Source organism: Mercenaria mercenaria, chromosome 11, assembly GCF_021730395.1.
Source record: "Mercenaria mercenaria strain notata chromosome 11, MADL_Memer_1, whole genome shotgun sequence".
NCBI lineage: Eukaryota > Metazoa > Mollusca > Bivalvia > Venerida > Veneridae > Mercenaria > Mercenaria mercenaria.
This window is the reverse complement of record NC_069371.1, coordinates 65,098,388-65,242,566: the sequence shown is the minus strand read 5'-3', so window position 1 is coordinate 65,242,566 and position 144,179 is coordinate 65,098,388. Positions and strand designations below refer to the sequence as shown.

The window sequence follows — 144,179 nt, the reverse complement described above, 5'->3', positions numbered from 1 at the left end:
CCTCTACGGTAACATGCGATATATTGAATGAGATAGTTACTATCGAATTAAAAATACTGTCATTAGACAGTTCTTTTCAAATGTTATGGGATGAGTTGAAGTCGGATCGATTCCCGATTGAGGCAGTGCCTTATTTCATATTAGCAGTAATTACAGCATTACTGCTGCTACTGTTGGAAGAAATAGCAGTATCATCGATAGTTGGAACTTGTGCGAGATACAATACGAAATAATCTATTTAAGCAAATGATATTATTGTCTTTTTTATATCTCAGGGGAGCTTGAGAATGCATTGCATGATGTCGATATATTGTTCGTATCTTTGTCCAAAAGTCTGTACATATTATTACATTGCCGACGGATTTTCAGGATAACGGCACAATACGTTCGTTCACCTTAAATCATCATTGGGTCCTTTACAATATACAAAATAAAATTAGTTTTATCAGTGAAATGTGTTGATAGAAACAAAAAGAGGGAGGTAGGGGAAGTAACTTTGGATGGAAACGAAAAAAAGGTCGGTTTGAGTGACCTACCTTTATTTTGCAATGGCTTCGAGGAAGGTAAGAGGTTATAGCACACTAAATAGTTTTTGTTCTTTATTCTATATAAAATGGACCTATTTCCAATGGCCGCAGCACACATCAGGAGCCACTTTAAATGTCTGTAACTTACATTTTCTTGAAGAATATTGTCTGTGCTAAATGAAAATCAAAAGAAAGTTGGGGTCATGTCTGATGCAAGAAAAATAATTTCAGTCAAACTCACAAACTGAAAAATCAGCTAAAAAGTAGACCCCACATTATAGTGGTGGTGTATTATCTAAGTTTCCATGAAAAATTCTGTCATGTTGTTATTTCATTATGACAATGCTACCTACATGTCAAGCATAGATCTCTTATGTGATTTTAGCAACAACAAAAATACAAAGAAAATAAGGAAAATAGCTCTACATAGCAAGAATAAAAAAACAACAACAAAAAAAAAAAACAACAAAAAAAACTGAGGACTATTTGTATGCGCCATTATGCGACACTACCTTTTTTTCGCGCCATTTTTGGTTGCGGGTTTATCCCCGCTACCAAAGTTAAAGTGTATTTCTGACAATCATAGCATCTTTATTTTATTCCGAATCACATCCAAAGGATGTTCATGTGCTACACAAAATAGTCCCATTCATGAACAATGCGGATGAATTATCAATGAACAAGCAGTTCTTATTCAACCTGTATCCACTCACACTGACCATTTAGATTATATAAGATCTATCCATGGTAAGGTATTCTAGCCCATGGTTACACCACAAGCTGGGTCAGGCAGAGTTCAGGCACATTAAATTTGTATTTGTTTTTCATTCATGTATATTCATAGACTGGCATTAAAACAGAAAATAAATCTACCAAAAACCCACAACCATCAATCATTTCAAGGCTTTGATTCTATTTAGTGATTTAGTGTCTGTATGCCAAGAGCGAGGTAGGGTAAGTAGCTTTCAATGGAAATAAAACGTGTCTGTTAGAATGACCTACCCTTCATTTTGCAAATGGCGTCGAGGGAGGTAGGGGAAGTAGCTTTGGGGGTAAAAAGGGGAGGTTAGAGTGATCTGCCCTTTTGTTTTGAAAATGACGTCGAGGGAGGTAGAGGAAGTAACTTTGGATGGAAACGAAACGGGATAGTCAGAGTATCCTCCCCTTTATTTTGCAAATGGCTTCGAAGGAGGTAGAAGAAATTAATTTAGATGGAAACAAAAAGGGGTGGTTAGAGTGGCCTCCCTTTTATATTGCAAATACCGTTGAGGAAGGAAGAGGGAGGTAACTTTGGATGGAAAGAAAAACGGGGACGTTAGAGTGACCTCCCCTTTATATTGCAAATGGCGCCCAGGGAGATATGGGAAGTAACTTTGGATGGAAAGGAAAACGGGAAGGTTAGAGTGACTTCCCCTTTATATTGCAAATGGCGTTTAGGGAGATAGGGTAAGTAACCTTGGATGGAAAGGAAAACCGGGCGGTTAGAGTAACCTCCCCTTTATATTGCAAATGGCGTCTAGGGAGATGAGTGGTCAGAGTGACATCCTCTTTATATTGCAAATGGCGTCTAGGGAGATAGGGGAAGTAACTTTGGATGGAAAGGAAAAAAGGAGCAGTTAGAGTGACCTCCCATTTATATTGCAAACGGCGTCGAGGAAGGAAGGGAAAATAACTTAAATGGCGTCTAGGGAGATAGGAGAAGTACCTTTGGATGGAAAAGAAAATGGGGCGGATAGAGTGACCTCCCCTTTATATTGCAAACGGCGTCGTAGAAATAAGGGAAAATAACTTAAATGGCGTCTAGGGAGATAGGGAAAGTACCATTGGATGGAAAAGAAAATGGGGTGTTAGAGTTACCTTCCCTTAATATTGCAAACGGAGTCGAGGGAGGTAGGGGAAGTAACCTTGGATGGAAAGGAAAACTGGACGGTATGAGTGACCTCCCTTAATATTGCAAATGGTGTCGAGGAAGGGGAAGTTTCTATGGATAGAAAGAAAACGAGGCGGATAGAGTAACCTCCCCTTTATATTGCAAATGGCGTCGAGGGAGATAGGGGAAGTAACTTTTGATGGAAAGGAAATCTGGGCGTTTAGAGTGACCTCCCCTTAATATTGCAAATGGCGTCGAGGGAAGTAGGGGAAGTAACCTTGGATGGAAAGGAAAACGGGGCTGGTAGAGTGACCTCATCTTAATATTGCAAATGGCGTCGAGGGAGATAGGGGAAGTTTGGAAGGAAAGGAAAACAGGGTTGTTAGAGTGAATCCCCCATTTTATTGCAAATGGCGGCGAGGATGGAAGACGAAGTAATTTTGGATGAAAAGGAAAACGGGGCGGTTAGAGTGACCTCTCCTTTATTTTGCAAATGGCTTGGAGCAAGGAAGGGGAAATAATTTTGGATGGAAAGACAAACGGAGCGGTTAGAGTGACCTCCCCTTAATATTGCAAATGGCGTTGAGGGAGAAAGGGGAATAACCTTGGAAGGAAAGGAAAATGGGGGTTAGAGTGACCTCCCCTTAAAATTGCAAATGACGTCCAGGGAGGTAGGGGAAGTAACCTTGGATGGAAAGGAAAACGGGGTGGACATAGTGACCTCATCTTAATATTGCAAATGGCGTTGAGGGTGGTAGGGGAAGTAACCTTGGATGAAAAGAAATCGGAGTGGTTAGAGTGACCTCCCTTTATATTGCAAATGGCGTCGAGGGAGGAAGGGGAAGTAACCTTGGATGGCAAGGAAAACGGGGCAGTTAGAGTGACCTCCCCTTCACACTGCAAATGGCGTCGAGGGAGATAGGGGAAGTAACTTTGGATGGAAAGGGAAATGGTGCGTTTAAAGTGACCTCCCCTTTATATTGCAAATGGCGTCCAGGGAGGAATTGGAAGTAACTTTGGGTGGAAAGGAAATGGGGCGGATAGAGTGACCTCCCCTTTATATTGCAAATAGCGTCGGGGGAGGAAGGGGAAGTAACTTTGGATGGAAATGAAAACGGGGCGGTTAGAATGACCTCCCCTTTATATTGTAAATGGCGTCTAGGGAGAAAGGGAGGTAACCTTGGATGTCAAGGAAAACGGGGTGGTTATAGTGACCTCCCCTTAATACTGCAAATGGCGTCAAGATAGGGGAAGTAAGTAACTTTGGATGGAAAGGAACACGGGCGGTTAGAGTGACCTCCTCTTTATATTGCAAATGGCGTCCAAGGAGGAATGGGAAGTAATTTTGAATAGAAAGGAAACGGGGTGGATAGAGTGACCTCCCTTTATATTGCAAATGGCAGCGAGGGAGGAAGGGGAAGTAGCTTTGGATGGAAAGACAAACGGAGCGGTAAGAGTGACCTCCCCTTCATGTTGCAAATGACATACAGGGATAGGGGAAGTAACCTTGGATGGAAAGGAAAACGGGTAGAGTGATCTCCCCTTAATATTGCAAATGACGTCCAGGGAGGTAGGGGAAGTAACCTTGGATGGAAAGGAAAAAGGGGTGAATGGAGTGACCTCATCTTAATATTGCAAATGGCGTTGAGGGTAGTAGGGGAAGTAACCTTGGATGAAAAGAAATCGGAGTGGTTAGAGTGACCTCCCCTTTATATTGCAAATGGCGTCGAGGGAGGAAGAGGAAGTAACCTTGGATGGCAAGGAAAACGGGGTGGTTAGAGTGACCTCCCCTTAATACTGCAAATGGCGTCGAGGGAGATAGGGGAAGTAAGTAACTTTGGATGGAAAGGAACACGGGCGGTTAGAGTGACTTACCCCTTTATATTGCAAATGGCGTCCAGGGAGAATAAGAAGTAATTTTGAATGAAAAGGAAATGGGGCGGATAGAGTGACCCCGCTTTATATTGCAAATGGCATTGAGGGAGGAAGGGGAAGTAACTTTGGATGGAAAAGAAAACGAAGCAGTTAGAGTGACCTCCCCTTCATATTGCAAATGACATCCAGGGATAGGGGATGTAACTTTGAGTGGAAAGGAAAACGGGGCGGTTAGAGTGACCTCCCCTTTATATTGCAAATGGCGTCGAGGAAGGAAGGGGAAGTAAATTTGGATGGAAAGGAAAACGGGACAGTTAGAGTTACCTCCCCTTAATATCGCAAATGGCGTCGAGGGAGGCAGGGGAAGTAACCTTGGATGGAAATAAATCGGAGCGGTTAGAGTGACCTCCCCTTAATATTGCAAATGGCGTTGAGGAAGGGGAAGTAATTTTGAATGGAAAGGAAAACGGGGTTGTTAGAGTGACCTCCCCTTAATACTGCAAATGGCATCGAGGGAGGTTGGGGAACTAACCTTGGATGGAAAGAAATCGGGGCGGTTACAGTGACCTACCTTTATATTGCAAATGGCGTCAAGGGAGGAAGGGGGAATAACTTTGGATGGAAAGGAAAACTGGGTGGTTAAAGTGACCTCCCCTTAATATTGCAAATGACGTTAAGGAAGGGGAAGTAAATTTGAATGGAAAAAACGGGTTGGTTAGAGTGACCTCCCCTTAATAGCGAGCTCGAGAATCGAGCTTTACGGTAACGCAAGTATACTTTCACACTAGGTGATGGATTTGAAGTTTCGTCGGAAGTTGTTAAAAAGCGCACCCAAGCGGACAGGTGCTCACAGGAAATACTTCTCTCTGCAGTGAATACAGAACTTCATTCGATTGCTGAAAATTATTCATTTAATATTTGTCTCGTCTAAAAGTTCGACTGTATCAGTGATCCGAAAATAAATAATTTTCTCAGTTTTACTGAGAATATTTATCCTAAACTGAGTACACTTGTCAAATAATTGATACAATAAAGTCGACGTTACACATGAAGCCGCTTAAACATTGCCAACTAGAGCTCTCAGTCGCTACCGCCTCGGTAGCCTAGTGGTAGAGCGTCCGCTTCGAGTGCGGGAGGTCGTTGGTTCGATCCCAGGCCGCGTCATACCAAAGACGTAAAAAATGGTACTAGCAGCTTCTTCGCTTGGCGCTCAGCATTAAGGGGATAGTGCTAGGACTGGTCAGCCCGGTGTCAGTATAATGTGACTGGGTGGGGTATCATGCCACGTGTCTACGGCGTGATATTCCAGTGAGACAGCACTATAAAGTTGGGCATTGTGCTCACTGCTACAAGTAGACACCGTCGTTTATATGACTGAAAAGTTGTTGAAAAAGACGTTAAACCCGAACACACACACACACACACACGCACGCACACACACACACACACACACACGCACACACACACACAGAGCTCTCAGTCATTGAAGATGATTAGTACCACCAGACGCCGCATTGATAAGGGAAAGTCACAGTAAAATGATGTCATCATGACTTTGACTTTTAAAAGTGACCTTGAACTTGAATACTAGTGCAAAGAAACATTATGAGTTATTAGTCTGGTCGAGAAGTGTGTCATAAACCTATAACCAGCATTATTACAAAATCTGACCCCAGTAACCTTGACATTTGAGATACCGGGCCCTAAACCAAAAGATGTGTGTCCCTTTCTAAGATCGAAAAAGATGTGTGTCCCTTTCTAAGATCGATTTAATACATTAAAGGTCATTAGCCGAGAAGATACTTTAAAATGGAACAGCTTGTCAGAAAAAAAGAGTAAAACTGAGAAGCTTGTCATAAAATTTTAACTTGAATGCAACGGTGACAGTGTTATCCCCCTTATTCTTTGATTAATCGAGCTAAATATCGTCCAAGCCGTTAAGACAGTATGTAGCGGACATGAGGTCAAGCTATTTGACCTTTGACCTCCAAGAGTATTTTGACCTTTGGGCCTAGTGGCCTGGGTTGTGCGTTTTGCACATCGTCATGATGAGGTTAATTATTGATGCCAGTTTTATGAAAATCTACCCAGCTGACACGATGGACGAACGGACGGGCGTACATGTGTAACTCCAGTATATCCCCATACTAGTATACTTTGTAGGTGGGGAATAACTATGTGTCTAATTTGTTGAGCTATGCTTGTGTCAGGGCGGCTGTGGTGGTGTCATGCTTTTCATGCTTGTGCCAGGTCTGTCGTGTATTCATCATTCTTGGTTCTTTTTTCTGCAGATATTTCTCACTTTTGTTTGAAATTATTCTGAAAACGATGATAAATAATTGAGACACGAAATTCCCAAATCAGATTAAACTACATCTTCCCTACTTTTTTCCAGAAAAATCAATAAAATATAGTAGTAAATCTAGATTTATTCAACTGACTTTATTTTGTACGAATATTTTAGCTTGTTTTAATAAGACTCATTCTCCACTAATAAAATTGTAAATTTTAATAGATATTTTCTGGTATTTCTTTTTCAATCTGGACATTTTGTACGGCTACTTTTGTGGATACATTCCTTGAAAAAAACATGTGCTATTCCAATTTGTTTTATTTTGTTACACATGTCTTGCTACTGTTTTTCAAATTGTACATTTCTTATTCTTGTAATCAGCCTTGATATGTAATAAACTTTGAAACTTTGAACCTCTGAAACTATATAACCTTAGCAGGCGGAAAAATAAAAGCTGGGAATGGAACTATTTGACAAAATGCAGCATATAAACAACAAGAAACTATAGATTTGAACTTGCCGTGACCTTGACATTTAACCTACCGGTCTGTTCCATGCGCTCTAAACATCGTCTCATCTCCACCTGCCTATATGCCAAGACTTAAATTAAAATTTTGAAAGGTTAATTATGTTATGCTTCGGACATGAAATATGAAGGACACTTTTGACCTTTGAGCTCCATTTGTCACCGTGACTTTTGACCTAAAGACCTGCCTTTTGGACAAAATGCAAGAAAACATATTCTTGACCAACTGTTTAATCGAATAATTACTAGAATTGTGTCCGTTGGACACGGATGCCCCCATATACGGTGGCTTTCCTCTAAATAGCCAAGTTTTCAGACACAAGATTGTTCTCTATATTCTATATAGCAAAACTATCAAAGGGCAATAACTGCGGTAAAAATAATCACAAATAAGATTTGTCACTATTGGTGACAAATACCCCCCGAAGTCTGCCCTAGAATGCTACAGTCGTATGAGCAAACCAAGACCACCGCCTTGCGCCTTGCTGACGCTCATCTGATTTTTTGTCTCTGTATAATAGAAATACTGACCTACCCATGATTTTCTATGTCCAAAAGGGGTCATAATTCTTGCAAAAAGCAATGCAGAGTTACGGTATTTGCTGTGAAGTGTCAGCTTTTAATGACAAATAAATGATCCAAGTTCTAAATCAAAAGCTTTGATCGTAAAGGAGAAAAGTTGTCCTTTAGAAACGCAAAACTTAACCAAGAAATCTGATATTTTTTAAGTCGAAAAAGGGCCATAATTCTTGCAAAAAGCTGGATGGAGTTGTGTTCTTTGCTGTACAGCTTCTGATGGTAAACAAGTGTTGCAAGTTTCACAGAAATAGCTTTGATAGTTAAGGAGAAAAGTTAACCTAAACATAAAACATAACCAAGAAATCTGATTTTCCAAGTCCAAAAGGGGCCATAGTACTTTCAAAAAGCTAGTTTCTTGCTGTACAGAGTCAGTTTTTGATGCTTAACAAATGTTGCAAGTTTCAAAGCATTAGCTTTTAATAGTTTAGGAGAAAAGTTGACCTAAACATAAAACTTAACGAAGAAATCTGATTTTCCAAGTACAAAAGTGGCCATAATTTTTGCAAAAATGCTAGATGAAGTCATGTTTCTTGCTGTACAGAGTCAGCTTTTGATGGTGAACAAGTGTTGCAAGAATCATAGCTTTAATAGTTTAGGAGAAAAATTGACCTAAACATAAAACTTAAACAAGAAATCTGATTTTCTAAGTCCAAAAGGGCCCATAATTCTTGCAAAAAGCAGGATGGAATTATGTTTCTTGCTGTACAGAGTCAGCTAATGATGGTGAACAAGTGTTTTTAGATGAGCTAAATAACAAGAGCTGTCCGTAAGACAGCCAAGCTCGACTATTCGAAATATTGTCCCAGAGGCAGGAAAATATTACCTAAAAAGGTTAAATATCAAAAGAGTTTTAAGTTCAAAAGGAGGAATAATTTGACCAAAATGCATATCAGTTATGGGACTTGCTGCTATCAACTAGTTTTATAACCCCTAAGGCACATGTGAAGTTTCAATTCAATATCTGCATTAGTTTTGGAGATAGAAACTCGCATGTTAAACTTTAACCAGAATTTTCAAAGTCCAAAAGGGGGCATAATTTGCCAAAAATACATGCCAGAGTTATGGAACTTGATCCAGTGAGGTTAGTAATTGATCTAGAAAAAGAAAAAATAAGTTTCAAATCTATATGCCTTTTAGTAATAGCTGTATGTACTTGCACGCAAAACTTTAACCAGAATTTGCTAAGTCCAAAAGGGGGCATAATTTGGCCAAAATGAAGGTCAGAGTTATTGGTTTTGCTGCTATCAACTAGTTTTATAACCCCGAAGACACATGTGAAGTTTCAAATCAATATCTGCATTAGTTTTGGAGATAATAACTTGCATGTAAAACTTTAACCAAAATTTTCTAAGTCTAAAAGGGGGCATAATCTGCTCAAAAAACATGTCAGAGTTATGGAACTTGACCCAGTGAGGTTGGTAATTGATCTAGAAAAAGAAAAAATAAGTTTCAAATCTATATGCCTTTTAGAAATAGCTGTATGTACTTGCACGCAAAACTTTAACCAGAATTTTCTAAGTCCAAAAGGGGGCATAATTTGGCCAAAACGAAGGTCAGAGTTATGGGACTTGCTGTTATCAACTAGTTTTATAACCCCGAAGACACATGTGAAGTTTCAAATCAATATCTGCATTAGTTTTGGAGATAATAACTTGCATGTAAAACTTTAACCAGAATTTTCTAAGTCTAAAAGGGGGCATAATTTGCTCAAAATACATGTCAGAGTTATGGGTCTTGACCCAGTGAGGTTGGTAATTGATCTAGAAAAAGAAAAAATAAGTTTCAAATCTATATGCCTTTTAGAAATAGCTGTATGTACTTGCAGGCAAAACTTTAACCAGAATTTTCTAAGTCCAAAAGGGGGCATAATTTGGCCAAAATGAAAGTCAGAGTTATGGGACTTGCTGCTATCAACTAGTTTTATAACCCTGAAGACACATGCGAAGTTTCAAATCAATATCTGCATTAGTTTTGGAGATAGTAACTTGCATGTAAAACTTTAACCAAAATTTTCTAAGTCCAAAAGGGGGCATAATTTGCTCAAAATACATGTCAGAGTTATGGGACTTGACCCATAGAGGTTGGTAATTGACCTAGAAAAAGAAAAAATAAGTTTCAAAGCTATATGCCTTTAATTGATGGCTGCTGTATATACTTGCATGCAAAAACTTAACCAAGGTGTGACGCCGACGCCGACGCCAGGGTGAGTAGAATAGCTAGACTATTCTTCGAATAGTCGAGCTAAAAATCACACATCATTTCATAACGTTGACCTCGGCCTAACAGGCAAAGCCCCCACGACAGAGAGATCAGAAATCAGATACAGGCTTGTCCGGCTAACTTAGCCTAGCTCGTTGCGAATAGACAGCCTGGTTCTTTAACGTGCCCCGTGTAAAGCACTGATACACGCAAGGATTGCCTGGGTTCCTGACCAGTACACCTCTAGTTGGGTGGGAAACACTGAAAAGCGTTTCTGAAAATTCCAGGATTGGAAGGCCAGTGTGCAAACCACTGAGCTATCCGTCCACCACAAATTCTTTCCAAACAAGATTTTCACTAGGATGATATACCACACTCTGTGCCTGACAAGGACAAAGGGCCCTCGGTCTGCTATTGAAGAGTATAAAAGTAATGAATAAATGCGATAGGAACACAATGCTATATACACATACTGGACTGCGTCAGAGTAAAAGAAAACAAAGATGCCATTGAGAAAGGGCAATAGGATAGGAAGAAAGATTATGATTATTTATACTTTGACCACTTGTGACCTGACCACTGTAGGCTTACATTTGATTTGGTAGTAGTTAGCTTTCAATGAAGATATTGTTTTTTTAACTCGGTCTGGAATAGGCTAACCTACGGTGCCCCTAAAGTGACATGTTACACACATTTTTTCCAATTAGGTAATGTGAGACTTTTTTTTATTTCGTTTAAACGAAATGATTTCGTATTAACGAAAAACTTTTTTCTTTTTAAAACGAAAAAAAAAAGTCTCCTTTCCAAATTTGGAAAAAATGGGGAAACTTCACTTTAGGGGACCGACAAACCTTGACCATCGTACGTGTGAAAACTAAAAACTCCCCATTGCTTTCATGTCTTTCATTTACCGAAAAGGCGCCGTTTTTCAATGTGTTTTTGTATGCAAAACATAGTTTCGTTACGACGTTCTTTCAAGAAAGGAACCAGTGTGTTCGCTGACTAATTGTGATATGTGAGCAAATAGGTACAACCACCGACCTTCCGCAATCAAGTTTGATTGCAAATTCACATGAAGGGATTCGAACCTTGTCGGGGGTTTTGCACGAGCGCATCAACATCGTTCACGAAGTCCAAATCTGTTCCCAAATTTCCCCCGTTTAAAACCATCAAAATTAATAGTATAACAGTCAACCCTATTTTAAAAGACCCCCCCCGAAGGTCCACAAAAAAACCGCGTGCAAATATAGACCCCCCTACGAAGCGAACTACTTTCTTTTCCCCTTCAACCTACAATAAATGACCCTTTCAAAACCACCTGTCAACAGAGTCTCTTTTCTTTACCCAAAGGGGAGTCTTTAAAAACAGTTGGACTGAATATACTGAAAAATGGGTTAACCAGGGACGTCGAAAACAACTAGTACCTCGGTTAAAACTAAAACAAATGGGCTTCACTTCTTTGGGGTCAAAAGAACCCAATAAAAAATATTCAACCTTTTTTCAGAAATAGTAACCGATTAATCAAAAAAAAAATAAAAACCAGACAACAGTTTAAAACCCCTAAAAATTAATTCCAACAAAAAGAAGTTAGACCATGGTAAAATTTTTCATACCTGTGATAAAAACAGACAGTAAGATAAAAAGCACCAGAATATACTAAAATAACTTATTCAACTTGCTTAAACCGTAAATTCGAGACAGGAAGTCCGTCTAACATGCTACTGCTCTTAAAAATCCAACTTCCTTGTATTTTTTTACACCTACAACGAAGGGCCCCGAAAACCATTTCATGGTACATTATGATATAACTTGACTTCAGTACATCAAAATATCGTCTTAAATGTAAAAAAAGGGTTTTACCCCACCTGCTTGTACACTTTTTCGTTTTTGTTTCCGCGTGCCCAAATGCAAAACATTTTTGAAGTTTTGGCGTGTCGTTTTGTGCACGCCAACGCGCAAAAAAAATTTTTTTGGAAACTAGGTGCGTCAATAAGACATTTTGTTGCCCATGCCCCACATGATTTTTTCAGTTTAATGGCGCCACCACGCGCGAAACTGAAACTAAAAAAACTTGAACACTAAGTAGTAATTTAATTTCGTATAATGAATGTTTCGTTGCGACGCGTTGGCCTGCTAGCTTTAATCAAAAGATTTTTGCCGGCGCAAAAGACGACATTTTATTTTGTGTTTTGTTGACAGAGCGCTACCAGCACAAAATAAATTGCTCCGTTAGAAAAGTTGATAGTTCGTTTTGTTGTGTTGGCGCGTCCAACACACATTTTGAAATTTAAAAATTTCGCAGGGTGCTTTGTAAACGCACGGTGCGTGAACCGGGTGACCAAAAAAACGTGCTACAAAAGCCGTGTTAATGAAGGAATGTTCTAAAATCAGCCACCATAGTAACAACACACTAAAACAAAGGCGTTAGATGCTTATTAAAAAACCTGGGTTTTCGAGAAATCCAAAAGTTTCGGGGAAATATTTTGGTTCTGTAGTAAACCCCACACTGAAAAGAAAAAAATTTTCAAAAAACAATTTAAAAATGCCCTACAGAAACCAATTTTTCGTTAAAAATTTTAATGTTTTTTCATAACTTAAAGCCTACACTTAACCTGAGCGAGTCCTTTTCATGAGGGGAATAAATCGACCTCCCTACGCCGGTTAAAAAAAAAGTATTATACATTTCTTATGAAAATCCCACATATCCCAAATTATCGCATTTCCTTTACCTTCAAACCATTTGTAAAAAATGTTCTAATAAAACATGTAAACAAAAAAAAGAATAAGTCAAAATAATACTGTCATTTTTCAAAAAGTAAAATTATAAAACATCTAAAAACAAACCCAAAAAATTTCATATAAAAATTTCTGGCTCAAACCGAAAAACTCTTTAATTAGAAAATTATTTATTTAGAACCACGCTAAACACGAAACGCTTTGTCATAAAGAACAAAAAAAAAATAAAGAACAACAACTGTTCACGCACAACAAACATTTCACGCGACTTTTAAAAGAGAAAGAAAAAATTAAATATTACATCCTTTTTGTTATTCATTTAATTAAATACTACACCTCACAACTTTAAATTTTAAAAATGTATTAAAATACAGTCAAACCCCCCCACACCGCGCTATTAGAAAAAACTTTTTCACTTCACTTTTATTGGACCGACTGATTCTCCTTGCGACCAGGAACCATGATCACCTGCACTTTTCCGTACAGTCTATTATGATCTGCATGTTTTCACCATTCATCATTCTTTTTGTAACACCCCTTTTAAAAAGTTAATATTTTTCGTCCCCCGGCAGGCGTATGTTCTCCGGACAAATTGATAAAAGATTTTGTGTCGAAATCATTCGCCTCCACCCTGTTCTTTGGGGGGGCATTTGGGCAAAATTTGCGGAGAACTTTTTGTCGGACAAAATCCAGGAACCTGGGGGGTTACTCCCTATTACAAAACTGAATGCTTTTTTAAAAAAAAAAAACGGCTTTAAACACAAAAAAAACAAACAAATTTCACAGTTTCTACAACACAACAAAAATAAAAAATCACAAAAAACCCACAAACGATTCATGTTAAAACCAATCTTTTTATAAAACCCCCAAAAATGCCCCCGGGACATAAAGTAAACTAGAAAATAGATTTACATAAAAGGAAAAACATTAAATCACCATTTGATTTTAATAAACTCAAGAAACAAAAAAAAAAGATTATTTGCCCTTCAAATTCAATAGGTATCACAGCGTGTAAGTCAAAAACCTCTTTTTTCCTCACCGTAAAAAGATTTTTTTAAAACTACCTCGAAAAATCATTTGAATTGAAATGACGTTTTTTCTTTTTAAAAACCAAAGTTAGGTTTAAAAAAAAGAAACAAATTTTTTATCATATATCTAAATTCAAAATTCACGCGATATGAATACAAAGTGTCGTTCGAAGCCTACCAAAGCGTGTAATTAATCAATTAAGATATGGGTCGAAGGGGGAAAACAACAATCCCTAAAAACCCTTTCCTTAATAAAAAGTCACATATTATGGTATATAGGGTTTTACCCAATTTTGGGTTTTGCAAATTTCGGACCCCAAAAATGCTGCCAACCCAAAACTGCGCAACAGTAACCTGACCATTTCATAATTACAATATACCTTACTCATTTGTATAAACAAAAAATATTTTTCGGGTTTAAAAATCTAAATTCGAAAAAAGGGGCCACGTTAAATAAAAGACATAGCAATTGAAAAAGTTTTTTTAAAAAAATTGTCTACTCTTACAAACATTTTTTTTCGACCCAAACTATTTCAATAACTCCCTACAATATGTATAAAAAAAAAGATTTCTGAAAAACTAATACTTTTATTTAATCTCTTTTTAATGTATAAATGACAAAATTTACAACACCTGAGAAAAAAAAAACATAATTCAAATTTGGGCATAAAAAATACCTATTTTCCGATAAGATTTCTGAAAGTTTTTTATATGACTGACTTCTTCGTGTTACATCAAGGAAATGGGGGTTTAGATTCGTTATTTTTTTCAGCGAGATCATCCGTTTCAATATCTCCATCACGCGCAGTACCAACCCTTTTTTGGGAACGGAATCCCACACTGAACACCACGGGAAAACCCTTCGACCATCTGTATGTAAATAAAAAAAATAAAATCTTTTAAAAACGTAAAATAAATTAAAATAATAAAAAAAATAAAAGACCCCACCTACATGTCATCGCTCTCTCAAGACTGGACAAACAAAGTTTTTAATATAAAAAGGGACAAAATTTCTAAAAAATTTCAAATCAATTTGGGTTTTCTTTTGCACATTAAACTAAGGAATAAAAAAATTTTTTCCCAATTTTTCAAACTGTCCTTTTATATTGCTTAAAAAGGGGGGACCTAAAAAAACAATTTGACCAAAAAACCGTTTCTAAGTACATGGTTATGGCCCTGTTCTAATTAGATAATAACGAGAAAAACAAGTGTCAAATTTTAAAAGGTTGGCTCTAAAGAATTTTAAAAAATGTTTCCCTAAAACAAAAAATTTAATTACCCCCTACGCCGCGACCAAGTGACGAAAATTTCCACAGATTTAAACAAGAGGGCCTGAAGGCCCTGTATCGCTCACCTGCCTATTGCCAAAATATCAAATTAACTTTCCTGACCAATTTCATTAAGATTGGTCAAAATTTTTCCCAAAGTTTAAATAGCTTTCCTTTGTTTTGACCCTGTGACCTAGTTTTTTTTGCCCCCAAATGACCAAACTCGAACTTCCCAAAAAAGATCACCAAGATTAACTCTGACAAATTTTTCAGAAGATACGTCAAAAAGTGACCTTTAATTTGTTAACAAGCTTTTCCTTTGAATGCCCTATGCCTATTTTTTACCCCACCTGACCCAACTGAACTTGACCTATAAAAAATAAATTTAACGTCTGCCCAAATTTTTCTTAAGATAGGGTCAAAAAATGTGCCTCTACTGTGAAAAAACCTACTTTTTTTTTGATTTGACCGGTGGCCTATTTTTGACCCCCAGCCAAAGATTCGAACTTGACCTAAAGATCATCAAATTTAACTTTTCTGACAAAATTTCTGAAATACAGTACAAATGTGACCTCTAAAGTGTTAACAACTTTTCCTTGAAATGACCTATACCTTTTTTTTGACCCCATCTGACCTAGTTTTGAACTTGCCCAAAATAAAAAATTTTAACTTCCGACTAATTTCATGAAGACACGTCATAAATTGGGGCCTCTACATGTTAAAATTTTTTCCCTTTATTTACCTAGTGACCTTTTTTTTTTGACCCCAAAAACCCAATATCGAATTTGCCAAGACTTTTTTGACATAACATTCTGACCAAGTTGTATCAAGATTGGGCCAAAATTGTACCTCAGAGCGTTAACAACCTTTCCATTATTTGACCGGTGCCCTATTTTGACCCCAATGACCAATATCGAACTCCCCCAAATATTTTATTAAAGGGGTAACATTCTGACCAATTTTTATTAAGATTGGCCCAAAAATTTGACCTCTAATGTTAACAAGCTTTCCTTTGATTTGCCGGTGACCTATTTTTTTCCCAACACCCAATATCAAACCCACCCAAAAGATTTTTTGGGGGTAAATTCTCCAAAGTTTCATTAAGACTGACCAAAATTTGACTTCTAAGTGTAAAAAACTTTTCCTTTATCTGACCTGGGACCTAGTTTTTGCCCCCAGATAACCAATATCGAACCGTCCAAACTTTTTTTAAAGAACTTTCGACCAAGTTTTTTTAAAGTTTGGGCCAAAATTTCCCTCTGAGTGTTAACATCAAATTTTTACGACACGATCCCGAGACCCGCCGACGGACGACGACGACACGGACACGGGGCGATCAAAAAAAGCTCACCTTGAGCACTTTGTGCTCAGGTGAGCTAAAAAAAAATCAGACGAGCTAGAGCTAATAATAATAATAACAATAAATTGATTTGACCTCCAAGGTAGTTGTAACATTGACCGTTACCGTGCAGATCCTAAATACAAATGGATTTATCTATATCGACAAAAGGAAACCATAATTTTTTATGCCGGGAATTTTTTCCTTTTATCTTTTTATAAAGCTATTTTACACCTCCCTTTACATTCGATCATGAAATTTTCCTTAAACTTCAAAGGAAAAAACACGTGAAAATAATCAGATACTGATTTTCCAAAGTAAGTAAATAAAAAGAACTTCTTTTATAACGTTAATCTTATGAAATTTTTTTTAAATCATTACAGAAGTTTTGAGATATTTTAAATCTGCGTTCGCAAAGAACAAAATTTTTCTTGAAAGGGTAGGTATGTATCTTATTCAGTCTAGATGAAAAGGGTCGCCGATTTTCAAACCACTTCCCCCTCTAAATGTGGGCTCGAAACCTAGTTTAGGGTAATTTTTTTCGTGTCAGGAGACCTAATGACAGCGCACTCGACTGTTTGAAGCCCTTCCACTAAAAAACAAAAGCTTTAGCATTTTTAAGGGGTAAAAAAAAAGGAAAATTCCCCCAAATTGAAAACCATGTTATAAAACTGACAGTGAGGTCACTCATGATGAAAAAAGAGTAAAAGAACCGAAAACTTTTGGTCAAGTAGTTTAGAGAAACATGTTTTAACAAAAAAATTTCACAATTTTCTATGTGAACAGAGCGACGGGCACTGTATCACCACTTCTTTCATAGAACAGGGTTTTTCATAGTCACTCCGGGTAAAATATTTTTAGAATACCAAAGTTTTTTTAAGCGCATGTTGATTTTCCCAATAATGCCAACAAATTTTTAGGCCCTTTTAAAACATTTTAGATTTAATTAAAGGGGCCAAAATCTACCCCCATTACTTTTTAGCCTGCTGGGGGCAAGTAAATCTGTTTTTTGCGCCCAGGCGACCAATATCGGGCTGACTGGTCTGCACTTTTCGCTATGTATCACAAATATTCAGGAACACCCCTTTGAAAAATAAGTAACCCAATGAATGATGCCATCCATTTAAAATTTCATGAAAAGGGTTAAAACACCATTGCACAATTTAAATCAATGAAACCCAAAGATGTTTGAGACCCATCAAAAAATTTTTTAAATTTTGCCGATAAAAATTCGGACGGAAGGACAGCCCCGACGAAACAGTTTTAAATAAAAGTCCCACCCACCCCCCTCCAAAAAAACCGGGGGACTTGGGGCGGTGGACAAAGTTTGGTACAAAAAAAGCAGAGTGGTGAATTTAAACAAAAAGCTTTTACTTTCCAAAAACCCTTTTTCCGCAAAAACAAAAAAGAGATTTTTTTAATTAAAAGGGGAAAAAATTTTCCCGAAAAAAAAGCTGAAGTTAGGTAACTTACTATATGTAAAGTCATCTCGAGATGCCAAAGACGTGCTAGTATTTTTTTGAGAAACCTACTTACAAGTAAATTTTAAACCCCATATTTCTAATTTAAAAACGGCATAAAAAAAGTTAAGATTTAACGGAACTCACCGATGAAGTCATTTTTAATTCCAAAATAGTGAGAATTTGGAAGAATTTGGCTAACCAGTCAAAAATTTTAGAGAAAACTTACATGCAAAACATCTGCGAGCCCACCCGAGGGCCCACCCCGAAAAAGGGTACAAAATCTCTATTTTTTTAAACCATAAACCGTAAACTTTAGAAAAAAACAATGGTTTGCGCCGCAGGACCCGAATCCGCCAGTCCGGGTGGATCCACGTTCGAACATTTTCTCTACTTGCAATAGTTTTTAAAAGCGAACAGCACGGAACCTACAAGACTGCGGGGGATGCGCAGGCTGTCGGATCCAGTGATCGCAAAGCCACTTTTTTTGATTTTCTCATTGGCAGGGCTCAAATTAATGTCTGGGTTTTAGTCCGGGTTTTCAAAAAAGAAAAAATTATATTTTCATATGTGTAAAATTACCTTTAAAATAAATACCACAAATAACTCCCGGGGGGTTAACTCTTGCACATTAGAACGGGCTTTGTGGTACATCAAGTAGTAAATAAAAGGTAAAATTCTTTTAAAATTGAAGCACACTCCTCCCTTGTAAGATCGGTGCGTCACATATACAAAGAATGAAAAAATTTAAAATTTAAGCTCGAAATACAAGGTTGTGAAGTGTATAATAATTTAAAACTCTAAAATAAAGCCCGTCTAGAAAACGAACATAGGCGTTCGCGCCAGCATGAATCCAGACCACAGCCTCCGTCAGTCTGGTCAATCCTGCTTTTTCGCTTTCAAGCCAAAAGTAATAAGAGAAACCATTAGCAACACATGGATCCTGACCAAACGCGCGATGCCCGGGGGTCTGGATTTTATCCGGCGCAAAAGACTAGGGGGGTTTTCCCCATGGGCGGCCCTCAAATTATTATCATTCGATGCCTTTAACCTTCGCCGAAAAAATCAATCAAATTTTGAGATAAATTACTGATAAAAGTTTGAAAAATCACTCGTTACGTGCTCAGCTAAAATGACAAAACCGAAATCCTTTTTATTCAAAAAATACAAATCTCTTTCTTTATCACACAACATTAAACCAGGGAAAATTTTTTTTAAAATTACAATGAGCACCTCTACCCCCAAAAACGGAAAAAATTCTAATTAAAATTAAACAAGAGTTTTCAGTAGACAGCGCCTCCCTTATCGGGATTTTGAAGAAAATGATTAATAAATTTTAATTCTATAAGAGACCCAAACTTTAAAAAGGAAAATCACCCGGGGCATAAACTGTAAGAAAAAAACGTTTTTATTTTCAAACACACAATTGATGGAAAAATTTTTGTTTCACATTCTTAAAGTAAACCCCAAAGTTATGTAGAAAACAATTTGTAAAAAGAAATTAATTAAAATAAATTTTTACCCAAAAAGGGTTTTGGGGGGTTTTCCAAAGCAAAGAATTTTTTTTCAAACAAGAATAAAATATATCCCGGGGGAAATTGCAAAAAAAATTTTAATCGGGGGTCGGGCCGTGGTTTTTTTTAACCCCACTCAGTGATGATTTTAAAAAAAAAAAAATTTTAATCTTTATCTTTTATTTCTTTTTAAAAACGGAAATTTCAAAAAATTTTTAAAAACCTTTAAAAAATTTTAATAAAATTTGTTAAAATTTGGGACCTTTGGGTAAATGGGGGTATATTTTTCTTTGAAAGTTTTAATGATCTTATAAAAAAAAGAATAAGCAATAGTAACAAAGATATGACAGAAAAACAAAGGGTTGCCGAAAACCTTTTAACCTTTAAAAAATAACCAAAATATAAAACAGGGGGGACCTTAACCTTTGGGGATAATGGATCAGCCCCTACACATAATTGTTGTATACAACAAGTTTATGTGAAATTCAGTAAGATATAACAATATAACATGAATTTTCAGAAAAAAAAGGTTGCCGAAAAACTTTAACCAAAAATGGGCCCGCCGACCCGGGGGGAGTATAAAAAGCCCCCCTATTCCCAATAGTGGAAAAAATCGTATATGAAAAATTATCTAAATAACATTAACAGGTTGTCTTTCCCATATAACCGGGGGTGAATTTTTTAAATTTTTTATAATAAAAGCAGCTTTTAAGAAAATGTAATTTTTCTTTGTTAAACCCCCCCCCCCCCCCCCCCCCCCCTCCACACCCCTTTTTTATCTTATTCGGCTGCTAAAGAATCCCTTAAAAACAATACGTCCCAAAACTTCGCTATAAAATTACGAAAATGAAAAAAAAACCAGTCTGCAACCGACCTAAAAAAGGACCGAGTATTGCAGCGGGAATACAGAATCCCCCCACCGGGGAAAAAAACCCAGCAATTTACTTGACCCTTTCCCTAGGACCTGACCTCTGACTGACCCGGGTCGGTGGCATTTCTGCTATCATCGGGAACATTTTTTGTACACTAAAAACCCCAATGTAAATTCACCTTGCCTTAATCGACAAGCATAGACATGCACTGATACATTGTCTCATCAGGGGAACGTTTTGGGTTTGCACAAAAAAAATCCTCAATGGCTTTTAAATTCGGAGCAAAACAATTTTTACTTCCTTCAACAGTAACCTGACCTTGGACCACTATATTGTCATGACCGCATAATACACCATTTACTCTCCGCACGTAATTTGAACGAAACATTTGATTGTTATGGTTTTCATGCATAGTTGAACTCTAAAAGGTTGCAATGATAGAATTTTAATGCTATTTTAAAAAAAATGTTATCAAAAAAATTTTCTGTATTGAAAGTTTTTAAAAGAAAAAAAATCAAATTTTAAAACATTTTATCGTTTCAGTTACGTGCGGGTTTTAAAATTGCCATTCCGTGGCCAACTGTAAACAATAACCGCCCCCCTAGGGGGTATTCAAACAACGCTGAAATTCCCCGCATTTTACGGAGAATCAACGACGTTGATGGGCAAAATATTATTTTTTTTAAATTTGTAACGTTTAAACTAGAATACGTTTCGCATGCTCATTTTGTGTCATAAATCTGCAAATCTCGAGAAATTGGTTGGTTTTCGAGCCCCGGATAATTTTTCCCCCCCAGATATCGGTAAGTGATCTGCAAGTGTTTAAAATTTAATCAATTTTCATCCAGAAACGGGTTTTAAATTATCCATTGCCGTTACATTTTATACAGCGAAATTTTTAACCATCATTATTCAAAACCCAAAAAGCTTTATTTTTGAAAAGAAACTACCTGGGAAAATCTTATTTAAAAACAAGACAAAATTTTTCTATTTTTTTATTTTTATACCACATTTATATACACTCTTTTTATATTACGGGTTTAAAAAATGCTTTACAAAAAAAATTTTTATAATGTTCAAAAAAAAAGGGGGAAAGAACTATTAAAAGAAATTTAAAAATATTACGGTAATAAATACCAACATTTTAAAATTTGGGAAGGGAGGATCAAAAAATAAACAAAAATAAAACAAAAAACATTAACGACCTATCAAAGACCAGGGCAGGCAAATAGAACAAAAATCTTCATTTTTAAAAGAAAAAGAATTAAACGGTATATGTCGCGAAAACATCACAGCATGCAAACCGTCCCGGATGATTGGGGCAATCCCCCCTAAACGGTCCGGAGAACATCCTATCATCCCCCCAAAAAAAAACAGCCAACATTATTCTGTCACCTGGAGTTCTAAAATTAAAAATAATTAATTGGCCGGGAAAGTACCACTTAAAATCAGGTAATCTGAATTGTGCCAAAAAAATTGCATGAAAAAATGCGTCTTTAGCGCTTTTTTTAAAATTTGCACGGTCTTGCCCTCTTTGCCAATGGGGGGGGCTTTCCCTAACCTCCAGCAGCTTCCCGAAAACTCCTGCACCAAAACGTTGTTCGACATTTGGGGGACCACTAGTTTTAATGCATTTTCGCGATCCAATTTTTGGTGGTGTATATATTTCACATGTCGCTACATACTGTGATTGATCTTTTAGGCCCATAGTATGTGTTTTAATTTTGTATTCACCCACAGCACAGGAACCAATGGAGTTCCGCAGAACAGGGGTTATAGGTCGATCTGGGTTTTTGGTTACGATTCAGCTGCCCCTTTTTGGACTTTGCATTTGTTCATTCCTTTTTTAAATTTCCCAAAAAAGAGAGTTTTTCAATAACCAACGTGATTTCAAAGGGGTTGATTTAAAATTTGGGTTCGTTTGCGTTTTTTTTTGTCTATGTGACTAATTTTCCGCAGCTTGCATAGGAATTCTACCACACTTTCACATGTTTCTCCATCCCCATATAAATACAGATCTCTTGATTTTTTGTTTTGGAGGGGAAAATATCGCCATTCTGGCCCCCAAAAAAAAATTGCCAAAACAGAAAAATCATGGGCTTATATATAAAAAATATTTGTTTTCTCCACACTTCTTAGAAATAGGTGGCCCCCCCTTTGTTTTTCTCCAGACTAAAATAAAAAAGAATGTCCTTAATGGGGGCCCGAGCCCCCTTTGAATAAAATTGGACAGAACTTTTAAGAGGACGGCAAATAGATGAAGAGCACCAAGGGTTCTTGGAAGAAATCTTCAAAAGGTTTTTTATTTTTAGCTCCAAGACGGGCCCCCTTTTTGGGGTAACTGCCCCAATGAATACATCGAGAAGGACCTTTTTAAAGATGCTCCCAAACCCGGTTGATGCAGATCCATCATGAAATCATCCCCACAACGGGGGCTCCAACAAAAAAATGTTTGGAGGACCTTTTAAAATGCCAAATTAAGTTGTGAAGACCCTCATAGTTTGTAAACGTCATTTAAATCATTTTTATTTAAAACCCGTCATGTGGAGCCCCCCAAAAAGGTCAATCAAAAGCCCCCCTTTGAAAAAAATTTGGGGGAGGATCTTATTGATCCAACCAAGTTCGATGAAGATCCATCGAGCGTTTTTAAAAAAAGTCAAGTCGTTGAAAAAATTTTTTTCATTTTAGACCTATTTAAACTTTCTTATTGCCATTATCATCACTTCAACGAGAAGCTTAAAAATTTTCAAAATCAATACGTAAATAAAAGCAACTTTAATTTTCGTTTTCGCGCCCTAGGAAAGGTTTGATTGTTTTCAAAACCACAAAATATCTCTTAATTTGAAAACTTCCGGCTAGACTAATGAACGATCAAATGTGACAAAAAATATAGAAAATCTTCCATTCACGTTTTATCAATACCAAATTAAAGGAGGACAGGAAATGCCGAGATAAACACAGATATCATTTTACAAATTTATAAAAACAGCATTTTTCTTAAGGTGGTTTACAGCGAAAGCATGTTTTTTTATTTTCCGGATAATTTTACAGTCTAGGCACGCATAAAATTAAGTACTTGATAGCTTTCCTAAATTCAATTTTTTCTTCAATAACTTAATTTCCGAAAAAGCCTTTTATGTTTTCGAAAAAGAACAACTTTAAAGTTCTTTAAAAAAAAAAGAAAATAGTCACTACCTATTTAACCCAAAAATTATAAGTAAAAACCCAAAACCCCCGGGCTGGTGGGAAGACGAACTTTTAAAACTCTTGCCCAATTTGAACCTCGACTGGAAAAATTATTTCATGAGAGGGGGGCAGGAACTGGGTTACAAAAGACCTTGGGGTTTTCCAGGTTCCAGTGCCAAGGATCTAACCTTTGATCAAATTACCCAAACAAATGGACTCGCTAACAAATCAATCACCCTTTTGAGTTTTACGGGGGTGGCCAAGCTTCTTTATTTTGGCGAACCTTTTCTGTCTCAATGTTTCGTAACTTTGACTTTTTCCTACTGGGGCCCAAAAAAAAAAATAGGGGCTTCTGCGACCACAAGTAATCTTCCTACAAGATTCATAAATTGTGACACCACATTCTAAATAAATAATTGGAAACGAAAAAAAAATCTATCGGAACAAAATCTGAAAAGACGAACTGACCAACACCCCAAAAAAATTTCTAGTAATCCCTCTTATTCGAAGGGGGGGGAGGGTAGCAAGGGGGACAACCTAAAACAAATACCATAACTAAGACCGAGCCAACCCTTAAATAGTGCCTTGGATATCTGAAATTTTTTGTAATCCAAGTACAGGAATCCTTTGAAAGTGCAAGATTCGCTCAAAAACTCTTTAATTCAAAAAAGCAACACACATTTTTTTTCCCAAATTTAAAGCCCTTAATCCCCACGTTTGGGCATACCGAAAATGAAACCACATGTACAAAATACAAAAAACATGATTTTCATTGACATCCCTTTTAAAAATTGGGGGAAGTTCTGCACGGACCACCGGTCTCTGATCAAAGACAATTTTACAAAATATTATCAAAACCCTTTTGAAAAACCAAAAGGAAATTTAAAATTTTCGCCCAAAACCCCATTTCTGAAGGTATACCTTAAAACGCCACCCCGACATTTTTCTCTTCAATGACAAAGTGACTTTTTTGGTGTATCTTGCATAGGTATCTGAACTGCATTTTTTAAAAACATCGCAAGGGCTTTTAGGGTGATTTTAAAGTCTGCCCTTTAGGTTTTCTTTAATGCTGCTTTATATTTAACGCCCCCTATATAAACTTTTTATCAGGGCTGGAGCTAACCGATGCAATTTAAAAAGCTTTTTAAAAAATGTAAATTAAAAAATAATTGGGACAAGTGCAAAAAAGGACCAAAACGTACACAGTAATTACTGAAACCCGAATGAAAGTGCGAACATGCAAAAAAGGACCATAAACATTGCTAAAACTTCTGCGCAGTGTCAAGACTTCATGTTCTTACAATGTTTCCGATCATCTTTTCTTCAAAAATACAAACACCAGAATTCTACGAGGAAAAGAAATGCCCTACGGAAAGCGATACGTCAATTGCCGAACTTTGTTCGGCAAAACGGTGCGGCCCTTTTCTTCTACTGCCAGACACCAGCACGCTAATTTTTTACACGTTCAGGGGCCTTCACACAAAATTTTGACAAAGTAAGTTCTGTTCGAACTGTCACATTGTAAAAAAAACAGAAATACCAGGGGAAAACAAGTGGAACTAAATATGTTTCAAATTTTTTTCGGGCCCTGAAACGCAACTCCCTTTACAACTTTCAGTGCACAAGGCTCCAAACGAAAAAACTGCCCCCGAACAGCAAACATTAAATCTAAACGAAGAAGTCGAGAAAACCCATAACACCAATAGAATGTGCAGAGAAATTTCAGATGAAATAAAAAAAAACGACCATTCTTACACATGTACCTTTAAATCAATTAGCTGAAAAGCCGATACGGGCTTCAATGTTCTGAACAAACACAGCGCAAATTCACTGTTTGTTGCCTGAAAATGGCTGAGGGTGAAACGAATACATGAAATCAGTTTTTAGAAAAAGATAAAAAGACAAAAAGGGCACTACTGTTTATGCATTTAAAAGCCCCAGATCGTTGAGCAGTCCCTATAAAGCGGTTACCGACATGCCCCCGATATGTTTTTACTCTGCAACCGTCCGAATGGGTACATCTGTTACATTTTGTTTTGGTTCTTATACTTTTGTTAGGGGGTTTGGGGGTCAATGGAATCCGAGACTGAAAAGACCACTTTGTGCCCTTTTTGCGAAAGTATCCTAAGGACACGCCCAAATCTACAGAGCCTATATTTTTATTTAAAACTTTCCCCCCCAGTTGGGGGGGATTTTTTCCAAAATTTCGTTTCCACACATTTTTTGTAAAAAGATATATGACAATAAAAAACTTACCGTGTAAAACACGCATATGACAAATCTTCAAATCCCTTTAAAAGTGTGGAGGAAGTTCGTGCAACGGACCGACCGGGCTCATAGTCTAAGATATTTTTAAAAACAATTTTACAAAAATAATCAAAAAATGTTGACACTATCAATAAATGTTTTTAGTGACATTTTCAGTTTTTAAATGACAAAGCAAGCTGGCGGAAAACTAGCCCCAAAATAACTTTATATTTACAAAAATGACTATAACAATAAAATGGTCATAGGGAATTCAACATTTTTCTAACAGTTACAACTAAACTTTTTAGTTTTTTGTAACTTTAAATTTGCTCAGGTAAAACAAAAGTCCTTTCAAAAATCTTTTGCCTTTGGTTTGAAAATCAGCTCGACTTAAATTGTATTTCACTTTCGCATAAACATTTAGATCTTCCCGAAATCGTGACAAAACAACAAAAATACTTAAGCCGGGATGGCAGACAAGAATTTAGCAATTATAAAAGATGATATTGATTAAATGCATCATTTAAGCCATGCAAATAATAAAAATACAGTTTTTTTATTAAAGACCCCAAAAAACACAAAACCCTCAAAGAAAAAAACAAAAACGGGAACAAAAAAAAAACGAATAGACAAAAGAAATGAAAAAACCCTCATGAGGATTCGAACCCACAAAATGATTTGCTTATATCCAATTGTTAGCTATGTTGCCATATAATCATAGTGGCGCGACGTCATAAGTTGGAGGTAAAAGACGTAACGCCAGAAAACCCGTTTTTTCTTACTGTTGACGCTTGGAAATAGCTCGAGCATTTACCTATTCTAAAAGTCATACTACGTTTCTCATATTACGTTTCTATCATTCTGTTTTCCATGAATGTTTTAAATAAACGACAAGAAAACAAATCTTTCTTATTTCATTTCTGATTTTTCATATTTTTACACTAAAATATTTTCCGAGCTTAAAAGCTTATAAAATTGTTCCCAAGTATCATAACGCACATCATGTAGGTATGTCAACGAGTACGAATATTTTTTAAACAACTAAGTTTTTTACATGTACAGTGTTTTTGTAGATCAAGTGACAGGATAATTATAATTCTGAACATATCTTTCAACAATTCAAGTTGTTCAAGTATTTTCAAAATTTTATGATGGTCATCTTCGGAAATATCTAACAATACGTGCGTTCTGGAGAGGTTTCAATTATAAAGACTACGGACGACGAAGTCAGTATGGCAAAATGTTCTTTGACTAATTTGTATTTTAGCGGTCTTATAGTATTTGCCTGTTCCGGACTTCCAGCTAGCTCCCCAAGCGTCTGTTTCGTCATTTTCTAACACGTAGGATCCGGTCTTCTTGGAATCTGGCAGTTCATGAACTTAATATATTTATTAACATGTATCTGGAATATATTGTATTAGTTGTATTTATGTGATTTCTCATTATACCCCAGTCACACATACGGTGCGGACAGCTACGTCTAGCTACGGATAGAAACGTAGTAATCCGTATCGATCCGTACCTGAGCTGTACGGATTGGTACGAACTGATACGGGTTACTACTTTAAGGTACGGCTCAGGTACGGATCGATATGGACTGCTACGTTTCTATCCGTGGCTAGACGTAGTTATCTGCGCCGTATGTGTGACTTGGGTATTAAAGGGATTTCGACAGAATTCTGCCCTTTCACAAAATAAAACAAGAGGACCATGATGGTCCTGAATCGCTCACCTGTTCCCACATGACCAAGTTTTGAGTATGACATCGTTTTTTCTATTATTTGACATAGTGACCACGTTTTTGAGCTCATGTGACCCAGTTTTGAACTTGACCTAGATATCATCAAGATAAAAATTCTGACCAATTTTCATGAAGATCCATTGTAAAATATGGCCTCTAGAGAGGTCACAAGGTTTTTCTATTATTTGACCTATTGACCTAGTTTTTGAAGGTACGTGACCCTGTTTTGAATTTGACCTAGATATCATCAAGGTGAACATTCTCACTAATTTTCATGAAGATCTCATGAAAAATATGGCCTCTAGAGAGGTCACAAGGTTTTTCTATTTTTATACCTACTGGCCTAGTTTTTGACCGCACGTGACCCAGTTTTGAAAATGATCTAGATATCATCAAGGTGAACATTCAGACCAATTTTCATGAAGATTCATTGAAAAATATGACCTCTAGAGAGGTCAAAAGATTTTTCTAATTTTAGACCTATGACCTAGTTTTTGAAGGTACGTGACCCACTTTCGAACTTGACCTAGATATCATCAAGGTGAATATTCTGACCAATGGAAAGTATGGCCTCTAAGAGAGGTCACAAGGTTTTTTTATTATTTGACCTACTGACCTAGTTTTAGATGGCACGTGACCCAGTTTCAAACTTGACCTAGATATCATCAAGGTAAACATTCTGACCAATTTTCATTAAGATCCATTCAAGGGTAAGGCCTCTAGAGAGGTCACAAGGTTTTTCTATTTTAAGACCTACTGACCTAGTTTTTGATCGCAGTTGACCCAGTTTAAAACTTGACCTATATATCATCAAGATAAACATTCAGACCAACTTTCATACAGATCCCATGAAAAATATGGCCTCTAGAGAGGTCAAAACGTTTTTTCATTATTTGACCTACTGACCTACTTTTTGAGGGCACGTGACCCACTTTCGAACTCGACCTAGATATCATCAAGATGAACATTCTGACCAATTTTTATGAAGATCCATTCAAAAGTATGGCCTCTAGAGAGGTCACAAGGTTTTTCTATTTTTAGACCTACTGACCTAGTTTTTGACCGCACATGACCCAGTTTCAAACTTGACCTAGATATCATCAAGATAAACATTCAGACCAACTTTCATACAGATCCCATGAAAAATATGGCCTTTAGAGAGGTCACAAGGTTTTTCTATTATTTGACCTACTGACCTAGTTTTTGAAGGCACTTGACCCACTTTCGAACTTGACCTAGATATCATCAAGGTGAATATTCTGACCAATTTTCATGAAGATCTTTGAAATATATGGCCTCTAAAGAGGTCACAAGGTTTTTCTATTTTTAGACCTACTGACCTAGTTTTTGACCGCACGTGACCCAGTTTCGAACTTGACCTAGATATCATCAAGATGAATATTCTGACCAATTTTCATGAAGATCTTGTGAAATATATGGCCTCTAGAGAGGTCACAAGGTTTTTCTATTTTTAGACCTACTGACCTAGTTTTTGACGCACATGACCCAGTTTCGAACTTGATCTAGATATCATCAAGGTGGACATTCCGACCAATTTTCATAAAGACCCCATGAAAAATGTGACCTCTAGAGTGGTCACAAGCAAAAGTTTACGCACGGACGCACGCACGCACGCACGGACGACGGACGCCGCGCGATCACAAAAGCTCACCTTGTCACTTTGTGACAGGTGAGCTAAAAATCGGTGTGTCAACAGCGTAAACAGACGTACGCTATGGCACATTTTACTCAGACACGGAAAGAACGTCATAACCTTGTGATACATTATATGATTTTTTCTAAACATATAGTTTTCAATAATATTTTAACTCTGTTTATAAAAACGACGCAACTTTGTTACCTGTAAATTAAAGCAAGTTGGAACTTTAAGTTTGTTTCAATTATACTGTTTACAAGTAGCGTGGGACATTTTTACTAGACATGAAAAATTTATATGTACATTTCTGACATTGAAATAAAATGTCTGATCTATACATATTCCGAATAAGTACAAAAATAATATTTTCTATGTTAACTATTAAAGACTTTTTGTTTAAAACAACGAGTTAAGTAATAATCAAAAACTTTTCTTAAATCCACAAGTCCTATTTCTACTGAATCTCTACACATTCATATCTGAACTTGTAATTGTATCTGACGCGTTTCTGATTACGTTGTTTTGCTTTACGTATATGGTGTCAGTAGCTTACGGCAGACGATCATTTCGCGGATTTAATGAGCGTCAGACATGTTTTTGTTTTTCATCTGTATGTTTTATCGTAGATGCATGAAATTTCCCGTTACATCTCTACAGTAGAAGTTCTTTGTGTTAGGTCTTTTTAGGCTCACAAAAATCGCTAATAGCTTATATATATTAAACAAAAACTTTAAAATGAAATAGAGCTTGGTTTCTAGTTTCAGAAGATATATCACACAATATATATATTGTATTATAAATAGTGATAGTGAAACTTCTTTAATAGAAAATAAAGCATAAACTGACTTAGCTCCAACTTATGAACTCGCGTCAGTATATTTAAGATGAAAGAAATAGAGGATATGTGTTTGTTTTGAGTGAATATGGAATATATCTCACTGAGAAGTGAGAAAATTTCAAATATTTTCACGAGCACGCAGCGCGAGTGAAAATGTGAAAATTTTCTCACTTCGAGGTGAGATATATTCCATATTCAATTTTCTTTTTATTTTGTGCTCAATTACGCTGAGGTGTGCATTTTGCAACTATTCTAATCTCAGCGCGGGAAACAGACACGCGTAAACAGACATGACGTCAGACGTGCTTTGACGTTATAAAGACGCACATAACATAAAGTTCGATTTTATTTTATTTTTTGCTACATAACGTTATGAAATTCTCTTAAAATAAAATAATTTGAATCGAGAACTAGAAAATGCTTTTGTAAAAAAGCGCATGTCTCCCCCAATGCAAAGTCCTATAGGCAAGAAGTCAATAGGGGTCAGGAGCGAAAGTCAAAGAGACACTGATGGTTGGCTGCAATAAGGATCATCTACTTGGCATGTCCAGTCATCCCGCTAAATTTCAACACTCTTGGCCTAGTGGTTCTCAAGTCACTGTTCAGGCTCCTGTGACTTTGACCATTGATCAAGTGACCTCAAAATAAGTAGGGGTCATCTACTCTGCATGTCCAATCATCCTATTAAGTTTCAACATTGTAGGTCAAGTGCTTCTCAAGTTATTTCCAAAAAATGATTTTACATGAACAGGCCACTGTGACCTTGACCTTTAATAGACTGACCCCAAAATCAATAGGGGTCATCTACTCTGCATGTTCAATCATCCTATGAAGTTTCAACATTCTGGGTCAAGTGGTTCTCAAGTTATTCATCGGAACTGGTTATCAATGTTCAGGCCCCTGTGACCTTGACCTTTAACGGAGTGACCCCAAAAACAATAGGGGTCATTTACTCTGCATGAACAATCATCCTATGAAGTTTCAACATTCTGGGTCGAGAGGTTCTCAAGTTACTGATTGGAAATGGTTTTCCATGTTCAGGCCCCTGTGGCCTTGACCTTTAACAGAGTGACCCTAAAATCGTTAGGGGTCATCTACTCTGCATGACCAATCATCCTATGAAGTTTCATCATTCTGGGTCGAGTGGTTCTCAAGTTACTGACCGGAAATGGTTTTCAATGTTCGGGCCCCTGTGACCTTGACCTTTCACAGAGTGAACCCAAAATCGTTAGGGGTCATCTACTCTGCATGACCAATCATCCTATTAAGTTTCAACATTCTGGGTCAAGTGGTTCTCAAGTTACTGACCGGAAATGGTTTTCAATGTTCAGGACCCTGTGACCTTGACCTTTGACGGAGTGACCCCAAAATCAATAGGGGTCATCTATTCTTCATGACCAATCATCCTATTCAGTTTCAACATTCTAGGTCAAGTGGTTCTCTAGTTATTGATCGGAAATGGTTTTCAATGTTCAGGCCCCTGTGACCTTGACCTTTGACGGAGTGACCCCAAAATCAATAGGGGTCATCTACTCTTCATGATCAATCACCCTATGAAGTTTCAACATTCTGGGTCAAGTGGTTCTCTAGTTATTGATCGGAAATGCTTTTCAATGTTCAGGCCCCTGTGACCTTGACCTTTGACGGAGTGACCCCAAAAACAATAGGGGTCGTCTACTCCAGCAGCCCTACAACCCTATGAAGTTTGAAGGTTCTAGGTCAAATGGTTCTCCAGTTATTGCTCGGAAATGAAGTGTTACGTACGGACGGACGGACGGACAGACGGACGGACAGGGCAAAAACAATATGTCTCCTGGGGGAGAAATAAATATATTGTAAAGAACAAAGCGCGACTACAATTTTCATCCTGCTTTAAGCAAATAATTTAAAATTCATACACAATGTAATGAGAGGGCGGAGCTATATCTCTCACAGTGTGAAAATATAGATTTCATATTTTCACAGTGTGAGTGATGAGATATGAAAACATTTAACTGATAGAATACAGTATTTCATTAGTTAGCATAAAATAAATACTAATATTTACTTGTCAGGTAATGTGCAAGCATTATGAATTCTTATTTCATCGATTATAATGAAATAGAATCGTCCTTGCGTTTCGGCGGGAATCTCGTTATCATTGGGGATTAGTATTTTTGTAAACCGCATTTTACATAAATGTTGTCAAGGACTTATAGGATGATTTAAACTGTCTGCCCTTGTAGTTTAAATTGTGAGTAAAGGCTATAGTAAACAATAGAATGTTTTCTTTAACGCTCACTTTATAAATATTTCAGTGACTCTATTTCTGTATCAAACCGGGAGCTAACCGATGCATAGAGAACGCTTTCAAAAACAATGTGAATTAAACGGTAATTGGAATTACAGTGCAAAATGGAACAGAAACGCGACACAGACATTACTGAACCTAGTAATGCAACGTGCGAAACATGCAAACTAAAGGACACAAAAAACATTGCTAAAGCATTCTGCGTTCAGTGTCAAGACTTCATGTGCTTACAATGTTCCGATCATCATTTTCTGTCAAAACTTACAAAACATCACAGAATTCTACGAGAAAATGAAATGCCGCTACGGAAAGCGAGTACGTCAATCGCCGAACTTTGTTCTGTGCATGACGGTGCGGCCTGTTACTTCTATTGCCAGACACACAGCACGCTAATTTGTTACACGTGCAAGGATACCTCTCACACAAATTGTGACAATGTAAGTTCTGTTACTGAACTGTCACATTGTATAGAAAAGACTGAAAAATACCAGGAAATCAGAGTGGAACTCAGACATATGTTACAGTTATTTCGGACCCTGAAGACGCAACTCCTTCACAAGTTCCAGTGCACAAGGGCTCAGATCGAAAGAACATGCCACGAACAGCAAACATTAGAATCTGAAAACGAAGAAGTCGAAGAAAACCTTATAAACAGCCAAGTAGAATGTGCAGAAAAAGTTACTGCCGAAATAAAAAAGACGACTCATGTCTTACAATCATGTGACCTTGAAATTCTCTTGGCTGAAAAGCTCGATACGGACTTCAATGTTCTAGAACAAACACAGCAGCAAATTCAGCTGTTTGTTGCCATGAAAATGGCAGAGCAGATGATCGGACACATGAAATCAGTTAATAGAGAGATAGATAAACAGACGAGAAAGGACACTACTGTGGTGCGCATTCAAGAGCCACAGGACATTAGAACACCTCATGTCAAGCGTGTTACCGATAGGCGCCCTCTGTATGATACTACTAATGAAATACATAATCGGTTGTGTACGTGCTGTTATTACTGGTTAGGAATATGTTCTTTATTTTTTCTCCTTCAACTGCTGTTCGCATTTTATAGATGGAATTTAAGCGAAATCTGAGACTAGATAGACCACTTTGTGCCATTTGTTACTGAAAGGTATGCCTTATGGACAGCGCCAACTACTACAGAGCCATATATCTTTATTTAAAACTAGCCGCCCACAGTTGGGATGAATTTTTTCAACACGTTCATTTCCATCAAGTTTGATATAGAAAGTATATATGACACTCAAAAATGTACCAGATGAAAATAAGCGTTATATACGACAAAAAACAAACGAGAAGAATGCTGACTTTTTCAATATTTGAAAAGCGTTGCAACGGTTGACTCCCTTCTGCATTTTATTTTTGATCATATTTTTGGATACTTTGCAAAAATGTGATGCTAATACGTTTTTACTGCTGGTCACTTTCACAGTACCCACATCTTACAGATTTTTGAGAGAATTTTTTTTTTGCTAAAAATGTGTGTACAAGTCGCTTAAATGTGTTGGGTTTTTCTCATGTGGGTATTTCAATTCAAACTTTAAAGGATGTATTCAACTCAAAATCGCATTGATCCGTACAAGAACCTCACTGATTAACGTGTAGAAAAAGTACTGCGAGAAGCAATATATGACCGAAGTTGTCCTGAAGCTGACTATGTTGAATAAAACCATATTTCTTTTGTAAGATTTAGCAAAAAAATGAATAAAAATGGTTGTCATTTTTGTTGGTTTTTACGTTACTCCCGCATAATTATAGGTCATATGGAGAGTTTCCACTTTTTGATGCCATAATGCCCATCCGGAGTCCGGATATTATCTGATCACAAGGGCAGAAGGGTAGAAACACCGATCTTCCGTAAGCCAGTTGGATGGCTTCCTCAGATGAAAGAATTCTTCACTGACAGCGAGGCTCCGAACCCAACGTCGATTTGATGTCGGCGGCTTTCACCGCTCGACCACGGAGGTCCCGGTTATCAGTCTGCGCACTTAGCATGACAGTTACTATGATGTAAGGAAATCAAATGTGGTCCATGGAGAATGTGTGTTTGTACTAATAGTCACTGTGACCTTGACCTTTGACCCTCAAAAGAAACTATGGCTCATTCATGTCCATGAAATGTATCTCAGAAAAGTTTGTTTGTGGATAACAGGTGAAGTTGTTATCGAGATACAGAAGGGAAACTGTTTCCGTACTTACAGACCTAAAATTAACATGCCTATCAAGTTGAAGATCAAAGGTCAAAGCATTATAAAAACTTATGATTAGAACTGACGGACAGACAGACAGATGTCTATTTTTTGTTGAGCTTTAGGTCACGCCGATCGACAGATTTTATGTTATATGGTTAACTTTCCAGCTTTAATGGTAGAAAAAGAGCTGAGGTGACACAATATAATATTTTAAGCACGGACGGGCAAGTTTGTTTGTCCGTGTTTAGATTTATTTATGCCGCCACCCCATATAGGCGACAGAAACCCATACAGCAACCCCTCAAGAAGACTTTGGTGGATAGCAAAATATAGAAGGCGCTCCGATTCCAGAAGCTTTTAGTTTAGTTTAAACTAATTTATTTTAGGTCGATTGTGAAACAAGTTCTACAACTTATATTAATCACTCTCGACACGAATCCATCGCCATGAGTGTATGAGAGAAGAGGCCAGTTTCCCTTTTAATGCTGAGCGCCAAGCATGGGAGCTACTGGTACCATTATTCACGTCTTTGGTATGACGCAGCCGGGGATCGCACCCACGACCCCCGGAACTCGAAGCGGACGCTCTACCACTAGGCTATCGAGGCGAAGAAGCTTCGTTAAGTGTAAAACCATCCATTGGACTACAGATTCCGCTTTTATAGCCAAGTGATTCGAAGACAGCTATGTAACCACTCTACCTTTGGTTTACCAAACCACAAAATGAAGACGGTCGAAGACGGTCCGTGGCGTATGTGCTATTTGTACTAATGGCACGTGTATCCCGGACTTTTAATCCAATATTCTCATAATCTATCGAGGCCATTCGTTCACTGCTCATGGGCAAATCGTAAGTCAATGCCTTCACATTATACTGAGCGGAAACTGTGATCTTGACTTCAAAACCGAAAGGGGTTATCCATTTCCAAACAAATATGCCTATCACGTTTGAGTATCATAGGTAAAAGCATACTTAAGCTAATGAACGAAAACTTGATTGCCTGCAAACGAACAGACAGACGGACTGATAATCAGAACCATCTTTCAGGTGTATAAGAATGATTAGACTTTCGTCAAAAAAATGTTAACAATATATATCAAACTTATTTCTGCCCGTTTTCTACAATAAAAGACAGGCAAAAAATGGCAGGTAATTCAGATGCTGCTACCAGACACTATGGTATATCGCATAATATCGAAAAGTTTTAGGTAGCAGGGTACACTTCGAATTTTGGCCCCGTTAATATTTGTAATAATTAGAACTTCGACATTTTGGATGTCTGTAAATTAAGGTGAGAGATAATGATTGCTAATTCTTTAGAAAATTTATATAGCCGACACATATAAAATTCTGATGTCAGATGTAAAACTAACTGCTGGTAGCTTTATATGAATCAATGAGACACCTTTTCGCGGAAAATTCAAATCACGGAAGGGTTCTGTGCTTGTTGATTGATACTCAGGCATATTTTCGCTATTTTGTGAAAAAACGAGCTGGATGGGCCCCCATTCCGTTTATATCCCGAAGTTCAGTAAGGACTATTAAATTGAGAAATACAATAAAATTGGGCATTGTTCTTGCAGCGGGATCATTGCAGGCTGTTCAAAAAGTGCAAAATTGATGATTTTGGCATGCTATTTTTCATGCATGGTGTAATATTTTCGTTTTGATAACTTCCTTTATTCTTGCATGAGAATCCTGATCTTGCCATTAATTAAAAGCACAAAACATGCACGCAATTTATAAAATGGCCACGCTGATTCTGCTCATAAGGGAAGTGCAATATTGCGACTCGCTACATGTAAGACGCTCCGTGCCCAAAATTTTCGAATCTAAGTGCACCCTACCGGAAATCTGCCAAAATTAAATTTCGAAAGAACTCTTTAATTTGTGCGGTTTCACATAGTTTAGAACCTCTTCTTCGATATTCTAAAGTTTCTGGGGACTTAAAACGCTACCTGACGGCACAGCAGCTAAAAAATGTAAGGGTGAGGACACATTAAAGCATAAAAGTCAATATACACGCATACGATTTTTTTAGATTCTAGCTCTAGTAACAGGTTTCTGGTACAGTAAAAACAGTATTTTTTTTATCATTATTAACCCACACAGCGCATATCTGGCCCATAGGCTATGCATTTCGTCAATCAGGGGGGTGTTCAGACGGCGGGGACCCCATGAAATAGGAAAATAGGGGTGGGGACATTTTATTTTCGCAAAATAATGCATAATTGCCCTTATATCATTCCTAATGACAAAATACGTTAAACCTTGCCAGAAAATGATAAAAACGGATGTATTTTACGTTCTTTGTCTCGTGGCGACAATTTGTAAATTTTGGCTAAATTTGCGCATTAGGGGTGGGCAAGTTTTGACTCTCTCATACCGACTTCTTTTCATGCTACTGAAAACATTTTTATGTGGTTTAATTTGCGAAAGACATATAAAAGTTCAGAACTAGTAAAACCCCCTTTTGTTCAATAACTGAAAAATCTTAGGGTAGCAGGGTACACTTCGAATTTTGGCCCCGTCAATATTTGTAATAATTAGAACTTCGTCATATTGGATGTCTGTAAATTAAGGTGAGAAATAATGATTGTTAATTCTATTCCTTAGAAAATCTATACAGCTGACACATGTAAAATTCTGATGTCAGTTGTAAAACTAACTGCTGGTAGCTTTGTATGAATCAGTGAGGCACCTTTTCGCGGAAAATTCAAATCACGGAAGGGTTCTGTGCTTGTTGATTGATACTCAGGCATATTTTCGCTATTTTGTGAAAAAACGAGCTGGATTGGTCCCCATTCCGTTTATATCCCGAAGTTCAGTACGGACTATTAAATTGAGAAATACAATTGTTCTTGCAGCGGGATCACTGCAGGCTGTTCAAAACGTGCAAAATTGATGATTTTGGCATGCTATTTTTCATGCATGGTGTAAAATTTTCGTTTTGATAATTTTCTTTTTTCTGTTATGAGAATCCTGATCTTGCCATTAATTAAAAGCACAAAACATGCACGCAATTTATAAAATGGCCACGCTGATTCTGCTCATAAGGGAAGTGCAATATTGCAACTCACTATATGTAAGACTGTCCGTGCCCAAATTTTTTGAATCTAAGTGTACCCTGCTACCTTACACTCCTAGCTGCTAGAATGCTAAGAAAACAAATAAAATCTGATATTTCAGAACAGCTCATTTCGCTTAACCTTTATCATGCTGGACAAGATTGATTCTGCTCTTCCGACCAGTGCAGATTATGACCATTATGGCAATTCAGTGTGTGTGTGTGTGTGTGTGCGCGCACGTGCGTGCGTGCGTGCGTGTGTGTGTGCGCGCGCGTGTGTGTGTGTTTTGTTTTTGTATTTTTGGTAAACACCCCTTTTAACAGTTTATGATCGAATTTGAAAGATGGACAAGTTCACTAAAGAAATTTAGCAGGGTCAGGGTTAATTGTTTGAATACGAAACAGAATGAAAATGAAATTCACGGAAATGCGAGTAAAATACTTTCTTACAGGAAAATGGCTGCATCTACTTAGCATGTCCAGTCATCCCACTAAGTTTTAACATTCAAGGCCTAGTGGTTCTCAAGTTATTGTTCAGGCTCCTGTGACCTTGACCTTTGACCAAGTGACCCCAAAATCAATAGAGGTCATCTACTCTGCTTGTTCAAAATTCTATTTAGTTTCAACATTCTGGGTCAAGTGGTTCTCAAGTTATTGATCGGAAAGAGTTTTCTATGTTGAGCCCCTGTGACACTGACCTTTAATGGAGTGACCCGAAAAAAACAATAGGGGTCATGTATTTACTCTGTAAGTCCTATCACCCTATGAAGTTTAAAGGTTCTAGGTCAAATGGTTCTCAAGTTATTGACCAGAAATGGATTTCCATTTTCTGTCTGCTGAAACCTTGACCTTTAATAAACTGACCCTAAAATCAACAGAGGTCATCTACTCTTTATGTCCAATCATCCTAAGAAGTTTCAACATTCTGGGTCAAGTGGTTCTCAAGTTACTGTCCGGAAATGATTTTATATGACCAGGCCCCTGTGACCTTGACCTTTAATTGTGTGACCCAAAAATCAATACGGGCCATCTACTCTGCATGTTCAATCATCCTATGAAGTTTCAACATTCTGGCGCATGTGGTTCTCAAGTTATTGATCGGAAATGGTTTTCCATGTTCACACCCCTGTGACCTTGACCTTTAATGGAGTGACACTAAACTCGACAGGGGTCATCTACTCTGCATGGCCAATCATCTTATGAAGTTTTAACATTCTGGGTCAAGTCGTTCTCAAGTTACTGACCAGAAACGGTTTTACATGTTCAGGCCCCTGTGACCTTGACCTTTAACAGAGTGACCCCAAAGTCGATAGTGGTCATCTACTCTGCATGACCAATCATCCTATGAAGTTTCAACATTCTGGGTCAAGTGGTTCCCAAGTTACTGACCGGAAACGGTCTTCCATGTTCACGCCCCTGTGACCTTGACCTTTGACAGAGTGACCCTAAAATCGACAGGGCCATCTACTCTGCATGGCCAATCATCTTATGAAGTTTCAACATTCTGGGTCAAGTGTTTCTCAAGTTATTGATCGGAAATGTTTTCAATGTTCAGACCCCTGTGACCTTGAAATTTGAAAGAGTGATCCAAAAATCGATAGGAGTCATCAACCCTGCATGACTAATCATCCTATGAAGTTTCAACATTCTGGGTCAAGTGGTTCTCAAGTTATTGATCGGAAATGGTTTGCAATGTTCAGGCCCCTGTGACCTTGACCTTTGAGGGAGTGACCCCAAAAACACTAGGGTCGTCTTCTCTAGCAGTCCTACCACCCTATGAAGTTTGAAGGTTCTAGGTCAAATGGTTTTCCAGTTATTGATCGGACATGAAGTGTCACATACGTACGTACGACGGACAGGAAAAAATAATATGTCTCCCCAGTGGGAAGAGACATAATAATTTTCCTATGTTTCATGACTCTTGGTCAAACACGTTTCAAGATATGTGCGACAAAAACTTATATGCACTTTTACACACATTTTAACTAAGATAAGGGCCATAACACTAGTTAGATTACAAAAATAAACCCTTGGTGCACAATTTACATGCTGAATAATATCCCTATAATATTTCATCACCGTAGTTCAAATACTTTTTGAGATACATGCCACATAAACTTTTAGGCCCTTTTGTGCATATTTAAGACTAAATCAGGGACCATAAGTCTGATCCCCATTAATCTTTAGCCTGCTGGCGGCAAGTAATTCCGCTTTTGCGGCCAGTGCAGACCAAGATCATCCGTGCAGGGTGAACTTGGCAGCACTGTTCGCTATTCAGTCAGTAAATTTTCAGTGAACACTCCTTTGAAAAATAAGAAGTACTGCCCAGATTGAATGATGAACCAGTCCATTTTAGAAATTTAGCATTTTTTTTTTTTGGATTTAACGTCGCACCGACACATGATAGGTGATATGGCGACTTTCCAGCTTTTTAATGGTGCCCCTCCGTGCATTATTTCATCACGAGCGGGCACCTGGATGGCTTCCTCACATAAGAATTCAACGCCCCGAGTGAGGCTCGAACCCACATCGATGAGGGGCAAGTGATTTAAAGTCAGCGACCTTAACCACTCGGCCATGGAGGCCCCCAAATTTAGCAGTGTAAAGGCTAAAACAACAGTTGCACAACTTCACATGCTGAATAATAATCCAAAGAAGTTTGATGACCCCGAGTCAAATACTTTTTGAGATATCCACGATACAAATTCGAACGGAAGGACAGACCGACGAACTGATGAATCCAAGTGCCCCCATCCCACCTGCACAAACAAGAGTGGCAGACTGTAACAAAATACGCCCGTAATCGAATTTGGCCTAATTCAAGAGCCATAATCCAAGAGTGCCTGGGGCGATTTCGATTATCAAACCTGGCTGAGATATTTTGATCATAAACATTGTCAGCAACTTTGGTGAAGATCGGATAAAAACTGTTCGACTTAGAGAGCGGACAGAGTAAATTCGCAAATTTTCGTTACTCCATAATCCAAGAGTGCCTAAGGCGATTTTGCTGGCTATCGAAATTGGCCAAAATATTATGCCCACAAACATTGTCACTAAGTTTGGTGAAGATCGGATCAAAACTGTTTGACTCAGAGGGCGGACAAGGCTAAATTTGCAGATTTCTGAGTAATTCAAGGGCCATAACTCAAGAGTGCCTGGGGGGATTTTGCTGGTTATTGAAACTGGCCAAGATATTATGCCCACAAACATTGTCACTAAGTTTAGTGAAGTTCGGATGAAAACTGTTCGACTTAGAGGGCGGACAAGGCTAAATTTGCTGATTTTGAGTAATTCAGGGCCCATAACTCAAGAGAGCTTGGAGCGATTTTGCTGGTTATCAAACTTGGCCGAGACATTATGCCCACAAACATTGTCACCAAGTTTGGTAAAGATCGGATAAAAACTGTTTGACTTAGAGAGCAGACATGCTTTTGGACGCCGACCGCCCGCCCGCCGCCTTCCACGGGTGTTCACATAATACGCCCCGCTCTTCCAGAGACGGGCGTATACAAATGGGACATTGGGAGCAGGGGTAGCAAACTTTGGTACAATAAAACATTAAAGCTAGAGTTGTGTGGAGTTTGAAAGTACTAAGCCTATTACTTTTTCAGAAACCTGCTTCCATGCAAAACTTTAAGGACAATTTCTTAAAATAACAAGAAGCTGCGTTCAATAAACGCTTCATGCCCCCGGTGGCATCCTTGTCGATACAAAGCAACTAAGTCCAAAACGAGGTCAAGTTCAAGGTCAAACTGAGGTCAGGTGATGTCTGAAAATGAGGAATGGTCACAGGTTACATCTGCATTAGTATCAAGTCATTCTAGTAAGGGGTATTGATGCTAGACGAAACGGTCCCATTTGGTTAACCTCGTACGGACTGACGAACGGACGAACGAAAATGCCGGGGGCATAAAAAGGGGAATAACTTTTGCCGAAATAAAAGCTGAAGTTGCTTACTTACTATATCTGAAGTCATCTCGAGATGCCAAAGATGTGTGAAGTGCAAGTAGTTTTTGAGTTTTGAGAAACCTACTTATAAGTAAACCTTTAACCAATATTTCTAATTTAAAAAAACGGGCATAATAAAAGTTAAGAGTTACGGAACTCAACCGATGAAGTCACTTAATGATTCCAAATATATGTGTGAAATTTGGAAGAATTTGGCTCACCAGTCACAAAGTTTAGAGAAAACTTACATGCAAAACTTCTGCGACGCTCAAGCCGACGGCCCGACGCCGACAAAAGGGTGACAACAAAAGCTCTTCTTTTTGAAAAAAAGGTATAATTCTACTGATGAGCAGCACACGTGCCTACCTTGTAAGATACAGGTGCATCACATATGACAGTATAGAACAAGGAGCTGCGTTCAATAAACGCTTGATGCCCCCGGTGGTATCCTTGTCGATACAAAAGCAACCTAAGTTCAAAACGAGGTCAAGGTCAAGCTGAGGTCAGGTGATGTTTGAAAATGAGGAATGGTCACAGGTTACATCTGTATTAGTATCAATTCATTCTTAAAAGCGGTATTAATGCTAGACGAAACGGTCCCATTTGGTTAACCAAGAGATGGCCCATATAAAGCAACCTAAGTCCAAAATGAGGTCAAGGTCAAACTGAGGTCAGGTGATGTCTGAAGATGAGGAATGGTCACAGGTTACATCTGCATTAGTATCAAGTCATTCTAGTAAGGGGTATTGATGCTAGACGAAACGGTCCCATTTGGTTAACCTCGTACGGACGGACGGACGGACAGGACGATCACTATATGCCTCCCGCATCAGTAGATGCCGAGGGCATAAAATTAAATTATAATGTTAACGCTCTGAAATTACAAGGTGTGTGAAGTGTATGAATGAATATGTGAAACTCTCAAATAAGCCGCGTCATGAGAATACGAACATAGTGCGTTTGCAACCAGCATGAATCCAGACCTGCCTGCGCATCCGCGCAGTCTGGTCAGATCCATGCTGTTCGCTTTCAAAGCCTATTGTAATTAGAGAAACCATTAGTGAATAGCATGGATCCTGACCAGACTGCGCGGATGCGCAGGCTGGTCTGGATCCATGCTGGTCGCAATCGCACTATGTTCGTTTTCTCATGGTGCGGCTCAAATTATTATCATTCGAGTGTCTTTACCCTTTACCTGAAAAATATCAATCAACTTTGAGATTAAATTACATGATAAACGTTAGATAAAATGCACTCAGTTACAGTGCATGCAGCTAATAGTGACAAAACACCGGAAATCCTTTGTATTCATAAAATACAAATCTCTTTACTTTACTTTATCACACAAATATCAAACCAGGTATGTTTATTTAATATTACAACGATGCACCTCTACCCTCAAAAACGGAAACCGTATCTAATTAATTTAAAAATCGTATATGAAATGATTTATGCTAAATAAGAGTTAACAGGTTGTCTTTATCCCACCTAACCGGGTTGAATTTGTATTTTTATCATTAAATTGCAGCAGTTTTAAGAAAAATGTAATTTGTCTTTTGTTACCCCCAGCCCCCGCCCACCCACCCCCACTTTCTTAAACTTAATCGGCTCCTAAATGTATAGTCCTGTATAAACATCAAATACGTCCAAAAACTTCGCTATAATATTACGAAATTGAAAAATAAAACCCAAGCCTGCAACCGACCTTAAATAAGTGACCGACTATTGCAGTGGCAATACAGAAGTCCCCTACCGGTGAAAAAACAACAACAATTTACTTGACCTTCAATAGTGACCTTGACCTCTTACTGACCACGGGTCGTGTGTGCGATACGTAGTCTAATCATCGGGAACATTTATGTGTAGCACTAAAACTTCTAACTTCACCTTGAACAGTGATCTTGACCTTTAATTGACAAGCATAGATCATGCACTGATACATTGTCTCATCATGGGGAACGTTTTGTAGCACAAAGATAATCCATCAATGCACATAAAAGTTATGGAGCAGAAACAATTTTTATTTGACCTTCAACAGTAACCTTGACCTTTGATCTACATATATATGTCATGTACGCGCATAATCTACATATTGCCCTCTATTCACATGCCAAGTTTTATGAACCTAACTTTAATACTTTTTGAGTTATTACAGGATCCAGATTTACAGACGGACGGAGGGAATTCCTATACAGTCTCCTCCGGTGGAACGTTCCACCGGTAGGGGATTAATAAAATTTGTATCTGTATTACTCCTGTATTGCTTGTAAACTTTCTACTCTTTCACAGTAGATTTACTTGTATATTCTAGCATAATACTGTTTTTGCTGTTTTCAGTGGCATGTTTTAACAGAGGAGTAAAAGTGTGTTAACAGAGAGATTCTCGTGCTCACGCGCTGTAAACACACCTATTTACTACTTCTGCACGATAATTTGAACGACAGCATTTGATTGTTATGGTTCTCAAGCATCGTTGAACTCAAAAAGGTTGTCAATGATAGAAGTTAAGTGCATACTCTAAAAAAATGTTATACAAAAATATTTTCGATATTGAAACGTTCCAATGAAGAATAAGGAGCTGCGTTCAATAAACGCTTGATGTCCCCGGTGGCATCCTTGTCGATACAAAGCAACCTAAGTCCAAAACCAGGTCCAGGTCAAACTGAGGTCAGGTGATGTTTGAAGATGAGGAATGGTCACAGGTTACATATGTATTAGTATCAATTCATTCTTGTAAGCGGTATTAATGCTAGACGAAACGGTCCCATTTAGTTAACTAAGAGATGGCCCATATAAAGCAACCTAAGTCCAAAATGAGGTCAAGGTCAAGATCAAACTGAGGTCAGACGATGTCTGAAGATGAGGAATGTTCACAGGTTACATATGCATTAGTATCAAGTCATTCTGGCAAGGGGTATTGATGCTAGACGAAACGGTCCAATTTGGTTAACCTCGTACGGACGGACGAACGGACGTACGGACTGACGGACAGGACAATCACTATATGCCTCCCGCATCAGCAGATGCCGGGGGCATAAAAATCATAATTATCAAACATTTTATCGTTTGAGCTATCGTGCGGGATTTATACATATGCACATTCCGTGGCCAACTGTAAACAATAACCGCCCCATAACGGATAGTTCAAACAACGCTGAAATTCCCGCGCATTTCACGGAGAATCAACAACGTTGATGGACAATATATCATTTTTTAGCTTTGTATACTTTTTAAGCTAGAATAGCGTTAGCGCATGTTCATTGTTTTATTGTAATGAAACGTAAGAACGATAATAATCAAAAGTAAACTCATTTAGCCGTAAAATTGTTTCATTCCGCAGATGGCATTATTTGCCGCATAGCGATGATCGTAATTATGCATTTAAGTTCTTGAATTAAAGCTACAGTAACTGTGTACTTCATTCATCTCGTCCAATTTTCGTCTGAAATGTTTTAATATGGATGACTAAGTTTACATTAACTAACACATATGTACCCTACAGTAGTATCTGCTAATGTTGTCTGCAAGTGTTTAACTTTAATCAGTTTACATCCAGAAACGTGTTTAACATATATCCATTGCCGTTACATTTTATACTATGCGAAATATGTTAGACCTATCATTATTCAACACAAAATGACTTTTATTTCTGAAAAAGAAGAGCTACCATGGAAGATTGTCATTAAAAGCTCGAATACCACTTTTTCAGCAGAAGAAACAAGACAATTTTCACTAAGTACAGATGCTTTTTGTTTGTTTTGGGTTTAACGCCGTTTTTCAACAGTATTTCAGTCATGTAACGGCGGGCAGTTAGCCTAACCAGTGTTCCTGGATTCTGTACCAGTACAAACCTGTTCTCCGCAAGTAATTGCCAACTTCCCCACATGAATTATCAGAGGTGGAGGACGAATGATGTCAGACACAATGTCTTTTATCAAATCGTCACGGAGAACATACGCCCCGCCCGGGGATCGAACCAGCGACCCTGCGATCCGTAGACCAACGCTCTCCCTACTGAGCTAAGCGGGCGGGCTAAGTACAGATGCATCTTGGATTTTTTGTTTTGGAGGTGAAAGGTATCGCCCATATCTGGCCCATCCAATAAAAATGTGCCGTACACATGAACAATGTACGGGGATCATATATCTAAAGAGCAGTTTGTTTGCTCCACATCTTACTTGAGGAGATATGGGTGGCCCCACCTTTGTCCTCTCCAGAACTAAAAGAGGGCGGACAAGATCTGACATGACCTTTGACCTCCAACTGTGACCTTGACCTTTGAGATAGGAACTTGAGGTTTGCGCATGACACTCCGTCTGACTGAGGTTAACATTCATGCCAAGTATAAACAAGATTGCTCCATGCATGTCAAAGTTATGGTCCAGAAAACAAATCCGGACGGACGCACAACGCACGACGCACGCACATCCATCGAACAGCCATTTGGACAACTATGTCTTCGGTCTCGGTCACAAACAATCCCTCGGGCTTCTGCAGACGTTAATACACAAAAAACGTGTATCATCCCTACAAAAATGCTGACTTTTTCATTATTTGAAAAGCGTTGCTATGGTTTACTTCTTTTTGCACACTATTTTTGGTTATATGTTAAGATACCTTTCAAAACAGTTATGCTAGTAAGTTTTTACCACTGGTGGTTTTCACAGTACCCACATTTTACAGATTTCTGAGTGAATTTTCTTTCTCTAAAATGTGTGAGCGAGTCGCTTTAATGTTTTGTTCTTTTCATGTCTTGTTGATATTTCAATTCAAACTTTAAAGGATGTATTCAACTCAGTGAGGAACTATATATATGACTGAAGCTGTTCTGAAGCTAACAGTGTTGAATAAAACTACATTTCGTTTGTGAGATTAGCAGAAATGAATAAAAATGGTTGTCATTTTTTGTTGGTTTTAACGTCACTACTACACAATTATAGGTGATATGGAGACTTTCCACTTTTTGATGCAGTAATGCCTCTCCGGAGTCCAGACATTATTCGATCACAAGAGCAGAAGGGTAGAACCACCGATCTTCCGTAAGCCAGTTGGATGGCTTCCTCACATGAAAGAATTCTTCATTGACAGCGAGACTTTGAACCCAAAGCTGATTTGATGTCGGCGGGATTCACCCCTCGACCACGGAGGTCCCAGTTATCAGTTTGAGCACTTAGCATGACAGTAACTATGATGTAAGGAGCCTCAAAATCAAATGTGGTCCATGGAGAATGTGTGTTTGTACTAGCAGTCACTGTGACCTTGAATGTCCTTGATCTTTGACCATCAAAAGAAATTATAGCTCATTCATGCCCCTGAACTCTATGTCAGAAAAGTTTGTTTGTGTGAATAACAGGGAAAGTTGTTCTCCAGATACTGAAGGGAAACTGTTTTGGTAAATGCAGTCACTGTTACCATGACCTCTGACCACCTGACATCAAAATTAACATGCCTATCAAGTTTGAGATCAAAGGTCAAAGCGTTCCAAAATTTATGGTTAGAAAATAAATTGCCGACTGACGGACAGACAGGTGGCTATTTTATGTTTTTGCTGAGCTTTACGTCACACCGACACATTTTATGTTATATGGTTACCTTTCAAGCTTTAATGGTAGAAGAAGAGCCTAGGTGACACAAAATAATATTTTAAGCACGGACAGGCAAGTTTGTATGTCTTTGTTTAGATTTATTTATGTCGCCACCCCATATAGGCGACAGAAACCCATATAGCGACTCCGGCGGGTTAGTGCAAGATACAGAAGGCACTCCGATTCCAGAAATTTCTCTGGTTCTTTAGCGTGCCATGTGTAAACCATCCACTGGACTACAGCTTCCGCTTTTATGGGCAAGTGATTCGAAGACAGCTATCTTACCACTCTGCCACATACTAGTAGGGCCCCTCGACCTTTGGTTTACCAAACCGCAAAATGAAGAGGGATCCATGGCGCATGTGCTGTTTGTACTAATGGCACGTGTATCCCGGACCTTTAATCAAATAATCTCATAATCAATCGAGGCCATTTGTTCACTGCTCATGGGCAAATCGTAAGTCAATGCCTTCCCAAGATACTAAACGGAAACTGTTTTTGTACTGTCATAATGACCTTGAACTTTGACCTCAAAATCGAAAGAGGTCATCCACTGCCATAACAATGTGCATAACATGTTTGAGGATCATTAGGTAAAAGCATTCTTAAGTTAATGAACGGAAACTTGACTATTACAGATAAACAGACAGACGGACCGACAAGCAGAATCATCATTTAACATGTCTCTTCAGGTGTATAAGAATGATCAGACTTTCGTCAAAAAATGTTAACAAAATATATCAAACTTATTTCTGCCTGTTTTCTGCAAGAAAAGACAGGCAAAAAATGACAGGAAACGGATCACACAGATGCTGCTACTAGACACTGTGGTATATCATGAGAATATCGAAAAATTTTACAGTCCTAGTTGCTAGAATGCTAAGAAAACAAATAAAATCTGGATTTTTAAAACAGCTAATTTTGCTTAACTGTTATCGTGCTGGACACGACTGACTCTGCCTTTGCGACCAGTGCAGGTCATGATCAGCCTGCACATCCATGCAGTCTTTTCATGACCTGCAATGTTCGCCATTCAGTCAGTATTTGCTTGGTAAACACCACTTTTAACAGTTAATGGTACTGTCGGATTTGAAAGATGGACAAGTTCATTATAGAAAATTAGCAGGGTAAGCGTTAAATATTTGTAAACGAAACAAAATGAAAATGTAATTCACGGTAATGCGAGTGGAATTTTTTCTTGCAGGAAAATTTCTCCTTGCTTTAATTTTACATACCACTGGTGTTTGATATAATTATCAATTAGCTACAGCTTTTATTTACATAGGGTAACACACCCTCAATACTACATGACCGAGGTCGTATTTTAATGCAATATTAACCCTTAACCTGTTGAATTTCTATACCTCTGAACTTGTCCATCTTTCAAACTGGACAGAACCATTATCTCCTAACATCCGTGCAGTCTGATCATGATCTACACTGGTCGCAATGGCAGAATCAATCGTGTCCAGCATGATAAGAATTAATATCAATAAAAAGAGCAATTTATAACACATGTATACTCCACATGATGGGCTGTCCCATTTCCAGTCCCAAGATAACTATGACCCTGCCTTTTGACCTACTGATCCCTCAACACAATGAAAGTCATCTGCTGACCGCAGGCAATCATTTTATGAAGTCTGTAGACAGTAGGTGAAAGTGTTCTTTATTTATTAAGCTGACACTTTTTCAAGTGTCAAGTCACTGTGACCTTGACTTTTGTACTACTGAACCCTGAAATGCTCAATAAGTGACCCTAGGTAATCATCCTATGAAGTTTGAAGGCATTAGACCCAAGGGTTCTTAAGGAACTGAGCGGAAACTATTTTCAGTCTCGAGGTCACAGTGTCACCTTTACCTTTGACCTAGTGACACCAAAAACAATAGGGGTCATCTTCTGATCACTGGCAATCATTGTTTGAAGTTTTGCAACTGTGCCGAAGCATTCTTTAGTTACTGAGAAGAAACTGCTTTCAGTCTCTATTTCAATGTGAACTTGACCTTTGACCTACTGACCCCATAAGCAACAGGGGTCATTCAATGACCACAGAAAATCATCCTATGGAGTTTGATGACTTTAGGCAAAAGCGTTCTTCTGTTTTTGATCTAAAACCGTTTTTCAGTCTCAATGTCCTTGTGACTTTGACCTTTGACCCCCAAAACAATAGAGGCCACCTAACATGCTCGGGCAATCGTCTTTTGAAGTTTTATGACTTAGGCTTAAGCATCCTTTTAGTTATTATGTAGAAACCGCTTTCAGTCTAAAGATCAATGTGACCCTGACCTTTGACCAATGACCACAAAAACAATAGGGGTCATCTTCTAACCTCAGATAATCATCTACTATGAGATCAAGCATTCTCTAGGTATTGACTGGAAACCAAATGGTCTACTGACTGACCGACAGACAGACGGACAAAGTATATGTATATGTTTACACAATGTGTGTGCATGTGTGGAGTGCTGAATGGGTACCTTTGATCTTTGAATGTGGTGTTTCCAAATGCAGCATTTCTGTTCTTGTTTTCTTCTATATTTCATCAAGAAAATCAGGTAGAAAAGGTATGTGGCCTCTAGAGTGTTAACAATGTTTTACTATGATATGACCTAGTGACCTAGTTTTTGATCCATATTTATGTAATGTAATCCAGTATCAAACTAGTTCAAGATTTTGTTCAGGCAAACATTCTCTCAATGCTTCAATAAGTTGTGGCAGAAAGTTATGACCTCACAGATTTTTCATGTTTAAAGGGGGATAGTGCCATTTTTCAACACTATTTCAGTTATGTAATGGCGGGCAGTTAACCAAACAAAGTGTTCCTGGATTATGTACCAGTACTAACCTTTTCTCCATAAGTAATTGCCAACTTCATCACAAGAATCAAAGGAGAAGGACAAACGTTTTCAGACAAAATGTCTTTTATCAAAATCTTCACACAGAACATACACCTTGCTGGGGATCAGACATGGTGTAATCGTAATCAATTGTAATCAAATACATTTTGTCAAATAATCGACTGTAATCAGTAGTCAAAGTCCATTTCGATTACTTGTAATCGTAATTTAATCGATTACAGACCTAAAATTTGGTGTAAACAGCGATTACATTTTCGATTACTTTCGATTACATCTGTGTATTTTATTTAACTAACCCCTAAAATTTACACAAAAAATACAATGTCTTTGTTCTTATTATTGTCTTGAAACAAAAACATACCCAAAGCTAGTTTTTGATATTAAGATCATCATTAGCTATCTATGGTACATTGTTTTATGTAGAATGAATAAAATGAGATGGATTTTGTTTTCTGAAAACCACTTTACATATTGTTTCACTTGTTCACAAAGAATAAAATATGTTCACACCTGAATGTGGAGAAAGCTCTGAAATGTTACCATGTTGTGGAAAAATCATTACAATATTCCAGAGCAGTTTCCTTCTGGAGGAACAGTGAAACTAAAACTTGCTAAGAGATTTTTGATAGTACAGGCTACATCTGCCCCTGCTGAGAGGTTGTTTTCCATTGCTAGAAAAAATTTCAGCCAGAGAGGTGTAGATTGGATGACTCAACCTTTCAAAAACTAATGATGATAAAGTGTAACTCGAACAAATAAAATAATGGACTGCAACAGTCTTGATTAAGTGCACAGCGTGATCCAGAAACTTTGCTACTTTATATAAGTAAAAGCACAATGTACATAATAACATTTATGCTCTATTTTGCATATATAATTGTACTGCATTGCAATTTACATGTATACTGTCATGTTTATAAGTTTCACAGTTGAATAAATTCGAGTAATCAAATGTAATCATTTTGTAATCAGGATTACTTTACTCAAAGTAATCAAAAGTAATCGATTACAGACCAAAATGAACGTAATTAATTAATAATTGATTACACCAAATATGTCCATGTAATCAATTAATAATCGATTACACATGTCAGTAATCGACCACCATGTCTGCTGGGGATCAAACACATGACTCTACAATCAGTAGATCTGAAATCTCCCATTGTGGATGGCCTGTGACCTCATAGAATGTTACAGAAAAAAATTGACAACTGTTCATATAGCTTTCTGAAGCAATCTAAATGTTTAGATTTTTTAAAATATACGAAACCTCATATAACAAGAGCACCGCCAATGGGTACCATCGCTTGTCTGCAAGTGCTGGACAGTATGTAAGAAAAAGAGTTAGTTCAGAATTTCTAAGTACAAAAAGGACCATAATTTTGACTAAATAAATATCAAGAATTATGGTTCTCTGCCTACTAAGTCATCTACTGATGACAAACAAGTGTGCAAAGTTTCAAAGCCGTAGCTCTTATGGATTTTGAGAAAAGGTGGACCTAAACAAAAGTTTGAGCTTTTACCAACGCCGACACCAACACTGACAATCAAGTGAAGACAATACCTCATAGACTTTTTTTCAAAAATCAGACAAGGTAAAAATGAACTAGACCTGATTTGGAAAATATAAGAGTTCCAAATTCGTGAGCCATTCAAAGTTTCAATTATTCGGGTGCCAGTCATGTTACTTGAAACCATTTAAAAAACTACCTCACCTTCTTTACATTCTTCTCTTGTCTTGTGTTACTTGGATACTCCTCTAAATTTGTGATGTCATCACTGGTTACCTTGGTGACAGGAAGAACACCAGCAGGATAGTTTACAACATTATACAACCAACAATATCCTCCACAACCTGAAACAACATAATATTTTAATCAGTTTTTACAAAAGTATCTTAACTGAACAAGAGCTGTCCTGACAGCAAGACTCGACTATTCGACAGCCTTGTCAACTGATAAAATATAAGCCAAACAAGAGCTGACACTAATGGTGACAAATGCCCCCGCAGCACCTTGACCTTTGACCTGGTGACCCCAAACTCAGTAGGGGTGGTGTACTCAATAAGTACTATCAGCATGTGAAGTTTGAAGGTCCTGGGTGAAGTGGTTCGCATGTAAAGTGCCTCCATGCAAAAAGTTAACGTTGACCCCTGTGACCTTGACCTTTGACCTGGTAACCCCAAAGTCAGTAGGGTTGGTGTACTCAAAGTACTATCAGCATGTAAAGTTTGAAGGTCCTGGGTGAAGTGGTTCGCGAGTAAAGTGCCTTCATGCAAAAAGTTAACTTTGGCCCCTGTGACCTTGACCTTTGACCTACTGACCCCACAGTCAGTAGGGTTGGTGTACTTAATAAGTACTATCAGCATGTGAAGTTTGAAGGTCCTGGGTGCAGTGGTTCGCGAGTAAAGTTTCTTCATGCAGAAAGTTAACGTTGGTCCCTGTGACCTTGACCTTTGACCTGGTGACCCCAAAGTCAGTAGGGGTGGTGTACTCAATAAGTACTATCAGCACGTGAAGTTTGAAGGTCCTGGGTGCAGTGGTTTGCGATTAAAGTGCCTACATGCAAAAAGTTAACGTTGGCCCCTGTGACCTTGACCTTTGAACTGGTGACCCCAAAGTCAGTAGGGGTGGTGCATTCAATAAGTACTATCAGCATGTGAAGTTTGAAGGTCCTGGGTGCAGTGGTTCGCGAGTAAAGTGCCTTCATGCAAAAAGTTAACGTTGTGATGAACGAACTAACTAACGAACGAACGGATGGACAGTTGAAAACTAATATGCCTCCCTTCGGGGGCATAAAAAGTAGCATAATTTTGTAAAAAAGCAAACCTGTGTAATGTAAGTCAGTTCTTCACTATAAATAAGTGTGTGAAGATTCCAAACATTCCATGGGTGATTACTGAGCTACCAGCTTACATTATTAATAACCGAACAATTAACCAAGGAAGGTTAATTACAAAAATTTAATTGAATGTGGGCAGGTCTTTTTGGTAGTTCTATTCAGATGTTAAAAAGACTGAAATTCTGACCTTTATTTTGATTTTCTGGTACTCATGGAAAGCTAACCACTTATTTTTGTAGCAAGCTACTGTAAATATAGGAACTGAATGCTATTTTTTGTGTGTTTATGCAGGTTTAACCACCTACATTGGGACCTCTTGCAAATCATCCAAGAATTGCTAGCATCATTCATGGATTTGCAATTAGTCCCAATGTGGTTTATACCCGTATAAACGCACAACAAGAGGGCCATGATGGCCCTATATTGCTCACCTGTTATCATTGCACTTCAGGACAAGAAGGTCCTCAGAAAAAATATCTAAGTCCAAAGGACAGGAAGAACAAAGGGAAGAAATTTAACCAAAAAGAAAAAAATATTCTTACAAGGTACAGATATGTCAAAAAACACCTAAAAATTGGAGGTACCATCCATGTTGTACCACAGAAAAGTGGTCTCGGTTTTTCCCTACGGCCAATAATAAAAAAAGTTACTAAAAATAAGCTATTTATAGTAATGTAAAAGGGAAGTTATTAAAAAAAACAAAAGAAGGATCTGCCAAATAAATCTGTTGACATAAATGAAATTTCAGATCAGTATCTTCATTAGTTACGGAGATATACCCATTTTAATTTGAAATAAAGGGAGGTAATTTGACATAAAATCAGTCCATAGTTAACTACCCTGATTGGCTCAGTCCAACTAATGACAATAATGAAATTTCAAATAAGTCCTATAAGTACTTACTGATATAAATCCATTTTGATTACAATCAGGGGAGGTAATCAGATATAAAATAACTCTGGAACCTCCGACTGGATCTGATTTGTTGGAATCCAAGATTTATTGTTGTTGAAGATATTTTGGAAGTTTGTATCAAATAAAACCATAAATGAAGTATCTATATGGCTGCAAAAGCCAAAATAGCCAATTTTGGACCTTTAAGGGTCCATAACTCTGGAACCCATGATGGAACTGGCCAGTTCAAGAAAGGAACCAAGATCTTGTGGTAATACAAGTTGTGTGCAAGTTTGGTTAAAATCAAATCATAAATGAAGCTGCTATTGTGCAGACAAGGTCAAAATAGCTAATTTTGGCCCTTTCAGGGGCCATAACTCTGGAACCCATTTAGGGATCTGGCCGGTTCAGAAAAGGAACCGAGATCTTATGGTGACACAAGTTTTGTGCAAGTTTGATTAAATTCAAATCATAAATGAAGCTGCTATTGTGCAGACAAGGTCAAAAATAGCTAATTCTGGCCCTTTCAGGGGCCATAACTCGGGAAACCATAATGAAATTTCGCCAGTTGAAGAAAGGAACCAAGATCTTACGGTGATACAAGTTGTGTGCAAGTTTGGTTAAAATAAAATCATAAATGAAGCTGCTATTGCGCAGACAAGGTCAAAATAGCTAATTCTGGTCCTTTCAGGGGCCTTAACTCTGGAACCCACATTGGAATCTGGCCAGTTCAAGAAAGGAACCAAGATCTTATGGTGATACAAGTTATTTGCCAGTTTGGTAAAAATCAAGTTATAAATAAAACTGCTATTGTGCAGACAAGGTCAAAATAGCTAATTTTGGCCCTTTCAGGGGCCATAACTCTGGAACCCATAATGGTATCTGGCCAGTTTAAGAAAGGAACCGAGATCTTACGGTGATACAAGTTGTGTGCAAGTCTGGTTAAAATAAAATCATAAATGAAACCACTATCGTGCAGACAAGAAATTGTTGATGCACGCACGGACGCACGGACTGACGACGGACGAAGGGTGATCACAAAAGCTCACCTTGTCACTATGTGACAGGTGAGCTAAAAATGTGTTTAATTCTTAAATAAACAAGAGTTGCTGTAGTGAGTAACTAAATAACTGTTGATGCAAAAAGGGTGAGTAAAAATATGTCTTTGGTATACCCAGAACAAATAAACGATGTATCATGAAGGTAAAGAGCATTTTAAGTATTAAATGAATGATGTTATAACAAAATGAATGAATAACTTACCTAATACATCTATCACTTTCCCACTAGGGACTGCTGCCATAGCAAATGGTGGACATATCACAGCATCAAGGTTCTTTGCTTTCCAAGCCTGTAAAAACTCTTCTTTGTATTCCTGTAATAATAATAGTAATAATAATAATAATAACAAGCAAGCAAATTCGATGAATTGGTATCTCCCGCCGAAAGGGTTTATGGTGAGGAATGGCAAAAAAATATATCCGGCAAAAAGTTAAGGATGTTACTAAGAAGCAAATAATTTCATTGGGGGAGGGGGGAATGAAATTCTACCAATTGGTTGGTTTGTTATGTACAAATCTATGGATTTTTAAACAATTAAAGGGCAATAACTCTAAAGTTAGTAAAGAGATCCGGATGAAATCGTGTGTGCTCAACCACATCATGGTGATCTAAATTCAATTTAAGTTTCATAGTTCTAGGTCAAATATATCACAAGTTGTGAAGCAGAAATTGCCAAATTTATAGTACCCTATATAGTTAACACAAGAAACTTCTAAGGGCCATAACTCTTGTGTTACTTGAGCAATCTGACTGAAACGTGATGGGCCGCATATCTTCATAGTGGTAAATATGTTTAATATGAAGTTTTATTTAAATATTCCCAACCACTTCCTAGATATGGCTCCGGCGTGGAATTTTCATTAAATCAAGGGTAATAACCCTAAGGGAAATTGACCAATCAAAAAAAACCTTGACGGGCATCATCACAGTATGTTGGTTCATGTTTATTTCAAGTTTTATGAAATTCTACCTGCTACTTACTGAGAAATGGCAGCAGATGGACGCACGCACAGACGGACAATGCCATTTCAAAACCCCCCTCCCGATTTCATCGGCGGGGGATAATAATAATAATGATAAAAATTTAGTAACTGAGTAGAAATGAGTATATTGTCATGGCCTCATAAAGAACATCAGACATACTAAATGCTTTCAAGAATGAAACAAGTGAGTCAATATAAGTGATAAAATATCTATGCAGATACATGTGTGCAGGGTATGTTGCCTTACCCTCTCCCACCCTATCCCCAATTCCCTCATCTATAACACCTTTACATATTGAACTAAAGTCTGTCACTAATTTGGACCCCAATAATTTATTCATACTGTACGTAAAATTGTCAAAATTGACATCGTAATACCAGAAGGTTATATCTCTAGCAACCTTTTCTTTTTTTAAATGTAAAATGAAGTTAAAATCAATTTTAAGTTTTCCCATAACTTGCATTGTAAAGTGATCATGACATCCATTCAAAATGCGCGTCCATACAACATCATTGGGGGTTTCCACGTTAGCAATTCTGACATTAAGTGAATACAGTCTGGAATAAAAAACTTGTCAAACTTGTAGATTTTCTGCACGGAAGGCCCAGAATTAATTTCATTTTCAAATTAAGCAGTTATATCGTTTCACTTTTTCTGAAAAGTTTTGTACTTATCGTAGCACTGATGTAAATAACAAGTAAGGTTTTATCCATTGTTTCAGCATGATAATAGTGAGCGTAGACGTGCAACATTTATCAATTCATAAGGTAGTGTCATACAAACGTATTAAGGTCGGATGATAACCTCTATTTACAGTAATACATTTGTGTACTGACAAGGCTTTGTTATATGTATAATTATAGTGACGTCGATTGGTAAACAAAGGGCCATAAGGCTGTTCGCTCACACTGTACATTTACTAAAGCATCAAAATTAACATTCTGACCAGTTTCAATTAAGTATGTCTAATTGGTCTGTAGTTTACAGCTTTTCCTTTATTTGACTCGTCCAAATTTTTTGAGTACTTCTGACATTTCTAGATTGGCAAATGATTGATGTAACAATTCTTGAATTTACCTGTGACTAGTCAATGTGCCAGTAGTCCAATGTCAACTCGTCCAAGATTTTATTGAGAGGTAATTGACCAAGTTCATAAGACGGACAAATGTGACCCTATGTTAACAACTTTTCTTATTGACGGTGACTAGTTTTGACTCAGATAACCAATATCAATATCAAGATTTAATGAGGGTAACATTCGACAAGTTCATAGATTGGCATATTTGACTCTAGATGAACAGTCAATGTTGAGACGGAGACAGCGGAACTGAGCGGATCGCGACGACAGGCGTATAAAACTCACCTTTGATGCACTGTGTCTGTGAGCTAAAAAATTCTACCTCAACGCATTTAATAATTTAAAATTTACAGTCTCGATATATTTTAATTTGAGACAACACTATGTTAAACAAATTAATAATTGCCTTTATTCTTTATAATAACATAATATCTATTTTATCAATTCCATCCCCGCGTCTTTATTTCTCATGCTCGGTTGTTCAGTGAAATCTAAAGCAGAGTGGCGGTACGTTGAAACATTTTTGCGCTATTGATGGGCATGGTAGATCTATAGATATGACCAATATCTCAAAAACCTTCCCTGAACGATGAAGGGCAATATCCCAAAACCCTTACCTGAATGATGATGGGCAATATCTCAAAACCCTTAACTGCATGATGGAAAGGCAATATCCCAAAAACCTTACCTGAATGATGAAGGGCAATATCTAAGAAATCTTACCTAAATGATGAGGGGCAATATCTCAAATACCTCACCTGAAAGATGAAGGGCAATATCTAAGAAACCTTACCTGAATGATGAAGGGCAATATCTTAAAAACCTTACCTGAATTCTTATTGCATGCTGAAACCATTCATATACAGACCTGTAATATCAAATATGCTAATTAAGTTATATTTTTAGCAGCTGAAATTACAGATATCTGACCATGTTCTTGGCACAATTTGATACTTTTGAAATGCAAGATATTGTTAAATCATTAATATTCTTTGTGGGACTTATTTTAGTTGATTTTGTGGTTGCATAAATCCATGGAAGGAAATCCCATGAAACATAAAAAAAATTTCCATTGTTTTTATCTTTAAGCTGTATTCCACAAATTCAAATCACAAAGAAATAGCCTAGTCAGTTTCGCAGTAGTTAGCAGGCTGGATAACAATGCCAGCGGTCAGGGTTCGATTCCCGGTCGCGGCTGATATCCCGACTAGTGTTCAGTGCTGGGTGATTTACTTAAATTTGTACTCTTTCCAGCAGTATCAGCCTAGACTGGATGCTGGGGAGGTAAGTTGTTCCATCCATTCCAGGTGGAGACTTTCTTCGACTACCAACGTTAAACAAGAAACTTGACTTTTAATTTTTACTTTATAGCCATTTTGGCCAAACTCACAAATTTCAGGCCAACGAAAAATTAACACTAGAAGATGCTAAATCTATATCATGCCAATGTGGTACTTTATGATAATAACTGCACTTACTTGACTTCTACTCTTGCCCTCAGAGACTCGCCAAGGACTTTATCCTGAAAATATTTAATTTGCAAGAAGTCCCAATGTGGTTTATACCTGTTTACATGCAAAATAAAGAACATTCAATCCTTATATTTTTACAATAGCTTGCTACAAAAAGGTGTTTTTCTTTTCAAGCGTATTAGATTAATTACCTGTCTTTTCAACAGCTAAATAAAACAGCCAAAAGAAGTTCCACTCACAAATTGTAATTGGCCTTCCATTAAAAAATACAGATCCTGATTTTTATTTAGAGTATCCTCACATCCAGAAAACTATCATGGTAACTTTTAGCTCTAATTTACAGTTATTTTCTAAAAGTCTCAATCTGAAAAATTTCTTGGAAAAAAGAGCTGTCAGACGACAGCAAAGCATGACTAGTCAAACAAGAGCTGTCCGTAAGACAGCTAATGCTCGACTATTTTAAGTGTTGTCCCAAAACAAGAATATTACCCTAAATGTTAAAATATCTATGGAGTTTCCATCCAGTATCTGCATTAGTTTTGGAGATAGTAACTTGCGTGCAAATCTATGACTAGAAGTGGGTCAAGGTTCTGCAAAATACATGTCAGAGTTATGGGACTTGATGCTATGAAACGTTTAAAGTTTCAATTCAATATTTGCATTAGTTTTTGAGATAATAACTTGCATGCAAAACTTAAACCAGGATTTTTTAAGTCCAAAAGGGGGCATAATTTGGCCAAAATACATGTCTAAGTTATAGGACTTGATGCTATTACCTAGTTTTATAACCCCGAAGACACATGTGAAGTTTAAAATCAATATCTGTATTAGTTTTGGATATAGTAACTTGCATGCAAAGTTTTAACTAGGGTTTTCTAAGTCCAAAAGGGGGTATAATTTACCCAAAATACATGTCAGAGTTATGGGACTTGTTCCCGTGAGGTTGGTAATTGACCTTGTTACAAAGCTATATGCCTTTAAATAACAGCTATACTTACTTCCATGCAAAACTTCAACCAAGGTGTGATGCTGACGCCGACACCAGGTTAAGTAGAATAGCTCAGACTATTGTCGAGCAAAAAAGGGGCATAATTTTGTAACAAAAGGGTCATGATGACCCTGAATCGCTCACCTGAGTAACATGAGCCATATGTTAAAAATGGCAAACTGATGCTAAAATATTAGAAAGTAGGTCAATAGGTCACACTCATGGTCACTGAAAGTCAGTTTTAAGATCGGTGTGCAAAACTGTACATGTCATCCAAATTTCAAGATTTATCTTAAACGAGAGGGTCATTGACCCTAAAGCGCTCACCTGTGTACAAGGCTTCAAGTGTGTTTGTATAAGTATAGAGATAGGTTTCTTCTATGTTTGCCTATATTATATACATGTCACACAAACTTTTGAACCTAGGGCAATAATTTGAACAATTATGGTAGACATTACAAATCTGATATCACATGCCAAATATCAAGGCTCTAGCTATTACTGATTCAGAGAAGAAGCGTGGCCACGCCCCCTGGCAGCCATGTTTTTTGACGAATCGGAATAATTTGAAAAATCTTGGTAGAGGGTCACACAAGGACCATTTGTGCAAAATTATTTTAAAATCGGGCCAGCAGTTTCACATAAAAAAGATTTTTGAAGTTTCCACTATATACATATAGGGAAAAGTGACCATGCCCTCTGGCAGCCTTGTGTTTTGAACGTTTTTTGACAAATCAAAATAATTTGAACAATCTTGGTAGAGGGTCACACAAGGGCCATTTGTGTAAAATTATTCTAAAATCAGGCAAGCAGTTTCACATAAAAAAGATTTTTAAATTTTCCACTATATACATATAGGGAAAAGTGACCACGCCCTCTGATGGCCATATCTTTTTGATGAACCAAAATAATTTGAAATATCTTGGTAGAGGGTCACACAAGGACCATTTGTGTAAAATTATTCTAAAATCGGGCAAGCAGTATCACACAAATGGAAGATCGGGAAACCGAATGCGTTAGCCTCGTTAAATAAAGATGTAACTTACTTACTTACTTACTTACACAAGACGATTTTTAAATTTTTCACTATATACATATAGGAAAAAGTGACCACGCCCTCTGGCGGCCATGTTTTTTGACGAATCAAAATAATTTAAACAATCTTGGTAGAGGGTCACACAAGGACCATTTGTGTAAAACTATTCTAAAATCATTCAAGCAATTTCATACAAGAAGATTTTTAAAGTTTCCACTATATACAAGTACATATTGAGAAAAGTGACCATGCCCTCTACTGCCATGTTTTTGACAAATCAGCATTATTTGAACAATCTTGGTAGAGGGTGACATAAGGACCATTTGTGTGAAATTATTTCAAAATTGGACCATCTGTTTAGGAGATGTTGTTTGAAGTTTTTTCTATTTTTTGCTCTGGCAGCCCCTATGTGCAACCAAGCAAAACCATTTGAACAACTTTGGCAGAGGACCACCCAAGGAACATCATGGCCAAGTTTCATTTAAATCCATTCAGTGGTTTTGGAAGAGATGTCGTTTAAACACAAATGTTGTTGATGGACGACTTGACGCACAGACACACACATGGACGACGGACACAGCGTGACCACAATACCTCACCATGAGAACTTTGTGCTCAGGTGAGCTAAAAACAAGAAAGTAGGTCAATAGGTCAAGGTCACAGTCAAGTAACCCCTAATCGCTTGGAGTCATCAGGTAACTATGATGTAACAGTCTAGGAAATATGATCTGATAATTTTCAAAGTATTTATTCCTATATAACTCATATAACAAGTGACCCCAGGGCGGGGCCTCTTTTCACCCCTGGGGCATAATTTGAACAATCTTGTTAGAGATCCACTAGGCAATGTTACATACCAAATATCAAAGACCTAGGCCTTGAACTTTCAGACAAGAAGTTTTTTTCCCTATATAAGTCTATGTTAAATTCGGGACCCCCAGGGCAGGGCTTCTTTTCACCCCAGGGGCATAATTTGAACAATTTTGGTAGAGGACCAAAAGGCAATGCAACATAACAAATATCAAAAGCCGAAGCCATGCAGTTTAGTTTCAGGCAAGAAGAATTTTAAAGTTTTTTCCTATATAAGTCTATGTAAAACTTGAGACCCCTTGGGCAGGGCCTCTTTTCACCCCAGGGTTATAATCTGAACAATTTTTGTAGAGGACTACAAGGCAATGCTACATACCAAATATCAAAGGCCTAGGTCCTGTGGTTTTAGATAAGAAGATTTTTAAAGTTTTTTCCTATATAAGTCTATGTAAAACTTGTGACCCCCGGGGCGGGGCCTCTTTTCATCCCAGGGGCAAAATTTGAATAATCTTCATAGAGGACCATTAGATGATGTTACATGCCAAATATCAAGGTTCTACGCCTTGCGGTTTTGGACAAGAAGATTTTTAAAGTTTTTCCCTTTGGTTGCAATGGCAACCAGAGTTCTGCATGGAATTCAATTCTTTGAATAATTTTGAAAGGGGGCCACCCAAGGATCATTCCTGTGAAATTTGGTGTAATTCTGCCTAGTGGTTTTCAAGAAGATTTTTTTAAGAAAATGTTGACGGACGGATGACAGACATTGAGCGGTCACAAAACTCACCATGAGCCTTTGGCTCAGGTTATCTAAAAATGGAATACAGAGTTATGAACAACAACGCATGGGTGAATCCAATAGCTCTACCTATTCTTCTAATAGTCAAGCTAAAAAATGCCATCTTGTTCATGTTCAGAAAAATGGCCACCTTTGATATTTTTGCACCAATTTTGTTAATACAAATATACATTTTTTTTTTCTATACAACACATACGTACTGTAAATGTAGATATAAAGAGGATGTTTGTTTCCATGTAAGATCAAAATCATTTCACCCAGTGAACACCATAAGCAATATTTTCACAAGTGGCATAGCCATAAGTGAAAATGTAAAATATGGTGTTCACAAGTGAAATATATTTCGATCTTACCTGGTATATATGTAAAAGAAACAAATTTTCTTTTTATTTTCTGATTTTCAATGGTTTTAAACGCATTATATCCATTTCACCCACGCAACATCACAAGCATTGTGCCTTGACGTCACAATATCTATGTTAAAAAATGTGAAATAGTTCTATTAAATTTCCAGATTTCTTTCACATTGTGTAACGAAAGTGTCTATTTTTATGTTCGTATAGGTATTTATAAACATCAGTATCTTACTGAAATACATTTTGCGAAGGATTTCCTGTTATTTATAATTCATATTCTTTTGCATCTGAGTGTAGTTCTGTACCAGTGAAAAATATTAAATAAATGATATCTTCACTACTTTTAGACAGTGAAAATATTAATTTTATTTCACTGATATATCCAAGTAGTTCACTGAAAAGCATAATATGAATACACACTTACACTTAAAATAATACATATTTTTTATTTGGGCTAATTAGAGAAAATTATCACCATTTATGTACGTATAACTTCAAGATGCCTGCTGGAATTATGTCAACAATGACTTCAATAATGACTTCACATGATATTTCAATGTCAGTATGGAAAAACATCAACGTTTCAGATTTCACTACATCTTAACATAATGTTTAAAGACTGCTATGTAACAGAATCAATAGTTATAATGACCCAGATTTCCCTTACTTAACATCTAATGTCACAAATGGATTTGTGTCCTTACCTTAGAAGCCGCTTGGATTGCCCACGCCAAAACCCACCGCATCCATTTAGGTAACTTTGATGGTAACAAGAGCTTTTTAAGTGTAGGTTCTTCAATATCATTGTTACTAAAATACAAAATACTTCTAGTCAGATCTGTGTTTCATTTCATTTTGAAGGTCAAACAAGGGGAGAATTTTTTTCAAGTCAAAATAAAACATAGAGTACATGTACATATGGAACTTGTTTTAGTTTATACTAATTTGTTTTACTCGATGTGATGAAGCTAACTTTGACACTCTCTCTCGAGTCCGCTTCTGGAAACATACTGTCATAGAGTAGTGTACCATTGGGCGAACCAAACCTGATTGAGTGACGAACATTCACTAGACAGCTCCTTAACTTGATTTGAAGTGTGTATTATGCATATGATTAAATTGTGTGAAGATCATAGTTTTAGTACAAAAGCACTAAGACATTCTCAAAGTGCAAAGAATAATATTGCAATAAGTCAGAACTATGGACTTGACAGATTCCTGACGTTACAATGTTTTGCTTGTGATCTTTACAATCTGTTTTGAAGTTCACTGCAATACCTTCCTTAGCTTCAAAGAACTTTTTAAGAAATCAACAAATTTTGCAATATTTTCTAAGTAAAAAGGGAAAATAATTTTGTCAAAATAACAGACAGTGTTATTGAAGCTGATATGTAAACTAACAACATGTCCTTAAAGGTTTGTGTGAAGTTTCCATCAAATGCATGGACAGGTTTTAGAAATATTAAATGTTAATTTTTTGCCATTTTCAAAGTTAAAAAAGGGCAATAATTCTGTCAAAACAAAAGTCAGCTTTATGGGACCTGAAATGTGAATTGGACTTACAACCTTTTCAACCAATGAACACTTCCACTTGTTTCAAGGATGTTCAAAGAAAACATCATTTTTGTCAAATCTTCCAAGTCAAAAATGGGAACAATTTCATCAAAATTATAAGACAGATCTATAGAACTTAGTCTATAAACTTTCATTATGATCTCAAATGTTTGTGTGAAATTTAAATCAAATGCATGAATTGATTTCAGAAATACTGAAAGAAAATGTTAATGTTAGGAAATTTTCCAGTTGGAAAGGGCAGATAATTTTGTCAAAACCGAAGTTAGAGTAATGGGACCTGGTATGTGAACTTGTCTTACTATCCTAAAAGTATATTGGAAGTTTCAGTATCTGTACTGGTTCCCTAGAAGGGATGGGACAGGAAGGACTGAACAGGAACAGATGGGACAGGACAGAGTGATTCCTATATTTATCCAGTTTTCACTATAATACATATCTGACTCACTGTATTAATTAATAAACAAGAAAAAATTGTTTTACAGGTAATTCTAATATGGCTCGATTTGACTCAGTAAAACAAAAAAGATGGTTACGCTAACAATATTCTGTGATAAAAAAAACAGCTGACACGCAGACCAGTAAGAGAGTATTATAACCTCAATTACGCATAACGTCCAGTTCATTACTACTCGGATAAATGAAGACAAGCTTAATTTTTATCAAAATCTTTCAATAAGCATGTAAAATGAACATTATCAAGGCCTCCTTTTACTTTATCATCGAATTAAACAGGGTTCATCATTGTGATGCTTGGAAATTTAACAATACCCTCGTGGTTCAATTCCTGCGCATCTGTGTTCTCAACCGTGATAATTCAGGAGGCAAACCATTCAAGTGCCTTGATTATTTGATAAATAAAACCTTATGACTTGCTGTATTACAATGAACATAGAAACAATATCATTTTAGAAATAAGTATGTATTTGACTTTGTAGTGTTAATGAAAATGAAGATAAATATTCGACATGAACAAAATAATTTTTAGAGATTGAGTTTTGATTTGTGGTGAAATAGGCAATAAACACTAAAGCAATTACATTTAAAAGATTAGTATTTCACTTGTGGTTTAAATAAAAAAGAAACCAATTAATTGTTTTAGATATTTGACTTGCAGACACCAAAATGAACATTGGTGTCAATAAAAATGGAACCAATTACATATTTGCAGTGCTGTAACTACGTTGAGGCACACCAAGGCAGCTGCCTAATTGTTTTTTTTTTTGTTGTTTTTTGTTTGGCAAAGTGCATTTTGTATACCGGTACATAAAAAGTTGTACATTTCAACCTGATTTGCTGCAACTGTTTTGTTTCAAATAGTTTACCATTGCACAATTTTGTTTTTAGTAGGTATTCTTTTTCACCTGATTTGCTTAAGATTGCTTTGTCGAAAATGGCATTAACCTTTAGCCGCTGGCGGCAAAGTATATTGCTTTGGAACCAGTGGACAGATCACTGCAATCGAGCAGCTGATCTTGGTCTGCACTGTTCGCTATTCAATCAGTAAATTTTCAGTGAACACCCCTTTGAATAGTAAGTGGTACTGCCCATATTTAGTGATGGATCAGTTCATTTTAGAAATTTAGCAGGGTAAAGGTTAAAATACAAGTTCTCTTGTAGAAGATCTCCAATCCACTGCCTTAACTCTTGCCAAAGTTCTTTATGCTTCTAGGTCATGGCATTGAAACATACTCAATGTAACTTTTAATAAGTATCTATGGAAAAATGTTTAAAAGTAATACTGACTTGGTTATTAAAGTTTGCACCTAAATTCATATGTACCCAACCCACTTCCCCAAAAAAAGTCTGCCTTTGTGTTTTTTCATATCTGATTAAAGCACTTACTTGATTTGAAAACTTAAAAAGGAACATAACAACAAGACATGGAAACATGCAATTACGTTTTAGAGATAAATATTTTACCACCATCACCCTGCACACTTCTAATGTAAAGATTTGGTATCATATAGGTCACTCTAGGTGGCACAAACTCAACAACCTGAAATAAAGGTAACATAGAATATCACATAAACATGTTCAAAAAATATTTTAAGGTAGTGGACCAGTAATGACAATCGGCAAATTAAGCATTGTCCGTATGCCATTTCTGCATTGTCCATATGCCATTTTTGTATTGTCCGTATGCCATTTCTGCATCGTCTGTATGCCATTTCTGCATTGTTCGTATGCCATTTCTGCATTGTCCGTATGCCATCTCTGCATTGTCCGTATGCCATTTCTGCATTGTCCGTATGCCATTTTTGTATTGTCCGTATGCCATTTCTGCATTGTCCGTATGCCATTTTTGTATTGTCCGTATGCCATTTCTGCATTGTCCATATGCCATTTTTGTATTGTCAGTATGCCATTTCTGCATTGTCCGTATGCCATTTTTGTATTGTCCGTATGCCATTTCTGCATTGTCCATATGCCATTTCTGCATTGTTCGTATTTTACGGAAAGCCATTAGTGTGATCAGCAACATTTATGTCCAAAGAATCAAAATCACCTTTATTAATTATGTATTAATATTATTATTATACTGAACAACACCTATTTTACATGCACTGACCTCCAAATTTTAGCTAAAAATGATCTTTTTTTTTAAAATTGAAGTTTTGTCATATAATGAACATTTGCGCATGACTTTTGTTTCTAAACTATCTTAAAAATGCCAAATCAAGAAGAAAAACATGCCCAAGTTGGGAATCACACCTGTGTAGCTGCTGCAAAAAAAAACAGTTTCCTGTGGTCTTGACCAGTACACCACAAAGGAATACGTACTTTATGGGCATTAAATATAAAGCCTTATAATTAAAGTAGTTTACCTCCTATACCCCTTTACAAATGCATTTTAATTTTGAATGGAAACATTAGTAAAGACAACTTATTCTTACATGTTTCCACAACTTATAATCTGTTGGTAACAAAGTTTCAAAGCTTTCTTAAGAAATAAAGCAATAATTTTCAGATATCTTAAAAAATTCTCTTTTTTTTTTTGTTGTTGTACCAGTTGGAGGTTAGTGCCTTTAAAAACAACTTACTGTATGTCCCATAAACTCTAGAGCTTTCTTTGCCAACAAAACTGCCCTCTGACAGGCCGGTACAGACTGTATATACCCATCATGAGTATAGAATCCAATTGTCAGGGGATCTTTGCTTTTATATATCTGCAAAACATATAGCAATAAAAACATTACAAATACATGTATGTAACATACAAGACAAATTTATTGTTAAGATAAAAGTATTTATTACACAAACAGAGTTGTGTTTTGACTAACAGAAAATCATGACAGACAGAGCACCATTATTTCTTTTGCCACTAACCATTTGAGCCGCGCCATGAGAAAACCAACATAGTGCGTTTGCGACCAGCATAGATCCAGACCAGCTTGCGCATCCGCGCAGTCTGGTCAGGATCCATGCTGTTCGCTTTCAAAGCCTATTGCAATTAGAGAAACCGTTAGCGAACAACATGGATCCTGACCAGACTGCGCAGATGCGCAGGCTGGTCTGGATCCATGCTGGTCGCAAACGCACTATGTTGGTTTTCTCATGGCGCGGCTCAAATTTTAAAGGCCGTTCCTAACAGTGTTCCTTAATTATTTCATGTTTCATATTTTGGTTATATGTTTCAAGATGTCTATGTATATTTAGATATATTTTCATGATGTAGACAACTATACATAAACTCCTATAGGGTATCAGTGTAAGGGAGTGTTTCAGTCTATACTACTGTAAACGCACATATTTTCGCGGGGTCAAAATTTCACGAATTTGAAATTTTGAGTATGTTCGTGAGGTTTTATATTCATGAAATTGTAAAAATGGTATCTTGCTTGCATTAGAATTATACTAATGGTGAATATTTACGCGAGAATTAATTTTCGCGAGATGTAGGGCCTCGGGAATATAGCAAAAATTAAACCCTCACAAAAATTTCTGCTTTTACAGTAATTCATTTTAGCTCAACTGTGATGATTAAGCTTGAAGCATATTTGAACAACTCTTAGACTAGAGTTCGCTTCCTGTAAAAACCAGTGCTGGTGTCATATGAGAAGTCATTGTCATGACCCTAATGGGGCTCGAACCCACAACCCTGGGTTGAGCAGCCGACACCTTAACCACTAGACAACCGCTCCCCTCCTGGGGTGGTTAAAAAGTTTAAAACATCATTTATGCATGTCCTAACATATATTTGATGCCTCTTAAATACTTCCGTAATCCTAGCCTATTCTCGTAGGGTTGTCTAGAAATACAGAACTTCCGTAATCCTAGACTCGGAGGCTAGGATTACGGTACCGTAATCCTAGCCACTGCCTATATATAATAAGGCATTTAAAACGTTCGGTCGAGCTCTGAGCATTGTATTTCTGTGCATCAAATGTGTTCTCTGGAACACATTAAATTTTATTTACATACTGTACATATATATGTTCTTTTAAAAAGACGTTTTAGGCAGGCCTACACTAGATCTACTTGTAGATACTCTACTCTTTTTTTCTGGGAAAATCCAAATTTGGGAGCGGGCTGAGCACACAAATGCCCCTCTGCAGTCCTTGAGACGACGATGATTTGCTGTATAGGTCCCTACAGACTGTCCAGGACTGTGCACAGAGAAACCAACTATAGGGCCTATATTGTCACAAAAAGGCTTCGGCCACCAGGTTCCAATAACTCGTGTGGTACTCTCGGGACCCCTGTTTAGCGTTAGACGGCACAGGCAACGATGATAGACACCTCCGCGGGACACATCGAGTGGCACGGATGTATTGACCAAATACAAGATCTAGATCTACTAGTACATCAGCGCTTCACCAGACGCGGCATGCAGAGAAGACCCCATGCAACATTGGGTGCAAGAGGGGAGGGACATCAACACCAGCGACGAAAGACCAGTCCGCAGTATGCGACGACAAACCACTCTTTAAGGCGAGCTTGCCACCTTACCTTCTATATTGTCTCCCTGTCTCGGGTCTCGGTCGTTTATGGTTACAATGGCCTTGACAGTGACCTAAGCTTCAAAATTATTTGGATATTTGACATAATTATGCTCTACGGAAATTGCGCAGTGGTCAGCTTTCTTCACCATTTGGCTTCAAAAATTATCTTTAACGGCATACCTGGTGACATGCCGGGGGTCCATACTCTTATATGGTTATACTGTGCCTGAAAGGGCGGATGGAGCTTTGTTAAGCATAAACATTGACTGACCGATAAATAGTGTCGGGAAACAGAGTCTGATTTTTGTTTCAAAAGATAAACGTTATTACTGTGGTAACTACTTTGGGAAAATGTACTTTATTTGAACACTTAACAGGTATTTCTGAGATAATGTATATAATCTACATACTGGCGCGTGTATTTAAACATAGATACCATATGTTAATACACTAAATAAAATGGTTTTATTTGTCAACAAGGAGTACTTTATTGAGTTTAAAGACATTTCAAAATTTCAGAACTATCGATTCGTGGAAATATGATTTTATATTCATTTTACTCTTTCTCCCATTTTAAAACGAGTCACAATATAATTAAAATATCCTAAAAGTTGTATGTTCTGGCAGTTTGCGAATTTTGGACACACATGCCAATATATGGATCTTTTAAAAATGGCTTGAAACATTAAAATGATGGCAAGGCTGGATTTTGTTGAAATCTTGAAACGTCGTTAACAAGAGTTCGCAATGTCCAAAAAGAACTGTCGGTAATCATTTAAGATACTGACAAAAATATCATGAACTGGTGGGTTAGCAGTTTTGTTCAGTATACATGAAAAAAAATGAATTTTCACAATTTTACAAGAAAACGCAAGTTTTGGCCCATTTTTGCATTTTTTTGAGAAATAGAATTAAGTAAGGTTCTTCTAATGACACGGTATTTTGTATCTTACAGTAAGAAAGTCAAATAGCTTATGCATTAAAAACGAGAAATCTCTTGAGTATCATAACATATAAACCTATATCACAAATTCATACATAATTACCTGATTGTTATTATAAATATAATTACAAGTATCCTGAATCTGTTGTTTTTATTTAATATAAGCTATACAAGGGAGATAACACAGTAGCTTTTTTATGAACTTATTTCCCTTGAATTAATGAAAAAGAGAAATATGATGCCATTAGCACCAAACCTGTGATTATCAGGTGGCATATACGTCAGGATGAAAGGGAATACCTTTCTTTCCCTTTTTCTCAAAATAAATGACTCTGACATCTGTTGATAACATTGATACATTATTATACGAAGATAAACAAAGACCATCCCATCAGTTCAGAACTTGTAGTGTGCAAAAAGCGGTTCATGCAGACCTTTATCTTACAAAAAGAATAAACAATTAGATTTCAAACATATTATACGTACACTAGTAGATTGCATTATTAAGTGAATGAATTTTCATCAAGTATACGAAATTCATCGCATAGGTTAGAAATACCTTTTAAAGGTCCAATACTAAGGAAAGTGAACATTTTAATTTCTTTTAAAAAGCACAGAAACTATTTCATTTTATTGGAAAATGAAAGTTGGTATGTAGAAATTCGAAATAAATCGCAGTATATGTACAATTATTTTTCTATGAAGTATGAAGAAAGTTAAAAAGACCTGGGGGGTCATTCTGTCGATTCATTGAAATTTCAACATAATACACATACATTTCTTTGAGTTCCAAAGACCTTCTGAAAATTTTGACCTGCCAATCTTCATTATTTAGTGTCTTGCAGAAGTCTATGCACTGGCTATGAAAAAAAATGCCAACTCACTTTCCCTTAGTAATGGACCTTTAACAGCTAAGCACAGAAAATGTTGTATCTAAAATGTGATTGACGATGAATTTCATTTTTAAATTGAATGTCTGTTGAAGAACGATTTCAGAAAACAATTAATTTCGTTTTATCAGTGCAGAACTATACATGTACTGACAAAAAGTGGCCGACTATCAATTAAAAAAAAAAATCTATCGACACCTTTTGAAACGTATAACTAATTCTATTCTATCACCATGTACCCTCAAGCAATGATTTAGCACAAACAACATGAGAGAGGATACCAGTGTTTTTTTCGGAGTTAAGAGGTCACTGGTTTAAAATTTTCGCTCATTACGTCCTTTACAATAAAAATATAAATATATATATAAATATACATGTATATAGACATTTTTTATATGTCCGCCCTAATGATTATGATATGAAACCGGTAGGTAGACAAACATATATAGAGAGGAAACCCATTGGATGTTTTTCTTTTTTATTTATTACATACTTGTCCAGGAGTAACTTTCAATATTTTCTAAAATAAAAAGGGGATAATGTCTGGCCAGATTTACTCACAAGAGCTGATTCATTTTCTAAAGACTTTTGGCTTTGGAACGGCAAGAGTATGCCCAATTTTCTTATCAAGGTTTTTACATTCGGCCACAAATTATCATTTGCTAAAATACAATGAAGTCAATGTCCTGTCTCAGAACCGACGTACCATGTCAGTGACAGCGTGCCGTATTCATGATGTGAGCCATGACTCCTTAATTGAGCAGGATCTGATGTAACTGAAAATGGGTATCGGTAACGCTAATGTAAAGGATATAGGCACAGCACCACGCACTATCAGATGTGAATGTATGAATTGCTCTGTATAGGAACATTATTGTAGAGGATTCAGACACAGCCGCGCACACTCTCAACAGATACAGATGTCATGATGAATTGCTCTGTATAGGAACATTAATGTAGAGGATTCAGACACAGCCGCGCACACTCTCAACAGATACAGATGTCATGATGAATTGCTCTGTATAGGAACATTAATGTAGAGCATTCAGACACAGCCGCGCACACTCTCAACAGATACAGATGTCATGATGAATTGCTCTGTATAGGAACATTAATGTAGAGCATTCAGACACAGCCGCGCACACTCTCAACAGATACAGATGTCATGATGAATTGCTCTGTATAGGAACATTAATGTAGAGGATTCAGACACAGCCGCGCACACTCTCAACAGATACAGATGTCATGATGAATTGCTCTGTATAGGAACATTAATGTAGAGGATTTAGACACAGCCGCGCACACTCTCAACAGATACAGATGTATGACTTACTCTGTATAGGAATATTAATGTAGAGGATTCAGACACAACAGCACACACTCTCAACAGATACGAATGTTTGACATGCGCTGTGTAGGAACATAAATGTAGAGGATTCAGTCACAGCAGCACGCACTCTCAACAGATACGAATGTTTGACATGCGCTGTGTAGGAACATTAATGTAGAGGATTCGGACACAGCATCACACACTCTCAACAGATACAGATGTATGACTTACTCTTACATAAATGTAGAGGATTCAGACATAGCAGCACGCACTCTCGATAGATACAGATGTATGATTTGCTCCGTATAGGAACATAAATATAGAGGATTCAGACATAGCAGCACGCACTCTCAACAGATACAGATGTATGACATGTTCAGTATAGGAACATTAATGTAGAGGATTCAGACACAGCATCACACACTTTCAACAGATACAGGATGTATGACTTGCTCCGTGCGGAAATATTAATGTAGAGGATTCAGACACAGCAGCACGCACTCTCGACAGATACAGATGTATGACATGTTCAGTATAGGAACATTAATGTAGAGGATTCAGACACAGCATCACACACTCTCAACAGATACAGGATGTATGACTTGCTCCGTGTGGAAACATTAATGTAGAGGATTCAGACACAGCACTGAGCACATTGTGACTTGCTCTGTATATGAAACGTCCATGTAGATGATTCAGGCACGCCTGCACATTGCCTCTACAAAGAAAATTATCCACGGATGATATATATGCAGGTCTGTAAGGTATTTAAGTAAATAAGTATGTCACTGGCACCAGATCAGAAATTGTATACCGTACTCCTGATATAGGCGAGTTACTGCTGAGCATAGTTACATAAGGATGCGCATAGAAACACTGAATCTGTAACACTGTTGATACTCGTGCAATCACAATGATGCTCGTGTAATCACATTCCCGCTTGAAGCACGACGTTCGAAGCTAGTGTTGTGCGGAAGAAAAGACGAAACTGAGATATCAGTCTCGGAAAAAGAAACTAGAAAAGCTATTCGACACAAATATGATAAAGCGTCATAATATGTATTAAGTTAACAAAATTGTCAATTTTTGACCTCATTTTTGTTGATTTTATACTTTTTTTTCGTAATATTTTATGATAATAGGGCCAAATCATAAATTATAAAACAAATATATCACACATGTGATGTTCTATCATATTTGCGTCGAATAGCATTTTTTTTCGAGAACATTTATTATTGTGTCATATTGAGCAAAAACACGATTTAACCTGCCTCAGTTTCGTCTTTTCGTGCAACACCAGCAGTCGCAGAACCCATTTTAAGCGTATTCCCAGCGGAAATTGGATTGCACGTTTAGCACATGACAAGTCGGATTAAAGGGGAGTTATGGACAATTTTCAAGTAAAAATCCAGCTGAAATAGATATGTGTGTAAAAAGGGTGGAGGAAATTATAGCTTTTAACCCAATATACCACACTCTTCCTGTTACCAGTACGAAAAGATAACTTTCCAAATAAGACTTTTCTAATTTTGACTTGGGCAGTCTTTTAAAGAAAAGTCAAACTGCACGCAGAAGTTGCTTCCCTTCAACTTAGAAATCCCTATACCTATAGGTAAGGGAGATCACTGCGTAGAAGACTGAAGAAAAGAACTATTATTTTATTAGTCCGATTTCTTTATGTATAAAGCATCAACTTCAAATGCTTATGCGGTATCATTGTTAATTTAATTGCACAGCAACCGGAAATTGCTTTAATAAAAACATTCACCAAAACACACTATGCGCAGTAAGATATGCGTATAGGCCTAATGCCACTGTAACTTTAGGAACTAACATAATATTATAATAACAGTTTATATATATGAGCCACGCCATGACAAAACCAACATAGTGGCTTTGCGACCAGCATGGATCCAAACCAGCCTGCGCATCCGCGCAGTCTGGTCAGGATCCATGCTGTTCGCTAACGGTTTCTCTAATTGCTATAGGCTTTGAAACCGAACAGCATGGATCCTGACCAGGCTGCGCGGATGCGCAGGCTAGTCTGGATTCATGCTGGTCGCAAAGCCACTATGTTGGTTTTCTCATGGCGTGGTTCAATTATACCTTATCAATAGTATCATCACCATATAAGCATTTTGAATCAAAATTGATGATTTTAATCTTGGGTTCTGGATGATGAATGACCTATCTGGAATTTGACTTGGTTAAAAGTACTGTCATTTTTCGAACATTATTTGTGCCTATAGATGCATATATGCTTTCATTGTATTTGTAGTTTTTTGGGATTCTTATTCAATAATGCTTTTTTATGGATGGAACACGTTAACACGTTAATTCATGAATTTCATGGATGGATTCTATGACCACCGTCAGATATTTATTATGGCACGAACACGCTTAATATAGCTGGTGGGACCCCCCCCCCGCCCCCCCCAGTGCTGAAATCGTCGCCCCTGTGGTCGTCTTATTCAAACTTCCAAGGGTTACAACACACACTAGGACCAATTTTGAATGTTTCTTGAAGAATATTTGAAAGTGCTGCATAAATATCAAAAGAAAAGTGGCGGTCATGTTTGACGCAAGAAAAATATTTTCAGTCAAACAAACACAGTATAAAATTAGATAAAAATTGAGACCCCATTGTAGGGGTGATGTAGGCCCCTATGACTTAAGTTTTCGTGACAAATTCTGTAAATTATATGAAAATGCTAGCATCTTTATGACATATTCATGTGATTTCAGCTAACTACTGCAAAGAAAATACGGAAATTATTTGTACAGAACAAAAACAAAATCCTTAGAATTATATGAATCACCTTTTTTTTCGCGCCATATTTTATATTTTAACTAAATTATTCCCCTTTGATATCTTAATAGGGTTGCTTCCCTTTATTTATGTTACTCCGTTTGCTCATAATAATTAACATTCCAAGCATCGTATAAAATCTTGAGTTGTGTTTTATGAGAAAGTCTGTGTTGTGTAAAAATAATTAGCGCCTCCATACATTAGACGTGAAAGTGGGTAATTACCTCCCTTTCTAAACTGATAACGATATCACTTAAAGGTTTTGGGGTGGTCTGGGTATAGTAACCGCTATATATAGACGTCTAGACCACTCCAAATATGGCCAAAACATTTATGTGATGTATCAAAGGGGTACATCACATAAATGTTTTGGCCATATTTGGGGTGGTCTGGGGCATAGCTGATAGTAATCCATATAGACATCTATATATAGCAGTTACTATACCCAGACCACCCCAAAACCTTTATGTGATGTACCCCTTTGGATTTAATCTTATCAGGCTTTGTCAACATTTATTTACATTTCGTCAGTTTTGAATTACTGTAGGTATAAATGGGATATTAATTGATTGCAGGCATATTAATTATAATTAGTTTCACTTTAGAAGATATACTACTGTAGGAACATGGACATTTTTGGATTAACCTTTACCTTTTGGACAATTGTGAAAACTGTCTTCATACTTTGGCTGTTTTCAGTGATGTAAGTAACTTGAGGACGTATGCTAGAATTTGGTGCGAAAATTTTCCCAATAACAGAATTTCTTCAAACTTTGGATATTGAAGGACAATCATCTAAGAAACAAAAAAATGCAATAAAAATCATAGGTCACCGGTATTGAAAAAGAGTTATCTGCCCTTGAAAACGACATTTCCCCCAAATGTCGTTTTCAAGGGCAGATAACTCTTTTTCGAATCCGGTGACCTATGATTTTTATTGCATTTTTTTGTTTCTTAGATGATTGTCCTTCAATATCCAAAGTTTAAAGAAATTCTGTTATTGGGAAAATTTTCGCCCATCTCATATACAGGTAATTCTAGCGTACGCCTTTAATTGCAAAGTTAATTAATGTTTACTACAATAGATTCTAGGTCATATGTATATAGCACATTGTTAAAACTTTTTTAAAAAGTGATTGTGGGTGGCAGGCTATGCTATTCACCTCTCCCTTCCCCTCCTGGGCTCCCCTTCCCTAACTTTTGACAAAATCCCTTCTAAGCCCAGATGGCTGTACTGGTAAGGACTTTATACAACAATGTCTTAATAGAGATTAGTGAGGGATGAAGTTTCAAGGTCGGGGTGGGTGATGGATGTCCACAAATGCAGGGGAAACGGGTTGGTTTGGCTAGATGCCACCCCATTCTCAACCCAGCTTTGAAATGGCTCTTACACAAGTTGGATAAAATTTGTGTCAGATTTTATTATTTCCTGGTTTCTGTCTACACATGAGCCAAATCTATAAATTTGACCTATGATGTCAGTACACATGAAGAGGAAATAGACAATAATTCCAAATAAATCTATTTCCACCATTTAATGACTACATCTTGTGCTTTTCCAAAACTAATTCTCATCAAATATTAGAAAAATGAGCGTTGCATAGGGAATTATCAAAGAAAATACCCAGCAGCAAATGTTCCAAGAAAACCAATTAATCCTTAGTTTTCCTAAGTGAACTTGTCCATCTTCTAATTTGGACAGAACCATTAACTGTTAAGTTAGTTCAGCACATTTGGATCAAAATTATTTCTACAATGTAGAATTTGATTAAACTCTGATTTTTCAGAACTTCAGAATATTCCTAGAAAATTCAGCAAATAAATTGAAAAATAGGGACCTCAGGCAATATTTCATAATGGGAGTCTATGGGAAATCATAACTTTCATAACATTTTCATGAATAGAAATTTGTCTACAATGTAGATTTTGATGAAACTTCTCACAGTTGTTAATAAAGACATGGTCTATAATTTGATGAAATAAAATGAATAGTCCTGTGTGCTTATTTTTGAGATATTTGACCACGATTAAAGTAAACCAGACTTTTCACACTAATTTTAAGACATTATTTTGAATTATTTAACTTGTGATATGTTCTAATCATATTTTGACTTTGGAAATATAGCAAGTGCCATTATAATAAATTTACTCACAGGTTGCGATTAATTCATAAAATCATTTTCATTTCCGTACACCAAATCCAGTCTTTATTCTATGTTTTCTGGAAAAATGACGTTACACCATCACTTTTTTTTTTATCAAACATGCTGAACTATCTCAAAAGGGGTGCTTAGCAAAAAGATACTGGGTGAATAGGCTAGCAAACAGTGTAGATCATGATCAGACTGCATGGCTGTGCAGGCTGATCATGATCTACACTGGTCGCAAAGGCAGAATCAGTTGTGTCCAGCATGGTAAGGGTTAAGTGCTCATACATATCAACAGGAAATTTATTTTTATAATAGTTTTAATGCTTTTGATTGATATGATATGTATGAATAATCAGACTCATTTGGCAGCTAATATTTCATAAACTTTGATGAAGAAATGATGAATTTCTTGCAGTTTAGAATTTTTTGAATTACCTCCCCTGTTCTGTCACATTTCAGCACCACATACAAAAGGTGCACTTACATATATTAAAATGCATTAAAGACCATTATGATGAAAATAGACTACCTGAAACTCCTTAAATGTTGTGTTAAAAGTGAATAAATGTCAAATATAAGAGGGAGATTCAAAATGTTGTCAAGAAACGGAACAAGGAGTGTTGTCTCCCTTGATTGGCCCATTTGATACCACTAATTGCTTCTTTGATTTGTGTTTACAGATATGACTGGCTGGCAGTATTTGCTTGGAGGAGAAAGTATAAGCTGAAGGGAAAATTTCCTTTTCCAGTTGTGGGAACATTGCCCTATGTCATTGGCAGGGTGAGAGTCTACAAATGAGTCACACCATGAGAAAACCAATGTAGTGGCTTTGCGACCAGCATGGATCCAGATCAGCCTGCGCATACGCACAGTCTGGTCAGGATCAATGCTGTTCGCTTTCAGAGCCTATTGCAATTAGAGAAGCCGTTAGCGAACAGCATGGATCCTGACCAGACGGTGCTGATGCGACTGTGCGGATGCACAGGCTGGTCTGGATCCATGCTGGTTGCAAACGTTGGTTTTCTCATGACACAACCCAAATATTGATTAGTATAATTTCACAGATAAGAAATTTCTCTGTTTTTTGCATCTTTAGTTTTAATCTTTATCCTGCTGGCGGCAGGTGATTCTACCTTTGTGACCAGTGCAGACCAAAATGAGCCTGCAAATCCAGTATGATCTTGGTCTGCACTGGTCGCAAAGGCAGAATCACTTGCCGTCAGCAGGCTAAAAGGTTAACTTCTTCCTATGGATGAAAACAAGTAGCCCATTGCAAACAAATGAATTTTTATGCCAAATCATTTATGTAAATAAGGTCTGCGCTTAAATACTTTTGAAAAAAATACAGTTTCTTCTACCACTGTGGAATTGTTGCAAGACCCCACTCTTCCCAGGCAGCACAGTATCTTTCTCACTCCTTTTGAATAGTAACTAGGCACCACTCTCTCTTTCAAACCTGCCATAATACTTAAGTGAATGAGTTGAAATTTAGACAAATCAGGCAATGATTAAAGGTGGATAATCAGACTTTGACCATGTAAGGGATTTCCTTGTAACTTTAACATCTGATCATTTACACTCATTTATGTTCACTAAACACTTAATACAAGTTAGATTTTCACTGGAGGTATTTTTAAAATTTGATTTTCCTATCCTGGTTGCCCAACCAAGATAGAGTTATTTTATCATAAGTATAAATTTGATAAGCATACTTTGCTTAAGGAAAGGTATTAATATTAGATATATTGTAATATATTTGTAAAATATTTTCATTAACAATTATGTATTTAGATGGAATTCGATAGAAACGCAAGTTTAAAAAATTATTATTATCTCCCTTTGCCTATCTTGGTTGCGCAACCAAGATAGATTGGAAATAAATGAATTCAGAAGCTACACACAGATTTAAAGCTTGCCGTTTGGTTCAGATTGTTAAATAGTTGGTATGTCTATGAAATGCAAACGTAAAACTAGAAATTGTATCGAAATAAAATGAATTACTCAGCTTTTTAAATACTTTTATATTAAAGGGGAGTAATTACAAATTTTTATAAAAAATAATAAAACATACATTTCTAATAGGAATCTAACTCTATGTAATGGGTCTTTTTGTTCCTTAAATAAATCTCTACCAGAATATACAAAAAGTAAAAAATGGCATTAAATGTTGATTAAATGTGATTGACCACCTTTAAACTTAAACAGGTACATACGGACTTAAGCTTAGGTTTCATCTGTTGGACTTCTGTCTTTGTATTTTTGTTAGTGATTATAAAGACCAGATACATCTGAATGTAAGTATCATCTTGGCTTTTAAGAAAGATATATAAAAAGTATATGCTCTTTCCACCTTGTGGTTGCATGTTATCTTTTTTTTCAAAGCATACATGTAGTGCTTTTGAGTGAGTAAATTTACTGTTAACCTTGTGTTTTAACCTTAAGCCTGCTGCGGGCAAGTGATTTTGTATTTACATCCAGTGCAGACCAAGATCAGCCTGCACGCCATGCATGTTGATCATGGTCTACCCAGTTTGCTATTCAGTCAGTAAATTTTCAGTGAACACCCATTTGAATGATAAATGGTACTGCTCAAACTGAATGATAGATATAGACCAGTCCATTCTAGAAATTTGGCTGGCTAAATGTTTTAATGTTTAAAATGATTCATTTCCCTGTCTCTTGGGATCACTGACGGCATTCAATATATTTGTATAATTAAGTTCTGACGGGTACTAGGAGATGTTAGGGGCATTCTTAGCTCGACTATTCAAAGAATAGTCTAGCTATTCTACTCACCCTGGCGTCGGCGTCGGCATCACACCTTGGTTAGAGTTTTGCATGTAAGTACATATGTCATAATATTATTATGGCTATCATTTAAAGGCATATAGCTTTGAAACTTAATTTTTCTTTTTCTAGGTTAATTACCAACCTCACTGGGTCAAGTCCCATAACATGTATTTTAGCCAAATTATTTCCCCTTTTGGACTTAAAAAAATCCTGGTTGAAGTTTAACATGCAAGTTACCATCTCTAAACCTAATGCAGATATTGAATTGAATCGTCACATGTGTCTTCGGGGTTATTAAACTAGGTGATAGCATCAAGTCCCAGAACTCTGATATGCGTTTTGGCCAAATTATGCCCCCTTTCAGACTTAGAAAACCCTGGTTAAAGTTTTGCGTGCAAGTACATATGGCTATCATTTAAAGGCATACAGCTTTGAAACTTATTAGTCCCCTACTGTTTGAAAACCAGTTTCGGGGACTATAGGAATGCGCTTTTCTGTCATTCCGTCAGTCCGTCCATTCCTTTGTCTGCAATTTCGTGTCCAGTTCATAACTCTGTCATCCATGAAGGGATTTTAATATTACTTGGCACAAATGTTCACCACCACGAGGCGGAGTGTCATGCGCAAGAACCAGGTCCCTAGATCTAAGGTCAAGGTCACACTTAGAGGTCAACGGATACAAGAATGAAAACCTTGTCCGGAGCATTTCTTCTTCATGCATAGAGGGATTTTGATATAACTTTGCACAAGTGTTCACCACCATGAGGCGGAGTGTCATGCGCAAGAACCAGGTCCCTAGGTCAAAGGTCAAGGTCACACTTAGAGGCCAAAGGTCAGATACAAGAATGACTTTGTCCGAAGCATTTCTTCTTCATGCATGGAGGGATTTTGATGTAACTTGGCACAATTATACACCATCATGAGACGAAGTGTCATGCGCAGTTTCCTTCTTTAGAATTACTTCCCTTTGTTGTTACTATAAATAGCTTATATTGTAACTTTTTCATTACTAGTCGTAGGGAAAAATCGAGACCACTTTTCTGTAGTACAACATGCATGCTACATCCAATTATGAGGTGTATTTTGACCAATCTCTACCTGGTAAAGATTTTTGTGTGGACTTACAATTTTTTTTTGGATTTTTTTTTTTTTTTTTTTTTAAGATTATCTTCCCTTAGTTGTTACTATAAATAACTTACATTGTAACTTTTTTATAATTGACCGTAGGGAAAAAACAAGACCACTTTTCTGTGGTACAACATAGATGTTACTTTCAAATTTTAGGTATATTTTAATGTATCTCTACCTGGTAAGGAGTTTTTTTGTGGTCTTAGAAAAACAAATGACTTACAATGATTACTAAACAACCACAAAATTAAAATTTCATTTGCAAATACAGGTGCTAGAGTAAAGAAATTTGCTGTGACGGGCGTATATTGTGACATTCTGGCACTCTTGTTAGGTGTATTTTGACCTATATCTACCTGGTAACGAGTTTCTTGTGGACTTATATTATATAGATTTTTTTTTCTTTTTAAGATTAATTTCCCTTTGTCATGTTTGTTGTTACTATAAATAACTTATATGATAACTTTTTTGTAATCAGCCAAAACAGTTCAATATGAAAACAACTGTGGGTTTTTACTAATAAACTTTGATAATGTGGCAGTTGACCTCAATACAATCGACACTGTTTATTTTCCAATACAGGTAAATCCAATACTTGCTTTATAATGGATCTATGACGGATTATCTTTGAACACCCCTGGACTTTTTGGACTCAACTGCCACGTTATCAAAGCTTATTAGTATATATGCACATTTTAATCCAAGTGTGTTGTTATAACATATTGTATATATAGTATAGTGGACGCGACTTGACCCCGATGGTTGACCTTTGCATTATAATACATAATGAGGCACAACCTATTATTGAAAAGGAGTGTACGTAAAACACGAGCTGCACGAAAAGAAGGAAATATAAATTTATGTAAATATAAATTAGTGTATTTGAAAGTTTTAACTGATCAAATGTAAGTATATATACTTTGATACTGCAATGTATACACACTTATTCAATATAAATATACATGGCTACCCTAAGCACCCTTGATTACGCACCCTTGCGCACCCTTGATAACTATAATGAAATAATCGATATGAATAATCAGCCTAAGGTCAACCATCGCGGTCAAGTTGCGTCTACTATATATATAGTACAATATTGTTTATACATCATTGACAGATATCAGTTCATTATGTTATACTGCAGTAGAGAAAATTAGGTGCCTTCCAGTAGGGGACTTTGTATTGCATGGCAATACTTCATTCACTTGTTTTTAGCTCACTTGTCAACATAGTGACAAGGTGAGCTTTTGTGATCACCCGTCGTCAGTCCGTCCGTGCGTCTGTGCATCCGTGCTTGCGTCAACAATTTCTTTTCTGCAGGATAGTGGTTTTATTTATGATTTATGATTTTATTTTAACCAAACTTGCACACAACTTGTATCACCATAAGATCACGGTTCCTTTCTTGAACTGGCCAGATCCCATTATGGGTTAGCTATTTTGACCTTGTCTGCACAATAGCAGCTTTATTTATGATTTGATTTTTACCAAACTGGCACACAACTTGTGTCACCATAAGATCTTGGTTCCTTTCTTGAATTGGCCAGATTCCATAATGAGTTCCAGAGTTATGGACCTGAAAGGGCCAGAATTAGCTATTTTGACCTTGTCTGCACAATAGCAGCTTCATTTATGATTTGAATTTAATCAAACTTGCACAAAACTTGTGTCACCATAAGATCTCGGTTCCTTTTTTGAACCGGCCAGATTCCTTAATGAGTTCCAGAGTTATGGCCCCTGAAAGGGCCAAAATTAGCTATTTTGACCTTGTCTGCACAATAGCAGCTTCATTTATGATTTTATTTTAACCAAACTTGCACACAACTTGTATCACCACAAGATCTTGCTTCCTTTCTTAAACTGGCCAGATTCCTTCATGGGTTCTAGAGTTATGGCCCCTTAAAGGTCCAAAATTGACTGTTTTGACTTTTGCAGCCATATAGAGACTTCATTTATGGTTTTATTTGATACAAACTTCCAAAATATCTTCAACAAAAATAAATCTTGGATTCCATGACAAATCAGATCCAATCGTAGGTTCCAGAGTTATTTTATATCTGATTACCTCCCCTGATTGTAATCAAAATGGATTTATATCAGTAAGTACTTATAGGACTTATTTTAAATTATATTATTGTTATTAGTTGGACTGAGACAATCAGGGTAGATAACTATTGACTGATTTTATGTCAAATTACCTCCCTTTATTTCAAATTAAAATGGGTATATCTCCGTAACTAATGAAGATACTGATCTGAAATTTCATTTATGTCAACAGATTTATTTGGCAGATCCTTCTTTTGTTCACTTACAGCAGTTTTCTTTTTAATTACTTCCCTTTTACGTTACTATATATAGCTTATTTTTAGTAACTTTTTTATTATTGGCCATAGGGAAAAACCAAGACCACTTTTCTGTGGTACAACATGTATGGTACCTCTAAAAATGTATTTTGACATATCTGTACCTTGTAAGAATTTTTTTTTCTTTTTGGTTAAATTTCTTTCCTTTGTTGTTCCTGTCCTTTGGACTTAGATATTTTTTCTGAGGACCTTCTTGTCCTCAAGTGCAATGATAACAGGTGAGCGATATAGCGCCATCATGGCCCTCTTGTTCTTTTTCTAGATCAATTACCAACCTCACTGGGTCAAGTCCCATTATTTTGACATGTATTTCGGGCAAATTATGCCTCCTTCTGGTTAAAGTTTTATATGCAAGTTACTATCTGCAAAACAAATGCAGATAATAGATTGAAACTTCACATATGTCTTTGGGGTTATAAAACTAGTTGATTGCATCAAGTCCCATAACTCTGACATGCATTTTGGCCAAATCATCAACATGTCCCCTTTTGAACTTAAAACTTCTGGGTAAAGTTTTGCATGCAAGTTACTATCTCCATAACTAATGCAGATATTGGATTGAAACTCTTTAGATATTTTAACATTTAGGGTAATATTCCTGCTTCTTGGACAATGATTTGAATAGTCAAGCGCTGGATGTCTTACGGACAGCTCTTGTTTGTTTCATTACCTCTGATGAATAGATGTAATGAAATCGATATGAATTATCATCATGTAGATTTTATTAAAATGTCCAGGTTCATCTCTAAAATTACGTGTCCGCTATAATATAACATGTATTTCACATTCACGCTGCATTCAGACCTGTGCATATGTGTATACAACATTTACATTTTTCTTTTTACTTTTTTTTCAGAGCTGGGATGACCTTGATAATGAAATGTTACAGAAATATGGACCAGTATCTGCGTAAGTCTGCACTACAGTTATGCTATGTAGCCATAGTGAATGTTCTAAGACAACTTCTGCTCTCATATACCACTTGAGCCGTGCCATGGGAAAACCAACATAGTGGCTTTGCAACCAGCATGGATCCAGACCAGCCTGCACATCCGCGCAGTCTGGTCAGGATCCATGCTATTCGCTTTCAAAGCCTATTGAAATTAGAGAAACTATTGGCGAACAGCATGAATCCTGACCAGACTGCGTGTGATGCGCAGGCTGGTCTGGATCCATGCTGTTCGCAAAGCCACTATGTTGGTTTTCTCATGGCTCGGCTCACTTCATGTTTTGTATCTTTGTTTTTGTGTGTTTCATTTTTTAGCTCACCTGTCACAAAGTGACAAGGTGAGCTTTTGTGATCGCGCGGTGTTCGTCGTCCGTGCGTGCGTGCATACGTCCGTAAACTTTTGCTTGTGACCACTCTAGAGGTCACATTTTTCATGGGATCTTTATGAAAGTTGGTCAGAATGTTCATCTTGATGATATCTAGTTCAAGTTTGAAACTGGATCATGTGCCATCAAAAACTAGGTCAGTAGGTCTAAAAATAGAAAAACCTTGTGACCTTTCTAGAGGCCGTATATTTCATAAGATCTTCATGAAAATTGGTCAGAATGTTCATCTTGATGATATCTAGGTCAAGTTCGAAACTGGGTCATGTGCAGTCAAAAACTAGGTCAGTAGGTCTAAAAATAGAAAACCTTGTGACCTCTCTAGAGGCCATATATTTCACAAAATCTTCATGAAAATTGGTCAGAACGTTCATCTAGGTCAGGTTCGAAACTGGGTCACGTGCCGTCAAAAACTAGGTCAGTAGGTCAAATAATAGAAAAACCTTGTGACCTCTCTGAAAGCCATATTTTTCATGGGATCTGTATGAAAGTTGGTCTGAATGTTCATCTTGATGATATCTAGGTCAAGTTCGAAACTGGGTCACGTGCAGTCAGAAACTAGGTCAGTAGGTGTAAAAATAGAAAAACCTTGTGACCTCTCTAGACGACATATATTTCATGAGATCTTCATGAAAATTGGTCAGAATGTTCATCTTGATGATATCTAGGTCAGGTTTGAAAGTGGGTCACGTGCCCTCGAAAACTAGGTCAGTAGGTCAAATAATAGAAAAACCTTATGACCTCTCTAGAGGCCATATTTTTCATGGGATCTGTATGAAAGTTGGGCTGAATGTTCATCTTGGTGATATCTAGGTCAAGTTTGAAAGTGGGTCATGTGCCATCAAAAACTAGGTCAGTAGGTCAAATAATAGAAAAACCTTGTGATCTCTCTAAAGGCCATATTTTTTATTGGATCTGTATGAAAATTGGTCTGAAGGTTTATCTTGATGATATCTAGGTCAGATTCGAAACAGGGTCATGTGCGGTCAAAAACTAGGTCAGTAGGTCTAAAAATAGAAAAACCTTGTGACCTCTCTAGAGGCCATACTTGTGAATGGATCTCCATAAAAATTGGTCAGAATATTCACCTTTATGATATCTAGGCCAAGTTTGAAACTGGGTCACGTGCGATAAAAAACTAGGTCAATAGGTCAAATAATAAAAAAAACCTTGTGACCTCTCTAGAGGCCATACTTTACATGGGATCTGTATGAAAGTTGGTCTGAATGTTCATCTTGATGATATCTAGATCAGATTTGAAACTGGATCAACTGTGGTCAAAAACTAGGTTAGTAGGTCTAAAAATATTAAAATCTTTTGACCTCTCTAGAGGCCATATTTTTCAATGGATCTTCATGAAAATTGATCTGAATGTTCACCTTGATGATATCTAGGTCAAGTTCGAAACTGGTCACGTGCGGTGAGAAACTAGGTCAGTAGGTCAAATAATAGAAAAACCTTGTGACCTCTCTTAAAGCCATTTTTTTATGGGATCTGTATGAAAGTTGGTCTGAATGTTCATCTTGATGATATCTAGGTCAAGTTCGAAACTGGGTCACGTGCGGTCAAAAACTATGTCAGTAGGTCTAAAAATAGAAAAATCTTGTGACCTCTCTAGAGGCCATACTAGTGAATGGATCTTCATAAAAATTGGTCAGAATGTTCATGTTGATGATATCTAGGTCAAGTTTAAAAGTGGGTCACGTGTCATCAAAAAGTAGGCCAGTAGGTCAAATAATGAAAAAACCTTGTGACCTCACTTGAGGTTATATTTTTTATGGGATCTGTATGAAAGTTGGTCTGAATGTTTATCTTGATGATAAATAGGTCAGGTTTGAAACTTGGTCAGCTGCGATCAAAAACTAGGTCAGTAGGTCTTAAAATAGAAAAACCTTGTGACCTCTCTAGAGGCCATACCCTTGAATGGATCTTCATGAAAATTGGTCAGAATGTTCACCTTGATGATATCTTGAAACCTTGAAACTGGGTCATGTGCCTTAAAAAACTAGATCAGTAGGTCAAATAATAAAAAAATCGTTGTGACCTCTCTAGAGGCCATACTTTTCATGGGATCTGTATGAAAGTTGGTCTGAATGTTCATCTTAATGATATCTAGGTCAAGTTTGGAACTGGTTCAACTGCAGTCAAAAAGTAGGTCAATAGGTCTGAAATTATTAAAATCTTTTGACCTCTCTAGAGGCCATATTTTTTAATGGATCTTCATGAAAATTGATCAGTTAATCTGAATGTGCACTTTGATGTTTAAGTCAGTTTCGAAACTGGGTCACGTGCGGTCAAAAACTAGGCCAGTAGGTATAAAAATTGAAAAACCTTGTGACCTCTCTAGAGGCCATATTTTTCACGAGATCTTCATGAAAATTAGTGAGAATATTCACCTTGATGATATCTAGGTAAAGTTCAAAACAGGGTCACATACCTTCGAAAACTAGGTCAACAGGTCAAATAATAGAAAAACCTTGTGACCTCTCTAGAGACCATATTTTTCAGTGGATCATCATGAAAATTGGTCAGAATTTTTATCTTGATAATATCTAGGTCAAGTTCAGAACTGGGTCACATGAGCTCAAAAACTAGGTCACTATGTCAAATAATAGAAAAAACAATGTCATACTCAAAACTGGGTCATGTGGGAAGGGGTGAGCGATTCAGGACTATCATGATCCTCGTATTTTTAGCTCACCTGTCACAAAGTGATGGTCCTTTTGTTTTTAGCTCACCTGTCACAAAGTGACAAGGTGAGCTTTTGTGATCGCACAGCGTCTGTCGTGCGTAGTCCGTCAGTCTGTGCGTCCGTGCGTGCGTAAACTTTGCTTGTGACCACTCTAGAGGTCACACTTTTCATGGGATCTTTATGAACATAGGTCAGAATGTTCACCTTGATGATATCTAGGTCAAGTTCGAAACTGGGTCATGTGCGGTCAAAAACTAGGTCAGTAGGTCTAAAAATAGAAAAACCTTGTGACCTCTCTAGAGGCCATATATTTCACAAAATCTTCATGAAAGTTGGTCAGAATGTTCACATTGATGATATCTAGGTAAAATTCGAAACTGGGTCACGTGTCATCAAAAACTAGGTCAGTAGGTCAAATAATAGAAAAACCTTGTGACCTCTCTTAAGGCCATATTTTTCATGGGATCTGTATGAATATTGGTCTAAATGTTCATCTTAATGATATCTAGGTCAAGTTCGAAACTGGGTCACGTGCAGTCAAAAACTAAGTCAGTAGGTCTAAAAATAGAAAAACCTTGTGACCTCTTTAGAGGCCATACTAGTGAATGGATCTTTATAAAAATTGGTCAGAATGTTCAGGTTGATGATATCTAGGTCAAGTTTAAAAGTGGGTCACGTGTCTTCAAAAAGTAGGTCGGTAGGTCAATAATGAAAAAACTTTGTGACCTCACTAGAGGTTATATTTTTTATGGGATCTGTATGAAAGTTGGTCTGAATGTTTATCTTGATGATAAATAGATCATGTTTGAAACTGGGTCAACTGCGATCAAAAACTAGGTCAGTAGGTCTTAAAATAGAAAAACCTTGTGACCTCTCTAGAGGCCATACCCTTGAATGGATCTTCATGAAAATTGGTCAGTGTTCACCTTGATGATATCTAGGTCAAGTTTGAAACTTGGTCACATGCCATCAAAAACTAGGTCAGTAGGTCAAATAATAAAAAACCCTTGTGACCTCTCTAGAGGCCATACTTTTCATGGAATCTGTATGAAAATTGGTCTGAATGTTCATCTTAATGATATTTAGGTCAAGTTTGAAACTGGGTCAACTGTGGTCAAAAACTAGGTCAGTAGGTCTAAAATTTGAAAAATCTTTTGACCTCTCTAGAGGCCATATTTTTCAATGGATCTTCATGAAAATTGGTCAGAATTTTTATCTTGGTGATATCTAGGTCAAGTTAAAAACTGGGTCACATGAGCTCAAAAACTAGGTCACCTTGTCAAATAATAGAAAAAACGACGTCATACTCAAAACTGGGTCATGTGGGAAGAGGTGAGCGATTCAGGACCATCATGGTCCTCTTGTTTTAATTGTTGGTAGCTTGGTGAATGCATGCTGGACAGTTTATGCCCCTGAATTGTTTAATAAAGCATTTTTAGATATTTTAGGTTAAGTAAATGGCCATTTTATTTTACTGAGATGTAGAAGAAAGTAATACAGTTTCATATGATTCACTTAAAGACTACCAATGATGATATCTTGTGTTTTACTATTGGATAAGTTGTAATGTATGTATGACATTTGGTGAACATTTTCTCTTTCTTAAATTGTTTGTTAGAAAATGGCATTTTTCACTAAAATTATTTAGGTAGGCCACTTCCGTACTTAACAGTACATATATGGTGCAATATATTTAGAAGTTACTTGTTTTGTTTTACATTACAGTAGTTGATAATTGTATTGTACAAATAATAATTCAGATCTGACTTAAAATGAGCCACACCATGAGAAAACCATCATAGTGCATTTGCGACCAGCATGGATCCAGACCAGCGTGCGTATCTGCGCAGTCTGGTCAGGACCCATGCTGTTCACTTTCAAAGCCTTTTGCAATTAGAGAAACGGTTAGTGAACAGCATGGATCCTGACCAGACTGCGCAGATGCGTAGGCTGGTCTGGATCCATGCTGGTCACAATGCACTATGTTGGTTTTCTCATGGTGCAGCTCAAATATTTGTGTCAGAAAAAACGCTTGTTTCTTTTCAAAAGTTAGAAATTTATAAACATAGTACATAGCACAAAATGTTTTTTCTCCAGTAAGCAAATCTGAAGTTAGCCAAATAATTATCTATGGCAGCATTAAGTCAACATATTAAGCATTTAATATGACGGAAAACTATATATGAGCCGTACCATGTGAAAACCCACATAGTGCATTTGCAACCAGCATGGATCCAGACCAGCCTGCATCTGCGAAGTCTGGTCAGGACCCATGCTGTTCGCTTTCAAAGCCTATTGCAATTAGAGAAACGGTTAGCGAACAGCATGGATCCTGACCAGACTGCACGGATGCACAGGCTGGTCTGGATCCATGCTGGTCGCAAATGCACTATGTTGGTTTTCTCATGGTGCGGCTCAAATATTTGTGTTAGAGAAATGCGTGTTTCTTTTCAAAAGTTAGAAATTTATGCACTTAGTACATAGCACAAAACAATTTTTCTCCAATAAGCAAATCTGAAATTAGCCAAATATCTACTGGCTTAGCAGCATTAAGTCAACATAATCAGTATTTAATATTTTGGAAAACTATATTTGTCTTCATTCCCATGTTTTGATATGCTGATTTACTTTTCCGTTTGGAACGAAATTTCCTTACACCCTGTACTTCTTGATGTTTAAAACAGGCAAGTACAGTTCAACATCTCCAGAGCGACCCTCTCTTAAGCAAAAACCTCTCTATAACGACATCATCAAAATGACCTCTCCAGAACAACAACCTCTGCATAACAGTCAATATTTGTATCTCCCAAAGGGTGTTGCTCTACAGAGGTTGCACTGTAATGTTTCTCTTTGATTATTTGATTATTAATCTTTTGAAGCAATACCTGTATTTTATTTACAGAGGATCTGTTGGTAAAATGAAAATCATATCTGTTGCTGACATTGGCTTAATGAAGAAAATATTTGTTAAAGAACATGTGCACTTTCAGAACAGATTCGTAAGTATTAAGTGCTAATAGAAGGATTTACAGAATCAATTTAAGATGAGCTTCTCAGTTTCACTGCCACATCTATTATCACCAGTCTTAACATAATGGTTGGTCATGGTAAGGGGCAGGCATCTGTAGATTAGGTCAAGGTCACTGGGGTCACATATGATTTGGTCGAAGTTTTGTGTAAAGCTTCTCTATTTCACTATATCCTCTAAATTGTAGTAATATTTATTAAGTTATATTAACGTTTCACAACACATTAATTTCAATGCATCTCTTTGTCGTATGTTGTTCAAAAATCTCTCACATCACAGATCCACCACTATTACCCCTCCCACACACACTCAGCATTCCCATTCACGCAAAAATTCGCGTAATTCACGCTTAAAAAGTCACTTGCACGCAAGTTTTAAAATTCCACTGGTACAATGCACGCATAAATAATCTGACAGAAAATACATTGTTCGTCCATAAAGTCAGGGGCGTAGGGACGATTTGAGCATTGGGGCGGCGAAGGGGTGGGTTTGGGAAGGAGTATTCAGGCCAAGGTCCAGGAATATTTGACTTGGTGGGGGGAGCTAGGGCACCAGTCTAGAACGAAGACGTCTCTGTGGAGGCTCGTAGCGCCGAGAGCGGGTAGGTACGGGAGGGGAGCTTAGGACTGCCCATGTTAACAGTTTCAGGGTCTTCCCACTGGCAAATTTTGAAATACAGTTATGAAATGTTGGCTTCTGGTGCATTTACTGGTGAGGGTACTGCCCTCAATTTATTGACGGGTCAGGGGGTTCTCCCCCTGGAAATTTTTGAAATACAGGCATGTAATGGCGGCCTCTGATGCATTTTTAGGTCTAAATTTAGTTACTCCCCTCTTGGTGGTTGGGGAGGGGGTCAGGGGGCTCTCCCCCTTGAAATATATGTGTGAAATGGTGGCCTCTGGTACGTTTCTGAGTCTTAATTTTGAGAAAATATTATTCCTTTGCAAAAATAGTAGGGTGCATCTTTGATGAGTTTAGGTCACTTCTCATCCAACTGGGTGGGGGGATGGGGGGCGGGTACGGGTCCCCTCCAACCGGGCCTGGTATTATCCCTCGCATCAACAGGATCCGGGGTTGCACCGGGAAAAATTGCATAAAGCTAGAGTGAATGGTGCAATCTGGCGACTTCTTGAGCCGAACATACCTATTTACAGTTTACTGCGTTTAAACATTGTACTATACATAATGGTGGTACGATGTTAGACCCTGATTAAAGGCATAATCCAATCCTTATGTCATTTTAGTCATTAAATGGCATTATAAAGGTAATTTCCATTTTTATGTAGAAGCTAGGTCTACCTTTTTCAGCAGAATTTGAGACACAACATTAATTGCAGGTGTCTATAATCTGTTCGGCAGTAAGGTGTCAGCGATATGACAAGATTCTGTGTACATATCAGTCGCTGATGCACTTCATGATAAATTGACAATTGGCAAGAGAAGACCGCCGTTTTATTCTCAATTATATTTTCTAGCCTTTTCAAAAATTTACGAGTTCGGCAACCCGCCGCTCCTCGAAATATTGGGGCGGCGGGCGCCGCCTCTGCCGCCCCAGCTCCTACGCCCTTGCAAAGAGCCGAAATTCAAGTAACCAGACATTATTTTTGATCTGCACACGCAAATTACCGCATTGCACACTGTTGAAAATTTGCTGTGTGTCAAGACAAGTTGAATTTACATGCCGATAGCATAATTTAAGCTCCGCCTACTCCAGGTACTTGTGAGATTTTCGCGAGAACTGTGACAGCGAATCAAATTATTCGTAAAACTAGACGCGATAGTATTCAGCTTATCAACGACGCAGTTACATCTTTGACACTTTCCGATAATTGTCAACATGTGCAATGTTTTTGGATGGTTTTTAGCTCACCTGAGCACGAAGTGCTCAAAGGTGAGCTTTAGTGATCACCCTGTGTCCGGCGTCCGTCGTCGTCCGTCGTCCGTCCGTCCGTCCGTCCGTCGTCAACAATTTGACTGTTAACACTCTAGAGGTCACATTTTTGGCCCAATCTTAATGAAACTTGGTCAGAATGTTACCCTCCATAAAATCTTGGACGAGTTCGATATTGGGTCATCTGGGTTCAAAAACTAGGTCACCAGGTCAAATCAAAGGAAAAGCTTGTTAACACTCTAGAGGTCACAATTTTGACCCAATCTTAATAAAACTTGGTCAGAATGTTACCCTCCATAAAGTCTTGGACGAGTTCGATATTGGGTCATCTGGGGTCAAAAACTAGGTCACCAGGTCAAATCAAAGGAAAAGCTTGTTAACACTCTAGAGGTCACATTTTTGGCCCAATCTTAATGAAACTTGGTCAGAATGTTACCCTCCATAAAATCTTGGATGAGTTCGATATTGGGTCATCTGGGGTCAAAAACTAGGTCACCAGGTCAAATCAAAGGAAAAGCTTGTTAACACTCTAGAGGTCACAATTTTGGCCCAATCTTAATGAAACTTAGTCAGAATGTTATCCTTATAAAGTCTTGGATGAGTTTTGATATTGGGTCATCTGGGGTCAAAAACTAGGTCACCAGGTCAAATCAAAGGAAAAGCTTGTTAACACTGTAGAGGCCGCATTTATGACTATATCTTCATGAAACTTGGTCAGAATGTTAATATTGATGATCTTAAGGTCCAGTTTGAATCTGGGTCATGTAGGATTAAAAACTAGGTCACCTGGTCAAATCAAAGGAAAAGCTAGTTAACACTGTAGAGGCCACATTTATGACCATATCTTAATGAAACTTGGTCAGAATGTTTATCTTGATGCTCTTTAGGTCAAGTTTAAACCTGGGTCAGCTTCGGTCAAAAACTAGGTCACTAGGTTAAATCAAAGGAAAAGCTTATTAACACTAAAGAGGCCACATTTATGACTGTATCTTCATGAAACTTAGAATGTTAAACTTGATGATCTTTAGGTCAAGTTCGAATCTGGGTCATGTTGGGTCAAAAACTAGGTCACGGGGTCAAATCAAAAGAAAAGCTAGTTAACACTGTAGAGGCCACATTTATGAACATATCTTGATGAAACTTGGTCAGAATGTTAATCTTGATGATCTTTAGGTCAATAGGTCAGGTGAGCGATACAGGGCCTTCATGGCCCTCTTGTTTCAACAAGTTGTTGAATAATTAAGTGGTCAGCTGGCATCCACTACACAATTATTTGGTCTGCATTATAAAAGAAAGACTCGTAAGCTGCTTGTTTATTAATATTTATAAAATGACCGGTTGCAGACTGACTTTCATCGGGCAATTTTCTACAAATTACTTTTCATTTTTATTCGAGTCCGATACTGCTCATGCTAAATAAGTATTACCCGCCGAGTTTTTATAATTTTTTGTTGCTACATGTTGCAGCAAGATATAGCAGCAAAAATATGTTATAAAAACTTGGCGGGTGATACCTACCAGCGTCTGCTTGAATTTATGAGAACAGCTTTTTTTCAGAATTATGGAATAAAGAAAAATTCATTGCATGGAAAATGATGTATCTAAGAAAATGAATGGTCACATCAATAGTTTTTATCCATAAACAAGAAAATTATAGCCATCTTTTCAAATTGCTTCACAAGCTTGCTGTGGGTGGGGTGAATATTGAGTTAGAAATGATAATTTTTTTCAACTAGAAAAAACGCGAGTTCAAAGCAGTAAAAGCGCGTCAGGGACGCAGAAAACCTGCGTCCGGGAAAACCCAGCAGTCTCTCCACTTTTCTATAAGGAGAAGTGACATCTACGCTGTATTCCTGTGGTGCATCACAGTGTAAAACAAACCACTGTCATTAACACAGGCTGAATAAAAGTGTCACTTCCCATATACTTCTTTATAATTTTGTTTCAGTTGGAACATTTTCTTCAATTTGTATGGTTTGTTCCCAACTTTTTTTATCAAGTACCCACATTTTCTGAAGTAGGTGGGTACATGTACCCACTTTTCAAAAAGTCAGTGGGAATGCTGCACAACTTACCAGCAGTAACATCTTTTTACATTTCATCCACTAACTTGTTCATATAACTCGCACTGATTTTCAGTATTTCTCATAACCTGATGCCCCCTCTACCCGATTAATACTATCCACTATCAATAACACACCCGCCTAATCCCACCATTGTTTTCACATTTCTTGTACTAACTTATATTTTAAATCTCGCCCCTTTTACACCATTATGCCCTAACCCTGTGACCCAATCTCCCTAAAAAGATACATGTATTTATATATTTATCCTTTTGTTTTGTTTCGTACTAACCCTCATAACCTCCCCCTGCCCCCAACAAATTCTCCTTGCTCTAAAATTCTCTTTCAGGATTTCGCCCTATTGTTTCTTAGTGAATTGTCTATTTTCTATTTTTCATTACACTTTCACCCTTGCATTCCCCCCACCCCACCCTCCACACACAAAAGTAATATGTAAAATCTGTACAAGCTACATTTTCACTTCTCTGTTGACTGCCAACATCTCTTATAAAATAACATTCCTATGTATCATTGTCGATATTTGGCAGTTACATTTTTCAGGATACTTCTTTTCTGTTGCAGACAATTGACAGTTTCGATCCTTGGCCAATGAACAAGACATTACTGTCCCTGAAAGATGAGCAATGGAAACGAGTGAGAAATATAATTACACCAACTTTCAGTGCCGGTAAACTGAAGAAGGTCAGGTTATTTAAAAACCTAAAATGAGAGAACTATGTATACATTATGTACTTGAACCATTTTTAGCTCACCTGTCACAAAGTGACAAGGTGAGCTTTTGTGATCGCGCTTTATCCGTTGTGAGTCCATCCGTAAACTTTTGCTTGTGACCACTCTAGAGGTCACATTTTTAATGGGATCTTTATGAAAGTTGGTCAGAATGTTCACCTTGAGGATATCTAGGTCAAGTTCGAAACTGGGTCACGTGCGATAAAAAAACTAGGTCAGTAGGTCTAAAAATAGAAAAACCTTGTTACCTCTCTAGAGGCCATATTGAGCCATGAAAGTTGGTCTGAATGTTCACCTTGATGATATCACGTGCAATCAAAAACTAGGTCAGTAGGTCAAATAATAAAAAATCCTTGTGACCTCTCTGGAGGTCATCTTTTTCATGGGATCTGCATGAAAATTGGTCAGAATGTTTATCTTGATGATATCTAGGTCAGGTTCGAAACTGGGTCACGTCTGGTCCAAAACTAGGTCTATAGGTCAAATAATAGAAAAACCTTGTGATCTCTGTAGAGGCTGTATTTTTCATTGGATCTGCATGAAAATTGATCAGAATGTTCATCTTGATGATATCTAGGTCAAATTTGAAACTGGGTCACGTCCGATCCAAAACTAGTTCAGTAGGTCAAATAATAGAAAAACCTTGTGACCTCTGTAGAGGCCATATTTTTTACGGGATCTACATGAAAATTGGTCAGAATGTTCATCTTGATGATATCTAGGTTAAGTTCGAAATTGGGTCAACTGCGGTCCAAAACTAGGTCAGTAGGTCTAAAAATAGAAAATTCTTTTGACCTCTCTAGAGGCCATATTTTTCATGGGATCTTCATGAAAATTGGTCAGAATGTTCACCTTGATGATATCTAAATCAAGTTCGAAACTGGGTCACGTGCGATCCAAAACTAGGTCATTAGGTCAAATAATAGAAAAACCTTGTGACCTCTCTGGAGTTCATATTTTTCATGGGATCTGTATGAAAATTGGTCAGAATGTTCATCTTGATGATATGTAAGTCAAGTTTGAAACTGGGTCACGTGCTATCCAAAACTAGGTCATTAGGTCAAATAATAGAAAAACCTTGTGACCTCTCTGGAGGTCATATTTTTCATGGGATCTGTATGAAAATTGGTCAGAATGTTCATCTTAATGATATGTAGGTCAAGTTCGAAACTGGGTTACGTGCGGTCAAAAACTAGATCAATAAGTCAAGTAATAGAAAAACCTTGTGACCTCTGTAGAGGCCATATTTTTCATGGGATCTGCATGAAAATTGGTCAGCATGTTCATCTTGATAATATCTAGGACAGATTTGAAACTGGTTCACATGCGGTCAAAAACTAGGTCAGTAGGTCAAATAATAGAAAAACCTTGTGACCACTCTAGAGGCCATAGTTTTCATGGGATCTGTATGTAAGTTGGTCTGAATGTTCATCTTGATGATATCTAGGTCAAGTTTGAAACCGGGTCAACTGCATTCAAAAACTAGGTCACTAGGTCTCAACATAGAAAGACCTTTTGACCTCTCTAGAGGCCATATTTTTCAATGGATCTTCATGAAAATTGGTGAGAATGTTCACCTTTATGATATCTAGGTCAAGTTCGAAACTGGGTCACATGTGGTCAAAACTAGGTCAGTTCATCTAAAAATAGAAAAACCTTTTGACCTCTCTGGAGGCCATATTTTTCATGAGATCTTCATGAAAATTGGTGAGAATGTTCACCTTGATGATATCTAGGTCAAGTACAAAACTGGGTCACATGCCTTCAAAAACTAGGTTATTATGTCAAATAATAGAAAAACCTTGTGACCTCTCTAGAGGCCATATTTTTCAATGGATCTTCATGAAAATTGGTCAGAATTTTTATCTTGATGATATCTAGGTCAAGTTCAGAAGTAGGTCACATGAGCTCAAAAACTAGGTCACTATGTCAAATAATAGAAAAAACAATGTCATAATCAGTTCATGTGGGGGCAGGTGAGCGATTCAGGACCATCATGGTCCTCTTGTTTTTAGGTAACTGGCTGCAAATGTCACTGACTTTAAATCACTTGTCACCTCTGTTAGTCTGAAACTGACAAATGACATGTAGAAACACTGAATGTGAGGAAGCGACCTGAATGACTTGACAAAGTTTGATGTTCTACCAAGGTACCAGCTCATGCCAAAAATAATATCTTCAGAAGCAACTAAATTCTTTCTCCACCATTCTGCTTTTCCAGTTGCTTTAAAATTTAAAGATTTCTACAAATGAAAGCTTTTCTTGGTCAAGCAAGAACCTAGGTGCTCTTACTGGCATTATTTCATCAAAGGCGGGAACCTGGGTAGAACTACAGACCTTCCCTATGCCAGTTTGGTGGCTTCCTGATTTGAAGAATTCTATGCCCCAAAGTGAGGCTTAAACCCACATCGGGGAGGGGTAAGTAATTAGAAGTCGGGAACCTTAGCCACTTGGCCACAGAGTATTGTGATGTTTCCAATAGGTAGAACTTCATTATACTCAAAATAAGTATACGACATCTTAGTTCGGCTGATAACATGAAACTTTCTTCAGGATCACGTAAGTGAAGTCAGAGTTGTTGCCCTTGAGTTGTTTTACTATTTAACCAATAAGCCAGCCAACAGAATTTCATTTCAGCAAATTTGCTTGTTGTTGCAGATGACCAAAGAGATAAATTATTGTGCAGAACTTTTAACATCTGGGTTGATTGAGAAAGCCAAGTCTGGTGAAGAAGTTGACAGTAGGAAGTAAGATGCTCTGTTTACTATATAACAAAACTTAATTCAGCCTGATTGGCAGGAAATTATTTTTAACCAGTCTGTGTAGTGGTTGATTAAAACATTGCTTGGATCATGACTTGATTTCCTGTTGAATCGGTTCACATATTCACAGCATCGGATATTTTGTCCAAGCGAAAATATGACGCATTGTGCTTTTACAATAACAGCTGTATTCTTATGTTATCCTTTAGAACTGCAGTCTAGCAGTGACAGATTTGCTCTGTTCACAACTTCCAAAGTTTTGTCACAAAATCACAATAACAGCCTCACGTCTTTAGTTTGATCTGTATTTGCAGACACCTTGGCTGCTACACAATGGATGTGATTGCGAGCACAGCATTTGGTATAAGGACAGACGCGTACAACAATCCTGATGACTCTTTTGTTTCTCTCGCTCAGAAAGTTTTCGGATCATCTTCATTTAATCCAATAGCTCTGCTTGCTAGTAAGTACAAAATGAGCCGCACCATGAGAAAACCAACATAGTGCATTTGTGATCAGTATGGATCCAGATCGGACTTTAAACGACATCTCCTTATAAACCGCTAGGCCAATTTCATCCAGACTTCATAGGAATGTTCCTTGGGTGAAGCTCTACAAAAATTATTCAAAGAATTATATTCCATGCAGAACTCTGGTTGCCATGGCAACCGAAAGCAGAAGTTTTGAAAATCTTCTTCTCCAAAACCGTAATGCATAGAGCCTTGATATTTGGTATGTGGCATCATCTTATGATCCTCTATAAAAATTGTTCAAATTATGCCCCTGGTATCAAAAGGGGCCCTGCCCGAGGTGTGCAAAATTTTACATAGACATATAGGGAAAAGCTTTAAAAATCTTCTTCTCCAAAACCAAGAGGCCTAGAGCCTTGATATTTGGTATGTGGCATCATCTAATGGTCCTCTATGAAAATTGTTGAAATTATGCCCCAGGGGTCAAAGGGGGCGCCAACCGAGGGGTCCAAATTTTTACATAGACTCATATAGGGAATTGCTTTAAAAATCGTCTATTTCAAAACCATAAGGCCTAAAAGCCTTGATATTTCGTATGTGGCATCACCTAATGGTCCTCTATTAAAAATTGTTCAAATTATTCCCCTGGGGTCAAAAGAGGCCCTGCCCGAGGGGTCCAAAATTTTACATAAATAAGAAAAAACTTTAAAGATCTTCTTCTCCAAAATCATAAGGCCTAGAACTTTGGTATTTGGTACCTGATATCACCTTATGGTTCGCTATGAAAACTGTTCAAAATAAGCCTCTGGGGTCAAAAGTGGCCCCGCCGGAATGGTCCAAAGTTTTACATAGACTTATACAGGGAAATACTTTAAGGCTTAGAATTAGGCTTTGAGAAACAAAAATCAAACAACATCAAATCAAAGAAAGAAAGAGTTGTTTGACATGAAAATTGAACAACAGGTAAAACATGTATATTACTTTACGAAACAAGTGTCGGTATACTGATATAAACATTGGATTCCGAAAAAGGCCTGCCTAAAGGGGCCCCATTTCCGGACAGTCTGACGCCTTTAAAAACTGACCATTTTCAAAGAGCTGTTACACATGTTCGTTTTGATGCACTTGCAATAGCGTGCGATGGTGAAATTTCAACAAGGTGTAACACAGTTTTCAGCAATTGTTTATCTTTATTTCTTTACAAATGGCATTCATTTTCAAAGGGAGACAACTTTTTCCAAATATTTGAAGTACAAATGGCATTTATTTTCAAAGGGAGACAACTTTTTCCGAATATTTTAAGTACAAATGGCATTTATTTTCAAAGGGAGATAACTTTTTCCAAATATTTTAAGTATCAGTCGAGGAAAGTTTTCTCCCTTTGAAAATGAATTGCATTTGTAAAGAAATAAAGATAAACAATTGCTGAAAACTGTGTTCCACCTTGTTATGGGAAATTTCACTACTCGCACACTATTGCAAATGCATCAGAATGAACATGTGTAACAGTTCTTTGAAAATGGTGAGTTTTTAAAGGCGTTTAACTGTCCGGAAGTGGGTCCCCTTTAGGCAGTCCTTTTGCGGTATTCAATGTTTATATCAGTATACTGACACTTGTTTCGTAAAGTAATTTACATGTTTTACATGTTGTTCAATTTTCATGTTAAACAACTCTTTCTTTCTATGATTTGGTGTTGTTTGATTTTTGTTTCTCAAAGCCTAATTCTAAACTAAAAAGTCTTCTTCTCCAAAACCATATGGCCTAGAGCCTTGATATTTGGTATGTGGTATTATGTAATGGTCCTCTATGAAAATTATTCAAATTATACCCATGGGCTTAAAAGGGGCCCCGCCTGAGGGGTGCAAAATTTTACATAGACTTATATAGGGAAAAGCTTTAAAACTCTTCTTTTCCAAAACCATTAGGCGTAGAGCCTAGATATTTGGTACAGTGATTTTTTTCCCCTTTTGGGAAAAGGTCCAGTACCAGATAAATTGGGAAAAATAGCGGGGTTTTTACTCAGATTGGGAATTTTTATAGTTAATTAATAACATCAATTAGAATGCTGCTTCCTTTAATTCCATGTAAATGGCATCAAACAAGCTGTTTAAATGGTTAAATCATGGTGAATGTCAATGTAACTAAGATTTCCTTCTGCAATCATCAAAATGCAAACTTAATTTGGTCAATTGGGGAATTTTTGGATGATAATTGGGGAAAAAGATTGCATTTTTCAATTGGGAAAAGGTCCTTTTAGGGGTACTTTATAAAGAAGGAAAAAAATCGCTGTGGTATGTGGCATCATGTAATGGTCCTCTATGAAAATTGTTGAAATTATGCCCCTGGGGTCAAAGGGGACAGGGCCCAAGGGGTCTAAAAGTTTACATACTAGTAGTCTTATATAGGGAAGAGCTTTAAAAATCTTCTTCTCCAAAACTATAAGTCCTAGAGCTTTGATATTTGGTATGTGGCATTAAAAATGGTCCTTTTTGAAAAATTTTCTAATTATGGCCCTGTGGTCAAAAGGGGCCCGGCTCAAGCGGTCCAAAATTTTACATAGACTTAAAAAGCAAAACACTTAGAAATCTTCTCCAAAGTCAAAATTTATACATTGATATTGGATGCCAGATGTATACAGGTGAGCGATTTAGGGTCATCATGACCCTCTTGTTACAAAATTATGCCCCTTTTTCGACTTGTATTTATTCAATTGATAAGGCTGTTGAATAGTCGAGCGTTGCTGTCCTCTGACAGCTCTTGTACACTTTTTAGCTCACCTGTCACATAGTGACAAGGTGAGCTTTTGTGATCACCCTTCGTCCGTCGTCCGTCGTGTGTCCGTGCGTCCGTCCGTCAACAATTTCTTGTCTGCACGATAGTGGTTTCATTTATGATTTTATTTTAACCAAACTAGCACACAACTTGTATCACCATAAGATCTCGGTTCCTTTCTTGAACTGACCAGATCCCATTATGGGTTCCAGAGTTATGGCCCCTGACAGGGCCAAAATCAGCTATTTTGACCTTGTCTGCACAACAGCAGCTTTATTTATGATTTGATTTTTGCCAAACTGGCACACAACTTGTATCACCATAAGATCTTGGTTCCTTTGTTGAACTGGCCAGATTCCATTATGGGTTCCAGAGTTATGGCCCCTAAAAGGACCAGAATTAGCTATTTTGGCCTTGTCTGCACAATAGCAGCTTCATTTATGATTTGAATTTAATCAAACTTACACAAAACTTGTGTTGCCATAAGTTCTCATTTCTTTTGTTGAACCGGCCAGATCCCCTAATGGGTTTCAGAGTTATGGCCCTTGAAAGGGCCAAAATTAGCTATTTTGACCTTGTCTGCACAATAGCAGCTTCATTTATGATTTGATTTTAACCAAACTGGCACACAACTTGTATCACCACAAGATCTTGGTTCCTTTCTTAAACTGGCCAGATTCCATCATGGGTTCCAGAGTTTTGGCCCCTTAAATGTCCAAAATTGGCTATTTTGACTTTTGCAGCCATATAGAGACTTCTTTTATGGTTTTATTTGATACAAACTTCCAAAATATCTTCAACAACAATAAATCTTGGATTCCATGACAAATCAGATCCAATCGTAGTTTCCAGAGTTATTTTATATCTGATTACCTCCCCTGATTGTAGTCAAAATGGATTTATATCAGTAAGTACTTACAGGACTTATTTGAAATTTCATTATTGTCATTAGTTGGACCGTTCCAATCAGGGTAGATAACTATGGACTGATTTTTGTCAAATTACCTCCCTTTATTTCAAATTAAAATGGGTATATCTCCGTAACTAATGAAGATACTGATCTGAAATTTCATTTATGTCAACAGATTTATTTAGCAGATCCTCCTTTTGTTAACTTCCAATAATTTTCTTTTGAATTACTTGCCTTTTACATTACTATAAATAGCCTATTTTTAGTAACTTTTTTATTATTGGCTGTAGGGAAAAACCGAGACCACTTTTCTGTGGTACAACATGGATGGTACCTCCATTTTTTAGGTGTATTTTGACATATCTGTACCTTGTAAGAATTTTGTTTTTCTTTTTGGTTAAATTTTTTTCCTTTGTTGTTCCTGTCCTTTGGACTTAGATATTTTTACTGAGGACTTTCTTGTCTCAAGTGCAATGATAACAGGTTAGCGATATAGGGCCATCATGGCCCTCTTGTCGAATGAATAGATTCAAAGTTGCACAGATGTACAGCACTATCAGCATACATTTTGCCTAACACAGCAACATCTTTTGAATGGTCTGTACTAAAAATTTTGCTTTTTTAGAAGATGGCGCATTATGTAGGGGTATTAGTAACTTGTGGACACAATACTAGTTTTCTTTTAGCTTGACTTTTCGAAGACAAAATAGAGCTATTGCACTCACCCAAGTGTCTGCGTCACCATCGCATTTGTTAAAGTTTCCGATAAGTCAAATATTTCTGTTACATTCAAAGCTATTGACTTGAAGCTTAAAATGTTTATTTACTATTAAAGTCTACACCAGGTAGAAACAATCCCCATTACTCCATTTGAATTTTGACAGAGAATGCTTGGGCCTAGTATCAGGAAAATTGATAGTTAGGTTGGCCATGACCAGCAGATGACCCCTATTGATTTTGAGTTCATTAGGTCAAAGGTCAAGGTCACACTGGCCAGGAACAGTTAAAACTGTTTTTGATCTTCTTGTCCGAAATCATAGGGCCTAGGGCTTTGATATTTGGTATGTAGCATCATCTAGTGGTCCTCTACCAAGATTGTTCAGATTATTTCCTTGGGGTCAAATATGGCCCCGCCCCGGGGGTCACTTGGTTTATATAGACTTATATAGGAAAAAACTTTGAAAAACCTCTTGTTCAAAACCAGAGGGCATAGGGCTTCGATATTTTGAATATTTTGATTTTATATTACATCATCTAGTGGTCCTCTACTAAGATTATACAAATTATTCCCCTAGGGTCAAATATGGCTCCGCCCTGGGGGTCACATGGTTTACATAGACTTATACAGGGAAAAACTTAAAAAATCTTCTTGTCCAAACCACAAAGACTATGGCTTTGATATTTTGTATTGTAGCATCATCTAGTGGTTCTCTACCATGTTTGTTTAAATTATCCCTGTAGGGTCAAATATGGCCCCGTCCCAAGGGTCATATTTTTCATATAGACTTTATATAGGGAAAAGCTTAGAATCTTCATGTCCATAACTTACATCATTCAAATTTGGACCACATGTATAGTTTTGAGTGGCAAGATGAACCTTGACATGAGTTGACCTTGATCTTGACCTAGTGACCTACTTTCACATTTCTGTAGCTACAGCCTTCAGATTTGGACCACATGCATAGGTTTATGTACCGAAAAAAACTGTGACCTTGTTATTGACCTTGTGGCCTACTTTCACATTTTTGAAGGTATAGGCTTTAGATTTGGACGACATGTATAGCTTTTGTTCCAAAATAAAATTTGACCTTGATCTAAACCTAGTGACCTACTTTCACATTTCTCAAGCTACAGCCTTCAAATTTGAACCACAAGCTTAGTTTTGTGTACTGAAATGAACTTTGATCTTGAGATTGACCTAGTGACCTATTTCACATTTCTGAAGGTAAGGCTTCAAATTTGGACACATACACATTGTTTTGGTCCGAAATGAAATTTGACATTGATTTTTACTTTGAGCTAGTCTTGAAATTTGGAACATTCAAAAATGGCTCAGTGGATGGCGCAAAGATCACTCTGTAATCTCTTGTCAGGTTAATAGGTTAAAGGTCAAGGTCAGATTAAACCAGAATGGTAGGAGCTTTGTTTACAGTGAGCTTATAATTTCTGTTCCTTGTGCAATTACTGAATGCATCAAGTGGGGTGGGGGGCATTTCGTGTTCGACGAGCTCTTGATAACTTAGAATTTATGGTAACAGTATTTGATAAAGTCAAATATCTCTGTTACTATCAACACTTTTGACTTTAAACTTAAAAATAGTTATTTGCTATCAAAGCCTTCACTATATCTTTAACTCTGATTTGAATTTTGAAAGAGTTATGCCCCTTTTTAACTTTGAATTTTTGTTTGTTTAAGTTTAATAAAGTTTTTACTGGCAAAGCCCTAATTCAGAGTCAAGCACTGAAAAAAGTTGAGCATGCTGTCTTGTGAACAGCTCTTGTTAGAACTTGATGTATTTGAATGCAGTTGTCTTCCAGCTCTGACACATGTGGACAAGTAAACCATAACATGCAAAAAAGAACAGGTATGTACTGGAACATAATCGAGGATAATTAGTTAATTGCCTGCCATTACATAACTGAAATACTGTTGAAAAACAGTACTATATCCAAAACATACAAATGAGCCATGCTATTAGAAAACCAACATAGTGCATTTGCGAACAGCATGAATCTAGACCTGCCTGTGCAGCCATGCAGTTCGCTAACAGTTTCTCCAGTTGCAATAGGATTTGAAAGCGAATAGCATGGATCCTGACCAGACTGCAAGGATGCGCAAACTGGTCTGGATCCATGCTGGTGGCAAATGCACTACGGTATGTTGGTTTTCTCATGTTGCAGCTCAAATAAAGAAACACTCTATATATCAGTTTTATTTCAGTGCTATTCCCAAACTTGGCTGGTTTTCTTGTGAAGATGTTTGGAATTAGTGTCTATTATCCGAAAGATTCCCTAGCGTTCTTCGTTGATGTGATCAAGAAAATAATTAAGGAGCGGCAGGAAAAAGAGGATGTAAGTATCCTGTAGAAGATTTAGGGTAGGGGAAATAGTTTGTAGTGGAATCTGACTTAGAACCCTGCTGTTGGTGGAATCTCTGTGTGTTTGCCTGTGTACATACACCTTGTCTGGGTCATAGCTTTATAACCTGTATTCTGATTTATTTAGTCCTTTAATTATTTTGTCAGGGGAACCATAAGTTGGACGTCCATCTGTCTGTCTAAATAAAGGGCTCTTACCTTCAGTGGTAACAGGTATGGTGCTCTGTTACTATACCCACCACGTTGGTAGCCTAGTGGTAGAGCGCCCGCTTTGAGTGTGGGAGGTCATGGGTTCGATCTACGGCTTAGTCATACCAAAGACGTAAAAAGTGTACTAGTAGCTTCCTCGCTTGGTGCTCAGCATTAAGAGGATAGTGTTAGGACTGGTTAGCCCAGTGTCAGTATAATGTGACTGGGTGGGGTATCATGTCACTGGGGTATCAGTGAGGCAGCACTATAAGGCTGGGCATTGTGCTCACTGCTAAAAGTAGGCACCGCCATTTATATGACTGAAAAAATGTTGAAAAAGACATTAAGCCCAAATGTCACTATATGCATAGCAACTTAAATGTGTTACATTTACCATAAATTTTGAGAAATGAAAATTGATTGTTAAACACGTGATCATCATGAATTGTAGATATGCGTCAAATGTTTTATCTTCAGCTGCTGCAGAATGTAACTCGAAGGATTGCAGAGCTATGCCCCTTTGCTCTAAAACAAATTGCTTGTAGGTGCACTGCATTATTGGTGCATTGAAGTTTGTGGTTAAATTACAAATAATTTCTTTTATATGTATATGTATGTTGCTGTGTATGTTAGTAGCATTACTTCCTTTCACACACTCTCATTCCACACCCTTTTTTTTACCAACAGAGTTTAAATCTTTCATATTTTTCATATAACTTAAATGTACTAGTTCATGGGTATTGGATCCAACCAGTCTACTATGTTTTACAACTACAGTTTATATTTGTTGGCTTATTTTGCATTGTATGGCTCTAATAGTGTGTGCTATCCTAAGTACCCTCCGGCATTCTACACTTACCTTTTATATCATCATCTGTATTGTTTTATCAGCATACTATACAGTGTTGTTTAATTTGTAGACCGAGAGGACAGACATGTTACAACTGATGATGAATGCAGAGTTGCAAGTGGGGACAGAGGATGGTACTCAATCTGTTAAAAGTATGAATACAAGCTTTAAAACCTATAACATTGTTATTGTACCTTGGATAAGCTGTGTTGCCACAGTGCAGAAGTATTTCAATTGTTTATACATGCTAAAGTTGACCTGAGCAAAGAGCTAAGTGTGAGCTTTTTTGATCTGTCTGTGTTTGTCGCACTGATCTGTCTGTGTCTACCGTAGTGTTGACATTGTGGAGGTCAGTTTTAACCCAGTCTTTATACCCCCACCAAACATGTTTGAGGGGGGTATATAGGAGTCAGTTTTGTCGCGTCCCGTCGCGTCCCGTCCCGTCACGTCCCGAAATCTATTATCTCAGTTATTACCAAATGAATTTGATTCAAACTTAAAATACATGTTCCACCTTATCACCCACATCATGTGACACAAGGTGCATAACTCTTGACACCAAGTTTTCATGAATTATGTCCCCTTTTACTTAGAATTTAAGGTTAATTTTGTTGTATTTTCACTATATCTCAGTTATTACTAAATGGATTTGATTCAAACTTAAAACAGATGTTCCACCTCATCACCCACATTATGTGACATAAGGTGCATAACTCTGACACCATTTTTTTATGAATTATGCCCCTTTTTACTTAGAATTTAGGGTTGATTTTGATGTATTTTCACTTTATCTCAGTTACTACTGAATGGATTTGATTCAAACTTAAAATAGATGTTCCTCCTCATCACCCACATCATGTGCCCACATCATGTGACACAAGGTGCATAACTCTGACACCAAGTTTTCATGAATTATGTCCCCTTTTACTTAGAATTTAAGGTTAATTTTGTTGTATTTTCATTATATCTCAGTTATTACTAAATGGATTTGATTCAAACTTAAAATAGTTGTTCCACCTCTTCACTCAGATGATGTGACATAAGGTGCTTAACTCTGACATAAATTTTTTATGAATTATGTCCCCTTTTACTTTAAATTTAAGGTTGATTTTGATGTATTTTCACTATATCTCAATTATTACAAAATGGTTTTGATTCAAACTTAAAATAGATGTTCCACCTCATCACCCACATCATGTGACACAAGGTGCATAACTCTGACACCAATTTTTCATGAATTATGCCCCTTTTTACTTTGAATTTAAGGTAAATTTTGATGTATTTTCACTATATCTCAATTACTACTGAATGGATTTGATTCAGACTTAAAATAGATGTTCCACCTCATCACTCACATCATGTGACACAAGGTGCATAACTCTGACACTATTTTTCTTGAATTGTGTCCCCTTTTACCTAGAATTTAAGGTTAATTTTGATGTATTTTCACTATATCTCATTCTGATTGGCTTAGAGCCAAAGGGAAGTAACCTTTTTTTAACCTTTGTACTGAGTTTCTTCCCCTTAAATTCCAGGAATTAGTCTATTTTTAGAAATCCTATTTTAGATTTTCAATATTTTAGGTGTTTTTTTAAATTTTTTATTATAAGTCCTATGTAAAAAGTAAAAACATTTTTCCGTGGTAACATGGGTCGGTAAGACACTACTTTGTATTCACTTTTAGTGTATCTCTAATATTAGAGATTTAATATATTTACTAGTATTACTATACTAGTATTATACTAGTATTACTTTTATGTGGAAGCCCAGGATGAAGTACTCCAAAGTATTTTTAAGATTCCTTATGGTTGCCATTCTGCTGTGACAAGACCGTATGGTGGGGATATGAGTCACTCCTGTGACAGTTCTAGTTATGAAACTTGGTCAGAACATTACCCTTGATAAAATCTAGGATAAGATCGTTGATGGATCATCTGGGGTCAAAAAACGAGGTCACTAGGTGCATTACTAGGAAAACATTGTTAACTTTTTAGTGGTCACATTTTGTACCTCATCTTTATGAAACTGTTAGAATGTATGTCAGTGATATTCAAAACTGGGTTACCAGAAGGTAAAAACTAGGTCACTAGGTTAAATCATAGAAAGATCTTGTTAACACTAAAGGCCACATTATATATGCGATGAGCATAAAATTTTGTCACTAAGTCAAAATATAGGAGGACATTGTCAACTCTAAAAAGGCCACATCTTCTGTTTGATCTTCACAAGAGTTGGCTGGAATGCTTGTCAGGTTAAAATCTAGGATAAATATGTGACTCGGTCATTTGGGGAAAAAATTAGGACATTAGGGTAAATCATAGAAACACTTTGATAACACTGTAGAGGCCAATTTTTCAACTTGATTGTCAAATCTTTGTCAGAATGTTATTCTGGTTGGAATCTAGGTCAAGTTCAAAAGTGGGGCACCTGAGGTCAAAAACTATGTCATTGGGTCAAGTCATTGAAACACAGTTAATGATCTACCTGATTTACATAAAACATGTAAGATATAAGATATCATGGTAGGTTATCTAGGCTAAGAACTAAGTCATGGTGATGATATAGGGCCTGTAGGCCCTCTTGTTTTTTGTACTATTTGTTATTTCTTATTTCCAGAGCTTTCATTAGATGAGCTATTAGGCCAGGGAATAATTGGTTTTGTTGCGGGCTATGAAACAACAGCTTTATTGATGACGTACCTGTCCTACGTGCTGGCAACACACCCTGATGTTCAGAAGAAACTTCAGGATGAAATAGATGAACATGTCCCAGCTGTAAGTTAGATAAATCAATAAAAAGATTCCTTGCAGTCAGAGATTGCAACCAAGCAAAATTATAGCAGGCAAAGTTTTAATATTCGGCCTGTGAATCCATTTTTACTTTTTCATTGGTTGATAGTTTCATTTTGGCTGCAGTTTTATAAGCTGTTGTAAATACAAGATTTGTTTATGCCCCCACATAAATAGCGATTGAACTGTCTGTTTGTCCGTCTTTATGAATCAGTCCACATTAATGACCAGATTTCGTCCATACTCACACTCAACAATCCTTGTTGCAATACCTTCAAAGTGACCTATACCTAAATGACCTTTACACTCATTTGACCTTCACCTTCAAATTTTTAACCTTAATAAACAGCATTCTTGGTTCTACAGCCCACATAAATGATCCAATTAAGTTCATATTCACACACAGCAATCCTTGTAGCAGGTCTATAAACTGACTTATATAAAGGTCGCCTTGACCCAGCAAACAAAAGACGTTGTATTGACTTTGTACCGACATTGGACCCCGACGTCGGATCAACCTCTGATTATAGTTGGATTTTAAAGTTTTTTAGACGTCATAATACGACGTCGATACAACGTCGAGAATCCAACCAGTATTCAACCATGATGCAGCCTTACCCAACCACAATTCAACCTTAACCAAACGTGTTTACGACTGCATTCTACCCTTAATTTACTATTTTAGTCATTTAAACGTTGGAATTTTACTTGTGACCCAACATTTAATCAACACAATTATATTTATCTTCTAATCTTTATTTCATACTGCGACAATGAACATAAATAAGTCCAAAAGATAAATTGTAGTCAGTTATGCATGCCTCTTCAACACAGCTAAATCATCCACTTGAAATAAATAAAATATGAAGTTTTCAAGTCCACTAAATCGAAATTAAAAAGCGAAAATTTTACTTCGTAAGAGCTAGAATCATGATCACTTCATGCAAAACAAATATATATCTAAGATCCAGATATCTTCTCTGACCTCGCAAAAAGTTTAAAACTTTGGTTAAATGCAGTTCTAAAAAAATAAATGTTGTTTTTTTTTAGCTCACCTGTCACAAAAGGACATTCAAGGTGAGCTTTTGTGACCGCGCGATGTCCGTCGTCCGTGGTCCGTCCGTCCGTGCGTGCGTGCGTCTGTCCGTAAACCTTTGCTTGTGACCACTCTAGAGGTCACATTTTTCATGGGATCTTTATGAAAGTTGGTCAGAATGTTCATCTTGATGATATCTAGGTCAAGTTCGAAACAATGTCACCTGCCGTCAAAAACTAGGTCAGTAGGTCTAAATATAGAAAAACCTTGTGACCTCTCTAGAGGCCATATATTCACAAGATCTTCATGAAAATTGGTCAGAATGTTCATCTTGATTATATCTAGGTCAAGTTCGAAAGTGGGTCACGTGCTTTCAAAAACTAGGTCAGTAGGTCAAATAATAGAAAAACCTTGTGACCTCTCTAGAGGCCTAAATTTTCTTGGGATATGTATGAAAGTTGGTCTGAATGTTCATCTTGATGATATCTAGGTCAAGTTTGAAAGTGGGTCATGTGCCATCTAAAACTAGGTCAGTAGGTCAAATAATAGAAAAACCTTATGACCTTTCTAAAGGCCATATTCTCCATGTGATCTGTATGAAAATTGGCCTGAATGTACATCTTGATGATATCTAGGTCAAGTTCGAAACAGGGTCATGTGCGGTCAAAAACTAGGTCAGTAAGTCTAAAAATAGAAAAAACCTTGTGACCTCTCTAGAGGCCATACTTATGAATGGATGTCCATAAAAATTGGTCAGAATGTTCACCTTGATGATATCTAGATCAAGTTTGAAACTGGGTCAGGTGCCTCAAAAACTAGGTCAGTAGGTCAAATAATAGAAAAACCTTGTGACCTCTCTAAAGGCCATATTTTTCATGGGATCTGTATGAAAGTTGGTCTGAATGTTCATCTTGATGATATCTAGGTCAAGTTCGAAACTGGGTCACGTGCGGTCAAAAACTAGGTCAGTAGGTCTAAAAATAGAAAAACCTTGTTACCTCTCTGGAGGCCATATATTTCATGAGATCTTCATGAAAATTGATCAGAATGTTCACCTTGATAATATCTAGGTCAGGTTTGAAACTGGGTCACGTGCCTTCAAAAACTAGGTCAGTAGGTCAAATAATAGAAAAACCTTGTGACCTCCCTAGAGGCCATATTTTTCATGGTATCTGTATGAAAGTTGGTCTGAATGTTCATCTTGATGATATCTAGGTCAAGTTCGAAAGTGGGTCACATGAGCCATCAAAAACTAGGTCAGTAGGTCAAATAATAGAAAAACCTTGTGACCTCTCTAAAAGCCATATTTTTCATGGGATCTGTATGAAAATTGGTCTGAATGTTCATCTTGATGATGTCTAGGTTAAGTTAGTAACAGGGTCATGTGCGGTCAAAAAGTAGGTCAGTAGGTCTTAAAATAGAAAAACCTTGTGACCTCTTTAGAGGCCATACTTATGAATGGATCTGCATAAAAGTTGGTCAGAATGTTCACCTTAATGATATCTAGGTCTAGTTTGAAACTGGGTCACGTGCCTTAAAAAACTAGGTCAGTAGGTAAATTAATAAAAAAAACCTTGTGACCTCTCTAGAGGCCATACTTTTCATGGGATCTGTATGAAAGTTGGTCTGAATGTTCATCTTGATGATATCTAGGTCAAGTTTGAAACTGGGTCAACTGCGGTCAAAAACTAGGTCAGTAGGTCTAAAATTATTAAAATCTTTTGACCTCTCTAGAGGCCATATTTTTCAATGGATCTTCATGAAAATTGATCTGAATTTTCACCTTGATGATATCTAGGTAAAGTTCAAAACAGGGTCACGTGGCTTCGAAAACTAGGTCAATAGGTCAAATAATAGAAAAACCTTGTGACCTCTCTAGAGACCATATTTTTCAATGGATCTTCATGAAAATTGGTCAGAATTTTTATTAGTTCACCTGTCACATAGTGACAAGGTGAGCTTTTGTGATCATGCAGCGTCCGTCGTCCGTCCGTGCGTCCGTCCGTCCGTGCGTCCGTAAACTTTTGCTTGTGACCACTCTAGAGGTCACATTTTTTGTGGGATCTTTATGAAAGTTGGTCAGAATGTTCATCTTGATGATATCTAGGTCAAGTTCGAAACTGGGTCACGTGCCGTTAAAAACTAGGTCAGTATGTCTAAAAATAGAAAAACCTTGTGACCTCTCTAGAGGCCATATATTTCAAAAGATCTTCATGAAAATTGGTCAGAACATTCACCTTGATGATATCTAGGTCAAGTTCGAAACTGGGTCACGTGCCTTCAAAAACTAGGTCAGTAGGTCAAATAATATAAAAACCTTGTGACCTCTCTAAAGGCCATATTTTTCATGGGAACTGTATGAAAGTTGGTCTGAATGTTCATCTTGATGATATCTAGGTCAAGTTTGAAACTGGGTCAACTGCGGTAAAAAACTAGGTCAGTAGGTCTAAAAATAGAAAAACCTTGTGACCTCTCTAGAGGCCATATGTTTCATGAGAGCTTCATGAAAATTGGTCAGAATGTTCACCTTGATGATATCTAGGTCAAGTTCGAAAGTGGGTCACGTGCCATTAAAAACTAGGCCAGTAGGTCAAATAATAGAAAAACCTTGTGACCTCTCTAGAGGTCATATTTTTCATGGGATCTGTCTGAAAGTTGGTCTGAATGTTCATCCTGATGATATCTAGGTCAAGTTTGAAACTGGGTCAACTGCGGTAAAAAACTAGGTCAGTAGGTCTAAAAATAGAAAAACCTTGTGACCTCTCTAGAGGCCATATGTTTCATGAGAGCTTCATGAAAATTGGTGAGAATGTTCACCTTGATGTTATCTAGGTCAAGTTCGAAAGTGGGTCACGTGCCATTAAAAACTAGGCCAGTAGGTCAAATAATAGAAAAACCTTGTGACCTCTCTAGAGGTCATATTTTTCATGGGATCTGTCTGAAAGTTGGTCTGAATGTTCATCTTGATGATATCTAGGTCTAAAGTGGGTCACGTACGGTCAAAAACTAGGTCAGTAAGTCTAAAAATAGAAAAACCTTGTGACCTCTCTAGAGGCCATACTTGTGAATGGATCTTCATAAAAATTGGTCAGAATGTTCATCTTGATGATATCTAGGTCAAGTTCGAAAGTAGGTCACGTGCCATCAAAAAGTGGGTCAGTAGGTCAAATAATAGAAAAACGTTGTGACCTCTCTAGAGGCTATATTTTTCATGGGATCTGTATGAAAGTTGGTCTGAATGTTTATGTTGATGATATATAGGTCTGTTTGAAACTGGGTCAACTGCAATCAAAAACTAGGTCAGTAGGTCTTGAAAGAGAAAAACCTTGTGACCTCTCTAGAGGCCATACCCTTGAATGGATCTTTATGAAAATTGGTTAGAATGTTCTCCTTGATGATATCTAGGTCAAGTTTGAAACTTGGTCACGTGCCGTTAAAAACTAGGTCAGTAGGTCAAGTAATATAAAAACCTTGTGACATCTCTAGAGGCCATACTTTTCATGGGATCTGTATGAAAGTTGGTCTGAATGTTCATCTTGATGATATCTAGGTCAAGTTTGAAACTGGGTCAACTGCGGTCAAAAACTAGGTCAGTAGGTCTAAAATTATTAAAATCTTTTGACCTCTCTAGAGGCCATATTTTTCAATGGATCTTCATGAAAATTGATCTGAATGTTTACCTTGATGATATCTAGGTCAGTTTCGAAACTGGGTCACGTGCGGTCAAAAACTAGGCCAGTAGGTATAAAAATAGAAAAACCTTGTGACCTCTCTAGAGGCCATATTTTTCATGAGATCTTCATGAAAATTAGTGAGAATGTGCACCTTGATGATATCTAGATAAAGTTCAAAACAGGGTCACGTACCTTCGAAAACTAGGTCAATAGGTCAAATAATAGAAAAACCTTGTGACCTCTCTAGAGACCATATTTTTCAATGGATCTTCATGAAAATTGGTCAGAATTTTTATCTTGATAATATCTAGGTCATGTTCAAAACTGGGTCACATGAGCTCAAAAACTAGGTCACTATGTCAAATAATAGAAAAAACGACGTCATACTCAAAACTGGGTCATGTGGGAAGAGGTGAGCGATTCAGGACCATCATGGTCCTCTTGTCTTAATAATATCTAGGTCAAGTTCAAAACTGGGTCACATGAGCTCAAAAACTAGGTCACTATTTCAAATTATAGAAAAAACGGCGTCATACTCAAAACTGGGTCATGTGGGAAGAGGTGAGCGATTCAGGACCATCATGGTCCTCTTGTTTAACAAAAACTCAGCAACCATTAATGTAAGCCTAAGTTTAAAATATTTTACTCACGTTGCAGATCCCTTTGTGTACAGTATTTGAAACTGGCTCTATCTAACCTCTCCAAATTACATGAACAGAGTGTATCTGGAGAATGCGTGACTAATAGACAACAAGAAGAGAAGACCCTGCGGGTTATAAACTTTTACGAGTACATGTTCAATGCATATTGATTTCCTGTGTAAAATTTATTATCATTATTATTATCATTATTATTATTTTGATAATGAAAGTAGACCATCTTTGATACGAAATTTCGGTAAAAAAAAGAAAAGAAAAAAGATATGATTTTTAATATCCAAATGAAATATTTTTATCAGTTTTATGCGCATTTTCAAGACTTTGTGAGAACAAACAATTATTCTATATTATATAAATAATAATTCTACACCAAATAGTTGTTAGAACAACATTTTATTCTTTTATAGTCCAATCAGAATCCAACGTCATATAGACATGTAAATCTAACGTCGACTAGATGTATTGAATATGACGTTGAACAAATGTTGTATTTAGGTTGCTGTCGTCGCGACCCAAATCCAGCGTTGTTTCGACGTCAGGTGTTTGCTGGGGACCTTCATCCATATGTATGAACAAGATTGCCTACAGTCCACATTAATGATCCCATTTACTTTAAACTCACATTAAACAATTCTTGTGGCAAGACCTTCAAACTGACCAATCTATAAATGACCTTGACCCTCATGTGACCTTCACCTTTGAACTTATAACCTTAATAAAGAACATTTTTGGTTCTACAGCTCACAAAAATGATCTGATTTAGTTCATACTCGCACTCAAAAATACTTGTGGCAAGGCCTACAAACTTACATTTATAGATGACCTTGACCTTCATATGGCCTTCACCTTTAAACTTAAAACCTCCAAAAAGATCTTTCAAATTGGTTATACACCCGGGGCATGATTTTTGTTTTGAAAAAATGCAGCACCTGAGATAGGCGTAGTTTGTTTACTGTATGTGTAAACTTTTCTTCATAATGTAAAATTTCTTGTTATTAAGTTCCTTACAGCTATTTATCAAGTTCTAGCGTTCGAGGGGTCGTGGGATCGAGCCCCACTGGGGTCACAGAATACATACAAAACATGTGGCTTTCTGTTATTTAAGTTTAATTTAGATTAATTGAACGTGAATTGTGGGTTTTGTTTCCAGGAAGCCACAGAAGTCAGTTATGACGTTGTTATGGAAATGCCGTATCTGGATCAAGTTATTAATGAAACTTTGAGAATGTACCCGCCTGTAACTAAGTAAGTATGAAACCATTTCATGAGTCTATGAAAAACTTTCCTAAAAGCTGTTTCATCATTGCATCACTTTTCATATAGAATCAGTTAAAACTGCTTGGAATTCTATGTTAATCCACTTGTCAGCTTTCTGAAAGAGATGATTTCCATTTATTACAATTCTGTATATGTGTTTGAATTCAAGAACTTGTCTACCTCTTTTTGTACCCCCCGACAACAAAGTTGTAAAGGGGGGGGGGGGGGGGTATACTGGTTTCAGGTTGTCTGTCTGTCTGTCCATAGACGCAATCTTGTGCGCACCATCTCTCCTTATCCCCTTGACAGAATTTAATGAAACTTCACACAAGTGATCAGTACCAACAGTAGTTGTGCATGGGGCATGTAAGGTTCTTTTAGAAAAAAAAATTGCAGAGTTATGGGACTTTGTTTTTTTGTTACTACACTATATACATAGACACAATCTTGTGCACACCATCTCTCCTCATATCCTTGACAGAATTTAATGAAACTTCACACAAGTGATCAGTACCAACAGTAGTTGTGCATGAGGCATGTTGGGTTCTTTTAGAAAAAAAAATTTGCAGAGTTATGGGACATTGGTTTTTTTGTTACTTTACTATATACATGGACACAATCTTGTGCGCACCATCTCTCCTCATCCCCTTGACACAATTTAATGAAACTTCACACAAGTGATCAGTAACAACAGTAGTTGTGCATGGGGCATGTTAGGTTCTTTCAGCAACAAAAATTGCAGAGTTACGGGACTTTGTTTCTTGTTAACATACTATCTACATACAGTCTGCATATGCAATCTTGTGCGTGCCTAATCTACCAAACCCTTACACACAATTTAATGAAACTTCACACAAGTGATCAGTACCAACCCTAGTTGTGCATGGTGCATTCTTTTAGATAAATATTCTGCATAGTTATGGGACTTTGTTTTTTGTTACTATACTGTACACATACAGTCTATATACATACAGTCCACATAATTATGCAATCTTGTGTGCGTCGAATTGCAATGTACTGTGTCAGTGCATGTGGGGGGTACATTCATCACCTTTAGTGATAGCTCTAGTTATTATATGCCCGAAGGGAGGTATTTATGTTATGATGCAGGTGTTAGTCTGTCCATCCGAATTTCATTCAGTCTGTCTACCCTTTCAATAGCAATTTCGTGTCCGCTCTATAACTCTTGAACACTATGAAGGATTTCGAAGAAACTTGACAGAAATGTTCACCACATTTAGACAACATGCAGAGTACATGTTTCGGATGGCTTGCTTCAAGGTTAAGGTCACACTTAGGGGTCAGATATCATAATGACTCTGTTTCGTGCCTGCTCTGTAACTCTTGAACTGCTTGCAATTTTAAAGAAACTTGGCATAAATGATCACCACATCAAGACGATGTGCAGAGCGCATATTTTGGATGGCTCGCTTAAAGGTCAATGTCACACTTAAATTCAAAGGTCTTACCTTGGGCATATATTGCTCCATATTGCGATGCTCTTGTTTCGCATATTTTATTTCAATGTGTATAAGGTACTTGTATATTACAAGTTACATATTTTTAGTTATGAGACCATGAGAAAACTAACATAGTGTGTTTGCGACCAGCATGGATCCAGACCAGCCTGCGCATCCGTGCAGTAAGGTCAGGATCAATGCTGTTTGCTTTTAAAGCTTACTGCAATTAGAGATTCTGTTAGCGAACAGCATGGGTCCTGACCAGACTGCGCGGATGCGTCTTGATCCATGGTGGTCGCAAAGCAAATATGTTGGTTTTCTCATGGCATGGCTCATATACAGATTACTATCTACTATAAAATGCAAGACCCAACAGTGTAATAAGATCAGTATCAGACAGTTTAGTCACATAAAACTTAAGGAGAATTTTAGCTTAAGTATTGGATTTAAAGCAGCATGCTTCCAGGTTTGGCTAAAAATAATCTTTCTTTCAAATGGAAGTTTTGTTATATTATGAACATAAGAATATGAATTTTTTGTTTCTAAAATATTTTAAAAATTCCAAATCAAGAAAAAAAGATGACCGCGTCGGGAATCGAACCCCGGACCACGGCGGCAATAAAGACATTTTCCTGTCGTCCTAACCAATATCACTATAGCTGAAGTAGTGAATAATGACTTCAAACTATAGATATTTATAATCAAGACAGTTTACCTGGAGTAAAAGCGTGACAAATGCTTTTCGATTTTCATCGTAAAAAGCAATAAAAACAGCAAATTCTCATGTGTTTCCGTAATAAAGTTTGTCAGTAATTAAGTTTTAAAGCCTTCTTAAAAAATATAGTATTTATTTCAAGATATCTAAAAAAAAATTTTTTTTTTGTTGTCGAACGATCTGGAGGCATGCCGCTTTAAAAAAATATTATAAAAACACATGGGTAGGACAATTTTTTTATTATACAGAGACAAAAAAATCAGATGAGCATCTGCACCTGCAAGGCGGTGCTCTTATTGGAAGATGCATTCACTTCATATTCGTATAACCTAGAATTCAATAAAAGCATTTTTTGGCCTTTGACTTTGACAGGGAGACAACAGGCAAAAAGGCAAGGTACTGAGTCAGTCTGACGTATCTCATTATTTGGATATTGGTTTCGATTTATGTTAGTTAAAATTTCAAGATACTTAATCAACCCTTTCCCTGCAAAATTTCTATAATGAACTTGTCCATCTTTCAAATTGGACAGTACCATTAACTGTTAAAAGGGATGATTACCAAAAAAGATAATGACTGAATGGCGAACAGTGCAGACCATGATGAGACTGCACAGATGTGCAGGCTGATCTTGGTCTGCACTGGTTGCAAAGGCAGAAACAATTGCCGCCAGTAGGCTTAGGGTTAAACAACATTTTGACATACATATTTTTAATCCCTCGCCACGAATGGTAGGGGATTATAGGAATGGTCTCTGGCCATCCTTCCATCCGTCTGTCTGTAACACTTTTGTGTCCGCTCCATATTTCCTAAACCCCTTGAAGGACTTTCATGAAACTTAGGTCAAATGATCATCTCATGAAGACGATGTGCAGTCAGCAGCCATATTGGCTCAAGGACAAGGTCACGACTCAGGGTCAAAGGTTTGAGCCTTCTATTTTGTATCCGCTCTGTATCTCCTAAACCCCTTGAAAGAATTTTATAAAACTTGGGTCCAGGGATCACCAAGATGATATGCAGAACTTATGAGTCAGCCATGGCCAATCAATGTCAAGGTCACAACTTAGGGTCAAAGTTTTGAGCCTTTTATTTTGTGTTTGCTTTGTATCTCCTAAACCCATTGAATGATTTTCATGAAACTTGGGTCAAATGATGACCTCATCAAGAGGATGTGTAGAACTTACGAGTCAGCCATGTTAGGTCAAGGTCACAACGCAGGGTTAAAGGTTTAAGTCTTTCATTTTTTGTCCACTCTGTATCTCCTAATCCCCTTGAAGGATTCGTATGAAACCTGGGTCAAGTGATCACCTCATCAAGACGATGTGCAGAACTCATGAGTCAGCCATGCAGACTTAAGATAAGGGTCACAACTTACGGTCTAAGGTTTGAGCCTTCAATTTTGTGTTCACTCTGTATCTCCTAAAACCCTTTAAGGATTTTCATCAAACTTGGGTCTCATGATCACCTTATTTAGAACTCATGAGTCAGCCATGTCAACTCAAAGTCAAGGTCACAACTCAAGGTCAAAGGTTTGAGCTCTGTATCTTCTAAACCCCTTGAAGGATTTCCATGAAACTTGGGTCAAATAATCACCTCATCAAGACGATAAGCATATTTTACGAGTCAGCCATGTCAGTTCAAGGTCAGCAACTCTTACTAGGATCAGGAAACTTAATCTGGAGGTTGGTCATGTCAAGCAGATGACCCGTATTGATTTTGAGTTCCAAAGGTCAAAGGTCATTTAAACCTTTTACGGACAGTAACTTGAGAACGCTTGGGCAGAGGATCATGAAACTTCATAGGGAGGTTGATCATGACTAGTAGATGACCTCTATTGATTTTGTGGTCAGTAGGTCAAAGGTCAAGCAAGTTCGGCTTTGATATTGGCTTAGATCTGTGACGAGGCCATATTGTGGGGGTATAAATCGGCAATCCTGTGACAACTCTAGTTTTAGTATTGTATGTGACAACAGAATTCGCACGTTTCAGAACCCTGCACTAAATTCAGCGTTAAATTCGTTGCGCTGTGTATCGAAGGAAGTATAATTATGTAATATTTCGATGAATGTTGAATGAAAGGCTCATGTTTAAGTAAATTTCAGTCCCTTACACGGCACTACAAAAATACACACTGAAACAGTATGTTAGATATCATTTAAAGGCTTCTTGGAAAAATTGGCCACAAGCCAGACGGGATGCACAACGCCATCTTCTAACTTTGGCACCCAACCCTCAAAGATTTCCCTATAACATCATATAACTTTCAGTGTTGCCTACACAAATAGAACAGTTTAACACTGGTGAATAGCCAGAAACACTGTATATATGAGGTCAAATTCTGTGAAACAAACAAGCTACAATTTTGTTTTTTTTATGATAAATGTCAAACTAACAAAGATGTAAGAAATGTATAAATCAAATACCATTCTTTATTTAATAGGATGAACAGGACCACACCAAAGCACGAGGACGTCGAGATTGACGGTCACTGGTTTCCCCGTGACACAATGATTTCGTACTCAATCTGGCAGGTACATCACTGTCTAGGCCTGTACCCAGAACCTGAGAAATTCATACCAGAGAGGTAGTTTTAATAACTCAATAATTCTACACTTCACTTTTTAGCTTGACTGTTTGAAGAATAGTAAGAGCTGTTGGACTCGCCCTTGTGTCAGCATCTGCTACGTTGATGTCCAGATTTGGTCAAGTTTTTGTTTGTTTTGGGTTTAACGCCATTTTTCAACGGTATTTCAGTCATGTAACGGCGGGCAGTTAACCTTACCAGTGTTCCTGGATTCTATACCAGTACAAACCTGTTATCCGCAAGTAACTGCCAACTTTCTGTCATGAGATATCAGAGGTGGAGGACGAAAGATTTCAGACAAAATGCCTTTTATCAAATTGTCACAGAACATACGCCCTGCCCAGGGATCGAACTCGCGACCCCACTATCCGTAGACCAACGCTGTCCCTACTGCACTAAACGGGCGGGCTCCAGGTCAAGTTTTTGTATGTAAGCTGGTATCTTATTAACCACTTGTGGCAGAATGGATTGAAACTTTACACACATGTTCACTGTAGTGATCTGACATGCATTGTACAGGGTTAATATTTTTACTTGGCATTTTTACAAAATTATGCCCCTTTTTTTGACTTATATTCATTTACTTGACAAGACTGTTGAAATAGTCAAGTGCTGTCCTCAGACAAGGAAAAATTCAGGAATGGTGGTAATAATTATGTCTCCCACCACACAGTGGTGTGGGAGACATATTGATTTACTGCAGTCTCTCTCTCTCTCTCTCTCTCTCTCTCTCTCTGCGTGTGCGTGCGTACGTGCGTGTGTGTGTCTGTCTGTCACAAAGCTTGTCCGCACTCTAAGTCGAACATTTCTCATCTGATCTTCACCAAACTTGAACAAAATGTGTTTGACCATGAGACTTCGGCCAAGTTCGATAACTAGCCAAATCCGCCCAGGCACTTTTGAGTTACGGCCCTTATTACCAATTACTGATTGGATCCATTCATCACAGCGATCGAGAGAAACTAGACATTTTTCAGTGGGGTCCATTCTCAAAAGCATCTCTAGTACATAAATGAATATTTATATAATGCATGTGTCTTTAGGAAGTCTAGAATCGCGTCATTCAGTTTGCAGTACACCTGTATTTGCTGTAAAAGATAATGTGTATTCCCTGCACCCCTGAGTTGTGAACACGGGAAATGGAATCATGGTTGATATCTGTCAGAAATAAAAAACAAAAAAGATTTTACCAAGTTAAATTTGCACTGTTGACTTAATGTTTCATCGTTTTGTTTATTAGCTCACCTGTCACAAAGTGACAAGGTGAACTTTTGTGATCGCGCAGTGTCCGTCGTCCGTCGTCCGTGCGTCCGTGCGTGCGTCCGTCCGTCCGTCCGTAAACTTTCGCTTGTGACCACTCTAGAGGTCACATTTTTCATGGGATCTTTATGAAAGTTGGTCAGAATGTTCATCTTGATGATATCTAGGTCAAGTTCGAAACTGGGTCACGTGCCTTCAAAAACTAGGTCAGTAGGTCTAAAAATAGAAAAACCTTGTGACCTCTCTAGAGGCCATATATTTCACAAGATCTTCATGAAAATTGGTCAGAATGTTCATCTTGATGATATCTAGGTCAAGTTCGAAACTAGGTCACGTGCCTTCAAAAACTAGGTCAGTAGGTCTAAAAATAGAAAAACCTTGTGACCTCTCTAGAGGCCATATATTTCACAAGATCTTCATGAAAATTTGTCAGAACGTTCATCTTGATGATATCTAGGTCAAGTTCGAAACTGGGTCACGTGCCGTCAAAAACTAGGTCAGTAGGTCAAATAATAGAAAAACCTTGTGACCTCTCTAAAGGCCACATTTTTCATGGGATCTGTATGAAAGTTGGTCTGAATGTTCATCTTGATGATATCTAGGTCAAGTTCGAAACTGGGTCACGTGCGGTCAAAAACTAGGTCAGTAGGTCTAAAAATAGAAAAACCTTGTGACCTCTCTAGAGGCCATATATTTCATGAGATCTTCATGAAAATTGGTCAGAAAGTTCACCTTGATGATATCTAGGTCAGATTCGAAAGTGGGTCACGTGCCTTCAAAAACTAGGTCAGTAGGTCAAATAATAGAAAAACCTTATGACCTCTCTAGAGGCCATATTTTTCATGGGATCTGTATGAAAGTTGGTCTGAATGTTCATCTTGATGATATCTAGGTCAAGTTCGAAAGTGGGTCACGTGCCTTCAAAAACTAGGTCAGTAGGTCAAATAATAGAAAAACCTTGTGACCTCTCTTAAGGCCATATTTTTCATGGGATCTGTATGAAAGTTGGTCTGAATGTTCATCTTGTTGATGTCTAGGTCAAGTTCGAAACAGGGTCATGTGCGGTCAAAAACTAGGTCAGTAGGTCTAAAAAAAGAAAAACCTTGTGACCTCTCTAGAGGCCATACTTGTGAATGGATCTCCATAAAAATTGGTCAAAATGTTCACCTTGATGATATCTAGTTCAAGTTTGAAACTGGGTCACGTGCCATCAAAAACTAGGTCAGTAGGTCAAATAATAAAAAAACCTTGTGACCTCTCTAGAGGCCATACTTTTCATGGGATCTGTATGAAAGTTGGTCTGAATGTTCATCTTGATGATATCTAGGTCAAGTTCGAAACTGGGTCGACTGCGGTCAAAAACTAGGTCAGTAGGTCTAAAATTATTAAATTCTTTTGACCTCTCTAGAGGCCATATTTTTCAATGGATCTTCATGAAAATTGATCTGAATGTTCAACTTGATGATATCTAGGTCAAGTTCGAAACTGGATCACGTGCGGTCAAAAACTAGGCCAGTAGGTATAAAAATAGAAAAAACCTTGTGACCTCTCTAGAGGCCATATTTTTCAGTGGATCTTCATGAAAATTAGTGAGAATGTTCACCTTGATGATATCTAGGTAAAATTCAAAACAGGGTCACGTACCTTCGAAAACTAGGTCAGTAGGTCAAATAATAGAAAAACCTTGTGACCTCTCTAGAGACCATATTTTTCAGTGGATCTTCTTGAAAGTTGGTCAGAATTTTTATCTTGATAATATCTAGGTCAAGTTCAAAACTGGGTCACATGAGCTCAAAAACTAGGTCACTATGTCAAATAATAGAAAAAACGATGTCATACTCAAAACTGGGTTATGTGGGAAGAGGTGAGCGATTCAGGACCATCATGGTCCTCTTGTTTTTTTTTCATGTTTTATTGCTAATTAAGTACACATCAAGTAATGTCTTATTTAAGTAGGCCACATTAGATGTGAAACAAGCGGTATAAGCACTTTTTTTTTGTTGTAATAGCATATGAATTTACGCATTCATTCATAAATTACAGCATGTGATTCCTTTTACATCCTCAGATGTAAGATGAGATTTTCCAGCACTGTCAGAAAGCACAGGAAAATCCTGTCTGGCATGCAAGAATGATATCTTCTTCACTGTGTTTTACCAGTCATCTTACACCTCCATGGTGTAAGATGGCTCTTATGTTATATTTTTAGCTCACCTGAGCCAAAGGCTCATGGTGAGCTTTCGTGACTGCTAACTGTCCGTCCTCCATCATGTGTCCGTCAACATTTTCTAAAAAAAAATCTTCTTGAAAACCACTGGGCAGAATTATTTCAAACTCCAAAGGAATGATCCATGGGTGGTCCCCTTTCAAAATTGTTAAAAGAATTGAATTCCAAGCAGAACTCTGGTTGCCATGGCAACCGAAAGGAAAAACTTTAAAAATCTTCTTGTCCAAAACTGCAAGGCATAGAGCCTTGATATTTGGCATGTGACATCATCTAGTGGTCCTCTATGCAATTTGTTCAAATTGTGCCCCTGGGGTGAAAAGAGGCCTCACGACGGGGGTCACAAGTTTTACATATACTTATATAGGAAAAAACTTTAAAAATCTTCTTGTCTAAAACCAGATGACCTAAGCCTTTGATTTGGTTTGTAGCATTGCCTTATGGTCCTCTACCAAAATTGTTCAAATTATAACCTTTGGGTGAAAAGAGGCCCTGCCCCGAGGGGTTTAAGTTTCACATAGACTTATATAGGAAAAAACTTTTAAATTTTTTGCCTGAAACTGAAAGGCCTAGGCTTTATATATTTGGAATGTTGCATTGCCTTGCGGTCCTTTACCAAAATTGTTCAAATAATTCCCCTTAGGTGAAAAGTGGGCCTGCCCTGGGGGTCCCAAATTTAAGATAGACTTATATAGGGAAAAAATAAAAATCTACTTGTCTGAACGTTCAAGGCCTAGGTCTCTGATATTTGGTATGTCGCATTGCTCAAAGATTGTTCAAATTATGCCCCTGAGGTGAAAAGATGCCCCACCCTGGGGGTCACTTGTTGTATGAAGTATATAAAAATATTAAATCTTCATAAATTATCAGATCATATTTCCTTGACTATTTAATTATAATTACCTGATTTGAACACTGACCTTAAAACTAACTTTCAGTGACCATGAATGTGACCTACTGACCTACTTTCTAATATTTTAGTGTTAGTTTGCCATTATAAACGTGTGGATCATATTATTCAGGCGAGAGATTCAGGGTCATCATGACCCTCCTGTTTTAATGAATGTGTAAATTTGTACGCAATTATAATAAAATAGAGCTTAAAAGAAAACAATTTATTTATTTTTATTTCTTCCATTAATTGTGGAATATAGCATGCAAGAAAAATAATATATAAGTACTGGTAGTTGAAGATTGTGACTGAAATACTTGGCTATTGGCTAACAGTCAGGCCCTAATTACTGCCTAAACAGTTACCCTTGAGCCAGATATTTCTATCTGCAGTTTCAAGCAGTTAACGATTGTTATAATCTCACACCAGAATTTCATTTGGAATACATTGTTTCATAGGTGAGAAGCCCTTATGGCCAATGAAAAGGATATTTTTTTTATGTAAGGACAGAATAATTTTCAGAGTCAACACCAGATGAACTACTTTCAAGAGTTGTGTTGATATAATAGATCTAATAATCCAAATAAAGTGATAAATAAAAAAAATTAACTTCTGGGCAGGTGAATTTGCTGATATTTTCTGGAAATATCAGTAAATTCACCTGCCCAGAATTTAAATTTTGATACATTTATCATTTTATTCCAGATTTTCTTCTGAGGAGAAAGCCAAGCGTGACCCATTTGTTTTCATGCCATTCGGCCATGGGCCCAGGAATTGTATTGGTATGAGGCTGGCGTTGCTGGAGGCAAAAATCGCAACTGTTGCAGTACTTAGAAAGCTGAAGTTTGTGAAATGTGCAGAAACTGAGGTAAGTTGAGACGCGCCATGAGAAAACCAACATAGTGGCTTTGCGACCAGCATGGATCCAGACCAGCTTGCGCATCTGCGCAGTCTGGTCAGAATCCATGCTGTTCGCTAACAGTTTCTCCAATTGCAATAGGCTTTGAAAGCGAACAGCATGGATCCTGACCAGACTGCGTGGATGCGTAGACTGGTCAGGATCCGTGCTGGTCACAAAGCCACTATGTTGGTTTTCTCATGGCGTGGCTCATTTAATTTTTTAACAAATTTATCAACTGACAGTTAAGAGACATTACCGACCAAAACAGTTTGTGATTGCTTGTTTACAGCCTAGCTAAACAGGATATTTTATATTTACTTTCTTAGGGGGCGGCCATTGGAAAATTAAGGGGATTGGGGCTGGCAGAAAAAAAAGATAAATTTTTGTCCGAAACATTAACCATAACAAGTAAATAATCATTCTGGCCTAAGTTTCAAAACCGAAAGACCCTTATCGCTTTTTTTGGCTCAAAGGCCAAGGTCATGGGGACCTGACATAACTGTCCCGATTGTTTTGTTTCCTGACTCTCATTTCAGCAAATATAATATTGAACAATGACTATTCAAGCACAAGTTGAGGAAGTTTCATTTCCGTCATTCGCTTGCACCGATACTTAAATATTCCTTGATCATCTTTTAAATTATGAGTTAAACATGTTTTGTTTCAGGAGAAATTACAGCTAATTAAAGAATCGTTTTTGAGACCCAAGAACCCGATTAAAGTTGGAGTTGTCCTCCGATAAACTACAAAGGAAAGAAGCCACGGAGACCTGTCCTCAAATGCTAGTCATAAAAATGTGTCATAGTAACAGGATCTGGTATTCTGTTATTCTGTTACGTGTTAATTGATGTTTTGATTTCGCTTTTTTTAAACGACGATGATGACGGATGAATGGCTTCAATTTAGAACTTTGTTTATATGGAAGGTTACATATGTGTCAGAAAATACGTTCATTGCTTACATGACCAAAGTGTTTCAAGTTCATGAAACGATGCACTTTTATATTTACAGTTACCATTTCAGTAAATAGTGAAATTATACACAAAATGTAATTGTCTTGATAAGCTGGGTGGATCATAAGCAAACAATTAGAAGCCAGGAATCACAAATGTCTATCTTTTTTTCAGATTTAACATCGCACCGACACATGATAGGTCATATGGCGACTTTCCAGCTTAAATGGTGGAGGAAGACCCCAGGTGCCCCTCCATGCATTATTTCATCACGAGCGGGCACCTGGGTGGAACCACCGACCTTCCGTAAGCCAGCTGGACGGCTTCCTCACATGAAGAATTCAACGCCTCGAGTGAGGCTCGAACCCACATCGATGAGGGGCAAGTGATTTTTTGAAGCCAGCGACTTTAACCACTTGGACACGGAGGCCCCAAAACGTCTATCTAGTTTTATATATAAAGAAACCGTTGCTTTCAAAACGGCATCTGCGAACATATTTGTTCATTTTATAATGCTGGCATTTCTTTATTGATAGGAATATATTTCACCAGGACTTTAGCAGTCTTCTGAATGCATTTCAGATATTATTGATATTTAATTGAAACGTTATGCGTAGTTAGACGTAGGGCAGTACTTTTTAACTCCATTTCAGTCATTGTATCTAGATTGTTGCAGCCATCACAGCAAAATCTTTACTCACATCCGTCCTTGTTATGTTCTCGTTGGTGTCCTGACAAACATCATAGTCTTCCAAAACTTGAGCTTGGGCATATACAAGAATTTTTCTACTTTTTCTTTTGTTCTTTGACTTTCCACTTCACAATACGTTATTTGTATTCGTGTATTTTACTTCATTTCCTATGTTAAATACTTTTGATGGCATTTTTACATTATTATGTTAGAGGACCATATGTTAGACTGGCTATAGTCAAATATGTTATCCTCTTTGAATAAAGTTCTTCTTCTTATTATTATTATTATTATTTTTATTTTTATTATCATTTAACTTTGATGTTAAGCAGAATCGTTTGTACTTTGTATTCTTTCAGTCTCTACCTCACCTATTTTTTTCAAGGTCAAGGAAAAGTCAGCCATTTTTTAATTGTTTAGGGAAATTTGAAAGTGGAGCAAAAGTCAGAGAAATATGGAACCAGAGGTCAAGAGCCGAGGAATCAATTTGTAAAAAGATAAAACTTTAATTTTTGGCTAAACCAAGCATTTTTACAAATATTTCAGTTAGCAGTAAAATATATTCTTGATTTTACATCCAAACATTATAGTTTATCAGGTTAACTGCCCGTAGTTACATAGAAAAGCGGCGATAAACCCAAAACAATAAATCTTTAGATTTAAAATCAACTTTTTATTTCATTTTATTTTTCAAAGCAATTGATATTTTCCCTACTGAAAATTAGTGTGAGTGAAGTGGAGAATTTGGAAACATCTCCCTTTCATATTTTGCAAAACATTCTAATTTTCAATTCATTTTGTATTGTACTCTAAAAAATGACAATTTAAAACTTTTCAGTCTATGATAATATCTTTTTATTTTTTATGCCCTCGAAAGGAGGCATATTAGTTGTCAACTGTCCGTCCGTTCGTTCGTCACAACGTTAACTTTTTGCATGAAGGCCAACGTTAACGTTTGCATGAAGGCACTTTACTCGCGAACCACTGCACCCAGGACCTTCAAATTTCACTTGCTGTTGTACTTATTGAGTTCACGACATCTACTGACATTGGGGTCACCAGGTCAAAGGTCAAGGTCACAGAGGCCAATGTTAACTATTTGCATGAAGGCACTTTACTCGCGAACCACTGCACCCAGGACAACATTTTATTTTTCAAAGCAGTTGATATTTTCCCTACTGAAAATTTATGTTAGTGTAGAGAATATGAAAAATATCCCCCTTTTTATAATTTGCAAGACATTCCTACTTTCAATTCATTTCATATTGTACGCTAAAAATGATAATTTGAAACTTTTCAGTCTATAATAATATTTTTTTAATTTATATTTTAAACAGACTGATTTCATCAAAGTCAGATCTGAAATTTTCTCACACAGAAATATGTCGCTTGTTTATAATACATGTATATAATATCAGTTTTATACGTAGGAAATTTGTTTCATACAACGAAAACATAACTTTTTACACTTAGAATAATTTATATATGAAAACAAACTATTTAGCTCATAAAATTCATATTAATTTTTAAACATTTTTTACAACTTTATGCTTTTTTGTTATAAAAAAATTCCAAAATGAGAAATACATAAAAAAATCATAAGCAGTGAAATTGACTTATTGCAAATATACTTTTATTTTAATGTTAAAAAGTGAATTGTATTACAAAAGTGACTTATTTTATAGTATTATTATTCAAGGTATTATATATTAAATGTAGTTTTAGTAAAGAAACTTGCTTCTTTTGTTATGTCCTCATTTTCAGTCCCCTACTGATGGAACTCTGGAGGAGACTACAGGAATGCCATCCATCCGTCCGTTTGTCTATCCGTCTGCAAAGCTGTATCCTGCAATAACTCAAATAGTATTCAAGCTAGGTTCATAAAACTTAGTACGTGGATAGAGGGCAGTATGTAGATTATGCTTGTACATGATTTATGATGTAGGTCATAGGTCAAGGTCACTACTGAAGGTCAAGTAAAAAATTGTTTCCCTTCCATAACACTTGTATGCATTGATAGATTATCTGAGTGCTACACACAAATGTTCCCCATGATTAGAATTTGTGTCGCGCACATGACCTATGGTTGTCGGTCAAAGGTCAAAGGCGCTATTGAAGGTCAAGTAAAATTGTTTCGGCTCCGTAACTTTTATGTGCATTGATTGATTATCTTAGTATTGCACACAAATATTCCCCAAGATGAGACAATGTGTTACGTACATGATCTGTGCTTGTAGGTCAAGGTAATTATTGAAAATTAAATAAAACAATTTTTGTTCCTTAGCTCTGAAATGCCTTGAAGCACTATTACTCCAAACGCTGTTGCCAACAGTCACAAGGAACGGACATTGAGTAACAAAGTTTAACACCGGTAGAGGACTTCTGTATTGCCATTTGCCAATGTAATACTTAGTCACTTTTTTAGTCTGTGACGAAAAGTGACTCTCCAGTCTATTTAGACAAAATTTCTTACGAAAATCGCCTGCTTAGCTTCCTGAAATAAGATGCATGGGGGAAAGCAATAAACATTGCCCTCGCAATATCAAATATCGGCCGTGGACCTCTGATTTATATATGTGGCGGGTGGCTGTATTGATTTTCTGTCATATATGGCTTATCGCGCGGGAGGTTTCCTTACGACGATCGTGCACCATCGGGTATTTCCGTATTCTCCGTCTATTGCATAGCATAAAGTTCGAGATGATCAGATTGTCGTTACGAGTGAAGACTTTAGATAGAGATGGTACCTACCCGAATAAATCAAAGTGAACAACTCTGAATTGACCAATAAAATGAAGCCAACATTAAACATTGGTCAAAAGTGAAAGAAAAATCAGATAGGTCCTTTTTCAAACAACTTATAAGGCAGACAAAATATGACCTACATTTGCTTAATTCCCTTTGTATTCAATATACAATATGCACGCTTTGGTAACACAAAAATTCATTGTCATCACATATTATTACAATGTTTTAAGGTACTGGTTTTAATTACTACATTTTAAGGTAGTTGATAGGTAATAACTATGTAATGTATTTTAAGCAATCCGCAATTTAAACATTCTCTGTAGGGAACTAGCACGATCATTTGCTTTCCTTGAAAAACAAATAAATGCTGAAAATGCATATGGAGATTACTCTATTTGATGATTTTCGTTGCAGGTCAACTACCAAACAAACTATAAGGTGTTTTATTTATTGTTGAAAACAAAGTAATCGGATAACTTCAGATATCAACATTAATTTACAACTTAAACTGTTCACACAACTTGAAAAAAAAGGTTTTTGTTGGGGCCTCTCTATTTTAGCCCACCATCATCAGATGGTGGGCTATTCAAATCACTCTGCGTCCGTGGTCCGTCGTCCTTCCGTCCGTCCGTCCTTCCGTCCGTTAACAATTTCTCGTTATCGCATCTCCTCAGAAACTACCAGGGGGATTTTGACCAAACTTTGTCAGAATGATGAATTGGTACCCTAGTTGTGTCCCCCTGAAAATCAGACTGGTTAAACAATTTTTAGTAAGTTATGGCCCTTTGTTTATTTCTATAATTTACATAGATTTATATAGGGAAAAACTTTGAAAATCTTCTTGTCCAAAACCACAGAGCCTAGGGTTTTGGTATTTGGTATGAAGCATCATCTAGTGGTCCTCTACCAAGATGATTCAAATTATTTCCCTGGGGTCTAATATGGCCCCGCCCTGGGGGTCACATGGTTTATATAGACTTATATAGGGAAAACCTTTGAAAAACCTCTTGTCCAAAACCACAGGGCCTAGGGCTTTGATATTTTGTATGTGACATCATCTAGTGGTCTTCTACTAAGATTGTTCAAATTTTCCCCCTAGGGTCAAATATGGCCCCGCTCTGGGGTCACATGGTTCATATAGACTTATATAGGAAAAAAACTTTAAAAAACTTCTTGTCAATAACCTACAACATTCAAATTTGGACCACATGTATGGTTTTGAGTGGCAAGATGAACCTTGACATGAGTTGACCTTGATTTTGACCTGGTGACCTACTTTCACATTTCTGTAGCTACAACCTTCAAAATTGGACCACATGCATAGTTCTGTGCACTGAAAAAAACTTTGACCTTGACATTGACCTAGTGACCTACTTTCACATTTTTGAAGGTGCAGGCTTCAAATTTGGACCACATGCATAGTTTCTTGTTACGAAATGAACTTTGACCTTCATTTTGACCCAGTGACCTACTTTCACATTTCTCAAGCTACAGCCTTCAAATTTGGACCACATGCATGGTTTTCTGTACCGAAACAAACTTTGACTTTTACATTGACCTAGTGACCTACTTTCACATTTTTGAAGGTACAGGCTTCAAATTTTGACCACATGCATAGTTCTGTATTCTGTAATAAAATTTTACTTTGATTTTGACCTAGTGACCTACTTTCACATTTCTCAAGCTACAGCCTTCAGATTTGGACCACTTGCATAGTTTTGTGTACCGAAATAAACTTTGACCTTAAGATTGACCTAGTGACCTACTTTTAAATTTCTCAAACTACAGACTTCAAACTTGATGCACATGCATAGTTTTGTGTACAAAGAACTTTGTCCTTGAAATTGATCTAGTGACCTACTTTCACATTTCTCAAGCTACAGCTTTCGAATTTGGACCACACACAATGATGTGTGCAGAAATTAAATTTGACCATGAGCTAGTCAATAAGTCTTGAAATTTGGAACACTCAAAAAAGGCACATTGGTGGGCGCCAAGATCACTCTGTGATCTCCTGTAATGATTTACAAATATATCAACAGTTATCACCTGAATTGAGTGCATTCAGGGGTGGTATAGTACGTCATCAACAGGTGCGCGCAACACTTTCCGATGCGGCTTTTTTATGTCAAAACACCTCGATTCGGTGAGTAAACTTGCGATTATTTCATTGGTAACAAATAGATTTGGAAATGACATATAGTCTAAAGTACCCGCATGTGTCTCTAGTTTATCACTGACGTTTGCATTTTTCAAGAAAGTCTTACGTTTAAGCACAATGCACTTCATGGAAACACTTCCCCATTCACCACACCATATTATACCGCATAAAAAGAGTTTTCATGCATTTCTAATGACTAAATGCCTCGACGGGTGTTCTTTTATGGCAAACAGAGGTTAGTGATACTTTAATTAACTACTGGAATCTATAGTTTCAAAGAAATCAGTAATATAAAATTTCGCCTTCCCGGTTCACCAGGTAAAACGATGCACTTTCCGGCTCACCGCCCGTGTGGCATCGTGTTTGACTTAATTATATGTAGCCTTTCAATTTATTTTGACGCATGGTACTTCGGTTGTCATACTAGCAAAACTAGTATTTAGCAATGAACGTTTATGTCAGTAAAAACAGTTTAATTTTACTTTCAAGGGCTATATTATGACAGATTGACTCTTTCTTTTTCAGATCACAACAGAAACACCTGAGATATTCTGTTTATCAGAATTAAATTATGAAGCTAAACACTAGGGATTCAGCAGTATGATATCCGTAGACAGATGAACATAAACTGCATATAGTAATTCATGCATTTCTCGGGAATAAAATGACACGTCAAAAAAATCAGAATTGTAGAAAGAACAATACCCGCTTGTTGAGGATGTTTGTGAAAAAGTCAGAAATGAAGACCACAAAAGTAGTCGTTGTTTGAAGTTCACTCACTGGCAATATGTGCAGACACCGTTTGAAACAGCTCACTGTTACGTGTGACCACTACCGTACAATATTGAGCCATGGACAGCTTTTGTAGACGGAATTTAATGTGATTTTGCGTGACTTCAAACAATTGTGATTATTTATTGAAATATGTTTTGTTTTGTCTGTCTGTGTCACAGAGTCTTGTCAGTGTCTCTCCTTTCTTCTAAATAACATTTGACAGATTTTGATGAAAGGCAACAGCAGTATTAAACTTTGTATGAAATGTAGTTGACACTAATGCGCATAACGGGTAAAACACAACAATGTAAATATTCTTGTTATCTCTATGTTTCGGTCAATAAACGTTCACAGATTATACTACATTGTCACTTTATCAAGTTTTGTGTGTTTCTAATGAAATTTCTGAGTTATAATTAGTGTAGTTGCGCAAAACCTCAACATTTTCCAGTTTAATGGTTTCAAGAGTTATTATATTCTGATTTTTGTTGATTTTGAAGTTTAGGCAGTGCATCTTCACTTCGCGTCTTTCTGTCGTGTCTGAATATTTCCAGTTGTTGAGAATATGTGACATAGAGATGTACACTGCTTCTTGATCGAACAAAAAAAATAAAGCATACAATGTGGACAGAATTTGTCATATATGCGATCTTAATGAAACTTAAGGTGAATTTCATTTTTTTAAATGCTGAGTTATAAAGAATTACGTCCAAAGTTAAAGAAACGTTTTCATTATACTCGTATTTATAAGTGTGTATAAAATTTAGAATTGCTACAATCAAGTAATAAATCTACTTTGTTGATTTGTGTAAATATATAACATTAGCTGATAAAAGGAAGATGTTGCTATGTCTTAAAGTGTATGTGCGTATGTTTATGTCACAACGGCTTCCACTGTGTAAGGGTTTAAAAAAAAATCAGTAAAATTTCCTATTTTAAATAATCTTTTATACAACAACATTTTCAACAACTAAACAGTTTAAGAAAAGCAAAGTAATTTACATTGCAAGTAAAATTGTTCTACCACTGTTCAAGCTCACTTCGAGTTTTAACATGTAATTGGGTGCACTAAGATTTGCAAGCAAAATCTGAACATTAGTAAAATGTTAAATCCTCAACCGCTTTCTAGTGTAGATTCAATGTCCCATTCTACTACGTGGTAATTATAATTCGGTTGTAGTCACTCTTGGTCTTTCCCTGCGCACATCTAAAACTCCTTAATAAGAACATTTCGTTGGCGCGATACAGTAATTTCTCATTTTTTCCCGAGCAATTGTGATGACCACGTGGCCCTGAAACGTTAAACAAAACTAAATAGTAGCATATCATTAAAAACTAAACTGCATTGGTGCGACTTTATACCTTTAAAAATATATTAAAAGGTTGCTACTTTAAAAATCAGCACATGATAATAATTTAACTATATAATTTTGCTTTACTTAGCATATTATCAATGCATATTCTTATTTGTCTCATCGAGTCTTGCCTTGAACTCAAGTTCGGAATCAAAGCCATCATACTCGACTATTTTCGATGACACGCCATAAATAGTTATCATGAAAAAATAATTAGAGTAACAAGTTAACTAATGGTTTCCAAAATACTTTCTATTTATATTATCATTGCCGAAGTGCCTATCTAACTATCCCCTTATTAAGGTTTATCTACTGTAACATTATTGAAATTAAATCAGTTATTTATATCCATACCTTCAAACAGCAACCGACATAGTCGTGACAAAGTTTGGTACGGAGACCTAGTTGAGCGTTGAAATCCTTGTCTGGGGTAATTCCGTTAGAGGATGTTCTCCACTTCTCAAATATTATGTCGTACAGCTTTTGGAAAATATAATATGTCAATAATGTCTTGCATGCCGATCACTCAGCAATCCTTTTTAACATTATTGACAATTCCATTGATGCAGACTAGAAGTTTTGTTTCCTTTTTCAAACTTTCATGTACCTAAAATAACAAATAATAAGGACGTGACAGAACATAATTATATCATACATATGCATGTTTATAGTATACAACATATGTTCAAGATATGCCTCGTTCTTTCAATATTATCTTCAAATGCTTAAATGAAGTTTACAGACCATCTAGTGCAAGCACTCTAACAATTAGTTATTCGAATTAATAGAACTTCCAGGCAAGTTTGATCACATTTACATGAGCACCAGCCCGATGTTAGTCATGCTGGAAATTGGTGAGCCGGAAGGACATCAATTCAGTTGGTGAATCGGGAAGGCGAAATTTTAGTTTACTGATTTTTCGGAAAATTTAGATTCCAATGAGTAATCAAGGTATCACTGACATCTGTTTACCACAAAAGAACACCCGTCAATGCTTGGATTTATCAGAAATGCATGTAAACTCTTGTTATGCGACATAATATGGTGTGGTGAATAGGGAAGTGTTTCCATAAAGTGCATTGTGCACGAATGTTCTCTTAAACGGAAGGCTTTCTTGAAAAATGCAAACGTAAATGATAAACTAGACGCATGTGCGGGTACTTTCGACTATATGTCATTTCCGAATCTGTTAGTTATCAATGTAATAATCGCAAGTTTACTCACCGAATCGAGATGTTTTGACACAAAAAAGCCGCATCGGGAAGTGTTGCGCGCACCTGTTGATGACGTACTATACCACCCCTGGCATTCATGAGTGGAAAATATTGATGTTAAAATGGTGTAGGGGTTTGTTTACAATATAAAATCTTTAATAAATTCTTTAAGGTACATTTTTGGTATGGTTTTGGTAAGCTTATAATAAAGAGCATGCCATTCTCTTTCACACTGATTTTTTTCAAGCGTTTTAGACTCTTGGCTAGTTATGGAATTTGACTTTATTAAAAGACAAAAGGAAGTTCAGTACAGGCTCTTTCAAAATGTTGAAAGTAGAGTAAACTTACGTTGTACTCTACTGAATTTATTTAGCTGTGAGAGCTTTTGATACAGACTATTATTGGGGAAGTCCTAAAATCTTTGAAAAACAGTCAATACAAGAGTTGTCCATTTTGCTTCAAATATTTTGAGAAAGTCATTTTTTAGATACCAAGTATTTTTATTTTTGACATGGAGAAGAGGAAAACCATAAATGAGCCGTGCCTTGAGAAAACCAACATAGTAGCTTTGCGACCAGCAAGGATCCTGACCAGACTGCGCGGATACGCAGGCTGGCCTGGATCCTTGCTGGTCGTAAAGCCAATATGTTGGTTTTCTCATGGCGCGGCTCAAATATATTTAGAAAATTGGTGCACTTAGCTGTCATTTGACTCTGAAAAAAACCTGTAAAGATGAATATGATTTTTTAAGGTACTATCTCTACGTATACGTACTTTTTGGCGCGAGAAAAAAGGCACGTGTGTTTCATACCATCGAACAAGAAAGTAACTGACGCGCTTGAAAATGCTTCTTTTATCATGCTGAAATACAAATACCCCTTCAAAAGGTCATATTTTTATTTCGTCTATAGATCTACCATGCCTATCAAAAGCGCAAAAATGTTTTAACATGCCGTCACTCTACTTTGAATTTCACAGAACGACTGAGCGGAAATAAAGACGTGAGGATGGAATTGATATAATAGATATTATGATATTATAAAGAATAAAGGCAATTATTAATTTGTTTAACGTAGTCCCTTATAAAGGCCGTTGTCTCAAATTAAAATATACATAATTATTTTAAATCATTAATTGCATTTAGGAATAATGTTTTACGTAGACCGAACAGTCACTAAAAATAGCGCGCACATCTGTAACAGAAAGCACCAGTCAGTACACAAACATGTATTCATGCTAAAAACAACCTTTTAACAGACTGTTATCATCCGAACCTTTGATACGATTGTAAACAGCAGTAACCCATAATGAAAATAAGTTAAATGGACTGCGCGCAATCTCTACTGTCCCCACCTCTATTATGATATCTATGGCTGAAACAATGATACTCACTTGATTTCAGACATGTATTTACTTTACGTCAATGCTAACGAGTAAGTACAGACATATTTTCAGAGAAAAAGCCGGAAACCTGAAACTTAAATAATTGCTTAATTTGAAGTAAAATGCTTTATTCAGGGCCTTCCGTACAAGGAAATCCTACAAGTTTTGGACAAAGTTTGTTATAATTTTCCATGTCTGTTATTCAATAATAGATATGTCAGACTTTGCGAACTGTGAGCAAACCCCCAAATGACGTTTGTATGGACGCCGCCATCTTGGAATGGACTTCACGTCATTTTACAAGTCTATGGGAAAAACATAAAATCTTAATTTTTAACTTCATTTTACTTTTTTTCAAAAAAAAAAAAAATGAAAAAGGTGCCTTCTGGTATTAACGGTGCCATTTCTGACACTTTTACATACAGTATAAATAAATTATTGGAGGTCCAAAATTAGGTGGGACAGACTATATGGTATGACGTGGCCGGGGATCGAACCCACGACCTCCCGCACTCGAAGCGGACGCTCTACCACTAGGCTACCTATGAACAGAGAAATATGATACGATTCGCACCAAACTTGGTGCCATTTACGTCATAATGAAAGGAAATACCTTTCTTTCTTTTTTTATCTAAAAAGATGACTGACGTCTGTTGATAACATTGGTACATTTTTTCAAACGAATATAAACAAAGACTATCTGATCAGTAAATTTAGATAGAACTTGCACTGTGGATGAAGTGCATCAAGCAGGGTTTTATATTACGATATAATGATAATAATGATGATGATGATGATGATGATAGGCCTAATTATAATAATAATAATCAATCGGATGGATTGCATTGAATGAATGAACTTTCATCAAGAATATGAGATTCATTGCATAGGTTAGAAATACAGTTCTTCTTCTTTTCTGATAATTGCCTCGTTCAATACTGATATATTTTGGCCATGCGTGCGTGGGGAGTGTGTGTGGTGGTGGGGGGGGGGGGGGGGGGGGGGGGGGGGTGAAAGACTATCGGGTTTCCCAAGCTACTCAGTCCACCTAGTACTCCCTGACAGTTGGTGATAAAAAGGTGCAAAAACCTAACCTTATAGGCCTAAGTTTAATCATTTAGCTCAGAAAATGTATCTAAAACGTGTTTGACGATGAATTTCGTTTTAAGTTGAATGTCTGTTAAAGAATGATTTCAGAAAACAATAAACTTCATTAAAATATCAGGACAGAATTATACATGTACTAAAAAGAAGCGGTCGACTATTAGTTAAGCAAAAATTTATCTGTCGATACTTTTTGAAAGGTATAACTATTCTATCACCATGTACCCTCAAGCGATGATTTAGCACAAATCCAATCTTACTAAAGTACATCTCCTATTACCATTACGCTACGCTTAGGATCTGAAAACGAGCTATTGATAGCCTCGTTCTGACGACTAGCCAATCAAAGGATAACTTACAACATTCTGCAAGCTCAAAAAAAGCCTTGGTTTTTGATATCTACAATTCTTATGTCGTATGTTGTCAGATAGCCGATTAGCTTAGTCGGTAGGGCATCTTCTCTGTAAGTGAGGGGTCCCGGGTTCGAGCCCTGGACAGACTGCAATTTTTTCTTCTTTTTTACTCTTTGACATTCGAACAAGTCGTCTGATTGGTTCAAATAAAAACAGATTTGCGAAAATAAAAATAGCAATTTTAGAAATCCATAATATACAGAAGACGAATGTGAATGGGTCATTCTCAGATCTTCGTTTAGAAGATCAAGTACTTTGGTCAGATTGGCACAAATCCTACCATGTTACAACAAAATGTAGCTTGACGGTGAAAAAAAAAAACGTTTTCAAACCGTTTCGCTGATACGTGAACTACTTAAAGTCTAAAAATATCAGTTTAAGAAACAATAAATTATTAAGCTGCATGAGATTTGTCATAATATTATATGAATATTTTTAGTTTAAAATGTCAAAGCAGAATATACGTCCACGATTTTTCCTTACGAACAGTTGAAAAAGGTGCTTTATATAAACCCTTCGGAAATATATTGTCTCAAATATTGTTAATCAATAACCTGTCCCTGATATGGGCTCAGGCAGGTTGACAAAATGTGTTGCCCTATTTCGTCGTCGAAGGGGGCGTGCCTGTGGCGCGTACACGTATGTGGTCGCACAGTCACTTTTTTTTAAATCCCTTTTTTTTAGATTGAGAGAGGGGTAGGAGGAGAGAGAGGCATGGGAGAAAAGATATTGGAGGATAAGAGAGCGACAAGGGGAGAGAGGAATGGGAGGGGAGAGAGATGGGAATTAGAAAAGAGATAAGAGAGAGAGAGAACGAACGAGTTTTTAACAAAACCAGTGAAAGGGCTGAAAATTGGCAAAGACACTGATTTAATACTTCGGCTCATAAGCCTATGCCATTTACAATAAAAAATTTATATATATATATGATAAGGGATCATTTTTGCCAGATTTACTCAAAATAGCTGCCGATTCATTTTCTATTAGCTTTTGGTTTTGGAACGGCAAAGGTATGCCCAATTTTCTAAGGTTTTTACATTCGGCCACAAAGTTTCAATGGCTAAAATACACTGAAATACATGTTCAGTGTCAGAACCAACGTACCATGTCAGTGGCAGTGGGAAGACCTATCACCATATGACTCCTTCTGTTGAGCAGGATCTGATATAACTGAAAATGGGTATCGGTAACTTAATGTAAAGGATTCAGGCATAGCAGCACGCGCCCTCTACAGATACAGATGTATGGCTTGCTCTGTATAGGAACCGTGATTTCTGTAAAGGATTCCGATTTAGCAGTACGGACTTTCGATAGTAATGCAGATGTATGGATTGCTCTGTAAAGGAACATTTTTGTAGAGGATTCAGACTTAGCAGCACGCACTCTCGACAGATACAGATGTACGGTTTGCTAGATGTATAGGAACATTTATGCGGAGGATTCAGATTTAGCAGCACGCACTCTCGACAGATACAGATGAACGGCTTGCTAGATGTATAGGAACATTTTTGTAGAGGATTCAGATTCAGCAGCACGCACTCTCGACAGATACAGATGAACGGCTTGCTAGATGTATAGGAACATAAGAAATTTATGTAGAGGATTCAGATTTAGCAGCACACACTCTCAACAGATACAGATGTACAGCTTGCTAGATGTATAGGAGAGGATTAAGATTTAGCAGCACACACTCTCGACAGATACAGATGTACGGCTTGCTAGATGTATAGGAGAGGATTCAGACTTAGCAGCACGCACTCTCGACAGATACAGATGAACGGCTTGCTAGATGTATAGGAACATAAAAAATTTATGTAGAGGATTCAGATTTAGCAGCACACACTCTCAACAGATACAGATGTACGGCTTGCTAGATGTATAGGAGAGGATTCAGATTTAGCAGCACACACTCTCAACAGATACAGATGAACGGCTTGCTACATGTATAGGAACATAAAATATTTATGTAGAGGATTCAGATTTAGCAGCACACACTCTCAACAGATACAGATGTACAGCTTGCTAGATGTATAGGAGAGGATTCAGATTTAGCAGCACACACTCTCAACAGATACAGATGAACTGCTGGCTAGATGTATAGGAACATAAAAAATTTATGTAGAGGATTCAGATTTAGCAGCACACACTCTCAACAGATACAGATGTACGGCTTGCTAGATGTATAGGAGAGGATTCAGACTTAGCAGCACGCACTCTCGACAGATACAGATGAACGGCTTGCTAGATGTATAGGAACATAAAAAATTTATGTAGAGGATTCAGATTTAGCAGCACACACTCTCAACAGATACAGATGTACAGCTTGCTAGATGTATAGGAGAGGATTCAGATTTAGCAGCACACACTCTCAACAGATACAGATGTACGGCTTGCTAGATGTATAGGAGAGGATTCAGACTTAGCAGCACGCACTCTCGACAGATACAGATGTATGGCTTACTCTGTATAGGAACATTTATGTAGAGGATTCAGATTTAGCAGCACACACTCTCAACAGATACAGATGTACGGCTTGCTACATGTATAGGAACATAAACAATTTATGTAGAGGATTCAGATTTAGCAGCACGCACTCTCAACAGATACAGATGTATGGCTTACTCTGTATAGGAACATTTATGTAGAGGATTCAGACTTAGCAGCAGAGACTCTCGACAGATACAGATGTACGGCTTGCTAGATGTATAGGAACATTTATGTAGAGGATTCAGATTTAGCTGCACGCACTCTCAACAGATACAGATGTACGGCTTGATAGATGTATAGGAACATTGATGTAGAGGATTCAGACTTAGCAGCAGAGACTCCTGACAGATACAGGTGTACGGCTTGCTCTGTATAGGAACATTTAAGTAAAAGATTCAGACACAGCAACACGCGGTCTCAACAGATACAGATGCATGACTTGCTTCGTATAGGAACATGTCGCGCACACGATTACAGTTAAAACTACAAAGAAAATACGGAAATTATTTGTGAAGAACAAAAACGAAATCCTTAGATCTATATCTATTTTGGATCACTATTTTTTCGCGCCATTTCCATTCTGTGTCTTTTTACTAAGTTACTCCCCTTTGATTAAAATACTTGTATACATAGGTATGTATGTATACTGCTTGACGCCCCTTTCGGGTATAACTAGCAGGTGCGCGTCTGTGCCAGAATTAAAGTTAAAAGAATGACAGTAAGATGTCAAAAGGAAGATAGTGCAAGATAAAACTGTATTAACAAGAGTAAAATCAGGATAAAACATGGTGCAGTCACTTAATAGTAGTGGGATGCGTTAACAGCATGTCTGAAATGTTGAGGATCAGGCTGATTAACGATCAGGGTGGCAGTTGATTCCATAGGTAACGGTGTATAGAAAGAAAGAGAACTTAAAAACATTAATGTTTGTATGGATCTGCCTAAGGGAGTGGTCGTGCATATGACGTGTTCGTCTCAATGGCTGTACTAGATACGGAGGGACTGAAATAGCTACGTATATAACCATGAACGATTTTGTAAAACATGAAAAGTCTAGCAATTGTCCGTCTGTCCTCGAGTGTCTGCCAACTGAGATCATTTAACATGTTTGTTATACTATCATAATATGAATATTGACCCTTTACCCACCTGCAGCTCTTCTTTGCACCATTTCTATTTTATGTATGTTTCTTTGTGTGTGTGGTGACCATACCGTAGAGCATACTCTAGTTTTTGGCCTAACTAGAGTCTTGTAGGAGGTTTCTTTAATATTTTGTTTTTTGACCGGGAGGTTTCTGCGTAGGAAACCCAGTGATTTGTTTGAATTATTTTTTGATTCTATCTACATGTGTGTTCCAGAGAGATCATTTGCTATATCTAACCCCTAGATACTTTGCACTGGAGACCACTTCCAGGATTTGACCGTGTAAAATGTAGTTATGTGTAAATTTCTTTCTGTTTTTTGTTATGTTCATGACCTGACATTTGCTGGGATTGAACACCATCTCCCAGACGTGCTCCCAAGTTTCTAGTTTCTGGAGGTCCTGCTGTAGTGTGACGCAGTCTTGTTCTTTAGAGATTGTGAGGTAAACTACGGTGTCATCTGCAAATAACCTGACTTGTGATTGTAAGGACTGAGGTAGATCATTTATGTATAATAGGAATAAAAGAGGGCCAAGGTCTGAGCCTTGAGGGACACCTGATGTGACAGGTACTTCATCGGATTTCATTCCGTCCACGAGTACTGACTGCGTTCTGCCAATCAGGAAGGACCTTATCCATGTGTTTGTCTTAAGGCATCGCCACAGTCACAAATCAGTATCAGTTCATATTTTCAGGCCAAGTATTTTTCTCTTGAAAATTGCACTAAAGCCGTAACAGACGGTCAAATTATCATCAACATGAGAAGCATATGATGATTTTATAGTACATATGCCGCTTGTAAAATGTTTGAGTCTCATTTAGACCGAAAGTTTACCTTTAATATTGAAATCTTAGGTGCAATCAAACTCCAATAAAAAAAATATTACAAAGACAAAATTTAGTTCATTTCAAAGCAAGGGCGTAGGAGCTGGGGCGGCAGGGGCGGCGCCCGCCGCCCCAATATTTCGAGGAGCGGCGAAATCCCGAACTCGTAAATTTTTGAAAGGGCTAGAAAATATAATTGGAAATAAATACAGCGGTCTTCCATTTATCATGAAGTGCATCGGCGACTGATATGTACACAGAATCTTGTCATATCACTGACACCTTGCTAGATCACCTTGGTGACGGGGTATTGTACAAAATCGATAATCCGCAACGACCAAGGTTGCTGTATTTTCACGCCCCGCAGACTCGGATTATAGGCAATACATTAATTTAATTAATGAAAGTTCATCGTTTTTAATTGCTTACTGCCAAATTGCAATTAATGTTCTTGTGTCTCAAATTCTGCGACAAAGGAAAGTATCTTGAGTAAAACACAAACGCAAATTGGGATCTTTAGATGTCTTTACATAAATATATTAATTAAATATTTTTGACACTTAACATAAATGTAGAAAAATCCTCATAGATTTTACAGATCTACACAGTAAAGTTAATACGTATTACAGCTTCTACATAAAAATATAAAAGGCCAATCAGCCTCGCAATTTTGCATTTCCAAATCGATCATTTGGTAAAAAGAACCTTCAATGGTTCAAAGAAAACAGTGAACTGCGTTTTACCTTTATAATGCCATTTAATGACTAAAATGCATAAGGATTGGATTACCTCTTTAAGTCAGGGTCTTGTACTCTATCCCTACTTAGACATTTCTGGTTTTAACCCTGGCAAGACATTGTCCATATCTAACATCGTACCGCCATTACAGTGTTTAAACAGAGTAAACTGTAAATAAGGGTGAAAACTCGAGGGAAAAAAACCCGAGTATGTTCAACAGATACTGAGCAGTCCAAGAAGTCGCCAGATTGCACCATTTACTCTAGTTATATGCAAAATTTTTCCGGGGCCACCCCGGAACCACGTTCATAGGAGGGGGACACCCCCTCGCACACCCTCCGCCGCCCCAATGCTCAAATCATCCCTACGCCCCTGCAAAGTACAATATGTATACTGCTAGACTAGCTACTAGTCTGATAATAAGTTTTTTTTATATACTAATGTATTTCCTTGTCAGATATCTTTCATTTATAGATAGATCTAGCTCCCTGTTATAGACTGCTCCCTTTTGAATATCTGGCTGTATTATTCATTCGGCAGCAAGAAAAGGTAACCATGTTATAACTATGAAGGGAAGTAATTTAACATAAATATAAAATATGAGAAGAGACTATGACTGGCAAATGTAAGGACTGAGACCAGTCTAGTATACTGCAAACTCTTACGGATTTTTGTCAGAATTATTCCTGGTTATTGCATAAGACACAAAAAAGACAGCCCCATGTAAATTTAATTTAAAATGTTGTTTGTACATGCATTATTGACCACAGGTAGCCAGGTAAACCTATACATAATCCTATAATATCACCTGTTTATATACATGTAAATTATGTGTGAACAGATAACACAAATTGGATAAATTGATGGTGTTGGGATTTTTGTGTATAATTCAGTAATCAGGTAACATTTCAAAATAATTTCTGAAGACTTTATTCCTCACAGTCTGCTTTACAATTGGCTGCAATATCTTTTAAATGTA

General features: G+C 37.1%; 3 protein-coding genes and 1 long non-coding RNA gene across 8 annotated transcripts; 2 read left to right on the top strand and 2 right to left on the bottom strand.

Annotated features, from left to right (window-relative positions):
- The first annotated feature begins 32,149 nt into the window (after window positions 1-32,149).
- LOC128546805 (E3 ubiquitin-protein ligase TRIM71-like) lies at window positions 32,150-33,136 on the top strand. The gene has a single exon (XM_053518157.1). The coding sequence runs from the start codon at window positions 32,150-32,152 to the stop codon at window positions 33,134-33,136; it is 987 nt and encodes a 328-aa protein (XP_053374132.1).
- An 18,284-nt stretch (window positions 33,137-51,420) lies between these two features.
- Window positions 51,421-69,121, bottom strand: LOC123531406 (fatty acid amide hydrolase 1-like). Its single transcript, XM_053518156.1, has 8 exons — window positions 69,110-69,121; window positions 66,648-66,773; window positions 65,505-65,602; window positions 62,736-62,841; window positions 58,052-58,095; window positions 57,402-57,441; window positions 54,713-54,824; window positions 51,421-51,569 (listed from the first exon to the last, which is right to left on the bottom strand). Exons 1-8 carry the CDS (start codon window positions 69,119-69,121, stop codon window positions 51,421-51,423), a joined length of 687 nt encoding a protein of 228 aa, XP_053374131.1.
- Window positions 69,122-74,630: 5,509 nt separating this feature from the next.
- On the top strand, window positions 74,631-129,701 carry LOC123531219 (cytochrome P450 3A2-like). Of its 5 annotated transcripts, XM_053517597.1 has the most exons (16): window positions 74,631-74,737; window positions 75,022-75,224; window positions 77,352-77,451; window positions 83,809-83,861; window positions 89,879-89,975; window positions 94,541-94,660; window positions 97,367-97,455; window positions 97,785-97,933; window positions 104,565-104,695; window positions 105,831-105,912; window positions 108,377-108,534; window positions 115,069-115,163; window positions 119,791-119,934; window positions 125,016-125,178; window positions 125,879-125,992; window positions 126,339-129,699. In XM_053517597.1, the coding sequence occupies exons 2-15, from the start codon at window positions 75,148-75,150 to the stop codon at window positions 125,951-125,953; spliced, it is 1,533 nt and encodes a 510-aa protein (XP_053373572.1). In that variant the 5' UTR covers window positions 74,631-74,737; window positions 75,022-75,147; the 3' UTR covers window positions 125,954-125,992; window positions 126,339-129,699. The 5 variants fall into 5 exon arrangements, with proteins under 5 accessions (XP_053373572.1, XP_053373571.1, XP_053373575.1 ...); XM_053517596.1 differs by having other exon boundaries at window positions 125,879-129,700; XM_045312014.2 differs by having other exon boundaries at window positions 74,637-74,733; window positions 125,879-129,700.
- Window positions 129,702-132,691: 2,990 nt separating this feature from the next.
- Window positions 132,692-134,433, bottom strand: LOC128546622 (uncharacterized). Its single transcript, XR_008366102.1, has 2 exons — window positions 134,248-134,433; window positions 132,692-133,830 (listed from the first exon to the last, which is right to left on the bottom strand). It is a non-coding gene; the product is annotated as an uncharacterized LOC128546622 (long non-coding RNA).
- Between the last annotated feature and the right edge of the window lie 9,746 nt (window positions 134,434-144,179).

Coding starts and splice junctions, on each gene's coding strand:
- LOC128546805 (XM_053518157.1), top strand. CDS start 32,150: ATGGAACAGAAACGCGACACAGACATTACTGAACCTAGTAATGCAACG.
- LOC123531219 (XM_053517596.1), top strand. CDS start 75,148: ATGGACATTTTTGGATTAACCTTTACCTTTTGGACAATTGTGAAAACT. Junction 94,661..97,366: donor GTGCCGGTAAACTGAAGAAG/GTCAGGTTATTT, acceptor TTGTTGTTGCAG/ATGACCAAAGAGATAAATTA. Junction 104,696..105,830: donor AGCGGCAGGAAAAAGAGGAT/GTAAGTATCCTG, acceptor TTTAATTTGTAG/ACCGAGAGGACAGACATGTT.
- LOC123531406 (XM_053518156.1), bottom strand. Junction 65,603..66,647: donor TAGAGTTTATGGGACATACA/GTAAGTTGTTTT, acceptor CCTTTATTTCAG/GTTGTTGAGTTTGTGCCACC. Junction 51,570..54,712: donor GAAAGTGATAGATGTATTAG/GTAAGTTATTCA, acceptor ATGTTGTTTCAG/GTTGTGGAGGATATTGTTGG.